This window comes from Ambystoma mexicanum, chromosome 4p, assembly GCF_040938575.1.
Source record: "Ambystoma mexicanum isolate Mex_15411 chromosome 4p, UKY_AmexF1_1, whole genome shotgun sequence".
Taxonomy (NCBI): domain Eukaryota; kingdom Metazoa; phylum Chordata; class Amphibia; order Caudata; family Ambystomatidae; genus Ambystoma; species Ambystoma mexicanum.
Window position 1 is genome coordinate 360,137,969 of NC_090927.1, and position 144,179 is coordinate 360,282,147.

General features: G+C 46.6%; 1 protein-coding gene and 1 long non-coding RNA gene across 4 annotated transcripts; one reads left to right on the top strand and one right to left on the bottom strand.

The window, feature by feature from the left end:
- Positions 1 to 4,017: 4,017 nt before the first annotated feature.
- On the bottom strand, positions 4,018 to 20,211 carry LOC138453248 (uncharacterized). The gene is made up of 2 exons (XR_011260382.1): positions 20,129 to 20,211; positions 4,018 to 5,157 (listed from the first exon to the last, which is right to left on the bottom strand). It is a non-coding gene; the product is annotated as an uncharacterized lncRNA (long non-coding RNA).
- Positions 20,174 to 114,131, top strand: TTC32 (tetratricopeptide repeat domain 32). 3 transcript variants are annotated; one of them, XM_069605916.1, is made up of 4 exons: positions 20,240 to 20,387; positions 39,349 to 39,576; positions 113,292 to 113,458; positions 113,899 to 114,131. In XM_069605916.1, the coding sequence occupies exons 2-4, from the start codon at positions 39,548 to 39,550 to the stop codon at positions 114,036 to 114,038; spliced, it is 336 nt and encodes a 111-aa protein (XP_069462017.1). In that variant the 5' UTR covers positions 20,240 to 20,387; positions 39,349 to 39,547; the 3' UTR covers positions 114,039 to 114,131. The 3 variants fall into 3 exon arrangements, with proteins under 3 accessions (XP_069462016.1, XP_069462015.1, XP_069462017.1); XM_069605915.1 differs by lacking the exon at positions 39,349 to 39,576 and having other exon boundaries at positions 20,174 to 20,387; positions 113,295 to 113,458; XM_069605914.1 differs by lacking the exon at positions 39,349 to 39,576 and having other exon boundaries at positions 20,176 to 20,387.
- Positions 114,132 to 144,179: the final 30,048 nt, after the last annotated feature.

Genomic DNA, 144,179 nt, shown 5'->3' on the forward strand with positions numbered 1-144,179 from the left:
TGTGCTCTTCTTTCCATCTCCTTATATTGCATAAAGGGGGGGAGTGAATTGTCAAGGAAAAGTGATTACATTGTCTTTTGTTGAAGCCATATCAAGTTATTTTCTGTACTGCATTTCATTCATCATTGCGTTTCCTTGAACCATATAAAGCATTCTTTCCCACCTTATTCTTCTGTTCCTATTCACAAGTAACCAAGAACTGTGCTACTGTAGGATTACCTCTTGCTGATTACTGCTCATATTCACAAGGGTACTATCCATTATCAATTTATTTATAGAAGTGTGATATATATATATATATATATTGTTTAATTTTTCAAATAAACCTTTTAAATTTGCAAAACAAGCCTACTTCTTGGCTCAGTGGGGTCAAGGGGATTCTAAGAGAGGGGTGTTATACAAGGGTTCATCATCCAGATTATAACTTACCATAGAAATACATAAGGGCTTCCCTTGGGCATCCCAGACAAGGCACTGACTTAGTGGGATTGCTTGATCGGAGTCACTTACAGCGGGATGGGGCTCTCATAGGTACACCTCGTCCTACTCTTCTCACTCCAGGGGAGTTGCCACGTATATACACAGGTCGCTACAGTACATACTACACGACCAGATACAAGATGAGGAGGGCAGATATTTAATACTGGCAGGGACAATACTGGGAATGAGGCTCTTGGTTGTGAATGTATATGCACCAAACATGGATTCCCCAGAATTTTTTCACAAATGTGCCAGCCATCTCTATACATTTTTCGGGTATGAAATGATATGGGCCGGTGACTTCAATTTGGTTCTCACATTGGATATGGATAGGGCCATGTTGACGCAGCAGAGCCTGCCGCAGGCTGCTAGAGCATGGGGTAGTATTGTATTGACCCATGACTTACACGATGTATGGCACACTTTACACCCCACTGTTAAGGAGTTTCTATTCAGGAGTGCATGGGAGCTCGACTAGAATAGATTGTGATTACTTCTGGCCCCATATTAAGCATGACCACTGATGCGCGCATCCTACCCCGGACCTTGTCTGACGACTCTCCAGTGGTGGTCCGGTTCAATTTCGTGTCACGCTCCCCCATTTTATTGCGTTGGCAGTTTAGAGTGGCCACGCTTGGGGATGGGGCATTTCGGTCTGAGATAGAAAAGGATATAGACATATTTTTTTAGTCCAATGTAGGGTCGGTCCCGGACCCAGGCATGGTGTGGGAAGCATTTAAAGTCTATATACGAGGGTGTTGCATTTCCAAGGAGAACGGAGTGTTGAAAGCCATTAGAAGGTCCATGAGAAAGTTGGAGGGCGCCATCAGGGAGCGGTAAAAGAAGCAAAGTGACCAGGATACACCTGAACTTCGTAAGGAACTGAAGCTGCTTAGGGAGAAACTACAGGAGTTGGCGATTGGTGAGGATAGATATTTGGGGGATCCGATACAAGCAGCAAAATATGGGGAAGGGGGATAGACCTAGTAAGACTCTGGTTTGGGCTATTCGTAAAGAGCGACCCTCTACCAGCATAACTGAAATAGAGGGACATGATGGGACTTGTGTACGTGATCTAGAAGGGATATATGAGAGGTTCTGGCAATTCTATGATCAGCTCTATACGTCGTAGCCCACTCCCGGGCATGATGCTCTGATGCAGTATCTGGATGAGGTGGCCCTAGGCTGGCTGGACCCAAAACAAGGCAGTGTCCTTAATGAACCTATTACAGAAGAGGAGATTCATGAGGCTATACAATCGCTCCCTAATGGGAAGACCCCGGGTGTAGATGGCATCACTGCCGAATTTTATAAGGCCTACATTGACCTGGTCACTCCTCACCTTCTGGCTATGTACGATAGCGCTATGGCCAATGGTACTCTCCCTGAGTCCACTAGGTCTGCCCTGATTACTGTACTGTTGAAACCCGGGAAGGACCCCCTGTGGCTTTCATTTTATAGGCCACTTTCGCTAATAAACACAGATAATAAAATTCTGGCCAAGGTTCTTGTCAAGCCGTTACTCCCCCATATGCCTGCTTTGGTATTGCCGGATCAGGTGGGATTTATCCCTGGGCGCTCTACTCAAAACAACCTACGGTGCCTGGTTACCCTTTTGTGTAACGTTAATCCAGACATACCAAGGGTGGCGGCGGCCTTAGACGCCGAAAGGCGTTTGATTCGGTTGAATGGTCCTTTCTGTTTGAAGTCCTTCGGCGGTCTGGTCTGGGACTGACGTATATCAAATGGATTAAACTCCTATACTCGCCACCCAGAGCAGTAATATACACTAATGGCTTTGTCTCAGCACAGATATATCCCTCGCGTGGCACATGGCAGGGGTACCCTTTCTCCCCGGTTCTGTTTGCTTTGGCAATGGAACCCCTGGCATGCCATGTTAGAGAATCATATGCGCAGCATAGTATGTATGCATTAACACACACCTGTCCATTATATCCTTGTATGCTGATGACTTTCTCCTTTATGTTAAGTACCCGTGCCAAAACTTGCGCCCATTAATGCAGGAGGTGATTAGGTTTGGGGAACTATCTGGGCTTAGGATTAATTGGGAGAAGTCAGAGGTGCTCCCCTTGACCACAGTGGTGCAGAGAGCAGATGTGGGTCAGGAATTCCGGTGGTGCCCAGAAGGCATCCGTTACCTTGGTATTATGGTATCCACGGTCAGGGATAAACTGTACAAAGATAACTATCTCCAACCGTTAGAGAGCTTGGAGCAGAAAGTGGAGGCGTGGATACGGCTTCCATTATCCCAGGCTGCCCGAATTGCTTTGGCAAAAATGGTGATACTTCCTAAACTTCTCTATGTATATAATAATGTCCCGATATGGCCCCCTGCCAGCTATTGGGCTCGTATTAGGAAATAAATGACGAGATTGGTGTGGGTGGGCGAGCAACCCAGGATTGCGTATGACACTCTCACTCGGCCGTACGGGGGAGGGGGCCTGGAATACCCTGACATATATCTTTACTATCTGGCTGCTCAAGTGCAATACATATCAGGATGGGACCCTCCAGACCCTGCATCCCTGCATGCTAAGATAGCCAAGGCACTCACCCATCCCTCTGCTTTGCTGGGTGTGCTATGGGGTAATAGGGATATAGTGCCTAGGGACGAGATCCAGCCAGTGGAGATAACATGTAGAGCCTGGGAAAGGGTTAACCAGTTATTACAATCCGTACCTCATTTTGTGCCAGAACTGCCAGTGTATAACGTAATAGGAATTCCACTTACATTTGAGAGATCCTTTAAGGATTGGTTCCAGGCGCTAGGAATACAAACCCTGGGGGATTTAGTGCAGGATGGGCGGTTTATACAATGGGACGAGCTAAATGTCAGAAGTGGCACGGGACAAAGTGACCCTGCTTCAGTACTATAGGCTGCAGAGTATACTTAGGGTCAAATGGCCAGGATTCCCACCGTCCCCACCCCTTTAATCGGCCTTGTGCTACATAGTCCGCCCCACATCCTCCGCAAAAGTAGTATCCACTATTTATAAGCTGGTAAGAGATGGGAAAGTAATGCAAGAGCGCTCATACAGGGCCACTTGGGAGGCTTCTCTGGGGTGAGGAGCAATGGGTGAGGAGCAATGGAAGCACATTTGCACTCAAACGCGACATATCTGACTAAACTTCGGTTATAAGCTGATCCACTACAAGTATATCCATCAAGCCTACTACACCCCGCTCACTCTCAGTAGATGCTTCCTGAACCGACCATCGACATGTAAAAGGTGTGGTGCAGAACAAGCAGACTTTTATCATGTGTTTTGGAGCTGCCCCAAAATTAGGACTTTTCAGGGGAAAATTGAAGAAGCCATGTCGTTAATGTTGCCATCAGTACAAATATATTTACCTGAAATGTGGCTTTTGGCATTGATTGAGGGTGGTACTCATAATGAAAAAAAACTACTGGGCATGATATCTGTGATTGCTAGATATTTTGTGGCTAGATCATGGGGGAAAGCGACCCTGTAGCAGTTCGTATGGTTCACATGAATAAAACTCTGAGCCAGCAAGTAGATTGTTTGGATTATAACGTAAACCCAATTCTTTATTTAATAATTATATGTTTTCTTCTAGGTATCTTGTTTTGAACACAAGGACAAAAGGATACAGTTTCTCTCGAACCTCTTCAGCTTCCAACCGGACTTGGCTTGAGGTAATTCAGGTAAGAGTCAATTTAGTTCTTAAACAACGTCTTCTCTCTCGTCTCTATACTTCTTTTCCTGCTATGCGGCTTTCATTTTTATAGTCTTGAAGAATAACTTTCTCCTCTAGTTGTTTCTTTCTGTTTCCTTCTTTATCTTTTCTTTATTTATTTACTTATTGTCTAATCTCTTCAGACTGGTTCTCTGCTGTCAGTCCTTGCTATTTATTCAACTAGATTTCAAGGTGGGCATTGTTATAACTGGGAACATTTCTTGACACACTCTCCATTCCCAGATGCTCTTGAGCACTTTCAATGTAGACTCTCTCTCTTTATTCTTTTCTAGACACATGTATATCATCCTCTGTATTAAGTCTCTTCAAATTATTTTCTTTATATTGGTCTCACATTCCTTGTTTTATGCCAGATTATTATCTTCTAACACTCAGCGTATTCTTGTGTCCAAATAGCGCAACAGCGCTAGGTAAATAACTCACAGCGCTTCTTTTACAATATTCTAGGGGCCAACGTTCGCCTCTTCACTTTAACTTTCTTCCACACAAAAATGCAACGGCGTTACTTTATCTCAACTGTAATGCACCTCAGTATTAGGCTGCGCTTGGTCTCATAAACATTGGTCTATCAGGCAGAACTGCGTTTCTCCTCACTCATTCAAACGCGAGCGTTTGCTTACCCGGTTTGAATGAGCGTCGTTCGCCTTCATGCGACGGCGCTGCCCTTCGCGCCTGGCGATAACGATCGCATTCTTCATCCGACGCGCCTCCTCGCTTTAATTCCTCCAGCGATCCTGCTCGTAGCTCAGACTGTCAACCTGGCGTCTGTAATCTCTGCCTCTCCGGAACGATAACGATCGTCCGGAATTTTCTCTCTCCTTCCTCTCTCTTACTTTTCTTGACACACTCAGCTGCGTAGACCACAGAGTTCAGCTGTCCTCGTCCCGTCCCTCAGTAGGCCCAGCTGTAACCGTCGTCCTCCTCCTCCTCCGTTCCCTAGACAACCAGAAAAACAATAAACAGCGTCAGACCTCCGTGATTCGCTGTCATCACTGTCCATTACTTTGTCTCCAGCGGACCTCTCCAGTTAACCCTTGACAGCCCGGCTTGTCCGGTTTGTCATTACATTGCCAGAGCCAGCGCCTGATTGTAGATCTCCTGCACGTTTCCCATTGGATTCATCACAGACCCCCTCCTCCTTTACTAAGTGGCTGGACTGTATGGACTTATGTGAACAAAGGGAATCCATGTTTGCTTCAACGCTCCTGAGTGCCAGTCGGCCGTTTGATTACTGGCCCCTGTATAGACAATACCAGATGGACAAGACACAAGCAGTGCAATCCCCTGAATCCACACCGGGTAGCTAAGATAGAGGAGGAATACGTGAACTTCTAGGTTGGAGTGACCTGTGCATATGGTCGACATCTTGGGACATTATAATAGTTTGTTGTGGTTGTATAAGGACACTGAATGGGACATGTACTGTGATGGCAAAGTTGTGAGTCTTAAGTTGGGATATGAGGGAAGGGGGAGTTGGGTTATTTGTTTACTCATTTGAGTACTTGTTACCTTGAAATAATAACGAAAGTTTAAAAAAAAAAGAATAAAAGTCTATTGCAATGTAATCAAGGGTGCATCCTGACCTTTCATTTGAAGGTTATTCTATAAGGTGAACTAGAACATGCATGTATATTGTACATTGGGCTATCATGTCATGTGTAAAATCACAGATATCAGAATGGGACACTTGATGAAGTACAGAAACCATTTTGTAGACCTGAAAAAAGATAACATTGAAAACTAATAAAAGGTGCAAAAGAATGCTCCCTTGCAACGGCATTAAAATGTGTCCAAACAGCTCCAAACATGCACTGTTCTGGAGGTCAGCCCATCAGAAGAGGCTGTCTGAGAGTGTGCGTGACAGGGCTCTGGGCTCAGCCCATCAGAAGAGGCAGTCTGGGAGAGCCATGACAGGGCTCCAGGCTCAGCCCATCATAAGAGGCAGCCTAGGAGCGAGCATGACGGGGATCCGGGCTCAGCCCATTAGAAGAGGCAGCCTGGGAGCGTGTGTAACTGGGCTCCAGCTCAGCCCATCAGAAGAGGCAGTCTGAGAGTGTATGTGGCAGGGCTCTGGGTTCAGCCCATGGGAAGAGGCAGTGTGGGAGTGCCATGACAGGGCTCCAGGCTAAGCCCATCAGAAGAGAGGCAATCTGGGAGCTTGCGTGATGGGGGTCAGGGTCAGCCCATCAGAAGAGGCAGCCTGAGAGCGCCATGACAGGGCTCTAGGCTCAGCCCATCAGAAGAGGCAGTCCTTTCCTGAGGTGTGTGCAATGTTTCTCTACTCCTGCATCCTTGCCTAGCTAACGTCATTCCTTTACTGCATTTGCTACTTCACTGTTGCTTAACATTACTGCTGCATCATCTGCTTTGCATTGTTTGCTGCCACCATTTTTTAAATCAAATCTGGGTGTGCTTTAAAATCGATTTTTTTCTGTTTTCGCATTGTGCACCATCTGCTCTGCAATGTTTGCTGCCTCCATTTTTAAAATCAAATCTGGGTGTGCTTTAAAATAGAATTTTGGTCTTTTAGCATTGTGCACCATCTGCTTTGCATTGTTTGCTGCCTCCGTTTTTAAAATCAAATATGGGTGTGTTTTTGTGATGCTGGGACAGGGCCTCTGAAGCCTTGTCCTTTATTACTTTATCATTTATGTTCTGACTTTCTTTCCACGCAGGAGTTCATGTGGGACTCCTGGCGGTGCCGCTCTTCATGTATTTGGTTTTGCGAACAGACCCTTGGGATACTCTTATGGACCCCATGGGTGGGAGTACGACCCTGTACTCCAAGGTATGTTTTTGGGCACCTGTGTGTGGCCCACAGAGCAGGGTACGGGCTGGTGGCAGGTCTCTGCTCAATTTACATGTGCCCTGAGCGTCCTCCATTTTGGGATGCCCAGGCCGTGTCATTGGAATCATTGTATTCCTGATGGGGGCAAGATGGCCCCCATGGGCTCTTGCCGTCCATCGCTGTTCACTTGGTTTTCCTGAAGTCCTGGGAAGCCCTGACTCTGTCCCTGCCCCCTGACTGGCTGTTGGGTGGAAGTTCCATATATGGTAGTGTGGGGAAGTGCCGACCAGACGGGCTGGAACCTTCCCAACGACTGTATGTTGTGGGTATGCCCGTGGGGTGGGACCTGGGTGAATGGAGTGTGTGGCTGTATTGCTCTATAATTGCATTGGTGATTTATGGTAGTTCTGTGCACTTTTCAGAGGAGAGCAATACATTAAGATGTTCTGCTCAATTTATGCTTAGTTCAAAATGGCGCAGGCACAATGCACAGTAAAAGGCTGCACACATTTTGCTGAAGTGTTAGATTCACAGTGCTGAGACAAACATGCTTTTTTCAAACTTGGTATGCAGTCAAGGCCATTTCTGCTGGGAAAAGCTAACGTTGTTATGACTTGCTACTGTTCTCCGTGGAGCATGTTTTTTCTGAGTTTTAGAGCAGGGAGGCCCTGCATTCCTTGGGGGGGGGGGCTCTCGGTTGACCCAGCTGGCAACCGACGACTGTTCCTCAACTGCGCAGGCGCAATTCCAGAAGAATCGAGAATTAACTCCTTTTTTTGGAGTGCCTATAAAGGAGGATCTGGGGGGGGGGGTCAGGTGAGACTTCAGCAAGAGAAGGACGCTCCGTCTGGCCTTCCTGTGAGCTGTGGCACTCTCGTCCTGGCTGTCCTCGGGGGTCTTCCAGCCGTGAATGGGCGAGATGAAGAATGATAATACGCTCACGGTGATGTATTCTTTCTTTGACTTCTTTATGTTTTCTGTGATCTATGTCCATGTTAGTTTTATGAGTTATTTCTATGTACCTGTAAGCTTTGAATAAATAGCCGTAAAGAGCTGATTATCTTCTAAAGTGTGTGTGGCTGTGAATTATTGTGTCTGTTTTTGGGTTGAAGTATTTGCTCTATAATTGCATTGGTGATTTATGGTAGTTCCGTGCACTTTTCAGAGGAGAGCAATACAGTGGCGAATACGCATTCTGTCTTATGGGTGTCTAATATCTGGTGTTTGACACAATGACTGAGACAGCCCTGCCCGAAACTGGTATGAATGCAGTGTGTAGTGCTGAATGGCAGAGTACTTATCAGAATCCGCATTCTGTGTTGCGAGTGTCTGGATGGAGAAGAATGGACTGAATGCACTGTGCGCCTGATTGGCTGACTGATGCCTGAATGCCCTTTGGAGTGATTGGTTGCCTGAGTGTGACCCAGCGGAGTGAATGGGAGATCAACAATATATCTGTGGGCCTCTCACTGCTAGAAATCGTTCAGAAGCTGAAGTTGATACTTGATGCTTACTCACGAACCCGAGCCGGAAGAAGAAGGTGAACCGCTGGTCCCTTCTGTGTAATCTGAAAGCTGCTGTGTCTTCAAGAACTGATCCAAGAGAGGACCTGGTAAGGAGACCTCTTCCCGAGCTACGAGGGACCATCGTGCAGCAGCTGATCTTTGCCAAAGCTCCCTGGTAGGCAGACCTACGAAAGGCTGCCGACCGGAGAAAGGGACCGCCGAGGAGTATGAAGAAAAGCACCAGAGAGCCGTCCACCGGCGATGACCGCCGTCGCCGACCGGAGACGCTGTGCTCCGGTTTGCCTAAGAACATTTGATCCAAGGTCTCCCTTGTTCATCATCGTCAACCACTTTCGTCCTGCCGGAGAAAGTCAAGGTCGTCGACGACCAAGGATAATTCGCTGGTGGGTTTCCCACCACCCGAAGACCTCAGAGACGCCGACGAAGTACTGAAGCCAGCTGTGGTCACGTCCCGTTCGCTGATGCCAAACGCCGACGACTGTGCGCCCTTGCTGGGCCAAGATTCTTCACTAACTCTTTGCGGCAACGAACCATCATTGTCGAGGTGCACCGCACGCCTCCCCTGTTGCAAGACGTTTTCGATCACTCGTCTACGAGCACCGCAAGGACCGAAGCTGCTGCCTCAATGACAACATTCACCCTTTCTTCATCTCGGAGGTTCGACGACCCGTGGCTCCAGCTTGAAAGGGAGCGCACTCAAGAAGGGCCAGGTGATTCCCCGACAAAGAACTCTACAGCGCAAGGTACATTTGGGTTGCAGAACTATAGAAGAAGATAAGAGTCTGATAGACAATACATGGACTGGGCCTGTACAATATATCTTTATTTATATAAATAAAGGTTGCCCAGGTGGGGGGATCCTCATACGGAACTGTGCCTAGTGGTAGGAGCCCAGTATTCTGCCCAATGTCTAACCAACTTGTCTTCCTCCTAAGTCTATGGTTGATATTGTTACTGTGTTGTTTCTTATGCTATTTGAACTAAGTACAGTTGATGTATTTTAATGGAATCGGAGTAATAGTGGTACCAGCTAGAACTGTAAATATTTACCATTTTAGAATTGTCAGAGCACAAAGTATGTAACATTGAACCTTATTTATATAAAGACTGTGTTTTAACTAATACAGTGTGTGGATATTCCTTTGTGGGGGATTGGGGACTACACTGTACTTAAGAACCAGCCCACATCACCTCCTGAGAAGCTAGGCCTTGATTGCTCAACCATAGATACCCTATAGAGAATCTTGGCTGAGGTCCTCTGTGCCTCTCCTCTGCCATATAGAGAGCAGGAGTACAGACACCCCCCTCCAGTGTGTTTCTTTACAGTTTTAAAATCGAATTTTGGTGTTTTAGCCTTGTGCACCATCTGCTTTGCATTGTTTACCGCCTCTGTTTTTAAAATCAAATTAGTGTGATTTAAAATCAAATTTTGGTGTTTTAGCGTTAACTGTGCACCTTAGTTTTTCGCTACCGCCATTGCTTTGCTGCCTCCATTTCTCCATTTTAAATTCGATTTTATGTGTGTATAGTTTTATACATCTCTGTATCACCTACCCATTGTAATTCTATTCCTTATGAGTTCACTTATTCTCCCCGACTCAATCTACCAGGACTCCTAGTGAGTTTAACCAGAACCGCGCAGTGCAAGTGCTGCCTCTCCTCCCTCACTCCTTGGCTAAACCGCTGCCCTCCTATGGCTCTCTCCATCTCTCCCATATTCTCTAACTGCTACACTATCACCTATCCACCTTCTCTCCCTTAGTCTGGCAGGAAAAAGCACAAAAAAGATATCCTGAGGGCAAACCCTGGACATCCCATTGCAGACACCTATGTCAGGGCTTCCTCTAGCAAGGTTTTCAATGATATCCTTTTCTTTGTCCCCTCTCCTGAACGCTGGACCCCCCATCCCATCTCCACTCTCTCTCCTCCTTCCTCTCACTCCTCTATTAATGGTGGCACCAAGTCAGAAGCCCTCTTGGCTGGCTTCACATCCTCTTGTTGTTTCGTTTATGTCTATCACACTGGCACCATTCTGGTTCAGGGTCCTCAACGCAACCTCCTTCTCTTTGATCGTATCCTGCTTTCTCTCATTAACTTCCTTCGCCTGCATCTCCCCCTTCTACACTCTACCTCCCTCCTCTGAATGGTGTACCACACCCCTGTACCCCACCTCAGAAATCCTTCAAAAGCACAGAACACCTCTACCTGGCAACTCTCAATGCTCGCTCAGCCAACAAACACACCTTTGACATATGTCTCCTTCTTAAAGACATTGACCTCGACATTCTCGCTCTTACCGAGACTTAGTTCAATGCCAGCTCAGTGACTGCCTTTGACTCCCTCCATTCTGACAGCTTCAAGATCATCTCCAAGCCTTGACCTCACCGCTCTGGTGGAGGGGGGTGGGTGCCCTAGTCTTCTCTGAGTGGGTTACTGCTTCCATCTTACCTACCGAGAACTATTCCTCTTTTGAAAGCCTGGTTTGCAAACTGGTCACCACTCCCACCTCCACCCTAACCATCGCTACCATCTACTGGCCCCCAGGCTCTCTGAATGGGCTGACTTCTGCTCTTCTTTACATTCTTCCACCTCTAACCTTCTCCTTCTGGGGGATTTCAACATTCAACTGGACTCTCCTTACTCTGCATCCACTCTATTCACAGACCTCTGCTCCTCGCTTTCCTTATCCATTCTCCCCTCTGGACCAACCCACACAGCTGGACACACTTTGGATGCATACACACTCATACACTCTGGCCTCGCTCTCTCCCCCATCAATCACTCTTCTCTCCCGGACTGACCACTCTCTCCTCTCATCCCATCTGGGTGCCATTGTTCCCCTGACCGCCCTCCCCCCCCAAAAGCCGCTCCAACTTCTTTCACTAACACCTGCCCTATGAAACAAGTGACTGCAGCTGCCTTCGCCTCCCCCTTTAGCACCCTCTCACCCCTCCACCCGATTCTTCCTCTGACTCTGTACTTAGCAAACTCCATCTTTCCATCACCAACACTCTTGACATTCTTGCCCCAGTCATGCAGGAGGATCCATCTGAAACCTGCCTTTAAGCGTAACACTTGGTACGACACCGAACTTGCAGCCCTGAAACCAAGGTGCAGGGCAGCAGAACGGACGTGGCAAACCTCTGACAAACTGGTCTGCCGCCTGCTCCAAAGGCAATATAGACTTGCCATCTGTGCAAAGAAAAGAGCTCACATTCAGGCACGGGTCACAGGCGCATCCAATAACTCGCCTGCACTTTTCCAAATCTGCAGGGAGCTAGCCAACCCCTCGGCAGTCTCCTCCTCCCCTTCTCCGTCCAAGGCCCTCTGCAATGAACTGGCCTCACCCCCCTCCCCTCTCCTTCCTCCTTCTCTCTTGTCACACCTGAGGAAGTTACCAGAGTTGTCCACTCCATGAAGGTCTCTTCTAAACAGGTCTCCCCTTGCTCATCCAGGACCATCAAGGATAACATTGGCTCTCTTTCCCCTGCTCTCGCTGATTTCTGCAACCACTCTTTTACCACTGGGTCTTTCCGCTCCCCCCTCAAGCACTCCCTTGTGCTCCCACTTCTAAAAAAAAAAAAACTTCCTCTAACCCTACTTGCCCTGCCAGCTATTACCCTATCTCCATCAACCCCTTCCTGGGGAAGCTACTTGAGAACCTGGCCTTGCACCAACTTAACTCTCACACTGAACTTGTTGGTGGCCTCCACGACCATCAATCTGGATTTCGAGAATCCAGAGGCACGGAAACTGCTCTTCTGAACACCTGTTAAGAGCTGCTCGCATCTCTGGACTCCAATTCCCCAGCTGTCCTTATCCTTCTCTATCTCTCCTCTGCATTTGACACAGTTAACCAGTCCATCCTCATACAAAGGCTCCACAATACTCTTGGTATCTCAGAACGGGCACTGGATTGGCTATCCTCTTTCCTAACTAACTGCTCTTCCCAAGTCATCCTGGGCCCCTTCTCCTCTCCTACTTCCATCTCCTCCTGTGGTGGCCACCAGAGCTCTATACTCTTCCCCTGGCTCTTTAACATCTACCTTGCTCTCCTTGCACGCCTCATCTCCACCAACTTCCAGTTTTACGCAGACGACACACAGCTCTTCGTCAAACTCCCTGCTGACCCTCTTTTACCCTCCATTGTCCATGACTGCCTATCTGCCATCCAGTCCAGGTGCACCTCCAATGATCTCTGCCTCAAAGTCTGTAAAACTTAAATCCTTCCCATTGGGACCCCTCCTCCCTCCTTCTTCCCCTCCTTCTTGGGCTCCCCCTACACCTTTGAGTCATCTTTGACTCCTCTTTCTCTCTCCCCTTCCTCCCTCACACTCTGGACATTGCCAATATGTCCAACTATCCGCTCTTCCTTCTCAAAGGAATTCTACCTTTTCTCACTTTCCCTCAGAGGCTCAATGTGTCTCCAGTCCTGGTTCTCTCAAGACTTGACTACTGTAACAGCCTCCTCCTGAATCTGACTTATCCTTGGCCTTAAGCCCAGGGACCACATCTTTCCTGCACTAAATAGTCTTCACTGGCTCCAGGTTGCTGCACAGATTAAATTAAAATCCCTCTGCATCATCCACAAGGCTGTCTGGGCCAGGTGGCCACACTATCTTCAACTTTATCTGACTAAATACTCTCCCTCTAGACCACTTCGCTCCTCTGGCACCAACTGCTTGTGTGTAAAGCGGTTTTCTAAACAGGGGCGGGGGGGGTCGCTCTCTTTCCTCTGTAGGCTCCCGCCTTTGGAAAAGCCTCCCTCTCTCTGTGCCCCTTGAGCAGGATCTGCTCAAATTCCGGAAGCTCCTTGAGACTTTCCTCTGTTCCTCCTCCTTCTCTCCTCTGCTAATCTCACAGGTGCTGTATTGGTGTCATTGGCCCTTATGCATCTTCGGGACCTCCCACACCAATTCTCCCCAGCTCCTGTCTTCCATAGCACTTTGCATCTGCACACCCTCTGCCCTGGAGACTCACATTTACACCTCCCACGGCCCAGGCAGTGTAGCACTCAATCATTCCTAGCACTTTATCCATGTCTCACCCTTGAGCTCGGACTGCCCAGCACTTACCCCCTTCTTCCTTTCTGCACTTGCACGTTCTGAATACTCACAAGCCATAGTAGGTTCGACCCTCCCCCTATGCTCTTAATATTGTGTTGTAATGTATTTCCCACCCTCCCTCCCTGTGGGCGCTTTGAAACAGTACATTCCTATTGTATAAGTGCCTAACAAGCAAACAATAAATAAATAAACGCTTGGATGCGGAGTCTGCGTGTGTTGGCCCTATGTATTTCAAACAAACATTGATGCCCTTCCTCGGGCATCGAACTCTGCCAGCTCGACAGGCACTGAACATGGCATTGTGCCACTGCAGCCCCTGCTGCCTCGCCACTGACAAGAACCAAAATAAAAAAGGCGCGTTAACCAAACCCAACTGCTGAGCAGTGCCGTTGCTGAAACTCATGCAGTCATCCCGATACTTGCCAATTTACCGATTTAGGCGGTAGGATACCGCTTTTTAAGCAGTCCTACCACCTACCGATTTAGTAGCATCAAATACCGATTTTTGTAAAAAAAATAAAAATAAAAATAAAAAAATAAATAAAAATTGGATTTAGCAGCTTGTTCAGCCATGGTTGCAGGGTGCGCAAGAACACAGAATCCGAGGAACGTTCTTCAGTGGGGATGTGTTCAAGCTGCTGCTTTTATAATGGTGTGTTCTTACTGGCAGCAGTTAGCAGACCAGTGCGCCTGTGCAACCTGCCCAGACTGTCAGAGGTGGCCGTGAGACCCGCTCCAGCACTTCTGGATATCAACAGCCACATGGTTCACTGTACCTCAGCTCCCCGGTGCCAGTCATCTACATGCTGAGGCGAGCCGCTGAAGCAATGGCGAGCCACTCCTCCTAATGAGTTCTGGCAGGTGTGAGCTTGCGCCAGGAGCCGGGAGGAAACTGCACGTTTCAGCCCCACCCTGCGCGAGTCTCGCCACTTCCACCCACCTGCAAGTGCAATATGCTATTTCTTCAGCACAGTTGCACAACGCAGGGCCCATCTCTCCGGCACCTGCTACATAGTTGCCAACCCTACCGATTTAGTGGCAACAAATGCCGATTTTTTTTCAATATTTTTGAAACTAAGACTCCTACAGATTTCTGGTCACAGAATGATGTTGGCATGTATGCATCCGTGCGGTCCACTGCCGGTGTAATGTCATTGCGCACAAAACCATCACTATACACGCTAAACGTGCATAGAGCACGACAAAACATCAGTAACTTGTCTGCAGTGTAAAAGTTTATATTTTTAAATGCAAGAAAGTCTAGATCCTGTTGGGGGTCGCCTGCCATGGCCATCTGGCAGGCGCTCCCGGGGTGCTGTTTCCTCGCAGCACACCACAGGCCCAGTGCCTGTGGGGGTTTTGGGCCTGCCATGTCCATCCGGCAGGCCCCGTGGCACTAGGGGACAGCAGCGCCATCGGGGTGGGGGCACAGCCTGCCAGGGTCCTGACCATGCGGGCCTCGGCCACCGTCCTGGCACGAGGGTCCCATGGCAACAGGGCCTGCAGGCCTGTACCTCCCAATTGTAGGCCTGCGGCCTACACCATTAAAGAGACACGGACTCAGACCAACCTTCCACTGAGTCTGCAGCCGTTCTGCTTCACGTGCCTGCAGGGGCTCCCTTTATTAACTTGGGCCATGACACAGTCATGGCCCATCTTAAAGGGGCAATACACGTGGGAGGGACACATCCCCTTAAAGGGGCAACACACATGGGAGGGTCCCACGTAACACTCCTCCTTTTTCATAACGAACAAACAAACGTGGCTAAAACACACATGCATCCCTCCAGTTACAGAACAACAAAATACGCATCAATTAGTACTTGCAGGGTAGACCGAAGATAGGATATGCCACTGACACATACCTAGCTAACGCCAACAGTTACAGATATAAAGTATACTAACACGTTTCTAAACATGCTCAATAGGTGATCATGGTGGCCGATGAGCTGCTGGAGGACCACAGGCAGATCCACCACAGTTTGCAAGACCCTTTATTAACCTGGGGTTCGGAATGGCAACTACACAAACAACGCCATGGTCGAAGGCTGGCACTACATGCACACCTCGCAATTACGGGATCACAGCCTCACCTCATTGTTATTTACTGAGACCACTTAGAGCATGTAGTTACTATGCAGGTTCACCGCCTCAAACACACAGGATTACTGAGTCCTCTTTAAGCAACTGCAGAACAGCCGACGACCAGTTCCGCTTCCATCAGCGTCCGTTCAGGAGTCACATCCCAAGTCCAGGTCCATTGATGGGACAGTTCACGGCCGGCAAAGCCGCGCCTGGCAAGTGCCAGGGGCCACCTCGGCATGGTCTCTTGATGTTCCTAGCAGAGCAGCGAGACGCCGGTCACAGGACAGCCAGGCTACTCCATGTGATGTTAATAGGGCACCGTGTTGTTGATGGGGTACGGGCTGACAGGACATCGCTCACCCCCTTCGTCAGCAATGTTCTCCCGATCTGGCACATGTCCTTCCTCCAGGAGCACAGGAGGGCGCACAAGCACTCATGATGAGCTGCAACCCATCCCTTGACTGATGTACTGATTCTTGGTGTTGGGGACCAGGGCTGCCTGGCTGAACTCAGGGGGTCCGGCAGGTATCTCCCCGAAGCCCTGTTTAGCCTGGTCCTTCGATGGCATAGCGTGCAGGGTGTCTTTAGCGACAGGCCGCCAGGGTGTCCTCAGTGGCAGGCAGTCAGGGCCACCAACATGGTAGGCAGGGTGGCCTGTGTACCGATGGCACTGTTCCGGGAGATGATCGTTTCTCTGCTGGTTAGCCTTCCCTTCCGATTGCTGTAACAGTGCACCAGTTCTTGTCTGGCTGTCAACGCAGGGCTGGATTGGCGTTCCAGGTGCGTGGTGGGAGCTACCACCTCGGATCACCTGATAGCGCCGGGGTTGCACAGAACGCAGGATGTCCTAGTGCTCATGGCAGTGACCCCCACCCAAGGGGCCTGAATGTGACAGTCCCACGTCGGCCACGGTGAGGCTACTGTTGGCGCTGGAACAATGCCACGCTTCAGTTGGACAGGGCAGTCTTTGATGCAGAGAGGCATTTGTCCATCGTGTGCAGCCTCTTGGACATTCCATTGGTAGCGAGGTGTACGATGCTCTGAGTGCAGTGCGCTAACGCACCCAGGACTTGGAGTTCTGATGTGATGCTGACGAATCTGATCTGCACTGTGACATGTGTTGACCCAGAATAAGCGATTACTCACATTCCACTGGATGGATTGGGCTCATCCCGACCTGCCTTGCCTGTTGGTGCCTGTGGAGTAAACTTGCCTCCTCACCTCTGCTCTGGTGTGAAGCGCCTTATAGTTGCCCCCCTCAGTATGCTGCTCCAGACTGGAGCCAGTCATCACTTTCCTGGCGGGCGGCAGACAGGCGGGCAGGCAGGGCCCCTGGAGGATGGGCTGGGTGACTGCAGTGGCGCAGTGTGGGGCCACTTACGCCGCAGACAGGTTGACCGTGTTGGAATCGTGTTGGGCTCGCCGGCTGCCTGGGACTCCCCACTGCAGCAGAAGGGCACCCTCTGGTTACCTGGTAGTGCAGAGCGCCTATTGTCCACTGCATGGTGAGTCATTCTTTCTGGACACCTGGTGGCACCTGGCGCCTCTTCCCCAGTGCAGGATGGTACTGGGGTTGCAGGTGCGCAAGGACATTCGGTTTCTCTAAGTGTCCAGCCGTGCACAGTGCATAGGTCGCAGGACACACCACTGCCCCGGCTTGGAACCCTGAGGAGCATGAGGGTGGAGTCCCCACCTCCAGAGGTGTCGCGGTCCCAGTTGGTGCTGGTGCACTAGTTCTGCTTGGTGTCTTGTCGGCTCAGCACCGGTTGCGCCCCCCGGGATCATCCAATGGGGCGCCTCTGGCACAGGCTGGCCACCTCTATTGGTCCGGGGGCCTCGCTGGTACTATTTCGCCTTGTCATCCAGTGTGCCCTCATCATCAGCTCCTGCGGAGCATGCATGCTTCTTTCCTTTCTGCATCACGGCCCGGGTGTCTACTGGAGTCTCTCCTTTTTTTTGCCATCACTCCACAGGTGCTACCTCTCAAGTAGGTCTGGCAGCAGATGCAGCCGGGGTGCCTTCTACTGTGCTCCTCCAATTGCTGTAGCAGGTCTTCACTGTGGATTTCTTTATTTATTTATTTTTTTCCAGCATTTGTTGTGCTCTGCACGGCCACGCCGCTCTTCATGCACTTGTTAACGGCCAGCAGGGCTCGGAATTGCAAACCTGCATCTCACTGTAGTCCTCCACCGCAGGCGGCCCAGAATCAATCGGGGCTGTGTCGGTCTCATGGCGCCAGCAAATGCGGGACTTGTCTCCTTCGTTCGGCTGGAGCTTACCTTCATCACACCGCTCACCGGAGAACTTTCATGTTTATTTTCTCTGTTGCAGCGGAGACCGCCATGACGTGCAGGTTGGTTTTCCTCCCTGGCCGCACGAGCACCCTCAGTGCAGAGGGCCGCGGCCAGGCAGGATCACAGACAGGGCTCCTCCGCCCACCGTCTTTTGCTGCCTTGGGGCATCTCCACCCCCCCCCTCGGTCGTGACAGCGGACGTTCTGCCTCTTCACAGGGCAGGAGGCAGGGCAGCACGGCTTCTCCCCACGCGGCGGATGCCGCTCATTACTTCTCCATGGGGTCGCACAGTCGTCCCGTCCGGCGGCGTGCTGCTGGGGCGAACCGCAGCATGACACAACCCACCCCAGGTGGGAGGTATTACTTCTGCTTTGCCGGCACGATGGAAGCCGCCGGGGGGCAGGCTGGCTCCCTCTCTTTCCCCCAGCAGCTCAGATGCCACAGGGGTAGGATGGCTCCCCCACCGGCCGCATGAGCACCCTCCACCCAGAGGGCCGCGGCCAGGGGGGGCTCACCCGCAGGCCTCTCGCCGGGGAAGACCCACTGTACCGGATACCTCTGAGCCCTGCTGTCTTCCAGCAGGCATCCTTTCCTTTTTTCTTTTTTTGCTGCAGCAGGCCCGTATTCTGGATGGGCTGCCGCTGGCAAAAGTTCCCTTTTGCAATTTTTTTTTTCTTCTCTTTTTTTTTTTTTTCGAGTATTGCTGCTCCTCCCCCTCCGCGGTGGATGCCACTTCGCATCTTCTTTGCGGGGGGGGCCGCACCTCCTCCCCATCGCGGGCTCCGACACCCGCTCTTCTTACTGTGGCAGGCGGGAAATGCTTGCGCAGCCGATGCCGCTTTTCCATCCCCGCGAGGCTGATGCTGCGTGCACCGAGCCGCCTGATGTTGTGCGGCCTCGGGTGGGGAGGGGCTGCTCACCCTCCTTCCCACATGGCGGATGCCGCCTTCAACGGTGGGCGGGCAACTTCCCTCCCTCCGACGGGAGGGGAACACCAGCTCCTCAACGTGGCGGCCGACGCCGCGGGCAATCTCACTCCACGTGGGGTGGGGGCGCAGACCCACACCCCCCAGCACACATCTGAGACCGCTCGCCGAGGCGAGCGGGGGAGGGGCAGCTCCTCACCACGCTACGGGGCACGCAGGGCCCTTACTCCTCGTCGCCATTGTTGGGGGTCGCCTGCCATGGCCATCTGGCAGGCGCCCCCAGGGTGCTGTTTCCTCGCAGCACACCACAGGCCCAGTGCCTGTGGGGGTTTTGGGCCTGCCATGTCCATCCGGCAGGCCCCGTGGCACTAGGGGACAGCAGCGCCATCGGGGTGGGGGCACAGCCTGCCAGGGTCCTGACCATGCGGGCCTCGGCCACCGTCCTGGCACGAGGGTCCCATGGCAACAGGGCCTGCAGGCCTGTACCTCCCAATTGTAGGCCTGCGGCCTACACCATTAAAGAGACACGGACTCAGACCAACCTTCCACGGAGTCTGCAGCCGTTCTGCTTCACGTGCCTGCAGGGGCTCCCTTTATTAACTTGGGCCATGACACGGTCATGGCCCATCTTAAAGGGGCAACACACATGGGAGGGTCCCACGTAACAGATCCAACCCATCAAAAAAATCCTATCCTGTTAATTACTACTGAGCATGCGCGGAGACACTGCGCAGCCTTCATATGCCGGGCTTCCCTCGCACAGTAGGCTAGCGAAACTCGCACCAACTCTCTCGGAGAGTCACGATTTTTCTAATTAAAAAGTCACGTTTTTTGTTGATTTTTACTTTCTCCCTCCTAAATATTCTCACCTGCCAAATGCAAGTCGAAAGGTAAAGTACATTTTCCCACGTTACATTCCAAAATCTCCCACATGGGTGAGCTGAAATGTCGACATGTATGCTGTTCATCAGACTGTGCGCTTTCGTTTTTATTAACACCTGCGTTGTGGTTATAAAAGAGGCCCGAGTACTGGAAGCGAGGTGAGGACTGTCCTAAATAACCCGCAACGAAAGAACAGCAGCGGGATTAATACATAGCGTTTTCCAGTTAAAACACGATTTTGTGCATTTTTTATTGATTTCATTAATCTCTACGGCCGTGTATTGTTCGTTATAAAACACGTTCTAAGATGGCCGACAGCTAAACACAAAGCCACTATTACCCTAGAAGACATGCGCCCCGTTCTCTGTCCCAAGGACTGGCACAGGAGCCGCGCTCGCCCGTCCCACGAGTTGCTTCCTCGCCTGGTGTCGCTGGAACTGTTCCGAGTTGTGGAGAGGCGGGAGCCAGCTGTTTGTCATGGAGGCTGAGCGGGAGCTGCTGTCCAAAGCGCACTCGCTTTTCCAGCAGCAGCAATACGAGGCTGCTGAAAAACTGTACACCAGGTTCATCGAACTCCACGAAACCTCTGACCAAAGCGGGTAAGCGCAGGGCAGCCGGCGGTTCTGTACTGACGAGTCATCCTGCATAGTGGAAAGTCAGGTGGCCATCGACGCCTTGGAATGCGGAAGTAAATGGTGTGGCCGACCGTTCATTTTTTTGCGGGACAGTCCCGAAAATATAGGTTGTGTCCCTCTTAAGGCATACGCTGTCCGGGATTGGGAACGTTATGATTTTGCTTGGGGGGGGGGGGATTCCTCATTGCTTTTCATCTCGCAGCATATTCAGCCCCTAAACATTTTAAAGACGCAGCTCTCTGTATCAACAGAGCGTCATAAAAGTAATTAGACATTGATGCCCGCACACACAGCACCGAGAGGGCTATTGGCATGGACTTTTCCCCCTTGTTTAAAAATGTTTTTTTTAAAAAACTAACGCAAACGTGCGTACACATAAAACATATAGTATGCTAGAACAAAACACATTTATTAAAGTTGCATTTTATTTTCAGGAAAATGTGTTTACTTTCATTTCTCGCCTGAATGGGACTTCAAAAAGCACATATTTGACATTCACGCAAACAATGTGTTACTAAACTGGAGCGCACATCAACAGGGCATGGCAAATAATTCCACACATTCTTCTGTGGGGGAGTATTCCCGATGGCCCATGAACTCGTGAATGGGAGCAATAGGCGCGGTAATGTAATGCTGGCCATGCGAAGGTGAGTCCTCTATTCTTGCCCAGGATCACACTCCAAGAGAAAAAAGTATGCCCTCTGCCCTTCTCATCGAGGTCACTGGAAGGGATTGATTGATATTTTATTTCTATCGCGCTCATACACAAGTGTTTCAGAGCGCGACAAGGCAAGGGAAAGGGAACAGGGGAGAACAAAAACAACGATCTTACTAGGCCCAGTGACAGTGAGAACGTGCAAGTGCAGGGTAGAGGGAGAAGGGGGAGAAGTGCATGGAAGGGGGAACAAAAGGAGAGTGCGGAGCGAGAAGGAAAAAACAAAAATAATAATAAAATAATAAATAAAAAGGCAACAAACAATGCGAGTGCAGCCAGCAAGTGGCAAGTGCTGGGTTTATGGCAGCAGGCCATGTAGGTCTGAAAGTGCAGGAAGAAAAGGGGAGGGCTGTATGGGCACAGATACAGACCCCAGTGCAGGGGGTGGCCCGGAGGCAGTGTGTGAGGGTGGCAAGATGAGCAGGTACCTGGGCCCAGAGGACAGAGGGTGGCCAGGTGCATGGTGCCAAGGGAGAGTAGAATCAACAGTGGAGAGGGGACGAGAAGGCAGAAGCAAAGAGGAAGGTTTTGAGGTGCTTCCGGAACCGGAGATGTTTCTCCTCAAGTTTTAGAGTGGCAGGGAGGCTGTTCCAGAGGGAGGTCCAAGTCGAAGAAAGAGATCTACCCCCAGCTCGTGGGATGCAGAAAACACAACTTTACAGAGACCACTTACCTATGGTCCGAGGCGGTCGCTGGGAGTAGGTAATGTGCCAAGATGCGAATTGCCAACAATCTCTAATACGTCCCTTTCAAAATATTGAGTCTTCAACAAGGGGGAAAGCAGCTAATTTGTAATGTGATTCTGGTAAAGTCAAATAGGTATGCATGAATAGCCCCTCTGCCCGATTCAAATAAAGGTGAGTAGAGGGATATCTTTGGTATAAAGGTTAAGGCAAAACTTTCACATCCCAGGTTGCATCAGAGAAGGATGAGGAGTTGAGTATCGGCATAGGTCCTAACCTGTCATGATCAAAATAGGACACTAATGATGAAAGGTACACTGTGTTGCTCACCAGCTTACTCCCCAATATCATTATATTGTACTTTTTGTTTTGATCTCCTATTCCTGACACTATCTGCTTGTCCTTTCTTTCCTCTCTTGCATCTGTGTTATCACTGTGCTATCACCCTTCTTCCTCACCTGTCGTAGGTCCATGTATTTTTAAACTTTTTAACCAACTCTATTTCCCTGTAGATTCGATGTTCCTAAGAGAAAGTGCTATATTTTTCTCCCGCATCGTGTCGGATTGTCTTCAGAATTTGTTATATTGGCCCACAATGATTTCCTTACTGTTATGTGTGACCCTCCCAAGTGTATTGTATTTTAAGACCTAATAAAAGCAGCAACTGCAGGCACGTGCGACAGAACGGCTGCAGACTCCAACAATGGAAGTCCTGTTGTTTACGTCTTTCACTTCGGGCCTGCAGGCCTATACTGTGTGGGCCTACACCCTGTGATCATGGTCCTGCAGCTCTGGTTTACAGCCCCACACTGTGTGATCCTAGTCCTGCAGATCCCTGCTGGTCTGGGCCTACCCCGGGTTAGCATGGTGCCCTAGGTCCAGCACAGGCCACCTGCCATCCAGGTGCTGCCGGCATCCAAGGTGCCCCCAGCACCCAGGCCGTGTCCCCATGGCCTCACAGGGTCCTGCCCTGCAACAAAAATAAGTCCGGGTGACCCCGGAAACCAACAAGGGGCTGGTTCCCCAGGTCATGTGACCACGCTGGCCCCACAATGCTGACAACATTTTAAAGCGTTTTGAAGCCTTGAAGCCTGGGAAGTGCTAAAGTAAATGTTATAAATATACAAATTGGTGTGGCTAGTGAGCGAGCGGGTGTCAGTGAGGCTGTGGAATGAGCGAGCAATGTGGCAGGGCCATTAATTCTCACGAGTGGGCCGCTGAATGTGTGACTGTGTTTGACCGTGGTGCGCTTTTCGGATACTGCAGGGGGTCGCGTCACTCAATGTTTGAATGGGGGCACTTATCCCTTGACTGGATGGCCACTTGAATGCCTGCAGCTCAAGGTGAGGGGGTGGTCATGTAGTGCCTGGAGGAAGAGGCAGCAATGACGGCATTTGCATTGCATATTTCAGGTGGTGGGCTCCTAATCCTCCAATGCCCTCCTCCGCCCACTGCTTTTGATGGCAGACGTCTTGTGCATTTCCTCTCCCTGATCCAGATATTATGGTGCAGCCCCCTGGGAAGTAAAGCGTGCGTCTCACAGTGTTAATCCCGGTAAACCCAGGGACTCCATGCTCTTCACCGGAGAGCCAGAGAAGAGTTTAAAAACCTGGAGTCTCCCGGCTAAACCCAGAGGTTAGGCAGGCAGGTATGGAAAGGGGACAGCGACAAGAGGTTGAGATGAAGACCCTCAGCAGGGACAAACACCAGAAAGGAGGAGTGTGGAGCAGTGGTGCATAGAGGTGGGCACAAGATAAGGAGACAGCGACAGAAAAGGGGCACCAGGCAGGCAGTGGCGACCAAACGCAGGGAAAGCATACCTGCCTACATTTTGTAGACTCGAAACCTGGGGAATGACATCACCGATGCCCCACCCCCTTTTCGGCAAGACGCTGCCTACATTTTTTACACAAAAAATCCCAAACCCGATGTCAATATGACGTGAGAATCAGATGCATTTTAAAATGTTTTTTTTTAAAAAATCCCATTCTACGAATAGTGACTTTCATGAAAATGGCGTTTTCGCACCCCCCCCCCGGAGCACCCGTGTCCTTGGCGCCTCTGTATGTGTTAGTTTCAAGGCAATGCTGAAAACATAGAACCAAAATGTTAATAAATATTTATATCCACTAAATCTGCAAAGATATCTGGTTAAGTGCTTAAATTGCCAGTTTTACCATTTAATCAGTGTCTTATCCTGTCTAAATCATTTAATCTCACTGGGCCAGATTCTCAAAACGTTTTGGGGCATGTTTGATGAGATGCACCATTGCATCTCATCACTTGCTCCAAAAAAGGAGTAGCCCAATTCACACAGGTCATCTGAGTGAATGCATCTTCAATGCACTCATTCAGATGACCTTTTTCACTGTTTGTGCATTTTTGCAACTCAGGGGGTGCTTTTGTGCATTTAAAAGGGCATCCCAAATTCACAAATGCAATGTGTTTTTAAAGGCGCAGAAATGAGGGTGACACCCCCTTTGCATGTTGGGAGCAGGCGTAGGAGGAGACACAAATCATGAAAGGGCCATTTCTGACCCTGTTTTGTATTTTTGGTGCATTTGGTGGCACTAACGCCACCTAATGCCCAAAACATTGGTACTGTAAAGAAGAGTTTGGGAGCGTTCTATGGCGTTGACATGCTAACTTGGCGATGAAATGGCTGGAGCACCATCAGGGCCTTGTTTTTTCAAGGAGGGCTGTGACCCACCGCCGTCAACTGCATTGGTCGGTTTGATTCCCTCAAGATCGGCAGGTCAGTGAGGCATCCGGGCCCAGTGTGGTGATATATAGCCTACATTGCTTGCCTTTTTTGCTCCTCCCTCAGCCTCTTTACTTCCCGCGTACCTATTTCGATACCCCTTGGTTAATTTTTTCTCGCGCATCCCCCGACCTCTTACCTTCCCGGCGCTTCTCACCTACTTTCCTGGATCTTACTCCCCCCACAACTTGGCTTGTGCCAGCGCCACTTCCCATGACTTTTTACTCTTCCCGCACACCGCTCTGTTTTGTCAACCCAGCCCCACCCTGATAGTCTTTATCCCACCTTCCCCTCACCGATACATGCCAAACCTCACTATTTTGGAGGGAGTCTCCCAACTGTGTGTGTGGTTTTTAATTAAAGAATAATTAAAGAAAAATGTGATCACAAAATGACACGTTTTCCCCTTTTCTCGCGCTTCAAATTTCCCTCACCCCAATGCAAGTCAATGGGCATGTTCAATTGTACTATACTTTCCACCACAAAAATCTCCCCCTTGGGTCACCTGACTTGATGGCTTGTATGGTTCGCCATTTTTCATGGCCTGGTTGCAACTCCCTGATCTTTGTCCCGTGTTCCCCTTAACATGCTGCTGTTGGTGATCTGTTTTCACTTGCTCACCCTGCTCCAGCTGGACTCTTGCCCAAATCGCCCCCGCCCTCCCTCCCGCATGTACAGCGTGCTTGGTGGGGCGCCCCACAAGTATCCGTTCCCTCCAGATTGTTTTTTTTTCTTTTCTTCAGTGGTGCCTTTGTTCAGAATGTATTATTGTGTTTTAAAAGGGCTTCTGACGGACTTGTGAGAGCCATTAGATATATTTAGAATCGCCCAAATGCAGTTCCAGGAGGCGCCCTTGCTTGCTGCTGGCTAGGTAGAACAGCTTACGTGTCCCACTGTTGGGCGAAGAGGGCCTGTTTCAGTGCCACTGTTGCAGGATTGTGGCAGCAATTCACAAATGTGTAAGTCATTAAGGTGTCACGGCATACCTCCACCGTGAGTACAGGTATAGGAAACCCAACCTTTGGTATAAGCTTGTACTACACAGTTTTGGTAGCGTGTCGAGCAGCCAGTCTTATCTCAAGAGGGGTCAATGTGAGCTAGAGTGGAGTGACACAGATTTACAGTTAAAAGTATTCAAATAAACAATTATTAATGTATCAGTCAGTTAGAATAAACCTTCTTCAGAAGAGAGCAATATAATAGTAACACTCAAATAACACTTTTTGTAAAAATCAATTCAAATTTTGATTCACACAAATAAAAAAAGAAAATACACACTCTTAATATCTCTAAATCAGTAGATACCCTTTTGGGATGGCCCGCAGACACTACCTACACCCTCAGATGACTTCAATTGCTAGGGTGCTGGGGACATTAATATATCACTGTTGCATTTAGGATCATATAGTAATAAGGCAAAGGAAAAGATTATTTAGAACACACAAGAGACCACAAATATTCTTAAGCAGGCAAATACTTTTGGATCCCCCCAAGAAGAGTCATTCAGTACAATAGATTAGGCCAAAGTCAATGGGCAAAAGTGTTATATAGTATGAAGCACTTCTGGTAGGTAAATGGAAAAGTCTTTGCACAATGTTTTAGAAGTCTTTGAAGAAAAGAAGAATCAAATGTAGGCCCACAAGCTGATTAGACTTGTGAGTAGTAGAAGATGCAAACAACTCTACAGCAAGAGGTAAGTTCTCTTAGACTTTGTACAGTACCTTGAAAAATGAAGAAAAGAAGCAGCAGATGACTCCTGTTCCTGTGCAGCTCTGCAGATTTCACTGTTCCTGGGCCTCAGTCGTGAAGACAAGAGGGAGGACATTGGGGGACCCCTGCACTGCACTGGGACGGTCAAAACTCGCAACCGACAAACTTCACTTTCAGTGGCTGTTCAGTGTTTCAGCTCCTCACATCTACCGCAAATAGCAACACAGCGGTTCCTGGCTGTCGAGATGGACTTTCCTTGCTTCTGTGGTCCCTGTGTTGAGGGGGCTCAGGCTTGGCCAGTCCCAGTCCTGCTTCCTGGGAGTCCGGCGGATCTTCCTGGAGCTCTAGGCCTGCTTAAAAGCAACGCACACAATCTGGTGTTCCTCTCCCTGGCTATATGGTTTCGAGCAGCAACTCTGGAAATTCAGCCAGCTCCGAGGCGGATGTCCAGGTGGCCCACTTTGGAGTTGATTGGTCCCACCAACTCAATGGGAGATGTCGTCCTTGTAGGGGCTTCTCTGTCGATGCGAACTTGGCGTTTGGCACTGCAGCAGGGCTTCACCGTGCAAACCAACGGTCCAGGAGTTGCAGCAGGCGTCCTCTTCAAGTTCTTCGGTTCCTTCGTCCAGTGGTCGACTCTGCCTTCCAAGCCAAAAGACTTGCCTTTTATTCAGTTCTCTCCCAGTCATTCCAGCCTAGCTGTCAGTCACCCAGCAGGGTGGCTGTCCTTGCTGGACAGTCAGCCAACCAATAACCACAGAGTGCATTTGGCTCTCCTAGGAGACTAAGCACAGGGAGTTTCAAGCATCTCCCTCACTTCCTGCCTACCCCAGACACCCTGGAGCCAGAGGCGGGCTTCACTTGTGAATCCCGCCAAAGGCAAAGCGAACAATGGGACCAAACCTGGTTTGGCGCCAGTGTAAATATCAAGAAGGACCTTTCCACAAAGAAATGGCGAAAAAAGCCGGGGCCATTTTTACAAATATGGCACCCTTGGGTGCTTTACCGCAGCTGCGAACGCAGCCCGCGGTAAATGCACACCATGGTAGTTAAAACGAAACCACTGCCACAGCCATTCAGTGAGGAAAGGGTAACATAAAATATGTTACAGGAGAAGCTAGACAAAGGGGATACTAGGTAACCCCTCCAACACCCTATTGTAAGCTAGTGTGTGCTGGCTCTAGAAAGTTACAAATGTAAGTAAAGTCAATTTCACTTATTGCTCTGGGAAACAATAGTTTATCCCAGAGAAGGTAATCAAACCTTTGGGAAATCTGAAACACTTCCCGGTGTCACTGCACTGAAGGTGCTGTGTGACACAAAGTAAAAGATGATGCCTATGGAGTTTGTCAGACTCCATAACCAAAAGAAACGCAGTGTTTAAATCACATTAAAATACATGAGAGAGTGGGGAAAAAGGGTCTCACTCTCTCCAGGTTAAAAAGTCCTCAAAATCCAGCAAAGTTGCTGGGGGTCTCTAAGGGGGAGTGAATTAGCACATTTCTGAGAATTCTCCCTAACACTCGTACCCCCCCCCCAGACTAAGGGACAGGAGGATTTAATCCACCCCTGGCTGAATCTCCTTACTCCAGTCGTCATACTTTCTGGAGAGACCATCAGTATTTTGGTGATTACACCCTGACCTGTGTTCAATGGTATAATCAAACCCCGGTAGGCTGATTGACCATCTTAACAATTTATGATTTTCCCCCTTCATCTGCATCAACCATCTCAAGGGTTGGTGGTCTGTTCGAATCAAAACAATAGATCCATACAAGTATGGTCTAAACTTCTTCATAGACCACACAATGGCAAAACATTCACGTTCTATGGTTGCCCACCTTGTCTCGGGTTCCTTCAGTTTCCTACTGATGAAGCAGATTGGGTGTTCCCTGCCTTTCTCATCCAGCTGACTCAAAACTGCACCTATACCTGTATTGGAAGCATCTGTCTGTACAATAACTGATTGGTTGTAGTCAGGAGCTCTTAAGACTGGAGCTTGACAAAGCGCTTGCTTAAGTCCTTCAAATGCCTTTGTGCACTCCTCATTCCACCTGACCTTCTTGGGGAATTCGGGTGAGGAGATCCATTTAAGGGAGAAGTTATGGACCCATAGTTCTCAATGAAGTGGGAACGGGTGCCGAGACTATGCTGAAGGACCTTGCCTAATTACCTAAATGAAGGCACTAAACTTGTAGATAAGTCTAAGAACCCAATATGCTATCCTGCCAGAAATAAAAACTAAAAGTTAAATGACCCATTGATAATGTGGGACCAGAGGTGGTCTCCTGTTGGAAATATCTAGGATTCCGACTTAAGCAGAGGCAAAATAGCACTGTTGAATTGCGAAACAAACACTTTAATACTGGCCTGCATGGAGATAATGAAAAGACTAAACCAGAAATATGGAAGATTCTCCTTACTGCCTAACTTCAAATATTATGGTTTAAAGTTGAGGGGAAACTTTGGCGCCGGTGTCTGCACTTGGCTACAGGAGTAGCTATTGCAATTATATGATATAACCTGGGTTTACTATCCATGCAGGCAGTAGCAGATTAAAGAAGGCTAGCTCTATATGCCAAACTATTAGATCCTCCCCTGTATCCTCCCTCTTGGGTAATCTGAAAGATCATGTAAAGATTTAAATAGTTGCACTCTCAATCTTTCCGCACGCTGTCGCTCTTTCTCCGCACGCTCTTTCTCTGCATGCTGTCGCTCTCTCTACGCACGCTCTCCCTCTGCACGCTGTTGCTCTCCCACACACACTGTTGCGCTCTCTCTCTCTCTCTCTCCGCACACACTGTCACTCTCTTCCTGGCACTCTTGAATGTATCCCCTTATTCTGTCTTCTCGAACTCTTGCCTTGGCTCTGAGCCCTTACCTTTTCTCTCATCCTTCCACTCACACTAATTTGTTCTCTTACTCTCTCACCCTTTCTCGCTCATATTTCCTCATGCTCATCATCAGCACCCTCTATCAATGGCTTCCTCCGTTGCTCTATTCCCCTTCTCATTCCATTGCACACCTGTACCCCCTGTCACATCCTCCTTTAAAACTTTACTGCCTCCTCCTTGCACTGTGGTGCCTATAAATGCAAAGAACAGTAGTAAACGCCAAAACTATTGGGATTGCAAATGCTTGTTATTAAATGTGACTGTTGCAGGTGGCTGGAAATGCGGCAAGAACTTCTCTGGGTGCCACCAGTTTTATTTATTTTCTTCGGCACCTTGGCCGCTCCCCAGCTCTTCTTCTCAACCCACTCTATGCCCCCTGCTTACTTGCTCGGATCCCGTCTTCGTCTCCACCTGCCACCATAGGTGGAGACTAAGAAATAGGACTCAGTCCCTTTAGTATTTACTATGGCTCAGTCATTTAATTTTTTCCACTGTATATAAGGCTCACACAATGTGCACGTCTCCAGTAAAAAAAAGAAAACAATTGAAGCTCCTTGCTGTGTCCTTTTCTGTTGGTGTCAATACATATGCATATTAGGTGATTTTCTTTGCATGGCTTTTGCACCTCTAGGCCTGGGCAGAACTTAAACAGGTCAGTGTTCTGCTTGCATAATGGTTCTACAGTTTTGTTATATTGTCTGCTGTATATGTGTTAAAATGGCATCTGTCACTAATGTTACCCCAGATACTTAATGAGGCGGAAAGGTGCACGTGAATGACACTTTATGGAATTCCTGCGAAACCATTTTGTACAGTTGGTCACCATAGAAGTAAATCGAGAAGAGCGTAGTGTACCACAACCGTGATGCACCGCCTCCCGAAAACTGAAATATTGGCTGACGTGTCTTGTACCCACACAAATATTTCATGATTCCATGTATTTTACCTGGTTTAGGCACAGGAATCCAACAATGGCTACTCGCCAATTCCACCATCTGCCTCCATGTTTTTAAATTCCTTTTTATTTTGTAAATTGCCTCGGTTGTAACATTTCAGGGCCTGATTCTGATCTCTGCCAGAATGCTTTGCAGAAATCCAACATACTACCCGCCAAATCCTTCCACGGCTTGAGCTTATTCTGAGAGGGCAGATGTCATGGCAGCAGTCTAGTAAATTAATTTAAAGTAAATACAGAAGGAGGGCTGCATGATTCCCATACGCAGATAGCCCCTGGCACAAATGCAAAGTTCTACAGTGCAGGAAGTGTCACCGAGCTTGCAGATTTTCCGCAGCACTTTTTCAAATGTAGTGCTGAAGCATATTTTAGAAAGTCCTTACTATCATTTAGATTGTCTGTGTTTTGCGCTTGATGTGCCGTTGTTGGGAACGTGGGACGATCACCCAGGCCCCCAAGCAGTTTCAGATGAGGCAGGGGCCCGGAAGGATGGTCTAGGGGTTTGGGGAGGTTAGAGGGATGTCCAGAGGGACCAAAATTTGCATAGGTTAGTACATGCTTTGTGGTAAGGATCACATTGGGAATGAAACGCCATCTTGGAAAGCAGCCGCCATATTGAAATCGAGACCTAACACTGCGCTGCAGCCAATGCAGCAGGCCCAAGCCAGGAACGTAGAAGTAAGCTTGTGTACATGGGAATAGGTTGTAACCTAGGTAGCGGTGAGAAAGGCCAGAGATGCAAAGATTCATAGACCTTGCATTGTCTCATGTTGCCAGCATTGGTGTCCGGTCAATTGGTCGACAACAAACTGGTCGACTGCAATTTGGTCGACACCATTTGGTCGAATGCCAAATGGTCTAATTTTTTTTTTTTATATATATATATGTGTTTTGTGGGTTTTCGTGTGGGGAAAAAAAAAAAAGGAAAAAAAGGGGGTTGGGGGGATGGGGGGACCCCCCCAAAAAAACCAAAAAAGGCGTTAAAAAAAAAAAAAAAAAAATTCGACCATTTGGCATTCGACCAAATGATGTCGACCAATTGTCCTGTCGACCAAATGTTTTCGACCAATTGACTGGGAACCGCCAGCATTCATACACCAGCATTCGTACACCAGGAGGAATGCGCCCTGCAAGGCGATGAGGGGACTGAGAGCTCCCTGCAAAAAGTTATACCATGAGAATGAGGGAACGAGCCTCCGACCTTCCCCAGTCCCAGCTCCCCCCGACCCAAGACTTCAGCATTCCAAGGTACCAGCCAGTCCCAGAATACCGACCATAAAGCTGTTAGACCCCCAGTCGATCAGAAAGCAAGGACAGGCTGCCTCCACCAATAGGTTGCGTGATTTGTGCTGCGAGGCTCCGGTAGGGGCAAAACAACAAACCTAAAACGAGGGTGGAGAGCTTTGGAAAGGCACCTACATGTCTGGGATTGTGCTGTGGTTGTAAGTCACAGTGACCTCGAATCTATCCTCTGCGCCCATGTCTGCAATAGCAGGTGCACATTAGGTTAGACTGCAGTGGTCTTCAAACTTTTTGACCCCGAGCCCCCCCTAACAAAAATTTCTCCAGCCCAGGCCTCCCCTATACACATGGACTCCAAAATTGTACTCGGTTGCCAACGGTTATCGCGCGCTGGAGTAGAATGGTGCCCCTAACGAAGGAGTGAATGCCAAACGCCATGTTTCAAAATCATTGCTTGCAATGATTCAAATCAGATTAGAGGACAAATATTTGTGAACAAAGCATTCCGATTATTTTGCTATAATACAGAGAACTCGACTAAAAATAGTGTTGGATATTTATTTCACACAAACGAAAACACCCAATATTGCTGTCCCGTAGTAACATTTGCTATGCAAGTGCTGTAACAATTTGTTTCTCAAGTACAACAACGTGCTGTCACTTGCAAGTTGGACAGTGGCATACTGGGGAACTAGTGTGAAGGGTGGGCCTGCCTTTCACCAGCCAGCCTGTCAATATTGGGTTCAATTTTTCCAATAGCCAACCGCAGGCTTTCTTCCACCTCCAGTTTTGCCTTATATTTTGTCTTTAGGGCTGCAAGTGCAGAGAACCCAATTTCGCACAGGTATGAGGTGCTGAAAGGTAAAAGTACATTGACTGCACATTTCGATAAAGTTGGAAACTCTGCAGACACATATTGCCAAAATGCACCCAAAGACAATTTTCTGAATTGGCTCTCTAGTAGGCGGTCACTTTGGAGCTCCATTAGTTCCTCCTGAAGCTGTATTGGGAGATGGGCTCCCATGACAGCTAGGAAAGGCTGAACCACCCAGTTATTCATGTTGCAATTGTCGTCAGGAAAGTACTTTTCGAGACTGCTTCTGAGAGCATTTAAAGGGTTTCCAATTACTTCAGAAACACATGAAATATCATACTCCGTCTCCTCAAGAGCATCTTCTAATAATGGGAACACATTGGCTATGCCAATATCAACCCTCCTCCACCAAATCTCCAGCTTCTTCTTGAATGCTGATATTTTAGCCTTCATGGCAAATTATGTGGTTTCTGTGCCTTGCAGGGAGAGGTTTAGAAAATGTAACTTTTCAAAGATGTCGCCAAGGTAAGCCAACAGTATAAGCCAGCGTGGATCACACAGAGGCTCTGCTTTTGTGTGGCCTAACTCCAGGAGAAAGTGTCTCACTTCGTTTCTGAGTTCATAGATGCGATTTAAAACCTTTCCCCTGGATAGCCACCTGACCTCTGTGTGAAACACAGATCATGGTCAGCTCCCATTTCTGCACATAAGGTGGCAAACAGACGGGCACTTGTGGGGTGCATCTTAATAAAATTTACGATCTTTACAACAGAAGTCAAAACCTGTGTCAGTTCATGCCCCATATTGCGCACAGCCAAAGCTTCTCGGTGTATCATGCAGTGTGTCCACACAATATGTGGAGCTACTGCCAATACATTTGCTTTTAGCCCAGCTCTAGTACCACACATTGAAGGAGCACCATCCGTGCAAATACCAACACACGCCTCCCACTTTAGGCAGTTGGAACTTAGGAAGTTGTTTAAAATTTCAAAGAGTTCAGATGCAGTTGCTCTGCCCTTAATTTGCTTACAAAACAAGAAGTCCTACAACATCTCCTTTCCATGGCAGTACCTCACATAGGCACTCAAGTGAGCTTCTTTTGATATGTCAGTGCCTCATCCAACTGTAGGGCGAACTGGCTGTCTTTCAAGCGCGATATCAATTCTGTACTGATATCAGAGGACAGGTCAGCAATACGGCAGTAAATTGTTGTGTCTGACATAGGGATACTTTTGCATTTCTCTGCTGCACTTTCACCACGCATTACCCGGTTGACAGCGAGAAAGGTTGGGAGAATCACTTTCTCTTGCAGGTACAGATGCCACACTTTTAACAGTCTCCTTTTGCTTTTTCATGCCTTGCAGCTGCCGTACAAAGAAATCCCTGGTCTTTTTTGCTAAATCGGCTTGTTTGGTTTCCAAATGCCGCCTTCATTTTGTTGGCTTCAGGCTGTCATTTGCTAATGTAGCACCACAAATCACACACTGTGGCTTCACTTCCCCAGCGACTGTGATGCATGTGAACCCAAAGTCCAAATAAGAGTGATCATATTTCCGTGTTTTTGCATTTCTTTTGTCTGTTCCCACCTCTCCTTCCGCTTTACGTTTCAGATCCCTACCATCTTTGGGCACTAGAAAACGATCCATCAAGAAAAGGAGCCTGACCCTGTCGAAACACTGCAAACGGTTTTAAAAAAGTAAAAATGCACCCCAAAAAAGCGTAAACATGGCAAACACCACATGCAAAGAGTTAAACAGCCATGTGAAAAGGTTGGCGTTGGTGGGAAACACCCCATGCAAAAAAGGGTCAGAAATATGGGGTGGGGGAAAAAAGGAGAGATTTTAAAAAAGCAACAATTCAACAAAAAAAGGTCTGAAAAGCTAGGGAGAGGGGGAGGGAAGCCCCACACAAAAATGGGTCAGAAACACTGGTTGGATTAAAATACATTGGTACAAGCCTCAGAAGAATTACTATTCATATCATGCAGGCCTAGCTCTAATTTCTTTTTGCAGTCTGGCCCCGGACTAGGTTACAGGTGCAACCTTGCACAGGGTGGATATAAAACATCAGCATATTTACTTATCCAATGGCACACAGGAAAATAAATCCTTACCTGCGTGACTGGGGCAAGTGCTTCACTGGGTTTCTCTTGCCAGAACACAGGTGGTTTGGTTGATAGACTGACGCTTGGAGCAATGCGGCTGCAATGAAAACAGAACAGTTAGTCAAGGTTACATGGGTCTTCATGAGACTTCAAATTAGGATTAGATGAGCAGGAGGTAAACCTAGCTCTTGGGTAAAATGCATCAGAGATGGGTACAGCCTCAGAAATAGATAGGGTTGAAATCCCTGATTGAAATACATGACCCGCATGGCGCTACCACCCCTGTCTCCCAGATGCTCCTCCTACCTACTCTCAAACGGCACCGGCACCTACCAGGGAAATACGAAGATCGGATGACGGGCAGGAAAGATCCGTCAAAGTATGCCAGAAGTGTTTGTGTTTTCTATTAAGACTTAGCCACAATTTCTTCTTTTCAAACGTGCCACACACAGCCCACGACCCCCCCCCCCACAGTGGCTATTATTAGGGCCCCCTTGTTGGGGGGCAGCCATACAGTTTGGGTAACGCGTTCCCAACTTTAGCAGCGTTTGAACTTTGTGCCAGTTTCAAGAACTTAGACAGGCTGCAGTGTACCAGCAGGCTCTGCCAGCACCCCCAGATGAAATTCACGTATCTGACACCAGATTACCTCCTCACTTTGTAACTACATACTTTGTGTTTTATCTTCAGGTCCGATTTTAAAATTCAGGGAAGAGCAGTTTTGGTCCCCCGCTCGCCTCCTCTCCTCCATGCCCCCTAATGTGGGGGTTGCAGAGGGAGAGGGGCGCAGGGGGGACCGGTGCTGCATTAATAACGGGGCTCCCCCATGGCAGATTGCTGGGCCCCACAGATTGAAGACCTCTGGCCTAACGTGACTGGTGATTCGTCGTAGCACCCTTCCATCAGTTCCAAGGGACCCTCTTCCCACAGCTATCCACACACCCTTTCCCTGCCGTGATGTCCTGCGTTGGTTCCTTTTCTCTCACGGCTTACCTTCTCCTGGCTAACCCCTTCACAGTGCGGTAGTGATTTCATTGGCCTGTTGATGTCACAGGAAACTTGGGACCATGAATCAAACTTTACCCAGTCCCTGATTGCTGGGCAAAGAATTCACACCTAATATCTTGTTAAATCCATTGAAACTAGCACAGAGATAAAGTCCATCACACAAATTAAAGGCACAGCACTTATTGACCACACTATTATGCTGAATACGAATTGTACCAGTGATTTAGGGAGATACATGAGCTTAGCATTATTGAATTTGTAGAAACAGCATTCAGAGATCAAGTTGGTGCAGGTTTGGAAGGGCAGCTCATAAGTGTAATCCAGCAAACCTTGTAAGGAATACCGCATCTTCTCTCCACTTCATGGGGTGCTGTAGATTACCAACTTTTTAGGGATGCAGAGCAGAACCCACTTGTATTGTTTGATCTGCATTTGTGATGGTTACTTATGCCATTATCAGGACGTAAAACACTGACACAGCACAGTGAACGAAAGTTGAAAATTCAATGTCGGGATGACACTTTCGTATTGCTGATGAATATGGTATTGTTTAGACAACAGAACAACACTTTAAATGTGCCTCGGTCTAAAGTGGTACACATGCTTTTTTCCCTGTCATTCATTTTAACAACCCCTTAGACAAACCAAGGTAAAACGATTACACCACCCTTCTGCTTGGAAATGCATATTGCCACTATGAATTCTGATGAATGTGCAAAATAGGAAAACCGTTGTTCCTTGTCGCAACAACACTTATATGCACAGATGCCATTTTGCTGCCCTACAATTTGGGCTTACTTATTTGCCAGCCTGACCTGACGGCATAGCAACGCCCCTAGTGACATATGTAAATCAAGTGCTTGCAATGCTTGAGAATTCTCCTTCCTTTTCATCTTTTTTATTATCACTTTATTTTCCCGTAAACGTATGGCTCCCTCTGAGGTGTGTGTGTCACTGGGAAGTGCACAAAGCATAACCCGATGCCTTCCTCCGCTGTTTCACATATCATGGATGGGGATGTGTATATGTTCAGTGGCGTAGATTAGCCAATAGTATTGTGGGGTGTGGATCTGAGTTTTTCCCAACAAGTTATGCAGTATACCCAACTAAAAGGGGAGTATGGTGAGCTGCTAACCATCACTTTATTATGCAATGTTAATAGAAACAATAGCTTTACATTACTGTGACTGCTGTCTTTGTGTCTTTTTTGTCTGTCTTAACCACATCCCTTCCTGTCTCCCACACAAACCTTTTTTTGCTCAATCAAATCGCCAGCCTACCATCCTACACCATCAATACTAACATGGACGTCTCGTTTTTTTCCATTTTATCTATGAGGAGAGAATCGTGGCTTAAAATTGATGTAGCTATGGGTGACACATCGCACTGTGAAATGCATTAAATACAAATGGTTAGAATTATTCTGTATATCGCGGCAAAGCAGTCTGTTAAGCCATTTGTGAGTAGGACTTTGTGTAGTGCATACCTAAATGAATAGCTTCAAGGAAATACCTATTTTGATAGATACAGAAACTACAGTACAGTGATGCAAAGTGATTTGGCCAGGATCACATTATTTGGTCAAGTGGAGAAGTTGCAAATTTAGGCCAGCTTTCCTGGTTCTATAATTCTTAATTCAGGAAGTAGACCAAGGTGGGACCATTACGGGTATGGTGTTGCAGTAAAATGTGGCGGTAATGGATCTATGGACACTTTTACAACATCGCCAAACTTTTTGGTGGTAATGGCTCCAAAAACTGGAGGTATTAATGCAGGTGGAATTATCAGTGCTTCAAAGTCCCTGCTAGGGAGTGTGAGAAACCTGAAGGTATCTCGCTTACTAGTACCCTGGGATCTGTCATCCAGGTGGCCAGGACACAACCATTGCTATTGGATCCAGTTCCTGGGGGTGGACCAGTGAGGGAGGATCACCTGGATGGGGGGTCCTCAGGGAGTGGAAGTGGGACACTGACGGGTGGGACGTGGTATCCCCCTAATAACACCTTTCCCCATCCTACCCCGTAGGATACTCACTACACCCCTGCTTTTCCGACACAAACACTTTCGCACCACAGCGAAAGACGACAGACAAACCCCAAAGCCATCTACCGAACATGTTTCAACGCCACGGTCAGGCAAAGTCAGGCAATTGACCAGAATCGCACACACCTGACAGCATTTTCCCTCCCCCACAGGGATAATGGGTGGAGCACAAGAGCACAAGACGGACAAGGCAGACTGCACGATGAGCGAGCTAACTCAGCACGGCAGTTCAAGAGGAGGAGAAAGACAGCATGAACCGAGAAGGTGACACGGAGAGAAACGACATTGCCCTTTCCGATCCAGGCCTGTGAAACCTCCACAAAATGAACTGTAAAACCACAAACAATAGCCAACGTGAGTTGCAGCAGATGTCGATGGTACACAAGGCCCTCCTCCGCTGATAGCCAAGCCGAGGGAAGACGCTTGCCACCGTGGTACCGGCCTTGACTCCAGAGACAAGAAAAAGCCAAGCGGTTCATCACAGCCGATGAGTTGAGGGGAGAGCCGATAAAAAACCGAACTGTGTTTGAACAAAAGTAGCAAAACGGCTAATTGAAGAAAGTACAAAGAACTATTTGTTTGAACTGATACGAGAAGGGAAAGCCAGCTACAGAGTCGTCTGACACCACATGGGTGTTCACTTGAGAAATTCGGGTCGATTACCCTATGGTTGAAACTACCGTTACCAGAAGGCCTTGGGAACGGCATGAGAATGGGGTCAAAGTGGTCATGCAGGGTCTAGTAAAATCCTCTGTACAGTTGAAAGGCCTTGACTGACAAATTAATGTAAACTAAGGAAAGTGAATCCTGCATCGCAAGAACTGTTTAAGGAACTGTATGAATTGCAAAAAATTGGCAAGAGTGAACCCAATGGAGGGAGGCCGATAAAGGAGGGGCGAAACCAAAAGTCCCGATTAACACTGTGTTGACAAGAGTGGACCCGGCAGAGAGATGTCCGCAATGAACTGTTTAAAAAGACATTAAGATTTGTGAATGTCAGATGAGATTGTGTTGAAAGCCATAGTGAACCTGGCGGAGGGAGGTAAAAATTGAAAGGGTCAGAGCCCGGAAGAGGGGAAGCGAGGGGTGAAGAGCTATTACCCAAACACAGGCAGTGACAATCGGAGAAGAACGTTGGAATGTTTGTTTGACCTTTTGTTTATATTGTTTAATATATCAGGAGCTCATCAGACCCTCTGAAGCAAGAAGCTTGAATACCGAAGGGCCTGATACGGCTGAAAACCTCTTGTAGATCTGAACCCGGAAGAGGGGGATCCAGGGGTGAAAAGGCATCACCCAACGTGCAAGCAGAAAGGAACTTTTGTTTATTATTGGAACATATCAGATCCTCGGAGGCAAGCTACGTTTTGTAGAAAAGAAACTTAACCACCAAAGGCTGTGATAGTTGAGAGCGTAACTGTTAGCTCGTGCTGGGAAAGCTCAAGCGTGTGCTGTGCTCCGGAGTCCTACCTTGTCCCGTGCTCAAAACGTGGGGAAGGGAGACCTGACTACTGCATCCTGACTTATTTGTAAACACTTCTTCTTTACCTGTGAACCTTATCCCACACTCTTTGTTTGTATTTAGCTTAAGGATTGGCAATGGGTGTAGGTACTTTTATTTGACAAGACGCCACTAGGACTGCCTTATTATTTGATGATCATAACTTGCTCCCATCCTAGGTTTAGGTTTAGATTAGGTGTTTTTCCAACCTGCATATACAGTTTAATAAACACCCTTGAACTGTGATCACTTGTGTCTGTCTTTACTGTTGCCGCCATGAGTTCCTTACACGAGATTGTTGCACAACACTGTGTGACAGTTGTGTAATCATCTAACCAAAGAATTGATGGCAGACACAATGCATAAGGGCTTACAGAGGCGAGTTAAGAAACGTACCCCTAGACAATGTTACACACAGTAATAATTACCCAATGTTCAATACAGCCAGGAGGGCAACCAAAGTCCAGCCAGGACAGTAACAGGTTCTTTTCACAGGTACCTAGAAGAAAGCAGCCAACCCCCTGGGACACTAGTGGAGATCCAGAAGAAGAGATCAAGTAGAGGGCACACAGTCCAGCAGCGCCAGGAGCAGACAAGCAGAGCAGGATTCAGTCCCTGATGTTAACCACTGGTGACATGCAGTAGAAGGGGACCTGCAGAAATCGACAACCACAGAGCATGGGGACCACTGAGCATGAGTATCGTGAACCCACAGACCCAGAGGTAAGTGCTTTCAGTGTTTCATTCCAGAAAGTCGGTTCCCATAAGGCAAAACAATCTGATAAGTAAAGACATGTTTTTAAAAGGGTGAAATTAAGTATCTGGCCACCCAGGGTCTTGCATCCTGAGCCAACGAGGACCCCCAACAGCCGACAAGAAGAAGAATTGTGCTTCAGAGGACTGGGACCCACCATCCAGAGGTGAAATCAATGACTGAGATGGCTCCAGGAGGACAGCGGAACCTGCACACAGCAGATCCTGGCGTCTCAGCAGGCAAATGTGGATGGCATACGAGCAACAATGTCCCCTGAAGCAGGACAACAGTGAGAGTGGGCAGAGACGGTCAGACTAGCAGATTTGGCAGGTTGTTGGTGTCCCAAAAAACATCAAACACCAAGGTCTCTCCCCACAGGAAGTGTAGTGTCCTGCCCAGGAACTGGCCTAGACCAGTCCAAACCACTGTGGATGCTGCCATCTTGGGATGATGAAAAAAAAAACACATAAGCAGAACTGACGTTTTAAGGCCTGCATCATGGTTTCCCTGAACAAAGGAAGCCCCTGAAACAAAATGATTGTAAGTAGGTCTTATAAAAACCCATTAGTACACCAATTGCTACCATGAAGGCATATTGGGCTACTACTGTGGTAAATCGGCTTGCACCCCTGGTGAATCCAAAGCTAAATATTAGCTTTCACCAGCCCACCCCTTAAAACCAATGTAGTGTGATAAAATCACCATAGGTCCAAAAGTGAGATACCTGAGAAGCACCCCTGAGACTGGGCACCTTATGGGCCACCCAATACCATACACCTTATGCAAAGTTCAAAGGGATATTGTGGCAGGGGGACTTTAGCAGACTCCATGAATGGAAGCGAACTCCCTGTTACTGCCACTCCTAATCAGACGAATTTACCACTGAAACGAGTGGCAGTAATTGTAAAGGAGTATGACAGTATTTTTTGTGGGAAATATTGGCACACTCGTAATGACCCCCTGTATCTCCCACCATCCCATATTTAGTTTTACATCAACGTGCGATGCGTTCTGCATAGCTGTCCTTTGAAAGCTACTTTAGTACTATGTGGTTAATAAAGCTGACTTATAATTCAGTGAACCACATGGTAAATCAACCTGAAAATAAGAAAAGTATGATTCCTTCTGAAAGTGCAGAATAGCACAACAGAGAATGAGTATCTGCAAAATGATTATCGGGAAATTCAACACAAATGCTGGAATAAAAATGTATCTGCTGGTTTCCACACTACAATCAAGGAAGGGAAACTAGTGCGTATGTATTACAATTGGCTACCTACACTGATTTATTATGAGCAACGATTTGAGATATTGACAACCCCATATGTCTACCTATCATTTAGCAAATGATTAGTGTGACGTAAATGGATACATACCACAGCATATACCTTAACATTCAAGATTATGTTGGCAACATAGCTCAATGCGTTGAGGTTCTGCTGCAGTAGAGATGTATATGTATATGTGTATGTGTGATCTCTGAATCACAGATATGAGCCTTGGTAGGGAGGACATGGAGTTTATTTGGTACCCAGTCATTTTACAGAAAACATTTTACTGAGGTAAATTTTACCAACAAAATACAGAAATTGAATTATATATGGTGTCTGAGGGGGGTAAGGGATCAAAAGGGGTGAGGAGGGGGTTGTGGTGGGGTTTAAAACATAAGTGAACAGGAGTTTGGGGGTGACCCCCCCGCCCACCATTAAAAAAGAAAATCTTTTCTTTTTCGGTAAAATTTCCCTCAACAAAAAAGGCTTTGGTAAAATGACAGTAAACTGTTTCTTCTATGGTCAATAAAAGAAATATAGCATCTATTAGTGACATGCAGAGAGAATACACTATGTAGAGCCTGTTTATGATGGGCAAAAGGCACTATATTTCAGTAAGAGGCTTACCTGCCACTGCCATTTACTAGATCCAATCCCCTTTGCTCATGGGGAAACAAAGGGCATATGCCATCTACTGGTTATACACTAAGTGGCATAGTGTAGCCAGAAATTTTAGGGGTGTAATTCTGATAACATTTCCCATTTGGTGTATGGGGAAGTGGTATAACTTGGATTGTTTAGCTACGAAATAATAGTCAACATGAAAAGTAACCCCTGAGTAAAAGATTTTGAAGGCCAGTAATGTTGACAAACTAATAGCCACTTCTGTAGTCTAACTTCATTGCTTCATTACACTAATTTCTGGAAAATGTGCAGAATCAGGGGTACTTTGCTGTCCAATGGAAGACGCAAGATGTTCTGCTGCTCTTGTGTGTTTTTTTTTAAAGTTCATGTAATCTTGCTCTCTTCCATAATAGTAATGTTTACTTTTCCCAATATAAACCTTGATCTACAAGTAGCAGATGCACTGGGTGAAGCAGATTGGGACAGCCTGATAAATGTCATACCTCTCAACTCTCCTTCGTTTTGCAGGTATCACCCACCCACACTCACTGTAAGCCCCATACTCCTCCATAGACGTCAATAGCCCCCACATCAAAAACAATATGTTTTACCAGCCTTTAAGACTCAATAGGCTGAGAGGTATGAGATCTACGGAGAGGGGGCTGTATTGTAACAAAGCTTTAAGTATTGCTAATACATGCCTGACTCCTTCATCCAAAGCTGCCTGCACCATTCTCAGGCTAATAGTTACTTTCCTACCTCTACTTACTCACTCTATATTGTGGTTTTGCAGCATATATATTTTTCCAACCATGTCCATAACTTGTTTGTTTCTTTGCATGGTTATACCTGTAAAGTATGTTTTTTCCCTTTAAATCCTGAACTATAGATACCAGAAAGCAAAGAAAAGACCTAAAGCTGGACTGGATTGCTCAGAGGTGACACCGGGCAGCTTCCTTTGTCTGCAGTTTTTGCATAACCAGGCGGAGAGCACAGTTAGACTGTTGGTGTGTGCAGAAGTTTAATTTATTTTGATTTGAAAGGCGATACATGCAACATTAACTTTGGAGCGCCTAGGGATTTAACGGAGATATCTAACTATCTTTCATGTCCGTTGTGTGGGGCGATCCTCTGCTTTGTGTGCATCTTCATTCTGGTACCCAAAGTTTTGCATTTCAGTCAAAAATGCAGAGCTGCAAGTGATGGGAGGACAAGAAAAGGAGGGAGGGCTGGATGCCCTATTCATATGAGGCGCTGGGGCAATTTGAGGTGACAGTATAATCTGCTGTGGGTTGGTATTGCCCGACAATGTTGCTTACTTTTTTCCCTGTTTGGAACTAGCAGGCAACATTTTTTGCATTATCTGTGGATAAAAAGTGCAGCTTTATTCATTTCAAAAGGTATTCAATTGACCCCTTCTTTCACAAATTAACCAATCATCTACGATGGGCTGCTTTAGGGACATGGTTTTAAAATGCATATGGCTCATCACAGTGAATAGGTAGCCCTTTTCTTAAAGAATTAGAATTTTGCAAATGAAAGGGTCACCAAAGAGAAACTATCCCCCATAACTCATTTTGCCATGAATGAAACCAGTCAGGAAGCGTATTCATTTTATGTATGTATTGTACATTTGTAAGGCATTTATACATCAAGTGAATTGTGTTTCAAAGCGCCCACAGGGCAAAGGGGAGGGAATAAGGGAATGAAAGGCAATTATAATAACAATGATGAAAAACAGAGGCGATCCTACTAAGCCTTGTGAACATTCAGAGCAGGCAAGTGCTCTTATCTGAGCACTTGCTGCATGTTGGCTCTTATCCGAACTTGCAACTTCAGGCGCGACTGCACTCTCTAAATCTGACAATTGAGTATTGGATTGGTGTCCCACGGCCCCTTATCTGTTACTCGTTGCAGGAGCTGCTACAATGTTTAGATAACTTCCAATACTGGGGCAGGGCAGCCGCTGTCAAATATGTTATCTCAGTTCTTTTCTATTCATCGATTTGTGTTGGGAGAATTCTTGAATGACTCTCCCAAAAACACATGTATAAATGAAAATCCACTAGCATTTTTCTGATTTACCAAAGCATACCCAAGTATCTGCAGGCGCTCAGAGACACTTTGAGTAAATCAGAAGTGTTTCTCCAGCATTGGATCTTTTATAGATTCACATACTTGAATGTTCTCCTTCCTCACGCTGGGAATCCTCAATCTTAGTAAAGCGGTTTATGTTCAAATTGTACAGGCCTAAAACTAGATTTTATCTAAAAAAAAAGGTTACTTTATTCAAAACGATTTTAAATGATGCATTGAGAATTTTTTTCTACCTTTTTTCCAAAGGTTTATTTTTTAAACCAGAAACAAATGATAAGTTTACATTTTAAAACGTAGCGCCCTCTGAGTCGTTTAGGGTACATGTCTCCTTTACCTCCGAAATAGAGGCCATCGTCAGACTTTATTTTAAATTTCTTTTTTTGTTTTACTGTATGTTCACTTTTGGGAGACCTCAAAAAATCTGTTAGTTTCTTCGACGATTTTTCAACTATCTCTACATTTTTTTTGGAGTACTAATTAACTCTTCATGATGGCAGAAACTATCTCTGCCCTTTGGTGGTTTCGTTTAAGCTTCCTGACTCCTCGGGAGATTCTGTCTTTGTGACCTCTCGTTGAGGCCTTGGATCTGTCCATGAAACTACAGACATTTTCAGTTCAAGGCCTTATCCTTGTTTTAGCTGCGGTGTCTGCTGTCCCTGCTACAAAGTATTCCCTCCTCTTAACGGCATGGAAAGCACGAACGCGCACTGCCCCTACCTGCGAATGGTGATGCTGTATATTGTCGGGGAACATGTGTAACGCTCACCTGATTCCCGCAGAGGCGCCGGTCTTGACTGGGTGAATGCCGTATCTTCAAAGGTGATGTGTAACACACAGTTGGCTCTTTGGGCTGGACCTCTGTGCACTGTATGTCTGACTTGAAGAGTAAGATGTCTGCAGATAGAAAATATGGGATTAATGAACTGGGGTTATTGGGTGCCTCTCTCCTCTTCCCTTTCTCTTCTCCTGTAGAACCCCAAAGGTTAACGCCCTTCACTGGATAAGGGTGCAGGCCTCTTGACCTCAGAGGACTGCTGTCCGTCGTTAACTGCACGAACGGTAAGTTCTGGGCACTTCAAATGTCTTAAAAGTATTTTGTAATGATATCTCTTGTTTTGCAGGGTTCCGGCGATGGCGGGTGGCGGGCTGATGAGAGTTGAGGATCGAACCCGCGTGAGGAATAGAAGCGCCTGGAAGCACGTAAGTAAGCGCTTGTAGCCTGCTTCACGATGCGCACTAACTGTCCCTTTTATCTTGCAGGTACAAGTTCGGAGCTTTAGAGAAGCTGAAGGGTGCTGGAATACCCACTGGATTCGGCGTGGGAAGGAGTAATGGCACGTGAGTAATAAAGTTGCCCAATGTCTTTAAACGCACCTTCTTTTGTCTTTCAGATGCGGGATGCAGCGCCGAAGGCCTCCGGAGCGTGCGAAGAGTAGGTAAGCCTTTGTCTTTCAGATGCCGGAATGCAGCGCGAGGCGTTGGTGACAGCCGATGGACCAGGTAAGAGATGCGCTGCCACTGAAGACCGTAGTGCTAACCTGTTCTTTCTTTGTCTTTACAGGTGCTGCTGAAGACTGGATTCCAGGATGGTAAGCCTTTGTTCCCTTAGGCCCAGGATCAGAAGCAGAAGACATGATGAGCGTTCTGCTGCAGAGAATGCAGAATAACACAAAGCAAGATTCATCCATCGGGTGTGGTTTAAATAGCCTCCTGTAGTGCTTAGGTGTCTCCTTCCACAGCCACGCCTAGGTAAGAAAAGAGTTCCTGCTTTCCAGAAGAGTTCCAGTGTTCTGAACCTAGGGAGTGGCTCCTGCCCCACCCAACAGGAAAAGTAGTCTCAAACAGAAGAGGATCAGGGGTTCAACTGGCAGGTAAGTAAGCAGCATGGTCTGCTGCAGGTAAGTCCACCCAAGCATTATGAGCCCGGCGCTTCCAGCGCTGGGACTGGGCATCTTTATGAGCCTGGTGCCATTGGCGCCAGGACAGGGTCCAAAAGGTCCCAATTGGGACTGGCTGGCACTCGGAACCGGGGTTATGGGTCTGCTTCCAAGGGAGTCGGGCAAGTCCTGATCTTTTGGAAGCAGAGATCATGACAGCACCCCCCCCTCAAGGCCCTTCCCAAACCGGGCTTCTCCGGGGGTTTGGGCTTGTTAGGAAATGTTCGATGAAATCTTTTGATTAGACGAGGCGCGTGGACATATTCTGCAGGTTCCCAGGATCTTTCTTGGGGACCGTAGCCTTTCCAGTCAATCAGGTAAAATAGTTTAGATTTGGAGATCTTGGAATCCAGGATGCTTTTGACTTCAAACTCGAGTTCTCCATCAACTAGAATAGGTTTTGGAGATGTAGTTAGTCGGGTTTGAGGTTGCACGGGTTTTAATAGAGAGACGTGGAAGACCGGATGTATCTTCATGTGAGGGGGCAAGTCCAACTTGACCGCTACTGGATTTACTATGGTAGTGATGGAATAGGGACCAAGGTATCTTGGGTTGAATGTGCGTGGTCCTTTTAGAGGTAGATATTTGGTGGATAACCATCTCCTACTTGATATTGGGGGGCTTCCTTCCGATGTTGGTCTGCTCCTTTCTTGTATTGTTCTTTAGCCCTTTGAAGGTGAGAAACGGCTTCCTTAAAGGCTTGGGTGATTGTAGAATGCAGGTGGTCTACTGCTGGTGTTCCAAGATCTTGGAGTGGATCCAACTCCCAGGTTCGAGGGTGACTACCGTATAAAAGAAAAAACGGGGTCTTCCCAGTTCCCGAGTGGACAGAGTTATTGTAGGCATATTCGGCTATCCAAAGGATATCTTTCCAAGTTTTTTCAGTTTGTTGTAGCATGCAGCGCAAATACTGTTCCAGAGTTTGATTGGTCCTCTCGGTTTGTCCGTCGGTTTGAGGATGGCGGCTGGTCGAAAGTCTCACATCAATTTGAGCCGACCGACAGCAACTTCGCCAAAAATGAGAAATAAATTGACTACCTCGATCCGAAATTAGAACTGAAGGAAAACCGTGCAGTCGGACGATGTTTTCGAGAAATTCTCGGGCCAGAGTTGCTGCTGTTGGTAAGCCTTTGAGTGGAATGAAATGCGCCATCTTGGAGAATAGGTCCACGATTACTAGGATCGTATTGTATCCGGAGCATGGAGGTAGATCGGTGATGAAGTCCATAGAAAGCGTATGCCAAGGGCGAGGCGGGATGTCAATAGGGCGTAAGAGGCCGGCTGGTTTTTCCTTTTGACTCTTGTTTTGGGCGCATACTCCACAGGACATTATAAAGTCTCTGATATCTTTTTTCCAAGACGGCCACCAGAAGTAGCGCTTGATCTTTTCCGAGGTCTTGGTCATACCGGGATGTCCTTCCATTAAATAATCGTGATAACAAGAGATTACCTTTTTCTGTAAATCTGTGCTGGGCAGGTATAACCGTTCTTGGAAATATAATAGGTTGTCCTTCACCGTAAAGTCCTTTCCCTGCAGATGCCAATTCTGTATGTCTGCTGGAGTTACCAGTAGCCTGGCTTTATCCTTAACTTCCTCTATGGATTGTGTGGCGATTACACCTAGAATTCTTTGTTCGGGAATGATGGGTACAGGTTTAGGATTGATCAAATGTTCTTCCACTCCCATCCGAGAAAGGGCATCAGCTTTACCGTTTTTTGTACCAGGTCGATAGGTAATTATGAAGTCAAACTCGGCAAAGAATAGTGCCCAACGGAGTTGCCTAGAGGATTGAGCTTTTGCGGTTTTCAAATATTGCAGGTTTCGGTGATCTGTAATCACAGTAACGGTGTGTCGGGCCCCCAGAAGATAATGCCGCCAAGCCTTAAAGGCGGACTTGATAGCTAGAAGTTCCTTATCAGTAATAGTGTAATTGATTTCAGGAGGCGAGAATTTGCGGGACCAAAATGCCACGGGATGCAACTGATTGGTTACTGGGTCCTTTTGTGATAGAACTGCCCCCATGGCAAGGCTCGAAGCATCAGTTTCAACGATGTAGGGGAGTTGTGGGCGAGGATGTTTTAAGATCGGTGCAGAGATAAATCTAGTCTTCAAATTCTGGAAAGCTTGTTCCGCCTCTGTAGACCATTCAAAACGTTTGTTTTTCTTTAACAAGGCGGTGATGGGTTGGACTATTCGAGAGAATTCAGGGATAAACCTGCGGTAAAAGTTAGCGAAGCCTAACATGCTTTGAACACCTTTTACGGAGGATGGCGATGGCCATTTGAGAATTGCATCGACCTTCTTTGAATCCATACGCACTCCGCTAGGTGATAATATGAATCCCAAGAATTCAACTTCAGTCACGTTGAAAACACATTTTTCCAACTTAGCGAAAAGTTTGTGTTGACGCAATCTCTCGAGGACCATTTTCACGTGTTTCCGATGTTCAGTTTCCGATGAAGAATAAACGAGGATGTCGTCAATGTAAACAACAACACACACATCTATGAGCTCTCTGAGGACATCGTTCATAAAATATTGAAAGGCGGCCGGGGCATTGCAAAGTCCGAAGGGCATGACCTGATATTCAAATAGCCCATACTTGGTGCGGAAGGCCGTCTTCCATTCATCGCCCTCTTTTACTCGTACCAAGTGGTAGGCTCCTCTAAGATCCAGCTTTGTATATATGCATGCTTTTCTGACTTGGTCCAGGAGTTCAGGGATCAAAGGTAACGGATATCTATTCTTAACGGTGATCTGGTTCTGGGCGCGATAATCTATACAAGTTCTAAGGTCCCCTTTTTTTGGAACGAAGAACAAAGCTGAGGAAGCAGGGGACTTGGAAGGACGAATAAACCCATTCGCTAGGTATTGATCCAGGTATTGTCGGAGGTGAAGATTCTCAGGCTCGGTGAGGGCATAAATTCTACTACAAGGAGGAGTAGATCCAGGTATCTGGTCTATCTGGCAGTCATAAGACCAATGAGGAGGTAGAGAGTTAGCCTGATCCTTCCGGAAAACATCTTGGAATTCTAGGTATTCAGGAGGTAAGTGGGGAGCCTCCGAGGAAATTGCTGCCAGTGCAACACCAGGTCGAGGGTGACAAGTAGAGACACATTCTGGAAACTGAACCGTTCTTGCTCGCCAATCGATCTGAGGATTGTGCTTCTCTAACCAAGGAATTCCTAGAATAATCTGGAACTGAGGGGCCTTGATCACATCGAACACGATCTTCTCATGGTGTCCATCTTGACTTACTAGCGTCATTTCTTGGGTGGTATGCGTTACTGGTCCGGAGGCTATCTCCATACCATCCACCGTAGTAATGACGTCCTTTACAGCCTTTGGACAAAGAGTCAGATTCATCCTCAAAACCATTTCATGATCCACATAATTGCCGATGGCACCACTGTCGACGTAAGCTTCAATCGCATGTAATCGATCCGGATGTTCAGGGCTAATGAGGACCATAGGTATCACGAAATGCGAGGTCACTGAACTGGTTTTAACGCTCGGCAAGAGGACCTCTATTCTTGTCGGGCAAGGTCGTTTCCCTGCTCAGAGTTTGTGACCCTGGCAACTGCAGCTCCTACTGCCTTCTTGGCTGGTTTCACCGGACAGTCTCGAAGAAAGTGCCCAGAGTTTCCGCAATAGAGGCATAATTGCAGCTGTTTTCTCCTTTCCCGCTCCTTTTGTGTTAGTGGTCCTTTCAGGCCCCCTATTTGCATGGGTTCCCCGGAGTCTACTCCTTTGGTAGGAGTTGGTGGTTTGGAAAATACTCGAGCATCAAACTTGGAACAATCGGCCTTCCTGTTCTGCAGTCTGTGGTCAATTTGAACGACTAAGTCAATATAGTCCGAACAGTCTTGCGGGGGATTCACTACTTGGGCTAACACATCTTTGAGCTCTCCACGTAGACCTCTATAAAACAGCGTAATCCTTTTGTCCTCAGGCCATCGAGTTTCCACTATCAGTCTGTTGAAAGACGCAATATAAGCCAAAAGGTCTTGATTACCCTGTCGCAATGAAAGGAGCTCATTGTCCAAGGCCTGCCCCTGTGAATGTCTTGCAAACAGATTTTCCATACTGAGCTGAAAAGCTTGAAAATCATGGAGAACCGGATCATCTTGATTAACTAGAGGGATCGACCAGTCTGCCGCATTGCCACTAAGGTACGAAAGCACGAAAGCTACCTTAGCTTGATCAGTTGGAAAGGCTGCTGGCCGGCATAAGAAGTTCAACCGGCACTGATTAATAAATACTGCAAACCTCTTTGGGTCACCAGAAAATCGTTTGGGCGGAGCCAGAGGTACATTCCCCGGTAGGTTGATCTGCACTGGGTTCGTAGAGGATGTTGAAGGAAGATTTGCCCCTGATGCGGGTAACGGAGTTTGTCCGGCTTGTGACTGTAGCAATTGTCTAGCGAGATCGTCTGTTCGCTCCTTGGAAATAATCAGTTCCCTTCTTAGAGCATTCGTTTCCTGACGGGCTGCATGCACTTCTGCTCTTAGTTCTCCAAGTAACTGGGCTAGCTGGTCGGTATCCGAGGTTTCCATAGCGCCTGGGTGGGAGTTTTGCGGTAGGCTTTGTGTTCTGTAACGCTCACCTGATTCCCGCAGAGGCGCCGGTCTTGACTGGGTGAATGCCGTATCTTCAAAGGTGATGTGTAACACACGGTTGGCTCTTTGGGCTGGACCTCTGTGCACTGTATGTCTGACTTGAAGAGTAAGATGTCTGCAGATAGAAAATATGGGATTAATGAACTGTGGTTATTGGGTGCCTCTCTCCTCTTCCCTTTCTCTTCTCCTGTAGAACCCCAAAGGTTAACGCCCTCACCTTAGGTAAGTGAACGCCGAGCTCTCCATCTGCCTCGGGGCAGGGTGCCGTAACCAGTTTCTTCACTGGATAAGGGTGCAGGCCTCTTGACCTCAGAGGACTGCTGTCCGTCGTTAACTGCACGAACGGTAAGTTCTGGGCACTTCAAATGTCTTAAAAGTCTTTTGTAATGATATCTCTTGTTTTGCAGGGTTCCGGCGATGGCCGATGGCGGGCTGATGAGAGTTGAGGATCGAACCCGCGTGAGGAATAGAAGCGCCTGGAAGCACGTAAGTAAGCGCTTGTAGCCTGCTTCACGATGCGCACTAACTGTCCCTTTTATCTTGCAGGTACAAGTTCGGAGCTTTAGAGAAGCTGAAGGGTGCTGGAATACCCACTGGATTCGGCGTGGGAAGGAGTAATGGCACGTGAGTAATAAAGTTGCCCAATGTCTTTAAACGCACCTTCTTTTGTCTTTCAGATGCGGGATGCAGCGCCGAAGGCCTCCGGAGCGTGCGAAGAGTAGGTAAGCCTTTGTCTTTCAGATGCCGGAATGCAGCGCGAGGCGTTGGTGACAGCCGATGGACCAGGTAAGAGATGCGCTGCCACTGAAGACCGTAGTGCTAACCTGTTCTTTCTTTGTCTTTACAGGTGCTGCTGAAGACTGGATTCCAGGATGGTAAGCCTTTGTTCACTTAGGCCCAGGATCAGAAGCAGAAGACACGATGAGCGTTCTGCTGCAGAGAATGCAGAATAACACAAAGCAAGATTCATCCATCGGGTGTGGTTTAAATAGCCTCCTGTAGTGCTTAGGTGTCTCCTTCCACAGCCACGCCTAGGTAAGAAAAGAGTTCCTGCTTTCCAGAAGAGTTCCAGTGTTCTGAACCTAGGGAGTGGCTCCTGCCCCACCCAACAGGAAAAGTAGTCCCAAACAGAAGAGGATCAGGGGTTCAACTGGCAGGTAAGTAAGCAGCATAGTCTGCTGCAGGTAAGTCCACCCAAGCATTATGAGCCCGGCGCTTCCAGCGCTGGGACTGGGCATCTTTATGAGCCTGGTGCCACTGGCGCCAGGACAGGGTCCAAAAGGTCCCAATTGGGACTGGCTGGCACTCGGAACCGGGGTTATGGGTCTGCTTCCAAGGGAGTCGGGCAAGTCCTGATCTTTTGGAAGCAGAGATCATGACAACATGTCGGCTTCCTAAGACACTTTTCTGAACAACTTAGAATGTGCCCCAGTCTCCGAGATTCCTACTTCTTTATTTTGAAGGTTTGGTCTTCGCAACACGCATACATGGGTCGTTCTGTGATTCCTTTCTTTGACAGTTGTAAAACTACACGTGCAGGAACACAGAGGACTTCCTGATTTTTGTAATACTTCACAAGAGACAACCAGACATCTCTGCATACTGCTATTGTCTTCATTCATTGAAGTCCTTGTGTCACACGAGTATGCACTTTGCATTTAAAATATGCAAGCATGTATACGTTTTTAACGCATTGTTTTCATGTCAACAAATTACATATCACTGAGAGCCTTAGTAAGTTAAAAAACAGTTTGTGTGGTGCAGCTATTTACTGTTTAGTATGCACATAATAAGGATCTTTAGAATGCTTATGGTCCCTTGCCAGGGCATGTATGCCTAAATGATCCATTCCATTCGGGAGACGTAAATCCAATCCTGGTTTTAACTTTGCATTATGGGACTTTTATTCCTGGGTTTCCCCATTATAAACCCAGTATTTCAAGATCCAGATTTTAAAGTTAAAGCCAGAACTCGACTAGTGTCTCCCGAATGGAATGGATGATGATGGCATGTATGTCAGTGAAACGGTCTGAGAAAGAAAGCGGCTATTCACACTCGCTATTCCACTCTTGGGTCTGCCCCAACTTGGTAATAAAAGGTAACACTTCAAAGAATCAGATTTGGGGAGAATGGCACGGGATGTGCTGTGAATCCCTGCTAGGACTTAACCATAGCAAGGTTAGCCCCTACTTAGCCCCCTTGTGGTGGGGGGTGGGAGGGGAGCAATTAACCAGTCAATGCTTGACACCACAAATATTTGTTGTATTAACACACAGGCCACATTTATTTCAGTCAACTTACAGGAGACTCCAGCAATTTCCTGGTTACAAGCGTGAATGGCTCCCAAACATTCTTCCAGGTGGCCCTCTGCCATTTCCGGGTATCGCATCTGGGGACGAATGTCCTGTCACTGTCAGTTATTTCCATGTGACTCCGTTTCACTGCCAGGAACCATCTGTTCACTTCCATACTGCATACAGAGCATAGTCCAGGCCCCACTGCAGTTGTTGATGGTCCAACTGTCCTTAAGGATGAATGCGCTCCTGAAGGCGAAGTGGTGTGCAAGTGGAAGCAGTCATTGCAGTCTCCAGCCTTTTTGACTGAAACTCTGTGCAACAACCTGGTTTGGAGTCCTACTTCACTGTCTACTACTTCTGGCTGTGCAGGGGTTAAAAACTCCCAGGACCGCGGAGCGAAGTGGTGTGCAAGTGGAAGCAGTCATTGCAGTCTCCAGCCTTTTTGACTGAAACTCTGCAACAACCTGGTTTGGAGTCCTACTTCACTGTCTACTACTTCTGGCTGTGCAGGGGTTAAAAACTCCCAGGACCGCAAAGCGGAGCGAAGTGGTGTGCAAGTGGAAGCAGTCAGTACAGTCTGAGCTGTCGGCTGAGGCAAGGCGGGGAATCCTGCCGCATTATCCATCTGTTTTATCAGGTAAACCCCCATTGACTCGAACTGTGACTGCTTCATTGACATTCTTGATTCCAATCTGAATCAAGTATAACGGAACTTGTGAGAACCGTCATTGTTCGCCACTGTTTGTAACATTTGGAGCAAGCTTTGGAATACTTTGGTGCTTCCTCTGCACGCTAGTTATAGTTGGGGGAGCCGGCGTGAGTGAGGAGCAAGAAGTACCTCGCGTAACGTCGGTGTACTTCATAGACCTTTTTTAGCCGCGCGTTCTCAGCACATATTCTAGCTCTGCGTGGGAAGCTAGAGAAGGGCTGAGAAGGGCTGAGCGGCGACTGCGAGCTCTGTAGCCTTTGAGCCGCTCAGCTGCAGTGTTGCTCCTCATCATCGTACACGCTGTGGGAGGGGCGCTATTTGGCGTCTGTTGGGGCTCACAATAACTGAGCTGGTCGGCTCCATTGTGAATTGCCTATCTGCTGCAAAAACGGGCGGAGGGTTGAGCAGCGCATTTGAGCAGTGTAGCTTGTGAGCTGCTCTGTCCCAAATACATTTTAGCGCTCACAGGTGGGGTTCATTTTGATACGTGTAGGAAGACGCAGCTGCTCTCTTCCTTGGTAACTCCTCCTGCCTGAGGATCTCTGAACATTGTAGTGCTCCAGTCTTTGAGTGTGAAGCAGACTCATGAAATTGAGGAGTACCCCACTACAGGATGATCCAAGAGCCCCAGAATGGGAGGACCCAGAACTGAGAAGGATTCAGTTGAACAGTGGCACTAATTGTCCTATAGATGAGCCTGGCAGGGGCCAAGTGATGGAGGTGGGGGACTCGCGGTTACAAATACAAATGTTAGTGCATATAACCCCATGTCTCCCACTTGTCTCCACGCCTGTCAGATGTAAGGGGGCCTTGGATCCTGAGCCCACCCTAGCCGATAAGTGGAAAAAAGGTTTAGAATACACAACAACAACGACAAAAATTCAGAAAAAAATAGAAGAGCATTTTGGGGCAAATAAAGTGGTGCCTGATGAATTAACATATGGTCCAAGTGATATATCATCAAGCTCCCTAGAAGATGTTTGTCAACTGGCCAAATGTGTCAGTTGCCACTCAGCTCTGGACACAGGTGATCCAACTCTGAGTCATCTGAATCTTACAAATACAGAAGACAACCAAGAACTCTGAACTCCGGTACAGGCCCGCCAACCGGTCGAATTATCTGTTGCTATCAGTCCAAACGTAACACAGGAAGAAATTCTGGTTGAGGGGTCGGAGTCGAATGTCAACTCATTAACCGCACTCAGTTATGTGTTGAATTCGCTGGTCTCCGTTTTTGAACTTCTGAAATCCGAAGTGCAAATTCAATCTGGAACCATGATGGAATTAACAAAAGAAGTAGCCGCACTGGACAGCTCCATAGCAGGCTGCTGCAATGCCGTTAATTCATGTGTATTGCCGAAATTACAGTTGATGCAATTGGAGTGCACTAAACGGGGTTTGGACATTTCTGCAATACAGAGGTCCATTGCAGACATTCACAAATCTGAAGAGGCAGATAGATCCCTTAAACAGGGTCTTTTGGCCCAATTGCAATTGTACAATCATAACTCACAAGAACAGTTGGGAAAAGAGCCTATAGAGGCAGATCCTACAATTGACTGTGAATCATCTCTTTCAGCGTCCACACTGGAAGAATTCATGAGACTGGCAAATGTGATTGTGGATCCCTTCCATGGAGTCGCAATGGAGAAGTCTTCAGCAACTAATACCAGCAGTCAGCTGGACTCCCAAGAGGCTGCATTAGAAGAAGTGGGTGTCTCAAGTCCACACCAAGACAGGAAAAAAATGAGAAAGAGGGCAGCAAGATGGGCCAAAAGAATCGAAGAAATTAAATCTCAAAGGAAAAAGGATAACTTGGAGAAAAAGTCAAAAAATCAGAGTGGAACAAAGCAAAATAACTCGGCCACCAACTAATTCTTAAAGAAAGTTGGAAATAACCATCCGACTCTGATAGAGGATGATATGGAAATTATGGAAATAACATCCCCCAACAGCTCATCTGTTAAGAGGGGGGACCCACAGAGGAATTGCAATCACGTAAAATCCTCTCAACTCACCGATGAACACAAAAAAAAAAGCAGGCATCACTAAAAAGAAGGTCGACCAAAGTATGTTCACGATTGGATCCCAAACAGAAAAGTTTCCTGACAAACAGAGATGGCCCAAGTACTGTCCAACCCAAAGAAGTCAATTCCTTTGGCCCCTATCTTTCTGAAAGCTAAACAAAAGACGAGAGCAAATGCGTCACTGAATGATAATGATCCTACGGTGTTGAGGAATCTTAACATTAAGATTGCTCCTATCTTCTTGAAAAAAAAAATAGCCCCCAACAGAACTTTACAGCACCCAGCGGATGTGAGTCAAATGACAATACAAATGTGAACAAGCGAGTCAGAGCCCAACCATATTCACCTAGACACCTTGGTAAAAGAAATCTCTCATAGTGAGCTACAGGGATCACAGCGTCTGGAGGCAAATTTGGCAGTTGAAAAGAGCAACACATGTGACATTATGGATGCGAGCTGGAATAGTGGGAAGGATGTAAGAGCCCACAGATCTGAAATCAGGAGAGCAGTAGATGCTTACATGCAAGGCCTTTCTATTCCTCTACTCATAGATCCAGCGTCATCAGCCACCCATTGCAAACTGCTTAATGGTGTTGACAAAATCACGGGGAGTGCGAAACAAGCCCAGAAGGGGCCGGAGATGGGAGGGTCTGTCCCTATGATTCAAGCAACAGTAACATCTGTGACTCCAGCCGCAAGTTTGGATGTAAACACCCCTAGGTTGCCCACCCCTGTGGCCGGCTCTGATCTATCTTCACCCCCACAATTGAGCCTACCCATTGATTTTACAAAGGATGTATTGGCGCTGATTCAAGATGCTTTAGGGGATTTGGCACCCAACCTGAAAGAGAAAAGAAATAATGTGACCTCCACCAAGGGCATTAAAACACAAGGGACTGTGGGAATGGGGAAGGTTACTCCTCGAGTGGCACTGTGTTCCATGATTTTGAAATGTAGACCTGCTCCATGTACTCGATACGATCTGAACCGAAGAGCAATATTAGCCATCTTTTCGGATATACCATTGCTGGAAGATATATCTTCAGCTGACTTGACTTTGGTAGAATTCACATCCAATCAGAATTTAAATTCAGTACGGGTGTGGATGCAATCTAGAGCAATTCGTAATCTGATATGGCAAGTGAAAAACTCATTATTTGATTTGGGCTTTCTGCTCGACTTAGAAATCGACAGTGTTTTGGAGTCTGAGTTGTCAAGCAATATGGAATCTATGCCAAGGGCAAAAATTGTCACAGCGAATTGTCAAGATTTAAAGCAGCCATTGAAGGGTAGGACTTCGTGTACATGCAACTGCAGCAGTAATTCGAACTAGCTATCTAACCTCGTAAAGTTAACCCCTCTTACCTTGGTCGGCTGGAATTCGCAGGGTTTCAAACATTTGCTAAACAATGATGAGTGGTCTAGTGCTTCAAGAGACTTGGCTGCTAAGCCCCATAGTCTGGTCAGGTTATCAAATACACTTGAATCCAGCTCGGAAGCCCGCAATAGGCAGACCCTCTGCGGGTCTACTGGTTGCGCTGAAAGACGAACCGGGATCATCATCACAGGTGTGGGCCATGCCGAATGCATACATGCTACTTTTAAGGGCGGTAATTAATGGTGACAACTATGCAATTCTGAATATATACTGGAACCCAGTAGCCATCACAACTGAGTGTTTCTTTAGGGATTTGAATAAATTATTTGACATAGTATCTGCGGATGATAAGATTTTGTACTTCATCTTAGCAGGTGACTTGAATATGAATTGCTTAGCAACAAATGGAGCGCAAAAGAGTGAAAAGCTGGTACAATGGAACACAATGGTCACTCACAGGAACTTGCACATGTTGAATGGAGCATTTAATACAGACATCCCTCCTGCACCAACTTGGAAAAGAGGAAATTCTGTATCCACAATTGATTTCATCTATGTAAATTGTGCCTTATGGTCAGCAATGTGCTCCTTTTGTGTGTCTTCATCTGTAACAAGTGATCATAACATGTTGTGTGCCACTTGGCAAGTAATGGCAAATGCGAATGATATCAAACATAAGATAATTGAAGGTGGTTGCTTTGTGGTAAATGGCGGCAAGAACCGACTCTGATGGTCGGAGAACGCCCTGTGGCATTGTAATCAAATTTTATATGACTCAAACACCTCAACTAACTGGCAAGCATCAGACATAGGTTTCACATATTCCAATACAATGCAATTATATAGCCACCAGAAGGCTGTGAATTCCAAAAGAGAAAGGCACATCCATGTTTTTGATAGCTCTGTATTCATTAGGAAGAGAGCATATCGTGCTGAAGTGAGAAGTCTGGCAAAGCTTCCTCTCACCATTAGACTGACTCTCATAAAAAAAAGTCCGCCTGAATTACAATAACTGGGTCAAAGGACATCGAGCCAATCTATATCAAAAAGAAGGTGCAATTATGTTGTCGACTTTGGCTGATAAAAATATCACAAAAATGTGGGCAATAATAAATCAAACTAACAACGCCCGCCAATTAGACCTTCAGACATCAACAGTTGAGGTACATCAGTGGGTAGATTACTTCCGATCCCTATATGCGTCACCCGTAAACACGGTCTCGACATTAAATACACAAGAGGTGCTGAGGTTCTGGCTACATACTGACCAAAAGGAAATAAAACACCTAATTATGACATCAAGCAACTCGAGTGCAGTAGGGCCTGATGGGATTTCGAACTCTCTGATGAAAAAACACCCTGAAGTCTGGAGCTCAATTCTCTACAAGATATTTTCTGCAATAAACAACCATCAAAAATTACCAAAAACGTGGACGGATGCAATTACAATTCCGATTTATAAAAAGGGTGACCGTCAATTACCAACGAGTTACCGACCAATTTCTCTATTGGATGCACCTGCGAAAATATTTTGTAGAATAATATTAAAGGAGCTCAATGAGTGGGTAGATCAAAATAGTCTAAGAGACCCATTCCAGTCAGGCTTTGTAAGGGGCATGGGCACAATACCGAATATCTTAGCCCTCTCAATGATACAATCAGAGCAAGTTGATGGTGGACTCCCCTTATATTTGGGGTTTATTGACTTTAAATCCGCCTTCGACTACATTGATAGACATATGCTTATAGCTAAGCTAAGGCAACAGCAGTGCCCAATGTCCCTTATAAACTTAGTGATCTTACTACACTCCTCTTCCTCTATGCGAGTTAAACTAAACATGGGCGGAAGATTATCACCAGCTATCCAAACATATAGAGGAGTGAAGCAGAGGTGTGCTCTTGCCTCATTCTTATTTAACTTCTTTATTTTTGATCTAGGCCCTGCACTAATGAACTGCGTAGCTGATGCGCCTCGTATAGGATCTCAAAAGGTTGCTTACTTACTATACGCAGATGATTTGGTATTACTATCCCGCACTCCCATAGGCCTACAAAACATGCTAAACCAATTAGGTTCATATGCAACATCAAATAACCTTGTGATCAACACAGCCAAATCCAAAATTGTAGTGTGTAATAATAATTTTACAAAAAAATATCATCTGGAGTGGTCCCTTCAAAATTGTGTACTAACTAAAGTTGCCAGATATAAGTATCTCGGAGTATATATTGAGCACAAGAAAACCCTAAGTACCATGACAGCTGAAATTAGGGTTAAACTTAGTTCTTTGATCTCACAATCTAAAATCATGTTAAGAAGATATGGGAAGTTCACCGTGAAACACATTGTGCTCTTTTATAAGGCCAAAATAATTCCAATTCCGCTATATGGTGTCGAGGCTTTGGTACCACAAAACCGCAAATTCTGGGATAGCTTAGAAGCTAGATTTTGGAAAAAAGTTCTATCACTCTCCCCAGGTACACCACTGGCCATGCTGCGATATGAACTGGGTTTGGTCTCCTTATATGTCCATGTATTATGGAAGCAGTGTGCGCTTCTACGGAAAATGCTGGATGGTTTAGGGAGGCCTACCTTTCTAAATGTACTAGCCCAAAATCTATTAACTGCAAAAGTTGGTATGTCAAGGATGTGGAGAAGTCACATGCTTAATGCGGCTGCTGATGCCTCAGTATCGATTGAGCTTCTGTTGACTAATCCGGATCATGCCAAAAATAAAATTTATCAAGCAGACTGGATTTTCAACATGGAACTTTGCACACAACTTAAAGACTTTAACCTCGAAGCTTTTGGCATCAAAAGGTATGGGGTAATAGCAGAGTATCTGCTGAAATTCCCGTCACATGCATGCCGGCAGAAATATCTAAGATTCAGATTCAATCAATGTAAGACAAATGAGATCCTGTCTAGAAGAAAGGTAATATCGAAGGATCAGAATCTCTGTCGTCACTGTAAAGTTAATGGACAATGTGAAACATTACAACATCTCATCATTGAATGCCCCACATTACATGACATCAGAGTGAAATGCTTCGGGGGAAAGTTGTCGGTTCAGAGTGGCACCAGTTCTGTGCAAATATGAAATCGTCTGTTTTCTAATCCAAGAATGACTATACAACTTGCAATTGTGCAATTTCTTAATATAATTTTCTCCGGCTCGAATTCTGCATAAATTGATTCAAAGTGAATGATGATTGTCAGTTCTAAGTAATTTCAAGGAGGGCTCTCACTTTCACTTTGTATCATTCTGTGTATTTTGTTTTATGTGGTTTTATTGTTTACTTGTTTCATATTTGCCTATAATGGGATGTAAATATTCGTTCTAAAGTATAAGATGTTTAAGTATGCTAAATGATGATGTGTATAAAAATTTGAAAAGTTGGTTTACCAGCTATAACAAATAAAAAAAAATTTAAAAAATGAATGCGCTCCTGTCACATCCGCCCCAGCCAATGGGTGAGCCAACTGACCAGAATACTTGGTTCATGCCCCCTCACCCTGCTTTGATGCTTCCATTCCAGGAGGAGTGGAGCTTGCCCGTGGCGTGAAGGGCAGCCCACTATGCTGCGTGGGCGGCACCTCGATCTTCCCCCTACAGAGCAGATGCAGACTTTTTATTGAGGCTAGCCCATACTTAGGCCCCTTGTGGCAGGGGGGTAGGGGTGAATTAACCATTCACTAATTAACACCACTAATTTTGGTTGGCTTAAAACAGAGGCCACATTTATTTCAGATTACATTTACGGCCGATCCCAACAATTGCCTAGTTACAAGTAAACCAGGCTCCTAAACATTCCCTCTGTTATCCCCGGGCATCACATCTGGGGATGAATGTCCTCCCAGTGTCAGTTACTTCCGGCTTAAAACCCTGCCTCTGGTATTCTCTCCTATCAGGAAACATCTGTTCACTCCCATACCCTTTATGGAGCATAGCCCAGGACACTGCAGTTGTTGAGGGTCTAACTTTCCTTAAGGGTGAGAGCGCACATAAAACCCACCCTGGCCGTGGGTAATCCTTAAGGCTTCCCACTGTGGGATCGCTCCCTTCAGCTAGGATTGCCCAATAACTCAGCCATGCATTGGGGGTGGCCCTCCCGTCAACCCCCAATGCACAATACTCAACAGTCCATCTTCCTAGTTACATCCAGCCCTCTTGAGTGCTCCAAAAACGCTTATTGGGAATATTTTATGCCCATCGTCCGACAGGCGAACCCTATTGACTGGAAAATTCTCTGGATCTCTTTGAGAGGGCAATCTATTCCTGATGGAGGCCAGCTTTTCTAACTTCATGACTCTTTTCATGGTTGTGTTAATCTTTTTACCTCGACTACCAACCTCGATCTGGGCCCTCCCCTTTTAACTCTTGGAATTATACGTGACCATGGTATTTCTGTTCCCTGAAAAGTTTGTCCAAATGGTCCTTATTGTCTCATTCATGTTATGTAAGAGCCGGTCCTTCCCAAGTGCTGTAATATAATTGCCTCTGAGGCATATGACTAGGACATGTGGGATGCAAGGGGGTCCTATTCCTCGTAATGGTGGCCAGTAGGGAGGACCATCTCATTCCTGGGGTGCCCAACAAATGATCTTTGCTCTTTTGAAATCCTAATTGTTGTCCTTCCGGTGGACTTGAAAAGCCCTCCTCTTTGCATGGGTGATCGTGTGCCCAGTAACCCAAGCTCTTGCTTCTGCTAAAAGGTAATCAAAAAGAGAGGGAAGCTCCACTATCATTGCTTTTGGAGAACAAACGTTTATTAAACTTATTTCAGAGAAGCATTAATTATTAAATGCACATGTGGCAGCTATTTGTGTGATCACTTCATTCAGGTCACCCATGTCTATACAGGTCCTACAATTCGCTGGATGGTACACTAATGCATTCCTCTATGGTCGGATGTATAACCTGTATGCCTCTGATACCTTGCAACCTATTCTCCGAATGTCCTGCCCTCCCAATCATTGCTTGAAGGCCATAGTCACAGCCCTGATGCTAAAATAGTGATGACCAGCCCACTTCCTTTAGGACCATCCTATTAATTGTGTCTGACAGCATCTTTCTGAATTGGAATATTGTTAAAGGTTGACCGTTTTTGTGCATCAGCAATTTACCTCCAACAGCCAAATTGTGGGCCAGGTATTGTGAAAACAATGATGTGGGTCAATTTGGCGTGTCAAATGTGTCACCAGACCTTTTTAGTGTAATGTTCCTCCCTTTTGACATCTGATCCGTTTCGATGTTCAGATGTTCACCACTGTCTGGTCCTCTCTGATTTTGATCAACATACTTCTTTCCCTGTCTTACCTGTATTACTCTTTGCCACCAGCTTACTAATGCGCATTGCCCCAAAGAAGGCCAACCTGAACAGTACCACTTTGAATATGTCAGCACATACCTTTAGCCTGACCTCTTTCGTCTCTGATCAACCCTCCCTGGTCCAACTTGGGTCCTTCCTTTCCTCTATCTCAATTTCTACCTGTGGTGTTCCCCAGGGGTCTAACTTCTCTCCCTGGCTTTTCAACCAACACCTGGCACTCCTTGCCCACCGCGTTGCCGCTCTCTGCTCCAACTTTCAGTGCCATGCGGATGACACTCAGCTCGTTTTCAGGCTGCCTTAATGCCAGTAAGATGCCGATTCTCCTCATCGGCACACCTGCACCATCCTTCCCTGTCACTCTCTGGCCAGCCTCCCTTCGCCTTCTTCCTGCGCCCACCTGTGAAGCTAAGAACCTCTGGGTCATCTTCAACTCCACACTCTCCTTTTCTCTTCACATCTCTAAGAAGTCAAACTACCAACTGCACCTCCTCAGAGGTATTTTTCACTTCCTCTCCTTCCCCCAGAAGCTTCCTGTCTCTAGGCTCTGGTTCTCTCCAGGCTGGACTACTGCAACAGCCTCTTTCTAAATCTGCCTGCTTCTACTCTCCGCCCTCTGCAACTCATCCAGAACACGACTGCAAGACTTGTCCGTGGCCTCAAGCCCTGGGATTGTATCTCTCCAGCCCTGACATCTCCTAATTGGCTCCCAGTGGCTGCAAGGGTTAAATTCAAGACCCTTTGCATTATCCACAGGACTTTCTGGGGCCTGGGGCCAAAATATCTTCAACTTTCCCTCTGTAAATTCCTTCCTACTCGAGCTCCTCCACCTCCAACTCCCTCAGAGCCAGTCGCTTCTCCAAGCAACGAGTTGGTGGTAGATCTTTCCTCCGCAGGGGCCTTCCTCTGGAACAGCCTCCATGCCACTCTGAAACTTGAGGATAACCATCTCCGGTTCCGGAAGCACCTCAAGACCTTCCTCTTTGCTTCTGCCTTCTCTCCCTCTCCCCTGCTGATCTGTCTGCTTTGGCACAGTGCACCTGGTACCCTCTGATTTCGAGCCCAGGTCCATGCCCACCCAGCCACTCACCCACACTGCCCTGGCAACCCTAGAACTTGAGTCTGTATCTGTTACCCTACAGTCCCCTTACCTGTACTTATCAGACACCCCTTGTCTGCGCCCAAAACCTGCTCTTGCCACCTTGCTGGCTGCACTACCTTTTGTGTTGTATCCCATGCTCAGCACTTTCCATTCCCCCCACCCCCTCTCCCTTGCACTATCCCCCTTACCTCTCCCCTGCCCTTGCGTGTTCCCAATGCCACTGTGCCTAGTAAGATCGTTGTTTTGTCCACCCTTGTTCCTCTCCCTTGCCTTGTTGCGTTCTGAAACAGAGTATGAGCGCGATACAAATAAAATATATCATATGATATCAATATATAAAAGAAAGGAACTCTTTTAGCATACCAAAATCAATGGGGAGGTGACAATCCTTCTTTGGTCCCTCCATCCTGGCCCATCCCTTTAATATTGCCTGCACTGGGAAGCTCCTAGGTGGGTCCTGACCATCTTGTAATTTGGTATAAAATGCTAATGCCTCCAAGTTGCTAGTTGCCTAGCTTTCTGACTTTCCATTCACCTTTGCCCATGTTAAAAACGTGCTAACCTAGCTCTCTAAAGACATGCTGTCCCAGACCATTTCTCCTGTCATCCTTCTGAATGTACCATAGTTCTGCTGGTACATGGACCTCCTTCCTGCATTGAGCAAAAGCTCTCCCAGTTCCCAGAGTGTCAGGTTCATGACACCACATTCCACCACTTTGTCAGGAAGGGCTTCACTTCAGCATAGTCTCTGGAACCTGTCCCACTGTAAACAAGAACGTGGATCAGCTGGTGTGTTGGCAATGCCTTGTACAAGCCTTTTTCTAGACTCCATATTTTGGTATAAAGAAAGCTCAAATATTTTCCTCACGCCACCCGACATATTGCAGATTGCAAATTGATTGCCTGTACCACTGACATGTTGTCTGACCAAAAAAGCACCATTTTGTTGCTGAGCCTCTTGGGCCATATCGCGAGAGCCAAGACAATCCGAAACATTTCCAATGCCATTATGTTCTTTGCCCTTCCTTTCTTGTGCCAATACATGATCCATCTTTCTGCTCAACATTCCTAACTTAAGATGACCACAAACCCATCCCACCCTAATGTACAAGTGAATAGCTGCAATTCTGAGTGGGACATTCAAGGAGATCTCCAATGTCTACAGCGGTTAACTTTAGTCAGATGGTATCTCCACATTCATAAATCCTCCTTGAGCGTAGAGATGAGCCTGATTTTGGATAAATTTACTTTTCCTTTGCTTAATTACCCACAATCGTAGCTATAAGTCCCTTGACCGTTGCCACTGCCAGCCTGCATGACCTTTCAAGTGTCAATCTCTATGCCTACGAAGGAGAGTACCCCGCTTCTTAAGCCATGTATCTTTTCTGGTGCTAATGGACCGTTCGGAAACTGCATTGACTTCTAAAAAGATGCCAGCCAGAACAGCAGCAGTGCATTGCGTACCCTTTTTTTTTTTCCAACAAAGAGATAGCCATCCAAATAATTGTCCAATCCCCCTCTTTCCTCTGTATCCCATGCTTCCCATTCCAGAAAGGAACTGAATGTTTTGAGGAGGGCACATGATGCTGAGTAAAGCATGGGCGTGCAGCGGTTGAAATATACCTGTCCTTTCCATTGAAAACCCAGTAAGTAGAAACTGCCAGGGTGTACTAGCAGGTGGTGTGTTAACCTAAGCTATAAAATACTCTTGTTGCTCCTGCGTCCTGCTCCGGGTTAGGAGCGCATTACAAATAATAAAAACAAACCTATGAGGAGGGACATGAGATTTTTTTTTTTCAATAAGTTTTTATTTTCAATAATTGAACAGTAACATCTTTCAACAATGTGTTCCCCCACCCCTCATTTTCTCCCCTCCTTCCCGCTACCCTGCCTGAACCAGACCAGGTGCAGTCTCTGCGCGGAAGCTGTGCCAGAGCTTTGCTGATTTGGTATTTTTGGGTTCCCCAAGCTTCTGCTCATAGTTCTCCCTTGTTCTGTGTGTGTTAGGGTTCACCTTCCCCCGGTGGAGCAGTAATTCCCATGAGGCTCATGGACCTTGGGCACCATGCCTGGCGTGCTCCGTTTCTTAAGTATTTCAGTAAAGTTGAACAGTCACTGTTGAATTTAGTGTGCTCTCCTTGCAGCGAGTAAGTGAGCCATTCCATGGCGAGGAATGACCATATTTTCGCTATCCTTTCATGATCTTGAGGAGCGTCAGCCATCATCATAATGACGTAAAGTTTTCTGTTTTCTTTTGTTGTGATTTGTTTTCTCAAGAACCCCATCTAATCAGTGCTAGTCCCCTGTTCCCTCCACACTTGATCCCTAGGACCTGCTCGATTGCATCATGGATACCTTTCCAGTATTGGTCTATTTTTGTACAGTCACCTGTACCCTTCGTTCCGCAGTCCCTCCAGCAAAGATGTGTGACCTCTGGGTAGATTCTATATAGTTTGACCGGTGTCATGTGCCACTGTAGCATTAGCTTCATCCAGATCTCCCTGATATGTAGGGATCTGAATAATTTGGAAATCCGCCCCCAGAGTTTTGACCATTCTGTTTCCTCTATCGTGCATGCAGTGTCTGCTTCCCATTTTCTCATATATGCTTTGCTCGGAGGGACTTCTCTGCCTTTAATGAGCTTGTATATGGTTGCTACCACTCTCTTGTCCCCAGGGCCCATGTTTAAGTACTTCTCAAACAGGGTCAGTTGTGTGGTCCCCGCTATTTTCATAATGGGTTGTAGCAGCCAGTGCCTTGATTGTAGATAACTATAACTTTGACCTTCCCCCACTCTGAAGTTAGCTTTGCATTGTTCAAAGGGTTTAAATTGTTCTCTGTTGAACATGTCTCTAACACTGTAGCACCCCCCCTTGCTGCCAGGGGACAAATGTGAGTGTGTTATGACCCAGGGTGAATTGTGGGTTGACGAAGAGCGGCGTACATGGGGAGGGGAAGGAGGTAATCTGTGATCGGTTTACTGCATGGTCCCATGTTTTGTCCACTGTTGATAGGATTAGACTATACATTTGCCCTGGTCTGTCCACCTTTGGTTTCCACAAAATTCCCTCTAGGGCCCCCCCCACGACCGGCCCTGTCCATGGATCTCCATATTTTCCCCATATCATCCGTCTGCTAACCTCTGATGACCCTTGTTTGTGCTGCGGTATAGTAGACCTTGAAATCAGGTATCCCCATTCCCCCCAGGGAGACTGGGAGTCATTTATTTTGCCGCTACTCTCCAGGGGGGGGGGGGGTTTATTCTTCCAAAGAAATTGTTTTGTGGAGTGCTTAAAAGAAGGGGCACGGGATGTGGATCGGGAGAGACGTGAAGTAGTAAAGAAGTTGCAGCAACAACACCATTTTTAGAACATTGATATGCCCCATCCACGAAATGGATAACCGGCCCCAGTCTATCATTTTAGATTAAAGCTTCTCCAAAGGGGGTGGATAGTTAGCTTGGTACAACTCTCCCACTGCTTTGTTCAATTTTATCCCTAGGTTTGTTAGGGAGTTATCGACCCATCTGTATTGAAAGGACTTTTTGAGGTTTTGTTCATTTATAGTCGAATGGGTGAGGCTAAGTATTTCGGATTTGTTTATTTTCACTTTTAATCCTGCAACCGCCCCAAAGTGGGAAAGTTCTTGGTCCACTGCTCTCAGGGGTATGTCTCTTTGTGTCACAGTCAGAAGCATGTCATCCGCGAATGCAGCGACTTTGTGGGCTTTCCCCCCCGAATGGTATTCTTGCTATGCTGTCGTTTGCTCTTATAGCTGCTAGAAAGGGTTCTAGATGTAGCGCATAAAATATGGGGGACAACGGGCAGCCCTGTTTTGTGCCTCTCCCAACTACTACAGGTATGTGATGTGCCCGTTAATGGCGAGTCGCAGGAGAGGGTGCTGTGTTGGTAGTTAGCTCTAATTAACGCCAGAAAGTTTGGCCCAAAGCCCATCTTTGTCATGGTTGCGAAGAGGAATCCCCACTCCACGTGGTCAAAGGCTTTCTCAGCATCAATTGCTCAGGAGAGGGGGGATTACTCCCTTTTGGGTCTTCTCAATTAGATGTGCTATTCTCCTGACGTTGTCTCTGTTTGTCGTCCCCTGATGAAGCCTGACTGGTCGGCCTGGACTATCCCGGGTTTCTTTTGAGTCTGAAGGCTAGGATTTTCGGGTGAATTTTAGCATCTAAATTTATTAGTGCGATGGGGCAGTTGGACCGGCACTCGGTGGGGTCTTTGCCCTTTTTGGGAATTCGTATAACCTTGGCCTCTTCCATTGATTCAGGTAGTGCTATGGATCTCCCAATGTGGTTACATAGGTTTGTGAGGTGGGGTATTGGTATTTCTTTGTGGGATTTGTAAAATTCTGCTACATGAGGCCCCGGGGATTTATTACTTGGTAGTGAGTTTATTGCTGCCCTAACCTTGTCTCTTGTAATTTCCTCCTCCAGGGTTGCCCCCTCCTCCTCCGTTATTTGTTGATCAGTTTTGTTTACGTAGGCTTCCTGGGCTGTGGGCAATGGGTTGTCTGAGCTATATAGTTTGGAGTAGAACTGCACAAATTCTTTGTCTTCGTTTTTAGTGCTAGTCAGGCCAACGTGTAGCTTAATTTCTAGGATTGTTTTGTCATTTTCTTCTTTTCTCAGCATTTTGGCTAGGAGACGGTCTGATTTTATTAGCTTTGATATAGTACTTTTGCCTGAGACGCAGAAGGTTATGTTCTGCCGCCCTGGTTTGTTTGAGATCAAATTGCCCTCATATCGTCCTATATTCTCTTTTTATAGCTGTCGTTTGCTTCAGGCCCATTTTAGCCATTATAGCTTTCAATTTGCCCTTCAACTGAGTTTCCTCCAATCTCAAATCCCTTGTTCGTCTTGCTTTTATGCCTATAATCCTGCCTCTTATTGTTGCTTTTAGTGCACCCCACCAAGTCTGTGGAGTAGTGTCCCCGATCTTATTGGTCTCAGAGAAGGTTTCCAGTTCTTCTAATTCCCTTACTAGTGTTTTATCTTTGAATGATTGGGCCGGATACCTCCACTTGCACAGGCCAGGCGGGCCCCGGTTTCTTTGTATGGACAGGGTCAGAGGTGCTTGGTCAGAAAGCTTAATAACGCCCAATGCCAGATCGCTAGTCTTTCCAAGCAGTCTTCTGGACAGCCATATATAATCAATTCTGGAGTGTGATCGGTGTGCATGGGAGTAAAAGGTGTATCCCTCCATGTCCCCCTGGATTTCCCTCCATACGTCAGTTAAGGCAAGGTCTTGGGGCTTCTGCTGAAGGTCCCCCGAGGGTCGCACCACAAACTCCTGTCTTTGGTGGGGTCCCAGGCCAGGGTAAAGTCTCCTGTTAGAATGATGGGGGATCTTGAGACCTTCTCTAGTTGTGTAAGGGCTTTTTGGATGTAGACGTCTTGGCCTGTGTTTGGGTCGTAGATTGTCGCGACCGTGTGTCTCTCTCCCCTCCAGGGCTACTGCAAGGTATCTCCCCTGGGTGTCCTTATCCGTCCCTTTTACTGTCAAATCAAGGTCGTCCTGCTGGTTTGCATAGCCTGGAAGATTCTCCTATAGCCCCAGAATTTTATCCTATGCATGTCCCAGGTCTGGACGTGGGTCTCTAGCAAATAAACTATGTGCGGTTGCTCCCTCCTCAGAAATCTTTCCACCTTACTCCTTTTTGATTGGCGAGTTAAGCCCCTTGATGTTTAATGATAAAGACCCTCAATTGATCTGTTTGAGCTATTTTTGATCCCTTGGTTTACTATTGTCTGCCTGGTGTCCCCTGTAGTTTTGAGGGCGGCTTGTTGGACCCTCCCTACAGCTTGTCTTGGGCATGCCCCTCTGGCATCTACTACCCCCGGTTCTCCTTCTCCCTTCCCTCCCTTGCCCCCCCCACTACTGGGTGGGATCACTTGGCGCTCAGACCCCCTCAGTTTGCGGTCACGAGAACTGAACCCTAGTAGATGCCCAGAGTTTCCCCATGCAGGACTTACCATTCCAATGAGTTGGGCCTCCCGCGAATACATTCAATACATACGATTAGCGCTCAATCATTAGACTTAGTCTTCTTGTAGTACGCCCTCCCCAGGCGTGTAGTCTCTGTTGCGCCTGTTACTTGATTTGTGCTCATTTTATCGCTCTCGTTGGGTTTCTCCGGATTGCCCGCATCCTTGTTTATTGCCGGGCTGCTGTGGAGGTGTTGACGTCCCCCCTTCTTGGATCTTTTGGAGTTCACCGTGGACCATTCCCATGGCCTCCGGGGGATATGTTGAGCGGCGGGTGGGGGGGAGAGTTGCTTTACCTTCATTGTCGATACCCAGCAGAGTTGCACCCTGCTCGCAGGTCGTAACCTTTATTTTATTTATTCACATTTGTTGAGGGCACAGCAGCCCGAGAGCATCGTGGTGCTTGTTACAGAAAGCGATCTTTACTTAGTTGCATACAGAAAGATGCAGAACAATGCATGTCAGCATACTGGTACTAGATATAAACCAACATACTAGTAAAAAGATAGATAGGGTGTATGAGAACGAGGTAGTTAGTTGAAGAGGGCAGTGTTAAGATTTTTGCGGAAGGCCTGGAGAGACGTTTCAGCTCTGAGATCTGAGTGGGGAGCATTCCAAAGCTTGGGGGCAATGTAAGGGAAGCCTATCCCACCGGCCTTAGCTCTATTGATGCGCGGTACCATGAGTTGATTAGAGTAGCAAAGTCTGGTGGGCCTGGTTGAGTGAGATCCAAATAGTGTATCTGATAGGTATGCTGGTGCTGTGAGGTTTATGCATTTGTGTGTAGTAGTGAGGATTTTGAAAGTGATGCGGTCTTTGATTGGGTGCCAGTGTACGGTCTTTCTCACTTGTGTGATGTGGTCTCTTTTAGATATACTAAGTGCTGCTCTGAGTGAGTTATTTTGGGTAGTTTGGAGTCTCATGAGATTTTTGTTGGAGGTGCCCGCAAGGAGCGCGTTGCAGTAATCCAGTTCTGCTCCTATCGTAGCTCTGGCAATGGACAGGCAGTTGTCCTTGGTTAAGAATGGCTTTATGGCGTTGATAAGTTTGGTGCTCATGGCAGAGGCAGAGACAATGGCGCTGGCTTGTTTGTCCATAGATAGTGTGGCATCAATGTGGACCCCCAGAGTTTTAACAGAGGATAAGACTGGGATGACACAATTGTCTATGTGGAAGTTAGAGTAGGATGTGTCAAGATTGGCTAGGGTAGACTTTTGACACAGAACTAGGATTTCGGTCTTGTCCCCATTGAAGCACAAGCCATTAGTAACCATCCAAGCTTGGATGGTGCAGTATATTTGCTGTAGTGTTATGGCATCTTGGTGATAGTTCCCTGTAAGTGGAAGGAGCACTTGGGTGGGGGCAGTACAGGATCCCTGGGGAACACCGCAGTTGATGATTGTAGGCTCTGCATTAGCTGTATTGAAAAACACTTTCATAGCTTTGCCTTCTAAGAAGGAAGTGACCCAGATAGCTGCGTGACTAGAGAAATGAGCAGCCTGTGTGAGATGACTGGTAAGGTTGTTGTGATCAACCAGATCAAAGGCTGCTGAGAGGTCTAGGAGGAGGAGGAGTGCAGGCTTACCTTTGTTGAGGAGATGTATGATTTGTTTTTTTTAATCTGATAAGGCTGTTTCAGTTTCGTGCCCTTTACGAAAACCTGACTGTCTTTTGCCTAAGAGAGAATGGGTTTCAAGGTACAATTGGATTTGTCTGTGGGCGGCCTTATCTAGTATTTTGAGAAGGAACAGGACTGTCGTTATGGGCCGGTAGTTATTGAGTTGGGAAGCGTCTAGCGTTGGTTTTTTTAAGAGCGGGTGCACCCAAGCTTCTTTAAGGCTCTCAGGGACTATGCCTGTTCTGAAAGATGCGTTAATGAAGGTGGTAATGATGGGAACAAGTGGCTCTGCACAATCCTTTGATTTTGGGGGGGGGCACACATCACCCTTGCATTGTGATGGTTTGAGATGCTTAAGAATGTCTGACATCTGTTTCTGTGATTTCATTAAAAAAGAATTTGGGAATGTTGTTTATATTGGATTTAGGCACTGTCAAGGTTGGATGGTTCTGCTTAGCGTTGTAGTGGTCTGAGATTTTTTTTTTGGAGGTGGTTTATTTTATTAAGCATAGCAGTTTGTATGCTGGTGCACCATGCTTTATCTTTAACGATCTCGTCAGTGCAGATGGGTGAGACTGTTGGTTCTTTAAAGATAGTAAAGAGTTCTTTCGTTTGGGAGTTGGCGTTGGAGATGCGCTGGTTGTATGCTTTGGATTTTGCCTTGAAGATAGAGGGCCTCATTACAAGGTTGGAGGTTAGGGGAAAACTATGCCGGTAAAGGATTACCGGCATCGCTTACCGCTCCGGGCTTTTACGACCCGCCAACCCGCTATTAGCGGCACCGTAAATAACGGTGCCTCTAATAGTGGCATGGGCGTGAGGACGCAACCCTTCATGCAGGCAATACCTGCATGGCGTTAACAGGAGGACATCACAAGTCAGGCGGACATGCAAATACCGGCATGAAGAAGGTGCTAAAAGTGGATACCGGCATGCCGGCAATAGCGGCATCGTGAACCACCCGTAAACTGCCACGTGCAGTGTTCTCAACTGCCACAGGTGCACACAATCAGCACAGGTGGAGGCAATGTAGACTGGGCCAGCACAAAAGGAGCACACCACACCCCTTCGCACACCAAAATGATTCCAAAACTAGTAGCAATACTGGGGCTGGAGGACAGGCTTGCATTGCTACACCAGCAACAACAGGCAGCACAGAGGAGACGCAGGAGGAGAAGGAGGGTGAGACGGGCACAGCATGCCCCACCAGTGCAGGCAGTTGTACCACGCAGGCAGCCCCCAATCCCTCGAATCAGAGCCAGTCCATTCAACCTAACCCCTGAGCAGATCCACACCCTGTACCGTCTGGACCAGGACACCATCACCACCATTGTGGACATGATACACAAAGACATTGCCAGCCTCATAGACATCTGTATCGCCATCCCCCCTCTACTGAAGGTGGCGTCTGTGCTCCACTTCCTGGCCACAGGCACCTACTAGCACACGGTAGGGCAGATGCATGGCATATCACAACCATTATTCTTATGCACGCTGAACCAAGTGCTAGATGCCCTCCTGAAGCACACAAGCGACCACCTAGCCCTACCACGGACTGCCCAGGAGATCTCAAACACCAAAGTTGGCTTCCATTCACTGGCAGGCATCCCAAATTGCATCGGTACCCTCGACTGCACCCATGTGGAATTGGTGGTCCCACATGCCATGGAGGTAGTGTACCGCAACTGTGAGCTATACCACTCCATCAACGTGCAAATGGTATGTGACTCAAACAAGATCACACATTGTTGTGCCCGATTTCCCGGATCAACCCATGATTCAATGGTCCTGGGGAACTCCACGATACCACACTACATGGAGCGACATGCCAGACAACGTTCCTGGCTACTCGGTGAGTTGCATGGCAAGCACATGGCAGTGTGATGGGGGGAGATTGGGGGGAGAGATGCATACTTCACCTGGGTGAGATTGGGGCGGGGGGAGATGCATACTTCACCTGGGTGAGATGGGGGGGAGATGCATACTTCACCTGGGTGAGATGGGGGGGGGGAGATGCATACTTCACCTGGGTGAGATTGGGGCGGGGGGAGATGCATACTTCACCTGGGTGAGATGGGGGGGGGGGGAGATGCATGCTCCACCTGGGTGGTATTAGTTGAGAGACTGAACAATGCCCATGCTGTCAGTATGCCCAATGCAAATGACCGCTGAACAACATCACAATGGACAGACGTCCATGAGTGTGTACAAAGGAATCACTTGAAGCCAATATACAGAATGTCACTGGCACACCACCACAGAAGTGCATCATGCCAGCATGGGGACATCAAGCGTGGAATGGCAGATCATTAAGAGTCTAGTTCCAACGGTGACAGGATCAAAGCATACGATTAACTACACATCACCTAGATCATGGCAACAACTGCCGTAGACACCCCTTCATCAACTAGATGATGCTACGCACACCTGTGGATCATGTGACTTCACACATTGCAGTTACTTTGATTACCTCCATTCATGCAGGGATATGTGGATGTGATCAAGAAATCAATGCAGGCTTGTGTGTGATAGGTACAGGTTCCATTTGATGAAATCACTTACATATAACCATTGTTGCACCCATGCAGGTGATGCTGGATATCCCTTGAAGAGGTGGCTCCTTACCCCTGTCCGGAACCCGCAGAACAGGCACAAAGAGGACTACAATCGTGCACATACCTGTACCTGTGTGGTGATCGAGCAGACCTTTGGCCTTTTGAAGGCACGGTTTTGCTGCCTCTGCAGGTCGGGTGGGGCACTCCTGTAGGGGTTTGAGAAGGTGGCCAAGATCATCATGGCATGTTTCATGCTGCACAATATGTGCATCAGACGGAACGTGCCTCTGCCCCCTGACATTGAACTGCAACCACCTGGTGAGGCTGAGGAGGTGGAAGAAGATGGACCTGCACGTCAGGCAGGTGGCGATGCACAGAAGGGACGTGCTGTGCACCAGGCTCTGATAGACCAATATTTCTAATACACATGGATGCAGAGGGTGCAATGGATGTGGGACTCAGGGCACTCGGCGTTGGGGGGGACATGGACACTGTGCACTGTTCACCAATAAAGCACACATACACAATAACCAATGTCCAGTCATGTGATTATTCTTGACACAATGGGTGTATTAACCATTAAGTGAATAGGAAGTGCATGAACCCCCCACCCCAAACACCCTCTCTCCCCTCACAACTCCCCCCAAACATGGCGTGAACTTCAGTGCAGTATTAGCCTGCAAGAGTCACCAATAACAGGCTGCCCCTACTTCCCACGTCCTCTACCAGCGTTGGGTGGTTGCATGTCTGGCCGCTGCAAGGACCGCGCGGACCCGTGCAGGGGGCTCGTCTGCCTGGAGCTGGCAGAGGAGGAGGTGCTTGGTTGCTCCAGTCCCTGTGCGGGACGCTAGCTCTCCATTGCATCCGCGATGCGGCTGAGGTCCTGCCTCTCAGCTGCCAACTCATCGCAAATATGTGTTGTACTGGCTTCTATTGCGAGTTTGATGCCCTTAGCGTATTCACGCCACTCCTCCCTCGCCAGGGCACCCTCGCTCACGTGCTGGCCAACCAGCGTAGTGAGCTGCTCCTGGCACTGTTGGATGAGGCTGATTCCCTGGTCTCTGTCCCTGCCTTCGGTTGATCTTGGCGCAGCTTGCGGCATGTGTCCACCATCAGGTGAGCTCTCCCTGGGGCTCATCTCCCTGCCAATGACTCACCACCAGACAGCTCATGGCTGCTGGCATTGGATGTCGGGCATGGGCTGTAGTGGGGTGACAGCTGCGGGCTGGGTGTGCCCTGTCCTACGGGTGTTTGGCATGGTCCCTCTACATCATACAGGGGTGACGTGGCAGCTGCTTATCCAACCGAACTGTTGGCAGCGGACAGTGAGCCTTCTGCCACTGGCTCCTGTGTGGTGGGAGCGACTGGTGTGGGTGCTATTACATTGTCGGTCCCCCTTTCACGCCTTGGTGACGTATCAACCTGAGTGGATTTGGCCCTCTGCGGCAGTCCTGGTTTTCCAGTGCCCCTTGATGTGCTGGGCCTGTTGCCTCCTTCCATGCCCCTGGCCTTCTTCATCGGTGTTGGAGCCTGTGCTGCGGATTCCTGGTCCTCACTGTCAGATTGTGAGCCTGTGGGGGACCATGAGAGGGACAGCATCGGTGATGGTTCAACGTGCATCATGCATATGTTGGTATTGCTGCAGTTCTGTGCATTTGGACTTTGAGTTGTGACATACAGGTTGCTTGCCATATAGGTGGGTCATACAGGCATACGTCTGGGTGACACATGTATGAGGTGCTGCATGCATGGGGATGTGCACAGCCTATGGGCAGGGTTGTGTACATGTGTGTGTGATGCCCCATGCATTGGCTCTTTTCAGTGTCACATTTGCGGGACAACGTCATGCTTTGCATTGCAGTGTTTTGTGTGGACACTCACCTCCATCAGCCGATGATGGCACACCACGCTCCATTTCCCCCACTCCCTCGATTGTCTCTATGCCAATTGTGCTGGCACATCTCTCCTGCCAGTGTGTCATCTTGATCGGGGAGCCTCCTCCGCCACCTGTTCCCATGCCCTGGCTCCTATTGGCTGCAAGTATGCTCCGGACACGGAGGCGCAGGTCATCCCAGCGCTTGCGCACGTCCTTTACAGTGGGGGGGGGGGGTGGAGCCCACCGCACTGACTTTGCGTGCCACCTCCTCCCAGATCTTCTTTCTTATCTGGGCAGCACGCTGCATGTCTTGCACAAACACGACCTCTGCATTTGCAGCTAGTGTGTTTTGGTGAGCATATTTAGCTCCTCCACTGAGAAACGGACCTTGCGCTGGCGTGCAGCACCTTGTTTCAGGGCCTTGGGCATTCTGATGTGGTGTTAGGTGAAGTTAGGGCTGCTGCTGTTGTGGTGATGCAGGTCCTGGGGGCTGAGGATGGCAATGGATTGTGTTTTTAAAGATGGCCGCCCTGCTCTTTCCCGTTCGATGACGCTACTTCCGGTTCTGCTTATTTACGGTCACCGCTATTGGCGCTGGCCGCTAATGCCGGATCCATGGATGGCGGTAGTGCTATCAGCGCTTTCCTTGATGCCGCTAAGGGCCATTTTGGGATCTTTAGCGGCATGGCGGTAATGTCCTTATCGGCATGGCGCAAAGCTCATGCCTGCGAACTCGTAATGGCACGCAATTAGCGGGCTGTTTACTACACGGACACGGTAATTGCTCCATGCCGGTACCGCCAACCTCGTAATGAGGCCCAGAGTCTTTGTATTTTTTAGCGATTGAATGGACATTTTCTTTAGTGAGGTCACTGGGGTTAGCCTGCCAGTTTTTTTGTGCCTGGTGTTTACATTTGCGCAGGGATTGGAGCTCCTCCGTGAACCAGGAATTAGAGTGGAATGATTTCTTCTCTTTTTTTATTTTCAAGTGGGGCAATGGTATTAATTGCTTTAGTGAGGGTGTCTTTGAATATCTCTGCAAGGATGTTCGGGTCAGTGGAGAATGGTGGTGCTAGGTATGGGAGGTCAAGAAGGGTGCCGATGTTGTCCGCAGTGAGTTTTTTGGCGCTTCTAGCTAATGTAGCTGGTGCTAGGGTGGTCGCTTTGGTGTATGGCGTTAATGGAATGGTGAAGAGAAGGCAGTTGTGGTCTGTCCATGGAAGGGCAGTGTTAGATGTAATGGCTGTGTCACAATTATGGTCGATCACCCAGCCTATGATTAGGCTTTTTGAGTGGGCAGGAGAGGTGATTTTTTTGTGAGAAGCCAAGATCGAGGAGATCCATGGTGATGGAAGTAGCAATTTTGTCTTTCAAGTCATTGAAACCTAAGTTGAGGTCACCTAGGAGTAGGGTTTTAGTCGATTTTTTTTTTTAATATTGTTACCAAGCAGGTGTGTGACTTGCCCTTTGAAGTCCGTAGGGGGTCCCAGTGGTCTGTAGAGGACATGTAAGTTAATAGTGTTATTAGGGGAGAGTGATAGTTTGGTAGATTGTCTACATTCCCTTCCCCTTGTTGAGGTACCTGTCTAATGGATATGGTCTCTTTGAGTATTAGTGCTACCCCCCTCCTGTTTTAGAAAGCCTATCTTGTCTGAGGATGGAGTAACCTTCAGGTAGTGTTAAGTTAATAGTGGGACAGGACGCCTCGTGAAGCCAAGTTTCCGTGATGGCTAATATATCTAAGTCTTGACAAGTGATTAGGTCATTAACTTCCAATGCGTGGGCATTAAGCAAGCGTACATTGAGAAGTGCGCATTTGGAATTCAGAGGCTGCTTGAGTTTTTTGGGTGGAGGTGAGGCGCCTATTTTGTCAGATGGGCTATGTTTTTTAGTGGTGTTGTCTGTAGGCATAAGGTGGTTAAGTTTAGTGGTGTGGGCAGTCACGCCGATGTGACAGGTGTTAACTCTGTGTGGGGTGCAGGATCCTAGTCAAAGGTTTCTGCGAGCTACCTGAGAGGTAGGGATTTTGATAGGGTAGGTGCGTATTCTGAGTCTGTTTAGCCTTGACTGGTGGTTAGGTGCTAGCATGACATGTGTAGAGTGGGTGGTGTGATGAGCAGAGTGGATGGGCCTATGTAGGATGTCCATCGTGAGATAATTGAGGCTGGTTGAATTTGGAGTAAGGATGGCACGTTCTGTCGTGTGTTGTTTCAGTATGCTCTTAAAAGTGAGCAGTGTGCCTAGCATGCATAGAGTGGTAGGGTGTACATGCTAGAGTTTGAGTTACAAGGCATTTAGTGGATATACTATATTTGGGAATATTGGCTAGCGAGGCGGGCTATTACTGGTAAGGGTGGCTGCTGGTGAGTCTACGAGTCAAATAGTAGGTGGCAGGGTATAGCTATCGTTGGTCGACCTACTGTTAACAACAAGACAAAATTTTGAAACGGGTGTGCATACAATTAGTGCTGCTTATCCAGGTAAGTGATTAGTATAGCATGGCATGCCAAACATGAACAACATTCTAAGGCTAATCCAGCGCCTTCTTTAATTACAAACGAAGGCTGGCGCTGCTTTAAGCAGCATTAGTATAGCTCAAAAAGTGGTGCGTGGTGCTAAGAATATAGGAGCTAAATGAGCATTCCAGCTTACAGTTGGGTTAAGGCAGATATCTCGGGGTAGGCTGTATGGCCCACTATAGTTGATGCAGGAAGATAGCACTACTGCACGTTGACTATAGCAGGGGTTAGTTGTAGCCTAAATTTGAAGTAATCAAACCTGGAGCCATTATGCATAGATTCTATCAAGTGGACACATAAGTGGATGTAGTGAGTCACTATAGACAAAACTGACTAGTATGGTGCAGGTATAGGAATACAAGGCAGCTGCTGATATGGTCAGGGGATCACTATATAGTTGGAAAGATTTGCAATAACTAGTTTCACATTGATGTAAGCAATACATTAGACAGGTATGACATCAAGCATTAAGGTAGCTGCAATGGTGATATAAAATACTTGCAAACTGTGTGACAATAATATTAGTGGCATTACGGTAGAGTACCCCAGGGGTGCATAGGGCGACTGGTGAGAGTCTTTGCAGGGTGATCAATAGTTAGGCGTCCATGCTGGTGAGGGCTGTATGGCGGTGACAATAGATAACATGCTTACTGTATGGATGGATCTGTGGAGCAACGGGCAGCGTTTTTGGCGCACGTCCAGGTCCGCCGCTGCAGGTCTGGTGCTTCGCCGGCCTTATTGCGGTGTTGCAGTGTTGAGAGTTGCGGCCTCCATACCCCGCCTGCGCACCCACCGTGTCATGGTGCCGTGGGCGCTGTGGGCCAAGTGGTGTGGTCGCCGAAGTCGCACCTCATACCTGGGCAGTATCTGATATGCAGTGGGGTCCTGATTCTACTACTTTATGCGCTTTTCTGCTGCTTGGGTGTGGGAGCTTGGGGACGCGGTGGTATCCACGCGTGGCCATCTTGGAATCCATCAACATGACGTTTTAAAAAATATATATATATATTTTTATTGACATTTTCAACAGATGTAAATGCTTTTCTCTGTGCTTTGGATGGTAGTATCTCAAGGACATCTGTCATCCCCAGCATAACCTCCTCAAAATCTCTGTGGATCTGAGAGCCAAAGATCCCTTTCATAGCCGTTCACTGTATCCACCAAATGTGTTCCTAGGTCCCAGTATCTCCATGCCCTGGTATTGCCGGGTAACTTTTATGTAACTTTTCCACGGTAAGGTGCCAGTGTACCATTACTTTGATCCACATCTCCCGGATCTTAATTGCCCTTGTAAGTTTGGGTATACTACCCACCCCCACTACCCCCTAATCAGGCCCACTGATCCCCTTCTAATGCATGTCCCAAGCTTGCCTCCCACTGTTTCATTTACGGCTATTCCGGATGTAACTGGCAGTCGATGAATATTTTGAAGAGTGCTGCTATCATATGTTTATCACTTTAATTAGTCGCATATTTTTCAAAAGGGTTGAGCTCTGCAGTCGCAGCCTTCTTGATCGTGGGAACCATTAGACGATTTCTCAGCAGTGAGCAATGAAATCTCTTCCCCCTACCCCAGCTAAAACTGTTTTTTACAGTATATAAAAGTTCTAATGTCCTGGCCCTCCACCATGTCTCTCAATTTACAGCACCCCACCGCTTCCCATCATGCAAAGGCCCCCTGGTCCCCTCCTGGCTTAAATTGGGGATCGTGAAATAAAGGTCATCAGTCAAACCAGATGGACAAGGCAGTCCCATACATCTAGTACCAAAGCTGTGACCTTGCTCAAGTACATGTTCTTGGGCCTGTCTGACCTTTAACACCAGAGAACGTCTTTTAGGTGCTTTCCCACCACTGGTCTGTCCATCATCTGCCATATCTTGTTCTGGTTTCCCGTAAACCGATTATGGACCAGTTGCACCTGGGCTGCCAGATAGTCGAAGCAGAAGTTAGTTTCACCCAACCCTCCCTTATGTGTGGGTGCCATTATTATTTTCATAATGACCCTCCGTTTTTTTAATTTTTCCAAATAAGTGACCTCATCTGTTTTGAAGAATTTCTGCGGGTCCGGTTTTGGAAGGGATTAGAAATAATACAGGATCTTGGGGAGGATCACCATTTTGAGGACATTGATCCTCCCCATCCACTATATTGACAAGGGCACCACCCGGTCAGCATTTGACTCAACTTCCCTATCCTTCTTCCCCCTTTCCCCTTCAGCCCTCTATTTCTACCCCCCACCCCCCTACATCGAACCACTGCGAGTTTCTCTTGATACATTATGGTTTTACCATCACCGTCTTGTTGCCAATGCATGGATTGGACTTTATGGACTCATTGATTCATGGGGCTTAAAGCTTCTCAATTCACATGATGGACCTCCCCTGCATCTTGTACTCACGGTTGCCCTGAATCATGCTGTGCCCATCTTCATCCTGAATCCTGGCTTGCATTTGCTGTTTTCTTGCAACATTATGTCTTATTAGTGACTTCTGTAACTGTAATGGCTCTGCCCTCTTGCTTCCCCACTCTTTTTCACTGTTTTTATTATTCTGTTCTCTCCTCCTCTCCCTTTCTCCCATCTCCCTCTCTCCTCCCCTTCCATTTTTCTATGCACTTACTCTTATCAGAATTGTCCTTGGACCTAGTATGATAGCAACAATGTTTGTCTCCTTCTCCAGCATTGGATCTTTCATGGATTCACATGCTTAGAATATTCCCCGTCGTCAGACTGGGAACCCTCGGTACACATATATAGTCATTTCCCATAGGAAAAACTTCCGACACTTGTGTGACCTATCCCCGTCCACGTCCTCCACGGGGCCGCCTTACGCACGCCCCGTAGGACGCCATGGTATATAAGCCCCGCCCCCGCGGGACCCTTCAGATTTCAACCGTCTCCAAAGATAGTGGGATCTCCTCGAGTAGTTCTACGGATACTTATCGAATTGTTCGACCTTTGTTTTTTCTGGTTCCTTCATAATGTCGGGTAAGCCTCTGTTCCGCCCGTGTGCCACGTGCGGACTGAAAAAGGTTTATGAGGGGGACGGCCATCTAGACTGTCTCTACTGCCTCCATCCTCACCACTCGGCGGACCAATGCGATATATGTAAGGGTTTTTCACAGAAAACCCTGAAGGACCGAAATCGGCGTCTGATTTCGTGGTTGAACGATGGCGCAGGGGCGTACCCTCAGTCTGAGGTGGGCTCGGTGCGCAGTGTCGCCTCTGCAAAAACATCTGAGGCCCTCCGACGCTCGCATTCATCGGAACCCCCGGCCAAGAAAAAGGCTCCATCAACAAAATCCACGGAGAAGGACGTGCCACGGAGTCACTCCTCGAAGGGCTCATCGAAGGACTCAGCGAAAAAATCCTCATCTTCTTCGTCGAAGAAAGACAAAGACAGGCCAAAATCCTCCTCGGGCGATCAAAGCAGATCAGCCACGAGTAGAGAGGCGGATAAGCGCAGGGAGAGCTCCGTGAAGGGGGGTCCTCCAAAGCCACCTGCAGGCCCACCTTCGACGACGATCCAGTCAGTACCCGTTCTGACGCAGTCACCTGGCATACACATGGGGTCGACATCGACGGTACCCTCGTCGACGGGAGTTCTGGCATGGAGACCAGAGGTGTTCGATATGGGGTTGCCTGACACACTGCTACAAGAACAGGCGGTGTCCATTGCCTCGAAAGAAGACGACGGCTTCACAATTGTGAGCCCGGAAGACCTTGGCCTACGAGCCAGATTTCCTTCTGGTGCAACATGCTCTCAAGTTTTTACCCAGCCTCCAAGCGACCAGGCTACCCTCTCCATGGAGGTGCTCTCCTCCTTACATTCACTTTTGATATCGCTGGACGAAAGGCTTCCACCTGTACCGACGACCCCCCTCGTCGACGAGCCCGGCCCTTCACACCGTCCTACTAGATCGGTCGTCGACGAGCCCGGCCCTTCACACCGTCCTACTAGATCGGTCGTAGTTCCAACTACTCCAGCGGTCCAAGAGGAGGGCGAGCTCTCGGACTCCCTCTCTGACAGGGGATCAGTATCAGACATCTCCCTCTCACCGTCGAGGGACCCATCCTGGGTTTCGGATGTGGAAGTGGAACCTCCAAAAAGTCCCATTCATCCGTCACCGCCGGATGATATAGGCGCCTTCCATTCCATGATGGAAAAGGCCTGCAAGGAGTTCGGTCTGGCCCAACAGGAAGAAAAGAAGGACTGTTTTCTCTTTGACCACATGGGCAAGAGTCGGCGTTCAATTTTTTCGATTCCGATCCTGGATCATGTGTGGAAAGAAGGCGTCCAAACTATGCGGCACCCATTTTCTGAACCTGCGGTCAAGGGCCGCATAGAGAAAAAGTTTAAAGTCCCTGACTCCACGCCGAAATGCCTCTCTGCTCAACCTACACCGGACTCGGTGGTTTCGGCGGCGGCGACGACGAGGAAAGCAAAGGCCCAACATAAATGCTCCACTCCTCCGGATTCTGAGGCTAGGCGTCAGGACGCGTTCGGTAAGAAGGTCCTGTCAGTGGGGGCGTCAACGGTAAAAGCAGCCAACTCCCTGGCAATTATGGCCAGGTACGACAGGGAGATGTGGCACAGACTGGCACCTATTATGGACCACCTCCCAGAAGAACACAGAAAAACGGCTATGTCCCTGGTTCGTGAAGGCGAGGAAGCATCGAACCACGCTATTAATATAGCAGTGGACCTGGCAGATTCGGGGTTCAAACAAATTAACAACGGTGTTGTTTTAAGACGCCAGGCTTGGCTCAAGTGCACCAGCTTCAGACCCGAGGTGCAATATAAAGTGGTGGACATGCCCTTCGAAGGTAACCTTCTCTTCGGCGAAAAGGTGGATGAGGCCTTGAAAGGCATGAAGGAGGACTCTGAGATGGCACGCTCGCTGGGCTCTCTTCAGAGTGGTAAGCCCTTTCGTTCCTTTCGCCCCTTTAGAGGCGCTACTGGCAACTCTAGATTCTCAGCTACCAGGGATAGAGCGTTTGGAAGATCATCATACCCTTCCCAAGGGTATAGGCGCGCCTCGCAATCCTCAACCCGGCGCAGAAATTTCCAATCCTCCAAGAGACGGCCCAATTACCCGTCGTCGACGGGAAAACAAAAAGACCAACAATGACGTCCTAGGCGGAAGGGTGTCACGCTGCGTCGAGGAATGGGAGTCAATCACGACAGATCAGTGGGTCCTGGACACGGTGAGACGAGGGCATTCCCTAAGGTTCAAATGCAAACCTCCAAGACGTCCACCGATACACCTGTCCCAACCACATCTGGGCATCTTGTGTCAGGAAGTTGCGCTCATGTTAAGAAAAGGCGCCATCGAATTAGTCCCTGCATCACAGAAAGGCCTAGGGGTTTACTCACGCTGTTTCGTGGTAAAGAAGCCAAACGGAAAGTGGCGCCCAATCCTCGACCTGCGGGACCTCAACAAAACCCTGCTGAGTCAAAAGTTCAAAATGCTTACACTACAGGAGGTGATCAGGTCCGTCCAAAAGGACGATTTCTTGGCGTCACTGGATCTGCAAGACGCGTACTTTCACATCCCAGTGTGCACAACACACAGGAGGTTTCTGAGGTTCCTGGTCGGGCAAACACACTACCAATTTACAGTGCTCCCATTCGGCCTGAAGTCCTCCCCAAGGACATTTACGAAATGTCTGGCACCTGTGGCGTCCTGGCTGCGAAAGGAAGGGCATCATGTATACCCGTACCTCGACGACTGGCTCGTGAGGGGATCCTCCCCAGCGTCGACCAGCGACAGCCTACTGGCCACCTTACGACTACTACAACGTCTGGGATTTGCAGTGAACTACGAAAAGTCTTCTCTAAAGCCCTCAAAGAATTTAAAGTTCCTGGGTGCTCGATTCGACACCCGTGCGGGGATCGTGAAGCCGTCCCTGGAAAGGATGTCGAAGATCAAGCGACTGACGAGCCAACTTCGTCTACAGAGCAGGATGTCAGTGAGAAAATACGCGGCACTCCTAGGCTCCATGGCATCGTGTATCCACCTAGTAGCAAACTGCCGGTTGTTCATGAGGCCTCTACAGGAGTTCCTGTCGGACAGATGGAAGCAGGCCACGGGCCGCTGGTCAGACAAGATAACCTTCGACGACGAAGGAGTTATCGACTCCCTCCAATGGTGGAAAGTCGATCGCAACCTGGACAGGGGGGTTCCGCTGCAAGAACCGGAATTTCAGAACACCATCATTACGGACGCCTCTCTGTCGGGCTGGGGAGCACACATGAACAATCATCAAACCCAAGGCAGGTGGTCGTCGGCCGAATCGCGTCTACATATCAACGTGCTGGAACTAAGAGCGGTGAGATGGGCCCTGAAAGCTTTCCTCCCACATATCAAGGGATCAAAAGTAAGAGTGCTCACAGACAATACAACAGCCATGTTCTACCTGATAAAGCAAGGTGGCACCAGATCCAGGACCCTCTCGAAGGAAGCTCAAAAGATCTGGCATTGGGCTTTGAAAAACCACATCTCCCTGGTGGCGTACCATCTACCGGGAGTGAAGAATGTGCAGGCAGACTCCCTGAGCAGGACGATGTCGCAAATACACGAGTGGGAGCTGGACTCCAGTCAGCTACAAGAAATCTTCGAAAGGTGGGGGACCCCATTGATCGATCTCTTCGCAACGGAAGAAAACCGAAAATGTGTCCAGTTCGCGAGCAGATGGCCCCAGAGGGGCTCCCTGGGGGAAGCGTTCTCGTTTCCGTGGACAGGCAAATTCCTCTACGCCTTCCCTCCCTTCCCACTCATACGGAGGACGATCCAGGGGATCCGCAGGTACAATTGCCGAGTCATCCTAGTGGCTCCGCACTGGCCGTGACAACCTTGGTTTTCCGACCTCCTTCACCTGTCATTGGATCGACCGATACCACTCAGGAAAGTGCTGCACCTCCTGTCCAGGGACAAGGGAACTGTATGGCACCACAATCCGGACAGTCTGAACTTAACTGCATGGCTCCTGACTTCTCGGAGTTCCGGAACCTGAATGTTTCGATGGATTGCCGTAAGATTCTGCAGGCGGCTAGAGCCCCTTCTACTAACAAATCATATATAAGCAAATGGAAAAGATTCTGTATGTGGTGTAAAACTCAACACAATATTCACCCTTTGGAAGTAACGCCGGAGCAAATCCTCCCGTATCTTCTTCACCTGGCAAAGAACGGACTATCATCATCGTCCATAAAAGTACACCTGGCGGCTGTTTCAAGGTTTACAAGGAGGAGACAGTCCTCACCGCTATTCAGTGACAGACTAGTGAAGCATTTCATGAGGGGTCTATTTAGAACATTCCCTCCTTCAAAACGGTTCCCACCATCGTGGAGTCTGAATGTGGTGCTAGCTGCCTTAATGAAGCCTCCATTTGAGCCAATGTCCTCGTCACCCCTACAATACCTATCCTGGAAACTAGCGTTCCTAGTCGCCATCACTTCGGCTAGGAGAATGTCGGAATTGCAGGCATTGGTCATAGATCCTCCGTATATGAGGTTCTTTAGGGACAAAGTAATTTTATCAACTAACCCTACGTTCATACCAAAAGTACCATCGGTCTTTCACAAGCACTCGACCCTGGTGCTTCCTACTTTCTTTGCGTCCCCGTCGTCGACGGCGGAGAAAGCCCTTCACACGCTAGACGTCAAAAGGGCGCTAAAGTTCTACCTGCAAAGAACGCAAGACATCAGAACCACAAGACAGTTGTTCATCGCCTATGGTCCCTCGGCGAGGGGAAAGGCTATCTCCAAGCAAGGTTTGGCTCGCTGGGTCTCTTCAGCAATAACCCTGTGTCACGCCAAGGCTGGGAGACCCCTACAAGTTCGCCCTAGAGCCCATTCCACGAGAGCAACGGCTTCCTCAGCGGCGCTATGGGCAGGAATTCCTCTGACAGACATCTGCCAGGCGGCGGCATGGTCTGTTCCACACACGTTTACACGCCACTACTGCCTGGAAAAGCAGCATGCGGACGAGGTACAGATGGGGCGGGCAGTGCTGCGCCACCTCTTTCAATAAGGTAAGCCAAATGTTACGATGAAAATGCCGTCGTTCACTTGGCCTAAAACTGTTTTTCTGATTGTATATAGCATAGCATTGTACTGTGAAAATCTGTTTTTGTATCAGTATAATATGGGGTTGCTTACATACATGGTGAAAGTATGTAATATTTGGGGGTGTCTGCACGAATGTAAGTTACATTGCATTCTCACCTCCTTTCTTGATGTTACTGCTTTATAATCTATTCTAAGCATGTGAATCCATGAAAGATCCAATGCTGGAGAAGGGAGTAGTTTCTTACCTGTAACTCCATTTCTCCAGCATTGGTATCTTTCATGGATTCACATGCGCCCACCGGCCTCCCCGGACTGCAATGTGTATGTAGGTATTTAAGCATGTTTTTCCCCCGTTCTCTTTGGAGGGGCCGAAATCTGAAGGGTCCCGCGGGGGCGGGGCTTATATACCATGGCGTCCTACGGGGCGTGCGTAAGGCGGCCCCGTGGAGGACGTGGACGGGGATAGGTCACACAAGTGTCGGAAGTTTTTCCTATGGGAAATGACTATATATGTGTACCGAGGGTTCCCAGTCTGACGACGGGGAATATTCTAAGCATGTGAATCCATGAAAGATACCAATGCTGGAGAAATGGAGTTACAGGTAAGAAACTACTCCCTTCCCCTTCCCTTACTTGCGCCCACCCCTCCAGCACTATATGAAGTGTTGTCAGGCCTAGTACGATAGTTGCTCGTTTTTGTTCCTCTCCCTCCTTTCTCCTCCCTTTCTACCTCACCTCTTGTAAATCTCCGGCTCTACCAGAAATGTCGCCAGGTCTAGTACGGTAGTCGCTTGTCTGTTCCCATTTCCATCCCACCCACTTCCTCCCTTCCTTATCTGTGTCTTAGCTCTTGCACTATCTGAAATGTCGCCAGGCCGAGTACGATAGTTAATTTCACATTATTGTTGTTCATGGCCTTGAAAGAATTCTTTAAACATGTTCTAATAAATAGCTGGAAAACTATCCGGCTCTGGAGCCTTATTACAGAGCAAGGATGAGATCGCTGCCCTCACTTCCTCAGGCAAAATATCCTCTTGCAGCTCCTCCCTCTGCCCTGGTGTAATCTTCTGTAGGGGACACTGAGAAAGATATGAACCTTGACTGAGCCTCTTCATCGAGAGAATGACGAATATAAGACTAAATAGAATTCTGAGAAGGCTGTTATGTGACTTGTGGAAGACCTTTCACCCACCCTGTTTGGATTTTGAGGATCATCCTGGACGGCTTTTTTTCTATCCTGCCGCTCTAAGAGATGATCCGCCTTATTTGCCTTGACGTAAAACCTCCTGGTTTGGAAAACCTCCAATTGGCCCTCAATCCATCTGTATTGTTTCCTAAGCGTGTTTCCTGTATCAGTCTCCATTTTGGCCATTACTTGCTGCATTTGGGTTTCTAACTTTGCCTGTAACTGATTTAGCTGCTTGTCTCTCTGAACTTTGTTGGCAATTAATTCCCCCTTTAGGGTTGTCTTAAACACATCCCAGACAATGTGTTCCTGTGCGTCCAGTGTCCTATTAATTTGAAAGAATTCACAAATTTTGCCCCGCAGGTCTTCACAAATAACCTTATCTTTGAGTAGATGGTCAGAACATATCCACTTCCAAAGCCCAGTCCCGGCCCACTCCTGGTGTGTGCTAATTGTAATGGGTGCATGATCCGATAGTGCTATCGCCCCCAGACCCATCTCCTCCACTTGTCCCAGTAAAGTGCTGGACAGCCATATATATTCAATCCTTGAAAAGGACCTATGTGCATGGGAGTAGCATGTTTCCTCTTCCACCCCATGTATCTCCCTCCAGCAGTCCACTAGGGCTAATTGTGCCATGCACTCATTCACTTTCTTAGATTGGGCCACCTGAGCAGGATATAGCCTTGCACTCATATCCGTATGTGGGTGCCATGCCAAATTGAGGTCCCCCGTTAGAATGAACGTACCGATTGCAAACTGCTCGATTTGTGCCAGCGCTGATCGCAAAAAAACAACCTGGCCTTTGTTAGGCACATATATCGATGCCAAAGTGCAAGTCCCCCCTTTCCCACTGGATCTTTGCAAGGATATACCTGCCTTCGGTGTCACCCTCTATGGCAATGATGTGCAAACTAGGCAACTCCTGGATGTCTGAGAACTCCTGTCTTTCTTTGTGCATTGATATGAAACAGGTGTGGGTATGCTTTTTATTTTCATTGTATGTTTTATCCCTTTTTTGGATATGCGTCTCGTGTAGTGCCACAAAATCCAGCTTTTCCCTTCCCAAGAATTGCTCAATTTTCCTCAGTTTAACCGGGGAGTTTAGCCCCCTGATATTGTATAATTAGTTTGACTGTCTTCGTATTGCCCGTGGCCTTCTCGGTTTGATTCCCCCAATTTAATCCAGATGTCCACTCCCTCCCCCTCCTCCCCTCCCCTTCCCACCCTCCCTCCCCGTGTCTCCCTCCCCAACAACCTCTGGTCAGGCTCAACCATCATACCGATCCCCGAAGCAACAGGACATGGGAATTGAGCCTTTGTAATAACCCAGAGGTGAACTGTGCGGGTTCTCCAAGACTCTTGGACAAATCCAAGGTGTAGAGTACCTCATCCAAGTCCCTCCCAGCATCTCCCTCCCCTTCCACCACAGCCCAGGCGGGTAACCTCGCTAGATTCTTCGACCTTTCATCAATTCTGTTTACATGGGGAACCCCATATAGGGTTCACAGTCACCCACTCCGGCCGCCTCCCTTTTCAGCCAATCTTTCAGGGCCAAACAGAGCCCTTTTCTTATTGCCCTTTGCCGGGACCGTCGTCCATTCCCATAGCGTCCTCTTGATAGGTTCACTCACAGTTCTCTGCTCCAGTTACGCGGCCATCTCTTCTTCCATTTTCAAAATCTTCAATCCGTCCTTGCATGTGGTGACCCGACGATGCCTCCCTTCCCAGGAAAATAGGGAAAGGTCCATTTGCCTTTCACCTGTGCTCGCACCAAGGCCTTAACCACCAGCCCCATCTTTCTTCTTTTTAATAATGTGGATTGTGCCAAGTATTGATACAGCTGAATCTCAGACCCATTGATCTTTATTGGGCCTGCCCTCCAAGCGGATTGTAGTTTCCGGTCTTTCTGGCCACACAGCTGTCACACCACCACCACGTCCTTTGGTCTGGCACTCGGTTCCTCCGTCTTGGGCCCTACTTGGTGTATACGGTCTAACTGCAATTCAGTCAAATTCTACATTTCCAATAGATCCACAAATACTTTTATTCTGTCTCACGCAGGCCCTTATCTGCCATGCCCTCCCATAGCTCTTTTATTCTTACATTGGATCTTCTTGAGTAGTTTTCCAGATCTTCGCTCTGGATTTCTAAGTTCTGCATGTCCCTTGCGAGCTGTTCCACCAAGACGTTAATTTTTCGAGTTTCTTCTGCGATTTCTTGGATGGCATATTCCGCTGAATCGTTCTGTTCTTTTAAAGTTGCTATGTCGCTTTTCACCTCCTGCAGCGACTGGAATAGTTCCGCTTGTATAATGCTCAGCTGCGATTGAAGTTTCTCTGTGATATTTTCACTACATTTTTGGAAGCACTGCCTGAAGACATATTTGGTGATAGCATGCTCCATTGTCCGGGATGGCAGTCCCTCTGGCTTGCCATCTCTCACCATGTCTAAAAAAGTTCAAGCAATTTCTCACGGGTTATAAGAGAAAAGTAATCCTATCTAGGAAAATTCGACACGGGCTCACCAAGGCTTTGTAACATAAAAGAGAGGAAAACACAAAAGAAGCAAGCGCATGAGGGACCATCCCTACACTGAATAGATAACTAGCATTCTGTAAACAATCCTTCATGTTAAAATGTAATTCTGTTGTGCATTGGGTTACTTAAATTAGGTATAAGAGAGACACGAAGGGACATACTTGTACCTTCATCAACTGCCAGATGATGTGGCAACTTGTCCAAATGAAGAGCGGGCTGCACAACTGTGTGGTGCTTCTATGGAGGACGCTGTTCAGTGTCCCACTCGAGCTGTGCTCTTATTAAAGTAAACAAACTACCGTCATGAGAACCACGTGGTCAGTAAACATGGTAGATGCTGCCCCACCTTTACCGAGCGGTCCTGCTAGCGCGTGCACACTTTTCCATTTTCAGGCCGCACTTGCCCAGGCAATATCAGCAGCACCATGCCCAGCCCACCTACGACCAGCACCTAACCCTGACTTCGGTTCCTTCGAGGACATGCTTACACGCCGCACCAACTCATTTGGCCTATCACGGGCAGTCCGATCCCTACTTTAATTCAATGTCGCCCGACCCTGACCAGCATCCCTCGTGCTGGACAACAATGCATACAACCAGACGCCCCTTTGCCCCAACCCTGGGCCATCCATGCCATTGCTCACCATATTGGCCTTCTACCGCCCGGTTCCAATCACCAACCAATACTCATTCCTGCACCACCACCTCCCATGTGTACCATCAGTGGTCAGGGCCCCACCACGCCCACCCATTATACTAACTGCCAACCCACCAATACTACCATATAACTACCCCACAGGGACCTCCTATATAATCCTAATTTAGCTCTATTGGTCATTTACAGACAAGGCTGACCAGCCTCTCCCTTTCACCCTAACCTGGGCCACCAGCTCTACCACAAGTCTGCTGCCACATGATCTTTGGTAAGCCTGACCCACCTTGGCTTTTTAAGAATCTTATCGCTGCCTATTACCCCAACCTATTAACTGGTTCTAACATAAATCTCACCTTTATTCTCTCCTCCTTTCATCCCTTGGTACATTGTCTCTCGAATGGAATTTTATGCTTGCCTTTCACAAAAATGTCTGTTAACTTTAACATTATTGATGATTGTAATTTGTGAATGTCCTCTCCAGCTCACCACAACTCGCACCGCATCACTGCTCTGATAATGTTTGGCTACATGTGCAATGTATATTATTTACTCTCATACAATACTGTTTCAAAATATGTTGAATCCGTTCAAAATATGATTAATGAAAATAAAGAAATTAATGAAAACAAGGTTCAGCGTCCTTGACGTTGATAAGCAACGCGCACCGTCGCTAACGCCAAATCCTTACTTTACTGCCCAACATCCGCCGGCAGGCGGAAGAGCCGGCCAACCAAAGGCCATATTAAGGCCAACACCCCTGTTTGCCCCTGTTCGTCGCTCGCCGACACAAGACAATATCAGAACTCTGCCGTATGAACATGCCAATGTAAGTACCGTTGTAACTTGGACCTCAAGCTACTGGGACTTTCAAACTTAGGTGCCCTCCCTTGTGCATGCTAGCATTTTGGTCACTACTGCATGTATGTACTCCAGTCACTGCTGTATGTATGCATTTCTAGCCTCCACTGGGACTCTCAAACTTAGGTGCCCTCCCTTGTGCACGCTAGCATTTTGGTCACTACTGCATGTATGTACTCCAGTCACTACTGTATGTATGCATTTCTAGCCTCCACTGGGACTCTCAAACTTAGGTGCCCTCCCTTGTGCACGCTAGCGTTTTGGTCACTACTGCATGTATGTACTCCAGTCACTACTGTATGTATGCATGTCTAGCCTCCACTGGGACTCTCAAACTTAGGCGCCTGCATGCACTGTGCCTGCATGCACTCTAGCCACTACTGTATGCATGCATCTCTAGTCACCACTGGGAATGTCAAACTCTTGTGCCCGCTGCTGTGTATGTATGTATTTTAGTCACCACTGCATGCTAGCATTTTAGTTACCACCGGGATTGCCAAACTTTAGGTGCCCCTTGTTATTATATCCCAACATGCGCATCTCCAAGACTTACCTTAAATACACACTTTTCCTTACTTTGGACTATTCTAACCATTACTACCACAATGGACCACACCTGCTCTACACCTTGTAACTTGCAGGACAGAAACATGCGACTTAGACCTAGGTTGCCACGACTTTATGACCTAAAAAATAAAAGAACTAGACCATCGGGCCCCATACCCACTCTGACTGCCTTTAACCCTAATTCAGTCGCCATAACTGCTGGAAGATGTCCCAAAACACAGACCAAATCTCATCTTAACCTGAAGAGATCCAAACACCCCAAACCTAGACGCATCCAAAAAAAATCTCAAAACTCCCACCCTATCAGGAGCCCTTATCCAATGCAAGGTCCCTCATAGCACATAACACAGAAATCGCCGACATACTCGCTACGGATAAGCTAGATTTCCTGGCTGTCTCTGAGACCTGGCTCCATGATGCCGCAGGTCCTGCACTTATGATTGCTATACCAGATAACTACAATATTCTCAGAGTCGATCGGCCCAACTCCAGAGGAGGTGGCCTGGCTATCATTGCTAAAACCACGCTAGCTGCAAGACTCGCCCCACCTCCAGTAATGACTTCTTGCGAACTACTCTCAGCTAAAGTACCTATTTCTAACAATAGTACACTAACCATTCTTCTTGTGTATAGACCCCCAGGCCCCCTAGGTAACTGTGAGGAAGACCTTTCCAGCCTCCTCACTAACAACATCAAAGACTTCACCCAGCTCCTACTACTAGGTGATTTCAACCTGGGATTTAACGATGTTGAGGACAAACAGGCTCAGTCTATCCAATCTATTCTAGTCGATCATGGCCTCTCCCAAAACGTGTTAGCCCCTACACATATAAAAGGACGCACATTAGACTGGATAGCCAACCGTAATTGCGCCACTATCCAGGGCAAACCCTCACCAGGGTAACAACGGAACAGAGGACTCGGATGATGACTGCTTAAGTATTGTGCTACCCGATGATGCTCCTGTAATGACATGTGAGAACCGGCTCTAGTTCAAGGGGGTGGGGAAGTTGGGGAGTTCTAATGAAAATGTGTTGGTCTAATGATGCTTTTATGTATTGAAACAGTTGTAGTGTGTTTGTTTGGCTTCAGATAAAATAAAAATATATATTTTTTTAAAAAAGTATTCTTGTTACTGCTGCGCCCAGCTACCCTAGGGTTGGGAGCGCATTATCAAATAATAAACTAAACATTTGTGAACCTCATATGTCACTGCGCCGGATCCCTTCACTCACACACACTACATCACTTCACTCACTATAATCACAGCCTTGATAAAGACTTTGGTTGATACGCGCGTCAGCTTTTTTGTTTCACCAGATTTGCACCAAAAGGTTATCTATGATGTTGTTAAAACACAAATAAACTACCACGCACATGACCCAAGGACTGGACTATTACTTACTATACTGTCAGATCTTTTGGCATTTGGACTATTACATCCAGCCAGGGCCCACAACTAAGGTTCGTCACCCCACCAAGTATAAAAATATTGAAGTTGAAAATGACAAAAATATTTACAAAATGCTAAATATTGACTGTGAAAATACTAAGGTCCAATAGAATCAGAAGACATTGGTTTGCCCTGATGAAGGACCCGCGAGCCATTGGCTTAATCTGTTTGGACAAAAATAACGAACTGTTGGAAGCGGCCAGCATTGCGAAGCACAGAATCAGAGAGAGCTGGTGCGGCTTGACAGTCTCCAGGCAGACAGTAGGTTCTTTCCACTAGTCGCCTGCGGTTGTCTGGTGAGCTGACGTGCTGTGTGCTCTGCGCCCTGGATCTCGCTCGGTATCCTGTGTCCTGGGTCCCGCGAGCTGTGACGGCGATTGTGGAGAAACCCAGCTCAGTTTGAAGAACTGCTGTCGAGACTGGGAACAGCCGAGTTCCCTCGGTTGGGACACGACACCGGAGCTTCTGGGCAGTGACAGGTCCAAGAGAGGAGAGAACGTGCATGGTGGGGAAGTTACACCACGTGTGCTGCCCGGCATATGGGAAGCTGTGAGAGAAGCGCGGGCAAGTGTAAGTGACCAAGGGCTTGAAGCCCGTTGTAAATTATATCTGGGGTTTGCTTGCCTGTACGCCTGCTGCCGCCTGCCTGCTGCCCACTGCCCCCGCCCCCTTCTGGTCTGCTGTCTGACTATTAGCTTGTCGGCAGATGTTGGTTGCCGAACGACAATTAGCAATTACCCAAAAAACCAATTCTCGAGCTCAACAAAAAGTTAACTGCTCCGACATAATAAAGTAACTCCTTGAGACCCTCACATTGTAATTTCCCTGTCACCTAACCAATGTTATTACAAATACGCATGGCGAACGTGCTCACGCGCAATGGTGCTTTCCTTCTATTTTTCACTGCAGCCTTAGCATGGCACACGTTGGTTGCTTCATCATTCCAACGTGCGGTGCACTGACGGGATGAACCGAGCTCCCAGGCAAACATTTTTAAAATTGTCCAAGTGCTCTGTGCAGGAACAAGTTCCTAAAATCACCATATCAGAGCAGATTTAATCAACCGTTATTTGCAGTACTCATCTCTCCAACTGGCTTACTCAGAGTACGTAGAGCAATGAATGCATTATGCGCAGTCAACAGTTTCTGCCACTCTTCTGTGCTCTGCTGCTTGCTTTACACTGGATGTAAATAACAAGCGCTTTGCTCAAGTGCTTTGCTTTCCATTGAATTTTTCTTTTAAATTACTAGCATGCTCAATGTAAGGTGCTGAACCTCTTCTTGTGTTCAAACGCTGGGTCCTTGATAATGGCGCTCTGCCCTGCTTAGAGCACCTGCTCACTCATCTTCATTTTATGCTAAGTTACTTTAAATTACCAGCGCTCTGACTTTCTTACAGCGATGGGTCTTCCATCTGGCTATCCCCTGGCACAGCTTCTTAACTGCATGCTAGGTCAGTTTCCAGGCCCCTCCAGGGACCCCTTGTTGCCAGTGTAGTAATTGAAAGTCTGTGACTCATGTAGATACTAGCAGGTTCTTTTATTCATGTCTTGGTCACATAGGTTATAAGTAAAGGAGAAGGAGAAGACACACCAGCCCCTACCACCCAGGTAGCTCTCCCAACTGTAGCTCCTGGAACCTCTTGGAAGGAATCTTCCATAATATGCAGGCATGCATGTCATCACTCACTCATGACATCACAGCAACAGGGCTAACGCATACACTAGGAATGGAAGGAATCCAAGACACTACAGGAAGCCATAGTTATTTTAAAAGAGAGAGGCTGAAGAGACCCATACCATTCTAGTGGGGGTAAAAGGGAGATTAGCTTGCCCACCTTCATCCTCATAAAAATGATACAATTTAAAATTACTATTGAAATCTTTCTAATGACATCGCATGTTAGAGTGAATTATAAATAAACCAATATGATATGCTCTCCAAAATGAATACACAGCTTGCCTAAACCCAAGCCTATAGAATAATGCAACCCACCACAGGTTGTTTTACATACATGCCTACACTAGAAGCCAACAACTATATTTATGTATCTTAGACTGCTACTTAAATTAGTTAATGTATATTAAATGTGATATATATGTGTGAGGTTGATTTTCTCTGACACCTTTACTTGTCAGTGACTTAAGAGAAACTCCAATTGAATGTTCATTTAAAACTTTTCTCTGACACCAACACTTGTAAAACACAATAAATGTTCTCTCATTCAACAAAAATCAAATGTATATTGAATTGTCTGCTGTTGATAGACGCAATTAAGAGCCGACAAGTGGCAACACGCTGAAGTAGATTGTAAATTGTTGCTTTGAATAAATTACAAAGATTGAAGTTCTATGAATGATGTTTGTGTGCCTTGTAAATTAGTGAAATAACAGCAGGCAAGCTGCTTTTCCCTCTTGTAGACAAGCTGCCTATGATTGTATAATATTGTTGGTGGCTTCACCAGTATAAAGGTCGGTTGATTTATTATTTTTATAAAACAGAATTGTAAGTCCAAATACAGCCTGTTTCTTGTCCCAAAATTGTAACAATAGCTGGGTTAGATCAGGGGATGCGCCCTTGGTAGAACTAATCTGTGAATCAGCAGATCACGTGGCACCATGATGGTTAATAGTTCCTTAGTGCAAATACTTTTGCAAGAGACTGCGTCACACTTTCAAATTCCTTAGTGTTTTTCTCATTACAGTCGAAATGTTACTCTTTTGTGACCAATAAACAATGTCACAGGTTGATACCATTGGAACACACAGGATAAATGAATTTGTTTCAACACATTTTTCACATTTTTATTTTGTTTACCAAAACGGACCCCACAACACTTCTTACTGGCTGAGCTTCCCCTTGTTTCTCCTGGAAGAAATGGTGGCCAGGTCATTAAATACATGTATAGAGAAGATGAAATAAATAATTCGAGGAGCCGAAGGCCAGGAGAAAAGGCCAAGCTCACTCTCTGCAGCTCCGCTGCAAGTGATACTCCAGCTGACTCCTCCACCATCAGCTGGTATCAGCACTGCTGCCGGGAGCGACGCCGGAGCACCGGAGTGCCTGAGGATGCCCTCCGCTCCACATCACCAGCTGACGACACAGTCAGCTGTGAAAAATGCCTCCGTAGCACCGGAGTGCTCGAAAATGCCCCTTGCATCCATTGCCTTCCACGAGATCCCAGGAGAACCTAAGATGGCCGCCGCCGATGCTGCCCTAGCAACCATGGATACACAAGCCACTGCTGAGGCCTGCAATTGGTCCCTTGGCTCAGCCAGCCCCTCCCCTACTGCCTATAATGGAGGGGGGGGCACACCACCAGGCGAAGCCGCAGAGGAGCGAAGGCCAGGAGAAAAGGACAAGCTCACTCTCTGCAGCTCTCCGCTGCTCGGGGGCGCAGAGGGCCACCATTCTATGCTCATCACTAGGTAAGCGATTCCTGGTAGCTCCAGCTGCCTGTATTCCTAGCATAGCAATGCGAAATGACCGACTGCGCGCGCTCCGTCAGGTCAACAGTCAGCACCTTCTGCCCAAGCAGTCTATTAAGGCTATCTCGCCTCATAGCAAGACTGCACAACCACTCAGTGCCCTGCCTACCCCCTCAACTGCTGCCGAACACCTGCATGCATCGCCCTGCACGCACAGCGTTCTTCAAGACCATCCACAGTCCCCCTGGACTCCACCCACTACCAAAGGATACACTCCCCTCCTTAAACAACTCCTCACCAAGCCCCGTGGCACGCAGCACGTTAGGACAGGTGTCCGCCCGGCTGCCATCAACCTATTACTGCATAACAATGTTGCGCCGCCCACGGGTGTACCCCCGGCACCGCAGGCAACCTCACTGCTTCATCCCCCCATCACTGACTTCCTGGGAGAGAAGGAAGCACCGAACGTCACCCAAGCAGAAATCAACGATTCTGCCCCCAGCTATGTACCTCCTACCAGTGACACACCTATCACAGTGGCCTGCGTGCCACACATCTCTGTGTCTTCAAACAATATCTTGCCTACCTTCATTATGCACTGTACCATTTCGGCATGCACTGCCCTACTATGCACGGCTGCTAACACCACGTGCAATATTACCACACCTTCCCCAAGCACCACACTGCTATGCAATGCTCACCATGATACCCTGCCTACTGCTAATGTCTTGCACTGCTCAGCTTCCATGCACTGATGTGAATATTGACCTGTATTGACCCACCACCATGTGGGTGGTGTCACCGTCATCGCTAAGGACTCCCATGTCGCAGTGACATGACATCATGCACTAATGTGGTAACTGCCTGCAATGTACTCACACCTGCCCCACATGCCAGACCATCATGTAAAGACAACTTCAACCACTTAAGTACTTCCGCTCCACCCTCCCCCAGCTCTTCCACCCCTCTCCCTCCCCCCGAAACCTACCTCAAATGTGCCCTAATGAATTCTCGCTCTCTACCAGCCCATCCATTAGATATACATGACCTGGTCACCAGCAACAAGCTTGACCTCCTCTTCCTTAGCGAAACATGGCTATCGGAGTCTTCCGGACCCGCCCTCACCTTGGCAGTACCTGAGGGGTACATTATCTATAGGCAAGACCGCTCCTCCCACAGAGTGGGTGGTGTCACCGTCATCGCTAAGGACTCCCTATCCATTAGGACCATTGAGAAGGACCTTGATCAGAACTCCGACTACCTCCTACTCAAGCTTTCAAACAACTGCACCTATACCATCCACCTCATCTACCGTCCACCCGGCCCCTCCAATGACTTCCAATATGCTCTAACTCATTCACTCTCAGACAACCTTAAAAACTCATCCAAAATTCTGCTCTTAAGGGACTTTAACTTAGGTCTCAATGACCCAAAAGACCCACAATCCAAAAACCTCAACAAATCACTGCGCAACCTGGGGTTCGCGCAAGCCATCTCCAGCCCCACCCATATCAAAGGACGCACCCTAGACTAGGTTGCCCACCATAACTGCTCGCTAAGCCACCCAGTGATCGTCCCACAACCCTGGTCTGATCACCACTGTATTCTATTCAACATCCTCGCCTCCAGAGGTCCTCCACCGCCCACCCTCACTCTTCCTGCATCCATCGCCCATAGCTCCAAACTGCTCACCCACGACAACCTATCTAAGCACCTCAGGGTACCCGCTCTACTACCTCCCTTCACTGACGACCCTGATCACCTTGCCAATGATTTCAAGACCGCAATCACCCAGCCTGTTGACCATGTGGCACCCCTCACCCTCAAAAAAGCTAAGAAGTCCAAACATTCAAACGCCTGGTACACTCAGGATCTCTTAAAACTATGTGGGGAAAAAGGACTGCTCTTAAAATATGGATTAAAAGCCCCACTGAAGCCACTAAAATCGCCTTAAAATCCATCTCTAAAGAATACAAAATTACTATCACCAATGCTAAAGCCTCTTCCTACAATACCAGGATAGCCAATGCCAAATCCGGAAGTAGAGAAATGTTTGCTATTTTCAGAGAACTCGAGACCCTCACCTCTCCCCCATCTCCAATAGTGAAGGATGAAGCCTGGTGTAACGCCATTCAGTCTGCCATGCTAAGCAAACTGGAAACCTTGCAAGCCAAAATACTTGCACACCAATGAGAGCTCACTAAACTGATCTCTAGTACTCAAACTAATCCAACGCCAGGAGACAAACCCACCTGTTCCCCGTGTTCGATTTCAGAGATATGAATGAGAAGGAGGTCTCCTCACTCCAATCCATCAAACCATCAAATTGTAAAGGCGACGCCTCCCCCGCACAAGTCATCAAGGACTGTGCCCCCTCCCTAGTCCCTATAATCACAGCATTCATCAATGCCTCTTTCCGTTCTGGCTACGGCCCTGTGGGACTCAAGGAAGCGTGGGTTCGTCCGCTCCTAAAAAAGCCCTCCCTCGACCCCTCCAACTCAGGGAATTACAGTCCTATCACCAGCGTCCCATTCCTGCTTAAAATTCTGGATAAAGCAAACTACCTGCAAATTCAGAAATTCCTAAAAGACAACCTCCTAGGTCTCAGGCAATCGGGATTCAGGCCGCGTCATGGGACTGAGACAGCTCTCCTTGACCTCAAAAACCAAATCGATGATCTCAGAGATGCAGGCAAACCTGCACTTCTCTTGCTGCTGGACCTCCCAGCAGCTTTCGATCTGGTCGACCACAAAACCCTCTGCTAGCACCTCTCGTTGGTAGCCAATTTCTCTGACAGAGCCGGCAAATGGATTGACTCATTCCTTAAGGACCGAGTAATGAAGGTCTTCTCTGACTCCTCCAGCGACAACCCCAGCACCATCAAATGTGGTGTCCCACAAGGCTCCTGCACAGCTCCCACCCTCTACAACCTCTTCATGAGGCCTCTGTTCATAATCCTGGATTCCCTGGGCATCTCATACAGAAACTATGCTGATGACACCCAGGTACTCATCCCCCTCTCAGGGGATTACCAGGCTGACCAGAACACCCTCAACTCCATCTACACAACAATCCAATCTTGGATGGCAGAAAACTGGCTATGTCTCAATAGTGAGAAAACCGAACTACTGCTAGTTGGTTCCCCCTCCACCCTGAGCAAATTGGATAACAAATACTCCACCTTCTCCATTGACAACATCCCCATCACCGTATCACCTTCCATCAAAACAATAGGCGTCTACCTCGAACCAGACCTAACCATGGAGAGGCAGGTCAATGCCATAGCCTCCTCATCTGCCTATCACTCTAAACTCATTAACGCAGTCAGACCGTTCCTGTCTCAACAGAATTGTCTCTCCATCGCCAGGGCCATAATTGGCTCCAGGCTTGACTACTGCAATGCACTACTCATCGGCACCTCTGTCAAGAATGTCGCCAAACTCCAAATCGTTCAAAAGAACGCGCTTAGAGACGCCACCGGCCTCACGCGTAAAGAACACATTTCGGTACTTAGAAGACAGGTCCACTGGCTCCCAATCAAGGAGAGGATCACATTCAAAGCCCTGTCTCTGACTCACAAGTGCCTTCACGACCTTGCCCCCCCCTACTTGTCATGCAGAATCACCAAACCCGCCTCTCTCAGACCTTCCAGATACCTTTACTCCAACCTCCTGGCTGTCCCTAGAACCCGCAAGGCCCGAGCAGGCGGCTCCAGCTTCCCTGCAGTCGCCCCCCGACTCTGGAACGCCTCACCACCCCTTATCAGATCCATTGAATCCCACTCTGCCTTTCGCAAAGCCATCAAAACCAACCTCTTTGTTTGACTTCAACCTGGACTTTAGGACTATCTGCACCTGCATGTACTCTGTGTTACGTTGTAAACACTATCTCTGAACTTTTCTGTAACAAGTAAAACTGGGCGGCTTCTTTGTAACCCTTAATCAAGCCTTCTTAAACTCTCACATAGCGCCTCGATGCCTGCGGGCTGCCGTGCGCTCTACAAATTTAAATAAATAAATTCAAAATTAAATTGTGGTGGATAATTCTTCTAAACTAATAAATCCTGAAAAGAATGTTTAAAAATATATAACACACACAAATGTAAAAAACTAATAAAACCCACAAAAATCGCAAAACACCCAATAGAGGACACAAATGCGAACACATTACAATGTATATTCACCCACAATTGAACACAGCACATTTTTAACCACCAAATTGATTAATCTAAATCGACCAAGATAAGACCACAAACGGCATCGAGTCCGGTCAATGCTTGTTCATAGACAAACGCACACAATTGATCGGAGGTACCTGCTCACTACACATTTATCGACCAAAATAATGACAATCAATTTCTAAACTGGCCACCACCAGCACTGCAACATTAAGCGACACACCACACTAGGACTTGCACTACAGCTATCTTACATTACCAAAACAACATACCTGTCATCCATATTATTCCTGTGCCAGCAACAAATGTAGTCCAAGAGTCTTGCTTTCAGCTTCATAGGTTCAAAGTCCACAGTATCCCTACGAAGGAGGACACAATCAAGGATGGACTACGAATATTACAATTTGTCCAAATACTATTTATCACCCCCATCCAATATAGGTGCTAAAGAGCTAGACAACCATGTTAGACACCTTGCCACAACCTTATCTCACCCCACTAGTTGTGGAATGCACACATTGCCAGATGGAAAACATGACAAAGCGCTCAAAACACCATTCAACAACTTCTACATGTGTCTTAATTTGACAAATCAAAGCCCCTAGGATTATGAACATAACCGCATTGTCTATGCTGGGATCTTACCTTCATAAGTCGGAAAAAAACACTCCAAGGCTGCCGGCGTGTATAAAGATAAGAGCATGCTGCGCTCCTTGTCCTTCTATAAGGGCTGAACGCTTACAACAAAAACAAAACCAAGGAAGGGCTGTTCTGGTAAGACTGAGAACAAAATCGTGGGCACCATCTTGGACTGCCCCAAACTACACGTTATTAGCTACAGTAACGTTATTCAAAGCCAAAAGCTCTGTTCTGCTATGAACACCCACACCTCTATTCCAATTTACTAACAAGCAGATAGACCAAACAAATGAAACGGTCCATCTACGCGACCAATTTGAAAATTGCCATACTATCAGAATGAACAGTGCATCATTGGTAAAGCCCTGGAGATCATGCCACACATACCCCAAGAAAGTGGGGGGGAGGGCATGCTACAGGAAAGCCAAGAGTACCACAGAGTCCTGTTTTATTTCAGCCCAAATGCTGTGGGAACCCCTAAGATCACATGGTCCATTTTGGTCTTGATACACTCATAGATGCATTGTTACTGTATGAAAAACCCATTGGAATAATTAAAAGCAAGCTGTAGGCATTGATATTTGTTTCCTAAATGCAATTTTGCACTTTGTGTGAGAATCTCAATACAATTCTCAGCAAGTATGTCTTAATACATGCATTGAAACAACTCACAAGCTGACCAGCATATCATGGGGATGATTCATAAAAGTTGGATTTGTTGGTTATACACTTTCGATACGTAAGTAGCATAGCTATATATTGCAATATACTATCAGAAACATATATTTTCTAAAAAGATCAACCTAGAAGGCTCACAAACGTACGAAGTACGCGCATAACATCATACAAAAGTGTTAGTCTTATGAATGTCTTGTACACAACACTCTTCAACACAACAGAGGTTTCTACATGTTGATGATTTATATAAACAGACTCGTACAACACAATAGCTGCATATCTCGTGCTACATGATACGAACACTATGCCACGGTTTTAAAAATAATTTTTTGCTCAAAAGTGAGCCATCTTTGATTGGTATCTTTGCTATTAGACCCCTTGATTTTCTTGAGGATTAGCCATGTGATGTTATCAAAGGTATGACCTTTCTCCATATAATGTTTTGCGAGCGGAGCTTGGATGATTGTATTCTTAATACAGCTGCAGTGCTCTGAGTCTCGTTTTGCATTGCCTGTTCGTTTCTCCTATATATCGGAGCCCACACGGGCATGTGATCATGTACATGTACAACATTTCTGCTGTTAGTTAGTTTGATTCTTAATGAACCATCTATCCCACAGACCAAGATCCACTTCTGTTGTTTTTTTCAGTATACTTGCAAATAAGTGTCCACAGGGAAAATTACCTATAACCGGGGCTATACCCCACAATGTTGTCTGCTTCATTACACCTAAAGACTTGTCTGTTATGTCATTTCTGATCACCATATTTGTTATATTTTGGCTCCCTTTATATGCCACTAAAGCGTGAACTGTTTTGTTCGTGAAGACCCTTTTTGAGGTAATTATTACTGGGAAAACCCTGTAGTGCACTTCCCTTGCCTAGAGATTCTGATCTCCCTCCCCTAGCTACTCCTGGATATAACCCCCTTCCCTAAGCCTGGTTTCTGAGCATGTTGCACATTTTTGGTTGGGCTAGTGGTCTTGCAGCTACCACTAGTATCTGAACTAGCACTCCGTGCTTGTGATTCTCTGGCTTCACTCTCAAGGCCTGTCTCCGGCCATACTTTAAGCACAAGCCCTTTGCAGTCTGTCTATTGTCTCCTTTCGACCTGGCCTGTTCTAGTGTGTAGCCCAATTATCTTATCCAAAACTGGTTTGGTCTGCTGTTACTAACTAGATTGCCATTTTGTCTTGGCTAGTGCAGCTCAACCTCCCCAGCTCAATGTCTCTTTCACTTCTCTACACTACTATGATCTCTGCTATCCCGACCCCCTCAACATCAGGAGGTTTGCAACTCCTTTTTTTTCATAAGGTGTGTGCTAAGATTAATTGTCCCATAAGTGTGGATTCTTTGGCCTGCTTTACCATTGGCTTCTTATTGCGTGATTAGCTTTTGCTTAATTTTTCTACCTCCTCTCTGTGTTTCTAATCTCCATTTTAACTATACAAATTGGCTCACGTCCCGAGCCTGAGATGATGCATATCTGCAAACTTGAGATCAGGTGTTGCCATGGCTTGCAAATCCAATGCATCTTGTAGAGCTCTACATGCAGCTGCGACTGGGGCTGGACTAAGGGTGAAATCATTTGAGCCCTCACATTAGGGACCCCCTTCCTGGAAGTTTCTTAATGGTAAACCTGCTCATTCTTTCCTCATACATTTTGTTTCCCTCACTAGTCTCTCCATCATCTTTGGACCTTGATAGTGAAAGAAACCTAGGGGCATTTGAGTAAAGACGGGGGATTCATCTAGGTTTCCTTTGTGTACTGTCCCTTAAGCACCTGTGTGCCCCAGAAAGGAGGACAACTTTGTGACCTCGTCACACACCTATTTAAAGACCCCAAGATTGGATGCCTGCTCAGGTGGACCACATTATTTTTAAGTTTGCCTTCCTGCTGCTTCACAGAAACTAAGTATAGTTGGAGGCTCAAGAATCTAAGCTTGATCTTTGGGCTGTTGTCTTCATTGTGTGCCAGCCAGGTTGATGGGATGTGATCTGTGATAAAACAGAATTTATACTGTATCCACCTGAATTTTAGGCTTCTATGACCCAATTAGTAGCCAAGCACACAATGCTCAAATGTATTTTGTATTACTATGTGATTCATAGAGCGCAAAAATCACCTTAAGTTCTCTGTCTGATGGTGCTGAAAGAAAGATATGAGTGCTTAGGGCAGGCCCAGTTTGTAAATAAACAAAACAAAAGAGATGGTTGCTGAAAAGTTTAGAATGTATCTTAACCACTTGCTTTGCTCTGGGCAACCCTCCAGGGTGGTGAATCTTCAGTCTAAGCCCAGCGGGCTTGGGAACCACATCTGGGCATAGCTGTCCCATTCAAGGTGACTAAAGCAAAACAAAAGTGTGATCGCTGGAAGGTTTAAAATGAATCTTAATCTGGCATTGCTCTGGTCATCCCTCCAAACCATCCTTGTTCAGGCTGCCAAGTAATTACAGAAATGGGAAAGACCATATGCAAATCAGGTTTGGTCCAACCTGGCAGTTTGCGCTGGACTGCCCCTTTTTGTGATGGTCCCAAGCCTGATTTCATGTATAGGGAGCCTGAAAAACGTTGGTCTGGAGGCTTTGCCACAGCTGTGCCTGCTGTAATGATTGATTCCAAACTGTTGCGTCTTCACCTTTTTGTTTTACTTAAGTCACCTTAAGTAAGGGGGATGGGTATGCACAGATGTGGGTTCTGATCCTGCGGGGCCTAGAGACCCAAGCAACAGCTCACGGATGATGCCCAGTGAGGAAGAAACATGTCTGGGGTGCTTATGGTCTTGTGCAGCAAGTCTGGGCTTGGCTGCTCCTTTTGGGATGGGACCAAACCTGATTTGCATATGTGTTTTCCCTTCCATAGTAGCTTGGCATCCTGAAAACCAAGCAATGGTCTGGATGGTTGGCCAGAGCTGTGCCTGTAGTTATGATTGATTTAAAACCTTCTAGCCATTGCCTTTTGGTTTGGCTAGTTCGGAAGAAGCCAATATTGTAATGCTCTCCTGAATTGAGGAGTGCCAAACATAGCACACAGAGAGAAAGGAAGTGAATTCCATAGCTGTGGTTCCAGCCCAGAAAAGGCATACCCACCTCTTCTCTTGCTTTGAAATAAGGGAACCGGCTGCAGGAGAGCAGAGGACAAGTAAAGCAAGTTTAATGGCATGCAAAGAGCAGGAAAAGGAGGGCTCTGTTCATTACATACCAATTTAAGTAAGCCCTATTGCTGTACTGGCAACCAGTGAAGGGGCTGAAGTAGTGATGTAATATGATCATACCAACATGCACACACAAGAAGACATGCAGCAGCATTCTGCCAAGTTTCAAGTCACCTGATCAGAGAAGCAGGCCATCCAATATTTTGCATAGTTGCGTTCTGAAGTAATGTGTGCGATATGATGAGAATGCAAAAGTATGAGGACATCTTTATGCAGAATGTGTAACTGACGGTAATATGCATTAGTGGTCGAGGCAATCTGCGAATGCAGTTACAGGGACTGTGCAGAAGGGATATGACCTAGCAGTTCTGGTTGGGCTGCTCTGATTTAACTTAAAGCCCGAATTGTAACTCATGGGACCTGGGCAACTCTCCATCAGCGAGTTCTGTCATTGTTCTGTGATTGCATAGGTTATCTGTTGAAGGAGAATCTTGTAGCTTGTATAAGGCAGGCTGCTGTAGGCCTTCTCTATCCTGAGGTAATACTGTGCCCAAGCCTACTTTTGAGGTGTATTTTTGCAGAATAAAAGGCTGTGTAAATTGTTGAATGATCAACAAAGAGGAGATAAGGCATCCTCCAGGCGTTGAAAAGTTCTTAGGTTGGACCGGTTCCAAGTTAGTCAGGAAGGCTGGTCCAACTTCATCTGGTCTGTAAGGTGGAGACAGACGCTTTAAATACACGTTTGGTAGTAGCTCAACAGGTCTAAAATGGTCCATAGTTCTTTAGTGGTATTGGGACTGGACACGTTTTTGACTGTGGCTACATTTTCTGACTCTGGTTGTTCTAGACCATTCCCTATGTAGAATCCTAGATATTTTACGAAGGATTATGTGAGGCAACCTTCCGATGGGTTGGCCATGCACCTTTCTTTTCTTAATGTCTTAGCTAACAAGTAGAGGTGGTACATGTGTGTGTCCTGGGTTTAGCTGTACACAATGATATAATCAATATGGCCCCGGTGAAGGAGCTATAATGTGTCAGTATCAAGTACATAGCCGTTGGAAGGTGTCAGGAGCTCCATGCAACCCAAAGGGTCAGACTGTGAATCAAAACCAGACTTTGTGGATAGAAAATGCTCGTTGTTTCTTTATGTTCGGGTACAGGGGACACCTGCCAGTAGTAACGCTTCGTAAGAGCTGAGGAAGCCATCACCATGGAAGGTCCAATCTTTTCAATCAATTCATCCACTGCAACAGCTCTTTGGCTTTGCCAAAACCATGCCAAGATTGCAAACTACCACCAGCTTTTCCTACCAAGACCTTTTGGGAGGACAACCGACTATGAAAGCGTTTTATGACCCTCTACAACTTGATTTCCTCCCTTACAATCTGTCTGCAAGATTCAGGAACTCCGTAGGATCTAAACCTTGCCAACATCACCAGGGGTGCATGTAAATGATGGGATAACCCCTGAACCCTACTAGGAGATTATGACAATACATCTGAGAAGTTATATACATTTTCTTAAATCCTGTTGGCAACAGACAGATTCTCCAGTATTAAAGGGGACGTCAAGTTGATGGAAGGGATATAGGCTTGAGGAATCTTTGTGATTGCCGGAAATCTGGCCATTGTTATCCTTCCATGATTTTAGCCAACAAACATGACACACATGGCCCCTTTCTGTGTCTGTGTGGTGCTTTCCATGTAACGCTGAAACATGTCTGGGATTGCTTGTGGACTCGTGTAGAAGGGATGTGATCAAGCTGTTCGGGCTGGACGGCCCCTTTTTGAGTGGTACCAAGCCAGATTTGCCTATGTTCTTTCCCCTTTCTCTAAAGGCTCTGCAGGTGAAGAATGATGGTCTGGAGTATTAGCCCAAGCAATGCCAGTGGTTCAGATTGATTCAAAACCTTCCAGACATCACCTGTTTCGTTTCGCTAAGGTCCCCCTACACTCCACGACTAAATAGGGCTCTTGCCACTGACACAAGATTGTATTATCATTTGTGGGCAATAGCACCATGACCTGAACCCTGTCTGAAATTTCTTGAGTCATGTTTTGGTGTCATAGGGGTGCTTCTGTTTCTCTTAATTTGTAGTAGATTTTGTTTCATAATATCCCGGACCGGATCCATTCTTTCCCTTGTTTGCTGTGCAGAGGGAGCAATGTTGGTACTCTGCCTGCCTGCTGTCCCCAACCTTCTTTCCATATTAAGTATGTCCCTAGGTTGTCTTCCACACACTCGTTCTGAAGGGGTAAATGCTGTGGAGACCTGTGGGGTTTTTGAACTGCAAATAAAGGCTAGAGAAACCATTAATTGAAATTCTTCCCACCCTCTGCCACTAAATTATTTAATACATTTGTACGGGTTTGGTTAAAACTCTCTTCCAATCCGTCCTTTTGTGGCTTAGATATCAAGAAGTGTTGGAGCGTAGTATGGGGCAGCTCTTAAATCTCTCCCATTTGCTTTGAGATCAAGCCGGTACCCTGGTCAGTAAGGAACACTCTAGTAAAGCCTATCTTGGTGGAATGGATTACTAAGTGCTTCAGCATTTGTTTGGAGGTGTTCACCCTGAGATGGAAGGCCTTGGAGCATTTTATAGCATAGTCCTCTGTGGCTAAAATATACTGGTTCCCTGTTCTTAGGGTCGAGGCGTCCCATTCTATCCTTACTCATGTATGATAAGGGAACATCAGTAATTGTGTAATTAGTATTGTGGGGGAGCACGGAGAACATTATCTTGTGGGGGTTTTCTAGCATATGACACCTAGTGCCATATTCCCTTAAATTATGATAAATGCCTGCACAGAAAAATCATATTCTGTGTCTTGGCAACCCCAAATGGCCCTGCATTAAAATGTGGGTGTCCAATTCCATGACTTCATCAGAAGCGTCAAGGTACAAGTAATCTGCACCAGGTCCCTCCATCTCCCTGGCAGTCTTCGACCTACCTAGCAATCCATTTCCCCTAAAAAAGTGCGACTGTGGCTTATCTTGCTCTTTCACCATATCTATGACCTGCTCATAGACTCCCTCAAGGGTTGGATCATACAGCTGAGCAGTGGCAAAGTCATGAGATATCTGAAGGTCTTCTACCATCTCTGAGAGAAACTGTCAGCCTCGTTTTAAATGGGGCAGTGTGGGAAATTGAAATGTAAAAGCGAGCGTTATGCTTTTTAGCCTTCAATTCCCACTCAGCCCCATTTTGCTGCAATGCCAAAGCAGAGGAGGGGCACAGAGCAGAAGAGTGCCTTTCATTTTACACCTGCTTGTGATTTTCATCTAGGCGGAAAATGAATGGATTCCTGTGTAGCCCCCTTGCGTTTTGTACCTGCTAAGTGTAATTTGCAGACATTGTTTACTTTTTCGCAAACAGGAGAGGAAACTGAATTTGTAAAAATGAGTTTGCCTCATTGTACTCTTTCTTTTCCCCCTCGGCCTTGTGACTGATGAACATTGCACAAGGTAAACCCGATGCAAGTGCAAACAGTGGTGGTCCTGGGCAATTTGCATCAAACAGAAAATTAGGCAGATGGTGTTTATTCTATGAGTGCACCAAAAACACTTTCCCCCGGCAATGGGTTGCATTTCTGTGGAGCAAAAAGCCTTTCCCCCCCGACAGTGGGTTGCATTTCTGTGTCCTTCAACATATCATGGAAGGAAATTAACTGTGCAATGGGATCCCCTTTTTTCTACAAGATAGGACACATGGCTATTGTTAACTAACAGAACAATGCCCTGATATTCTGTTGTTCCTCTGCTCCCAGATCTATTCAACGATTGACTACTAGGTTTGCTTAGGTACAGTCTACCCATCAGTTCCTGGAAGAATGAGGATATTTAGATGAGTCTTTTTCAGAGACCTCCTTCCTGAGAAGATCACCATGTCCTCTGCACCATGTGAATTAAATCCAGTGTACCCCGGTTAGCCCAACACAGAAGTTAAGCTTTAAGTTAGTGAATCTACCCCTATAGATGGTCGATGACTGCCATTCCTACAGCTAGCTCCACACAAGTCTGTGCGAGAAACTGATAAAACAACCTTTGGAATTGAAAAACTGCAAAACAAGGCAGAAGAGTCCGTGGGGATCTGCTGGTGTATGTAGCACACAAAGCTGACATACAACATTTCTATCACTAATGAGCGCATAGGAACAAAGCACATTGGAAAAAAAAAGCTACAAGATGAGCCTGGTATAGTCTTATGATGAATAGAATGCCCTGGTAAGGGCTGTTCTGGTCCTGAAGAAGGCAGTGCACTAAAATATATACCACTGAAACCGGTCGACCTTGGTGATTAACAGTAATCTCCATAGCAAAAGAGATACTGGCAGATGGTTTGCTGTCTGCATACGTATCAAGAGACCTATCGGCTATGAATCTACTTGTGTATTTGTATTTTAAACTTACCCTCTGGGTAGTTGTGTAAAGAGGGATACATTTAGTTGCCTTACTGCCCCAGATGAGGGCATGTTTTTTAAGTACTAATGTTATAGTCACAGTGAGGGAAAGCTTTCTTCTTTCCTGTCCCCCCTTTTGATAGGCAGCACATCAGCAAAAGCTAAGGAAAGGCACCGATAGGTAGGTACAGTGTAGTTCTTCTGTGAGGGATGTGTAGTAAGGGAGATTTCAATTGTTTAGTGATACCTCAGTTGTTGTGTTGTGGTAGCTTTAAGCTAGAAGCAGTCTAACTTGAAGAGTGTCAGGAGAGGCTGTCTTTTCATGGTGAGCCTTGTTTCGGGTTCTGTGAATTTCACTACTCTAACACCAATTGTCATGGTGGATACCACAGAACACACAAGCCAAATGAGGATGTTTCCACACCTTTATTCTCAAGAATCAAAAAAATGATTAGAGGAATGCTTATTTGGGAAGGAACTAACACAAGAGGACGTGCACAGTGAGATGGAAGTGGGATACATTAGACTAATTGAGGCTCTACTCTAAAAGGACCTGAAGTCGTGAGTCCAGTCCTTATTTTTAGTATCGTCTCCTAAGCTTCCACCCAATAGTGTTCACCAAGCCAGTCAAAGGGAGATTTAAGTGCCTCAGTACAGTTCTTTGTCCTGGCGGTATTTACTTCCTTTCTTTCCCTTGTCTTTGCCGACAAAGCCTCTCCTTCTATGGCCTCGTCGAAGGATTTGTGACCAAGGTGAGCCTGTACTGTGACCTTTTCCATAGGGGTTCTAGTCTGGTAGGAATTCTTCCCCCTACGGAGGTATTTCTGGGTAGGATGTTGTAATCCCTATTTGGGTTCCCATTAGGTTGCAAGCATTTTAGTTGGGCTGGAGGTCTTGCAGCTACTATTGCTATCTGAGCTACAGCCCTCCTGTTGTGATTCTCTGGTTTCTTTTTGAAAGCCTGGCTCCTGCTAGCCTTTGAGTCCAGGCGTTTGACAGTTGCTGGAGTCTAGCCTCTATTCTTCCTGGCCTGTTGGGTGTGTGTGTGGTCCAATTGGTTTAGCCATTTCCGGTTCTGTCTACTGCTAACTAGTTGGCTGATTTGGCTTGACTAACACAGGTTAAACCTCCCTGACTCCCTTTATATGTCTCCTCTGCATTACAACCATCTCTCCAGAACCCCGACACCACGCCCTCAATATCAGGAGGGTTGACCCTCTATTTATGGGTGTGTTCAAAGATTACTTGTCTCAATGAGCCTACTGCTTCCTGCGCCTGTTTTCACATTAGCTTTCTGGTGCGTGATTGGGCCACTTCTTATTAAAATGTGTCGTTGTGCAGGGATTACAGGATCGGTAAAAGCATGGGTTTTTGCTTAGTATTGTGAGGATGGTACCTCACCTGTAAATAAAGAAGATTTATATAATTATATTCCACATGGATTCATATGTGCTCATTTTCTGTTCTCCTCTTGCTCTCTGAAATCCTTGTGCATTTTTAACATGGTTTCCAGGCACGTTGGATGTGTACTTTTAATGTTATTGGTGATCTATACCATTTTTGCAAAAGGGCCATTTTCGGCATTGGGCAGCTTGCATGGCTCGCTTGAGGCTTCAGGTTTTTATCAACAAAAGAGCAGTGAGACACACATTGCCTAACATTCTGCTGGAAAGCAAGACAACCGGGGAACCTAACAATTACAGCCCCTTGCAGCCACGTTTCCACTGCATTTGTATATACCCCATCAGTGATGCAAACTCTCTTCTAGTTATGTGTGAATGCAAGAACTGCAGCAACACAATACATGCCACGTTTCGAAACATCACGTACACCGCTGGCATCCTTCAGCATAAGACAACACTAACTCAATCACCCACTGAGATCACTCATTTAGTGGTGTAACGCAAAATGAAGTCGGGGGCCTCCTGCGTTTTTTGCTGAACAGATTACGACACAGCAGGGTGTCTTAATGTTAGCTTGCACATGCATGCATGCATGAATGAATAAGCGCTGCTCTGTAAACTAAACACCTCAAGGAGCATCTCTTCGGAAGGCAGAGTGTAAGAACATTTAGAATAGGTGTTGATATTTTCTGATGAAAGCAGAGGTAAGGGACTCCCCTCCCCAAATCTGAGTCTGAAGCTCTCTCTAATCGGACCCAAAGTGTAGAGATTGGAAAATACTCTGTTCCTTTAAATGGGTCAGCTTTATTTACCTGGCGCTAGTAGCAAGGGTTCCAATATTGTTACAAGTGAGCTCGCAATGTTAGAGAAATCATTTCACAGCTCAAAAGCAAACCACGCTGAACCAGGAAGTCCGATAGATACAATATTTTAAGACTATTTCGGGCAGGAAACAGTGTCACTAAAGAATCGTCTCCCAGTAGAACATTCCTTGACTGATACAATGTTGCAGTTTCACTCCGTGTACACCATTCCTTCAGAAACGAAGAGTTTAAACATTAATCTGCTTTTCCCCATCATTTAACCGTTGTGCTGGAGGAACAGGAGACTTGGACTTTGATCATGGTGGGTCAGAGAAACCAGATTAAATTCCAAGTTGATGGACAGGTCAGTTATAGGCTTGTTACGGCCTCTAACCCAAAAGCAGCCACAGTTCATAAGCAGCAACTGATCACAGCTCTGCCCACAGGTGCAGACCCTCACTAAGGGGACCGCCCAGGGGAAGGGGGGAAAGAGCATAAAACCAAGAGGCCCCAGATAGCCAGTGTAGGTATGAGTGGCAGGAGGGTCCTGTTTGGTTGTGACTGGAGACAATTGGAGCAAGCAGAGCGATGTAACCACAGAAGGGCAGAGGCCACAGGAGAAGGTGCTAATATCATAAGGAGGAAGGTTTCAGGGAGAGTTGATAACAGGAGGGGAGAAGGTACAAGAGGCAGGAGGCGGGATCTCTGGTACAGGAGGAGGTGGTGACACTCGAGTAGGAGGAGGTAAAAACATTAGATTCTGGAAGTGACACTAAGCAAGTGGTGATGGAGACCTCTACTGGCAACAGTAATAGCAGAAGTGGCACAAAAGAGAAAGGGTAGAGTAATAGAAAGTCGGTGGAGTAACTAGCACAGGCCAGTGGTGGTAAAGAGAGAGGTCAACAAAGTAACATCAGGAGGTGAAGGAATAGAAAAGGAAGATATGGCAAGACCAGTTAGCAAATCACAGTGGTTGAGGCAAGGCAGAATCACAGGGACTACTTTCCAGTTCACACTGCTGGTTATTCCAACTGACTCTACTTCGTGCCTGAGTAAGTTTTGGAATGTGGGATCCCGGAAAGCCTTAATCTAGAACACCATCCAGAAAGGGGTTGGGTCCCTCAAAAGCCTGCAACACCCAGGACCTATAAAGCCTCGGACCAATATTCCAAATGCCAGGAAGGCCGGAGAAGTGTGAATACCAGAGAGGGCGTTGTGGGGATCCAGCTACACTTAGGTGAGAACCAACCTAACCCCTTTGTTTGTTTGGGAAGATCCAGTTTATTTAATGTATTCTAAGAAGGGCTAACTAAAATATAAAGTGTTCAGCTGTAGTGTCTGTTCTTAGTCCAAGGCGAAAACTGTGGAACCTCAATGTGGGGTACACCAACCTAGCACCAGTGCAATCATGCATCAGGTCTATTGATTGTATCAGGTCTCTTGCATACCAAAGCCTGGTGGTAAATTGAGGCAATAACTTGATAAAAGACCATACCAATTGCAGTAGCTAGCTAAACAAATGACATTGAAATACCCGAGCAACGCTGGGTGGTACCGCTAGTTAAGTAATGAGCGTAGGTTATTGCAATGGTGAAATTACTCCTCAGTGAAGGGGAATGTTTACAAAAATTCTTCATACATGGAGGGGAAATGAAGTTATTGGATACAACGCATTTTTACAAATAACTTTTTCCTTTCATTCTAGCAGGTGCAATTCAGATGACCTAGCGCTGGCATACAATAACCGTGGACAAATTAAGTATTTCAGAGTTGATTTCTACGAAGCAATGGACGACTACACAAAAGCTATTCAAAGCAAACCAAATTTCGAAGTTCCTTATTACAACAGAGGATTAATCCAATATCGACTGGGTAAAAACATATCGTTTTTGTGATTTCGCATTGCCTCTTGTATGGTGTCAGCTGATAACTGGTAGCAGGAATCAAGTGATATGTATAAGCTTTAGGATTTGAGGTTCAAATTCGAATATCCGTGTTCTCCTTTCTTCCTCAATAAAATGAGTTCTGGTTAAATTAGCTATGATTGCTTATTTCTCGCTAGTTGAAGTCCTCAGCAACGATTGAGATCAGACTCTTATAAACTGGGAACCTTTTGTAACTCAAAGAAATATAGATAAACTTGCATGTCTCTTCCTCCTGTCAGTGAGCTTCTAGTTATATTACTTCTTATTTTCTTATGTGAGATGCCCTGTAACCCTTTTTGCTTGTCTTTTTTGCTTTCTTGAGAGCTGTAACGCTCTTTAGTAAGGCCTCAACCATACTTAAAAGTGTTTTTTTCTGTTTTATCGCAGCATATTTTGATGACGCTCAAAATGATTTTAAGAAAGTGCTAGAGATAAATCCGGGATTTCAGGATGCTGTCCTAGGTCTAAAACAAAATACTATTGATAAAGAAACATGGACCAAGAGACATGTTGAAAAAGTATCCTGATAATGAAGAACCTTTCTGAGAATGCCAGAATTTCATAATGGTGATCTGAGTTTTAAACACGTAGCTGTTAATAAAGATTTGCTTTAGAATGGATATTATGAACTCTGTTGTACTGCACACCGAATTACTGTTGAGCCCCGACTTTACACAAAGGGAATCAAAAAGACAACAACCAAGCTGATGATGGAAACGTTTATGTAAACATGGTCCATTTGTTTCCTACAATGGCAATGCAAGTCTGTGTAATAGAATTATTTTTTTTTTTTACTCAAAGGAGCATGTCTCCGCTTCTGTTATATTTGGCAGGAAGGACAAAATGAGGACCACTGAATGGAATAGCTGTCTCTGGCACAACGATCGGTTTTCTTCTGCAAGTATAGGTTGACTGGACCTGTAATCCACAACATTTCGAAGATATTCTGGCTCCAAAAGCGAACCAGTGCAGCGATTTGTACAAAGGGATTACACATGAGCCAGATAATCATGAGACGGACATGCAAAATACCTTGAACAGGTATTCAAATTTGGAGATCAGAACATCATTGCACAACCTTATGGAATAGTCTGTGATGTAACGTCGGATGTAGTTGATACCTTTGAAGTGAGCCCTATAACACTGCCCTAATCTTGGAGAACAGTCAGTTGCTATCACTGAAGCGCCCAAATTCTCAGCTATTGTAGGGAGATTGATTGCATATCCACAAAAGTTTGGGTTGAGGAGTGTGGAGTATGTTATGTCAGTGCAGGTAAAAGGGCACAAAAGTAGAGCCTGGCTTTTTGCCCATTAAATTTACAACACGAAAGCAAGACATTGTGGGGTACAGAACCCACAACAAGCTCTTCAATCAGCGACAGCTTTCTGCCACCTCTTTCAAACGAATTGTTTCCACTGTAATTAATGATCTACGTTTCAAAAGAGACCACTTTCTGCCAATGGTGAATTTGTTCAAATCCAGTACATAACATCACATAATAAACAATTGTTTGCAAAGCCAGTATGTCTGGCTTTGTACATGTAAAAAGTAAGATAGTTCTGTAAATTAAGCTCCCCACAAGAAATGAGGCTTACCACCTCCACATTTGCAAAGTCGGGCCTACTGGCTTTGCAATTTCTTATTATCGTAGATTTGCATTTGAAAGGAATCCTCCATGCTCTCGCTTTGTAAAGTCTGCCGTATTGCCAGGCTCCCATTTCGCTCTGCAGCCTTAATTGTGTTTTCATTTCTCTGACTTACCTTGCGTGGACAGAAATCAGCCAGGTATAATTTGAAAATACACAAATCCATGTTTTGATGTCACACCGCTGTCGTCTTCCTATAAATCATTTTATATTTGCACAAAGCATGGACTACACAGAGTTGAGTGAAGGGAGTTGAATGGGTGTCCAGTATTCTGAGAGTATACAGATCACCATAACTTTGAAATTTGTAAGAAATAACGCTAAATATATTCAATTTTAAGTTAGACTGAGAATCGGGCAGGGGCAGATTAATTGGCAACAACCTGCCTCTATCCTGTGTCCAAGTTCCTGAATCGCGAGTCTGCCCCACTATAACTCTTTGGGGCCTAGAGGGTGGTGGGGGAAGCTGGACTCCATTTGCACAATGGATTATTGGAATTGGTGGGAAAGGTTGAGGACAAGAATGAAAGGTGTGTGTCATGATTCATAATAGAAAAAGGTAGTTTTTCCTGGGTGTCTTGCTTAGGTAGTTCAAAGAATAGTTCTAACACAGTGGTAATTGCGATACAGTTTTCGCTTTTATTTGTACTGGTGCTTAGTTGTTTTATCATTCAGTTGGTTATGCATTTGATACATTTAGGGATAACTGTGTCCCTGGTTTGTCAGCCGACACGTGTTTCGACCCGAGGGTCTTTATCAAGGCTGAGGTGCATTCACAAATCAACCAAGCAAAATTTGATCAAGACAAACCTAAATCTAAAGAAAGCACACCCAACAGCTCACCTGCCAGTTCTGAAGTAGACAGTGAGCCAGAGGAAACAACTGAACCACAGGAATACGCAACAGACAAACAACCAACTAAGCTGTCTTTTTTTTAGAGCAAATCAAACGACACAAGAAAGCAAGCCGTCTCAAACCACAAAACAAAAAAACGGTGTCCTTCGCAGTACCACTAACAAATACAAGAAGCCAACAAGAAGAGAGAGAGGAGGAAAACCAGACAAAAGACGCAAGAGAATTGGAAGAGGAAATAGAGCAAAGACAAACGAGGTCACAATCCCAGAAAACATTGGGGCAGAAGAACGACAAAATCTAATCATGAATATGTCACATAAGGAACTCACAACCATAGAGACGAAAGTACCTAACAAGGGACTCTCCTTTTCACCATCAAGCAACAATAACTTCGTGGACATTAAAATTGATCTTTTCAAATTCACATGACGTCTTAAACTAACTAAATTCTTTGCTACAAAATGTACAGTTAACAAACCCTGAGAAATCGCACCAGAACTCAGCGCGCTCACTATACGTGATCTGGAGGACATTCATCTCCTCAGTACACTAGAAGAAGACCTCAAAAGCAAACAAGAATGCATACAAGAACTCGGGATCCAGAATGTTGCTATGAGCATTCCGGAACTCAAAAGCAAATCCAAATTCACTCCACAATTATTTGCGGAGAACTATATAGATACATTCCAACAAGCAGTCACCAATGACCTACACAGATTGGAGGAACAACGGAACCATCGGACAAGTAACAAAGACAATCTCTCGAAAGAAGAACAAACCATACTCAAGATCCTACGGGAAGAAACGAATATCATAATCGAGGAGGTCGACAAAGGTGGCAACATCATAATAGTGGAGAAAACGGACTACTTCAAAATGGCACAAAACCACCTCGAAACACCAGGCAACTATGAAAAACTGGACACTAATCCACAGGCAAGAATCCTGAAGGAACGCCAAGAACTCCTCAAGCATTACCAAACAGAAGGGCTCATAACAGATGAAGAAAATGATTACCTGAGAACGGATCACCCGATCATGCCAACCCTCTACTTCCTGCCCAAAATTCATAAATCCTTTGATACAGTTCCGGAAGGCATTCCGATCATGAGCGGAATAGGAGGGATAAGCGAGACACTAGCCAGATATATCAACAATGTGATACAACCACTAGTCACCAAGATACCAACGTATCTCAGGGACACTATCACACCTTGGCAATACTGTCACAGATAGAATGGCAACCCAACTTCATAATGGCCACACTAGATGTAAAGGCCCTGTACACATCCATCAATCACAAATTGGCTATAACCAGCCTGGGATATCTTCTGAAACAAGAATCAGCATCACATCTTGAACAAGTGGAGATGACGAAGGCTTTTCTCAAATTCTCATTGACCAACAACATATTCATCTTCAACAGAGAATTGTATAAACAAACCAAGGGGATCGCGATGGGAGCCAGCTATGCTCCAGCCCTAGCGAACTGCTTCATGCATTCGTATGAACAGGAACATGCAATGCGAGAAATCAAGTTCACCAGCCAGATTGTCAACTGGGCACGCTACATAGACAAGGTCATCCTCATATGGAGAGGAACCCAAGAAGAACAAGGGAATATATCCGCGCCAGAAGAAACTGCAACACCCTAAACCTCTTTACAGATGAATGTGATCTTCTGGACCAAAGATTCAAATGCCGAGGCTACTCTGACAAATACCTCACGGAAGCCAGGAACCAAGCCACAACCATTGAAAGAGAAACACTACTCTCGCCCAAAACTAAGAAGAAAGAGGCAAAACCAACTATCAAATTTGTAACCAGATACGATAAGGATAGTCAGTCGAGCAATCCAAAAAATCCTAGCCAAACACTGGGACCTATTACTTATGGATGAACACATCAAACCCAGCCTAGAAGCATATCCAAGTAGGTATTTCAGCAGAGCACCGACACTAAGAAACCTACTCAGCCCATCCTTTCTATCCGAGAAAAACATCTCGGCACAGGACTGGCTAAGCAAACAAACACCAATTGGCTTCACGAAATGTGGAACCTGCTCAATGTGCAAATATGCCACCCAAACTAAATGTGCCAAATTTACAGGCTGCCCACCGTTCGAAATCATGGAGCACCTCAACTGTAAAAGCAAGTATGTAATCTATGCACTAATTTGTGTATGTCACAAGATTTACATAGGAAGCACCATCCGGGAAGTACAAACTCGGATAAGGAAACACATGAACAGCATCCACTCAAAAGACCCGAAGCTGCCTTTAGCCAACCACTGGCAGAAGAACCATCAGATGGACGACAAAAGCCTGATAAGATATATCGGACTAAAAACCGTGAGGTTGGGAGCCAGAGGAGGAGACAGAATAAAAAGACTCAGACAAGAAGAAGCAAGATTGATCTGCCATTTCAGATGTGTCGAGAATGGCCTAAACAAGGATCATGATTTTAATGTGTTTTTGTAAAGCTCCTCCTTCTCGACACTACAACCTACTTGCCGCCCAACACCCAACCGTGGCCAGTGCCACCCATCAGGACTGCCTTTACCACCCTGTCACAATGGGCGTAGAGACGGTAGCAGACAATGGTCCAAGTACAGTAAGGGCTATCCCCCACATTTCTGACCACCGGCTGGCCAGGACAACACAGCAGGCTCCACCGACCGCACATATGGGGACACCACTATCCACAGGGCCATCCAGCCTACTTTATAATCCGGCTCCCAGCAGCGTTAACAGCACCTACTGTTTGCCCCAACAGCAGGACACTGGTACCTCCAAAACGCTAGGAGGTTCCTCATACCAGCACACTAACCACTCTGGTTAATGCCTTATCAGGTTCATCCACCATATGTGGACACACCTTAACCTACAGTCCTCACGAAGCCTGACAGAACAGTTAATCAGCATTCGCCTATAGCGTCCTCACGACACACTGTCACGGTTCCCCATGTCCACCTGGATATGCCGCCACACGGCCACCCCCTACATTTCAAGGAACATCTGACACGCCCATCGCGCGCACCCCATCCCGGTATTCCTTCCGGCCCCTCACCTAGCCCAACGGCACCTCATTTTCCCCACAGGACATCCTCTCCTCGCTTAAACGACAGGAGTATCACACAACCATTGTGGACATACATAATAACAGTACACCAACTGTTGTACCAACTCGTTGTACCAACAAACCCCCACACACATGCGTTAAGGAGAACCACTTCCCATCCATGAAATGCGCACTAACTTGAGCGCAGACACTACTCCCCTGCACATGCGCCGTGACCGCACAGGTGACTCGGCACACATGAGCAGGGATTTAAGGGAGGTTCACCTCACAGGAGCCGCCTCACAATTGCACGCAGACCAGCTCAACAAGTAAGTCTTCCCCTGAGCAGAAAGCACCCCGACCCAAACTCAGGCGACGCCCGGACTCGGTCCGCGTGTTCAACCAACACGGACGGGTCGGAGCGCTCCTCCTCGCCCACCAGCCCAGCCTAGCTCATCATACGCTGCCCTGCCCACAGTGTCACCCTCCTACTCATCCACACAACAGAGCTGGCCCACTGGTCTGCTTGCACTGCATGGTCAGAGTACCCCCACGAGGGTACCAATACGCCTCATTGTGCTATACACAGCCTAACCCTCCATCCTGGGCAGACTCCAGTGCCTGCTCGCACAGAGGTACCCCTCTCATGTAGCCCAACTCTACTGGGCCGACACACGAAAACCGGAGCCCCGAGCCCATAGCATTCACCCCATAAGTTCAGTCATGCCACTGCCCATGACTCTCACAGAGCTTCACCAACCAGCTGGGTGCATTCCCCCATGCACCAACTATCCGGCAACTGATCACAGAGGGAGCCCAAAATGGGGACTCCATTAACCTTGTACATGGCAACAGACACCACGCCTTAGCTAACATCAACCAACTTGCTTTATAGGGCCCAACAGGAGCCACTGTCTCAACAGGACAGCCACCCATCACCACGGACCAGGACCCCACAGGGGGCTACAGACTGTACACAATAGGTAAGAGGCATCCCTCCTCCATTTTCCCAACCTGAACTACCTCTAACCACTTAACTACTAACTTTTCATCTGTATTTCTTCTCTCGCACTCTGCGCAAAATGCATTGCAATTGCTTTAAACATATTTGCCAAATTACCTTGTTTTACTTGCTTAACACTCCACCTCTCACAAACACCACCCACTGTGCACCAAATTAATTATATATGTCACTAAATTGTCACAAACCACGCACTTCACAGGATTTTTTAATGCATCTCAGCCTTGATAAAGACCCATGGGTCCAAACACATGTCGGCTGACAAACCAGGGACACAGATATCCCGAAATGTATCAAAGGCATAACCAACTGAATGATAAAACAACTAAGCACCAGTACAAATAAAAGCGAAAAATGTATCACAATTACCACTGTGTTAGAACTATTCTTTGAACTACTTAAGCAAGATAACCAGGAAAAACACTTTTTTCTACTCAAACAATTGGGGCACTGGCTAAACCCCTACAGTTCCTGTGATCTTGCAACAACTGAACCCTATTAGTAAGCTTGGAAAACGACGGAGCTCAGCAAAGGTTGTTTCCACACCTAGAGCCAACCACGATTCTATGATTCATAATAGAGCATGTGAGCACAGCACACACAGTTTGCCCAAGACAACAAGAGTGCTCTGCTGGAATACATGTGTTTTCAAGTGCTGATTGCTTTCATTCTTTCCTTTGGTTGTAAAATAGGGACTCGGGGCTTATTGATCACCCTAGATCATTAACCTGAACTGCAACATTGAGCGCTTTTTCTGATTGCTTTCTTCCCCATAGCTAGAGCACAGCAGCTCTTATGCTGTTCATCAAAGATCACAAGGCTGCACCACACTGAAGCCCTTCACTTCTATCTGCTTATTCATTTTCCTTCCATCCCATGGAAAACAAAACGTACAACTTATTTCTTAGCCATGATTTAAGGCTGTACTTTAATGAATATAGTCTATTTTCCAATGGTTTCCTTACTGCCAAAGCAACACCATTTACTCTTTACCAATGAACACAAAGCTACACTCTTAAGAGTGTGGCAGTCTCCCAGTGCTACCTCTAGTTTCTACTATGTGATGCTTCAACACCACCTTTAAGTCAAAACTAATGCAATGGAGGGAGAAAGGATGTGAGGAGGGACACAGATTGTGGGTGGTGTTTGGCGTTTTACCCACCCATGGCCATCCTATTCCACAAGGCCATCTCTTCCCATCAGTTATTCCCTCTCCAAACACATCCTAATGAGATCTTTTAAGCTAGCTCTATCATGAAATAACATCAAGTTCCAGTAAATAAAGCCAACAGTTTTGGCTTGTGCATAGGTATTAAATAGGCATCTGTCAGTCTCTGACATCGTATGACCAGGCCCTCACACCCTTTTCCAGATGTTTCCATCTTACGACCAGGTAGTGCCAATATGGAAGTGCCTATCCCATGCCTACACAAAAGCTAACACTGTTGGTAATGCCAATGCTCGTTTTGAAATAATGTCTTCCTCATAGAACACAAACGTTAAGTGTCTGGTATTTGCTCAGGATCATAAAACTACTCTGCATGCACCCCTCCATATTTCCACATGCTAAATGTTTCCCTTTGCTTCCGATGAATACAGATAGCTCTTAACATACAAGTGCTACTTGCTACAGATAAGAACAGCACACTCTTTCGAACAGCATCTTATTATAACAACCCCCTACTATGCTTTAAATGCAATAATGACCCCATTTGTTGTAAACATCACGTGTACTGTTCTCCTCTCCAGTACAAATAATACCATATTGTTGAGGTTTTATGAATCAAGATTGCATTACAGTTGAGCTTAACAAATACCATGTTCAATGTCAGCCTTGTGTTATGAATTTTCATAACTGCAAAATCAAAAGTAATTTCTAATTTGTAAATTGTTTTTGTAAGTAGGAGAAGTGGCCTGTGTCCCTTTTAAACCACATTGTTGCAATGCTATTGATTTTTCTATGGTGCAATTGAAGTACTTCTTACTATGTAGGATACATTTTGGTTTGATGATTATGTTCCTCTTCCAAGTATGAAAATAAACATGTGGAGAATAAAGTTGTAACAACCTGTTTTAATTCCAATCTTAATTTGTTTGTTGTCCAATGCAGGCATTGTTTCACTGAAAATCTCCAGTGACTTGGAGAGATAAAAACAATGCCTTCAAGGGCCTTTGGTGGTGTGGGTTGTGCTACTTTGCAACTCACTATCTGGAAGAATCAGTCTGTGTGCAAAAATGTTCTATAATAAAATAATTCACACTAACAAATCATTGAATTACATATCACGCAGCTTAAAGTTAAAACAGTACAACAAGAAAATGTCCTTATAATATAATGCAATGATTTATTAACTATATTGTATCATTACATTTTGTAGCTGAAAGGAAAACAAGAGACACATTATTACATAACTGACGCACATAAGTAACAATAAGCTTATCGGGCATGTCCTACCATTCCAAAATGGCACTCATGAAAATACTGCTTTAGTTAAGACATAATGGCCCTGTATAATGCACTCTGCATCACAGAGCAGCTCATCATTATGGCATGTATAGCTTAATAGGGTATACATGAGGACATTAGCTTTGTTGAGTTTTGTTTGTAACTTTGAGCAAGAGTATCGCCATTTTGAGACAAGGCTCCATTCGAGGCTGCACGATTTGTTACTTTACACTGTTTGAGATTTATTCATTTTATTAAATGTTTTCCTTTTTACTTTTGTTTGAAGAATAGCAGGCAGCCAAGGTCAGGAAAGAAAAGAAAGATATGATGGTGTTAGCTGAAGCAGTGAGAATCGGCTGTTCCCGGACTTGAAACTAGATATGCAACAATTATTTTTGTCCTCAATGATTGCTTAATGAAGATATGAATGTGTTTTGATCTCCAGGTGAATGAGGATCCATGTAGTAACATTGCCAAAAATACAAAGCTAAGTTGCATACGCAGTGCTCCCAATGACGAGAGAAATAAAAGTGCTAGGGGTAATAAACCATGTGTGAGTGCGCTTGATCGTCTGCTTCAGTTTTAGGTTAAGCTGCGTCACCAGTACACAGAGGTATTACCCTGAACCTCTTGTTATGTCTACAGATTAATTGGTGGTACTGGTGATTCACGCTATGCCTATATTAAAATGCACAGTGCTCCTTATCTGACTGTTATTTAATATATTCATCTTCAGAGTTATCACATTATATTGTATTGGATGTATTATCTTGCTACAGATAATAAATCCAAAACAGTATAATTGTGCATAGCGCAAATCACCTGTACCACCATTTAATCTTCCTCCAATGACAAGCTAGTGCCATCACACCCTTGATATAATGTATTGGTGGGACCGATAAATAGTACTAGTTATTTTCTGAACACAGGGCCTTCACCATGTTTTTTCTGAAACAGCTATTCATCCCATGGCCTGATTAGAAGACTTTGCACCTTTGTTGGCAGCATGTATTGAGGTGAGAGTAGCAGAATGAGCTATTCAAGGTTAGGGGATGGTCTGGGATTATTGGGGCCCGAGCATGGGAGGTGAGATGGGACTATCTGTTTTTTTCTTGAAGCCCAGTTTCGATCTCTCTGTTCACATTCATTATGAATTGGATTGTCTCTGAAGGATGCAACATCCAAGGCCGCCCTAAGAAGTGCCACCCAATGGCCTAAATTCTTTTTTTTATATCACTGTCAGCATGAAACCTGCCAACCAATCAAACAGTGAGTAAATGATGCTCATGGCGATGACATTATGGTTGATGGGTTGGTCTTGGGTGTTTCTGGAGATAGATTAGCCAATGTTATATTCTAATACATAGGGTTATATAGGGTCTTGATTACAATAGCCAATGACTATGTTTAAATGTTATTAAACGTTTTTAGTAATTATGTAAATTCTGTGGTTTTCTGCCGTATATTCCCTGGCCCGATGTGGGCGTGTTGAGCGAGTTATTTGTTTTTTCTCCCAGCCATTATGTTTGCAAAATAAAGTAAATGTGTTTTTCTTTGCACCTGGCGCACGCCATCATTTTGTTTAATTGGATTGATTTTGGTGGCACTTATACCCTTAGCAAAACATTGCAGTTTGCTGAATTTTAATTCTTCTTGTCGTTTCAGCCCATAAGAAAAGTCTCTAGTATTCATGGCCTCCTTGGCATTTGTTTGTTCTGTTTGTGAATATTACTATCAGTGAGCGGTTGACAAGTGTGGTGATAGGGTGGCACATTGTGTTGGCAGCTACTACTGTTGGGGCACATGGGTTACCCACTTCTCAGATAAGTGGAATTCACTGAAATAGTTAGAGGGTGGACTCTGCTGTGACTTGGAGGGGGTGATTTCCAGAGGGTCTTTTGAGCTTGATGCTATGAAAGTGACTGGGGAAATGCAGGTCGTGTGTGTGAGGGCGATGGCCTCTCTGATTTTCTCTACTTTTTTAATGGAGAGGTTGTTGCAGAGACCCTGCTTCTGCTGCTGGTAGCTTGCGTCATGCACTTTGGTCAAGTAGAGATCTTTTTAAGAGGCAATGATGGCACTCCAGCAAAGGTGCTTGTTGTATGAGGGACTTTGTCCTTGTGTTGTTCTGGGACTTGTGCTATGTAGTATTTAATATTATACCATCCCTTTTGAGAGGAGAGAGCCTTACAAAATCCGTTTTTGAAGAGGCCGTACAATTTTTAGTAAAGGTGTTGGTGAGCCTGCTGACCAAGACTTGTGCAGTGTTGATGATGCCTGCTGCCATGAGAGTTCTGTAAACTGCTGTTTGAATGTAGTTCTGATCATCTTTGTGGAAGATCTATACCAGGTGGGGTTGCTGTTGGGTTATTGCTTGAGCGGTGCCAGAGGGCCTGCAATAAATAGATGAAGTAGATGGTAGTTGGACCGGATGACAGGGGTGATGATCACATCTGAAGTGTGATAAAGACTTGCAGGACTGTATCCAAGCAGTGCATGTGGAATTGTCTCTTATAGCAAACTTTGAGGTCAAAGATGTTGCATAGGTTGAGCAACTCCTTGGAAGAGCGGATTTACCTGTCCTCCATCGAGAAATTGAAATTGTTTGGGATCGGTGCATGGCCCACAGGCAGAATTGGCTTGCTAAAGATGGTGGAACAAACTTCTGATTTGATGGACTTATGGTGTGTAAGAGGATTCAATTCAACACTACAGCTAAATCAATGCCTAGTCTGGGATACTGAATGGAAACCCTTATTGATATATCTTTATGTCCAGTTCATGCGTTCTGGATGACTACCCCTATATAACACCCCTCTCTTAGAATCCCCCTGACCCCCCTGAGCCAAGAAGTAGTTCTGTTTTGCAAGTTAAAAGGTTTATTTGATAATTTAAACAATATATATATACATATCACACTTTATAATAAATTAATAATTGAATATCACACTGAATCTGAGCAGTAATCAATAATGGATAGTCTGGCACTAGCACACTTGTGAATAGGAACAGAAGAATAAGGTGGTAGAGAATACTTTATATAAGTTCAGATGGATGTAATGTTGAATGAAATGCAATACAGAAAATACTCAATATGATTTCAACAAAACAATGTAATCACTTTTCTCTGGCAATCCCCTCCCCCCTTTATGCAATGCAAGGAAATGGAAGGAAAGCACACAGTTCTCAGAAATGCAATCAACTGTAATTCAGTTCACCCCAGCAAGCTTAGACTACAGAAGTTGGAAACACAGGCCCAAAATGCTTTTATATGTGCTGGCAATGAAGTGAAAAATATGCTAAAATGCTTTTAATTCCCTCTAGAGGTTCAGGGTGAGTGGTATCAAGTTAATATTAGTCCAGGCTCACTCTAGCAATGATTCAGGGATGGTTCTTAAGAGGCAAACGAATTTTTAGCAAGGAAACTAAGGAAGCTTCTGTTTTCACACGTGGAGAAATTTGCAAATTGCGGCAAATTCGCGAGTGCTTTTTTCGCGATTGCGGCAAAACTATAGGGAATCGGAATGCGGTTCTAGGTTCGTTGAAAAGCTGAGATTCTAAGCTTTCAGAGGAAAGTTACTGCGATATGGTAAAGGTCGTTTTTCAGATTTGAAATTTTAAAGTTCAAAAAGACAAGTGACAGCTAGCAACTAGAAAATGACAGGTGACAGCTTTACAAATGACAGGTGACAGTTAGGATGCAGTTCTACTTAGATTAAAATAGCTTGGATTAGATTATTTTAACTAAGAGATTGGTTCTGCACAGTTCTGCTAGGTACTCACACTATATTCTTGAATTAAATGGGCCTCGCCACGGATCTGGTCAGGTTTTAGACTGGACTCTGGTCTGGTCTCTGCACTTCACAGTGATCTGGGTCAGCTCTCTGGTTCTGCTAACAGTGGTCTGGGTCAGCTCTGCTCTCTCTCTAGCCTCTCTGGATTCTGGAGATTGATGGATTTGAAGTCTGGATCTCTGGATGTGGTATGGTCCGGCAGAGCGCGTTGCAGCAAATGGAATTGAAGGTCCCTATCTGTCCTGACTGTCTGCTTTTATGTGTTTTGAAAGTGGGTGTGTGTGCAGCATCACTAAGCTCTACCCCTCTCCACTTGTCATTGGCCACTTCATCCTCTTCCCCTTGATTGGGGGAATGAAATGAAGTGTCATCATGATGAGGTCTGTTTATGGTACAGACAACCCACCCCTGTCAAATTACACACAATCTATATTTTGACCCAAAAGACATATTTGCACAGGTACACATTTGTTTAAAATTACATGCACCCATCACATATCACAGGAGGTATACCCTGTCCAAATCTGCTCTTCCTGGGAGCTTGCATTCAGAAATGGCAACATATTTCACTTTTTAATCAGGTTACCAATATCAGACATTACCCCAAATTTATACACATGTGCGCAAGGAGTATGGACATTACTTGATGAAGTGTCAGATTTTTAACATGCATACATTTTAAGTAATACCCTCTTAACTGCTAGCTTGCCCCCAGATCATGCCACCGGTTCTAAAAACCTCTTAAAATGTGGGCAGAAAAATCACAAGAATTATGGTATCATTTAAATAATTATGACAAGTCCGTACACCATCTGCCTGGGCCCTGGAAGGCCCATTGTTCAAGAGGAAGCCATTTATGGCCCCCATAATAAAACATTTTCCTGAGTCAGGACAGGGCTTTGTTCAATTTCCTGCAGAGCCCAGGTAATTCAATCAGAGAAGTGTCGGATCCCTTTTGGTGGGAGCAGCAAAAAGGCAGCTAGGCCTGGGAACACAGCTGTTGTGCAAGTCTCAACTCCTGTTGGGGGTAGCTGGTGGGCAGAATTCAGTTCCTTAAGCCGGACAACAGCTAATGTCAATTTTATTTACCCAGTTTTCTGCATTCAAATAACATGAACCATTTTTACATATGCAGTTAGAATGCTGATTCTAAGTTTAAAACTATGACATTTAAACAATTGCAACCTATGTGACACTCAAAAGTAGGTCACTCATTTCTTTTAAACATTTAGATTTTTAGTGTCTTTCAGTCCAAATTTACTTAAACTGCTGAAATCCACAGCTCAGCCAGTCTTGTTATAAACCTTCAAGTCACTTCAGAATATAACTTTACATTGGATCCACCTCTCAGTAAGTCTTTCTTTGGCATGCTTTGGGTTCATCTATTCAGTTTTACACATATGAAAAAATCTGGTGTTGTTTTAAAACGCCGGCTTTCTGATAGTGGTGAGTACTGGTACTGCACCCATTTTTAGGATTTAAGAAAATGAGTTCCCCACAATTCTAGGTTGCTTTTGGCAATCAGCATTGCCATTCCCAATGGTTTCTGGCTACTGTGTGGGTAGTCCAATGGTGGTTTTAGGCAGTGCCCTTCTGTGCCCATAACATCGGCAAAATGGGTGGCAGCCTATTCTTCATGCACTTCCCTGGGCATTTTCTGGGAATCTCCCGCCATCATGATGTTTTCCATGTCAGTACTGCACAGTTTTGAGGTAGGGCTTGGATGCATGGGTAAAAACATCCCACAAGCCCCCCTCTTGCGATGGCCATTCTGTTTCACTGATGGGACTCGCAAGACCTGGGATGTTTCCTCATCTTCCAATAGATGGCACAGTTCAGCATCTTTTCCTCCATCCGGTCGGATCGATCGGTTCTCCTTGCCGGTCCTGATGGGAGTATTGGGCGGTACACTGGGCCCCCTTCCGTCTCTGCTCCCGGTCTCCGGATCGTCCTCCTTGGCCCATCGCCAGGTTTTCTTTCTCCTAGGACGACAAAGGAAGAGCGGCAATACCTATTCATAGACATTTTTCCCCCACCATTGATATAGTGGGGTGGCATATATATCTTAGAACTCAGCAGATATGAACATGCACATTTTTTTTAAATTAAGAGACAGGAACACATAAACTTGAGAAACACAGAATTTGATAGGCTATATGTAGGATCTTTTAAGTTAGAACTGAATTAATCTGAGACAGTACCCTCTAGGATTCCAGAGGATTCCTCCAGTTGTTGCAGAGTGTTCCTGGGATGGCAACACTTCAACTGGTTTATGTGGACCCACTTGTCTTCCCCCTCTGCCAAACCGCCTTTGGGGATGCGGATCTTGTAGGCCACAGGGGAGATTTTGTCTATAATCTCAAAGGGTCCCTTCCACGTAGGCAAAAATTTTCGCTGTTTGGCCTGGTTCCTTTGGAAATTGTATAGATAGACCCGGTCCCCCACCTGATATTCCTTCCTGGAAGTCTTCAGGTCATAATGGGTCTTCATGCTATCAGCTGATATTTCTAGATTCCGCTGAGCATAAGCAAAAGCATGTTGAAGGTGTTTCCTTAAATTCTCCACATACTCATGAGTTGTGGAGGCATTTATCAGTGTCTGCTCTTGGGTCCTGTAGAGCAAATGCTGAGGAAGCACCATCTTGCGCCCAGGCATCAACTCAAATGGTGACATTTTGGTTGCAGTTGAAGGGGTAGATCTGATGGCCATTAGGACCAGAGGTAATCGGATATCCCAACTTGGCCCAGAATCTGCCACAAACTTTTTTAATATGCTCACAATGGTTCGGTTATATCTCTCTACTGCCCCAGAAGAAGCTGGCCTGTGCGCAATATGTAACTTCCTTTTGACCCCCAGTATCTCCCACATCTTTGTCATTACTTCACTGGTGAAGTGGCTACCCCTGTCTGACTCAATCCTTTGAGGTAGACCAAAACGGGAAAAGATGTGGTTAATCATCAGGGCAGCTGCGGTTTCTGCCTTGCAATTTGGGGCTGGGAGACATTCCACCCACTTGGTAAACAAGCATGTCACGGTCAACATGTACTTATTCCCCCTAGCAGAGCGAATCACGGGGCCTACAAAGTCGATTTGTAAATCTGACCATGGCAGTGTCATCCCCCTCTTTTGGAGAGGCGCACGGTGCGTGAGGGATGATGGCTGAAATTGTGCACACACAAGACACCCCTTCAAGTATTGGTCGAGGTCCTGCCCCATGTGTGGCCAGTATGCAACCTCTCTGAAGATTTCCAGTGTTGTGTGAAACCCCCTATGACCGGCGGTGGCCGCATCATGGGCGTGACTTAACAGGCTTCGGAATGAGGTAGGAACCACCCACTGATCGTGGCCAGCTTTGGATTTCCTTACCAGCAAACCGTCTTGGATTCGGAACATTTTTGGACATTTCATCAACACTTTTAGTTCCTCTTTCCCAATGTAATCGGTATCCGTCAGGGGAAAGTTCTCAGGGTCCTCACGGTGCTGGTAAAATTTACCAATTATTGGATCCCCCTTCTGAGCGGTAATCAAATCAGCATCAGGGGTCTCCTTACTCCATTGTGCAATTGAAAGGTCGTTGTGAGCATTTGTCTGGGACCTAGTGATAGCAGTGACCTGGATTTCCCCCAACAGGGACTCAATCTCAATTAGATCCCCTTGGATGACCCCCGTTTTGGCCAGCTGATCAGCTAAGTCATTTCCAGTTTTGCCTGGTCCCTCTACTTTGGAATGACCCTTGATCTTTTTCCAATAGATGGTCATCTCATTCGAGGTGACCAGATCATCAATGTTATGGATCAACTTCCCATGTTTCAAGGGTTTGTTGTTAGCACATAACATGCCTCTGGTTTTCCAATTAACCAGGTGCTCCACAAACCCGTTCCGTACATAATCCGAATCTGTGATTATGACCAGTTCACGGAGTTGATGCTGGACAGCAGTGAGGATGGCCTGAGGCACAGCCATCAATTCTGCCACCTGACTACTTCGGGGACCAATTTTGTATCCAGCAGAGGGTTCTGGGGACTCATTCACCAATGCATTCCCTACGCCGGCCACCAGTTCTTTCTCCCCGTTGTTGTCAACATGGTACGAGCATCCATCCACATAGACAGTGGGCATTCCCTCACACTTGTCCTCTTCAAAGACTTTGTGGGGGGAATTAAGGTATGCCTCCATGTTTTCCTTTATTTTTAGACTTTCGTCCTCGAGTCAGTTTTCTCTGGCACAATCATGCAAGTCAGCCAGACCTTGCGCGAGGGGACTCTTCTTGTTTTGGCCATATCTGACCTCCACAGGAAAGCCTTGCATTGACAGAATCCAGGAAGTAATTTGGGAATTACTCACATTTCCGGCCTGGATTCTGTCACTTTGGAGATATTGCAGAGGCTGGTGTGGAGTCTCCACTATGATGTGTTCCCCCTGGATAAACGGGCGGTAATTCTTCAATGCCCACACCGTTGCCAGGAGTGCCTTCTCACAATCGTTGAATTTTTCCTCCACAGAGGATAAAGTTTTGCTCGCATAGGAGATTACTTTATTGACCTTGTCATGCTTTTGGTATAATACTGCTGTCAAGCACGTATTAGAGAACCCCGTCTCCAGGAAGAACTCCTTGTTTCTGACAGGGTAAGCTAGGCAAGGCGCTTGTGAGAGGCTTCTTTTGAGTTGTTTTACTGCCTCGCCTTGTTCTGGACCCCATTCCCACTTGACCCCCCCCTTCAGGAGATGAATCAGGGGTCTGGTGATCTCTGCATAGCCCTCAATGAACTTTCTGCTGTAATTAGTCAGTCCAAGGAGGCTCCTTAGTTCCCGCAGAGTTGTGGGGTCCTTCAGTTTCTGAAGTGCTTCCACTTTCTTTTCCTGGGGACAGAGACCCTGAGGAGTAATCTCATGCCCCAAGAAATTAACACGGGTTCTACACCACTGTGCTTTCTGAAAGGAAAGTTTTGCTCCGGCGGCCCTCAACTGGGTCAGAACATAACGGATCTCCGCTACGTGTTCCTCCACAGATGAACTTTTGATGAGGACATCATCTACATAAGCCAGGTTACCCCTCGCACCCAGGTCGGGCATGGCCTTATGTAGGAAAATGTTGAATTCATTGCCGGAGTTGAGGTATCCGAAGGGAGTCCGGGTCCATGTGTATTGCTGGCCCCCAAAGGTAAAAGCCAGTTTGTATTGGTCCTCCATGCTGACAGGCACGGTCCAGTATCCATTGGTCAGGTCTATTGCAGTGAATACCTGTGACCCCTGGATCTGGGCCAGCCCTTGGTCAATGTAGGGCAGAGGCCATCGGGAAGTATGGACCAGTTTGTTGAGCTCCCTGAGGTCGGCGCAGAGTCTCCACTGGCCGTTTGGCTTCAATATTCCCAGCACCGGATTATTGAAGGTGCTGTGAACTGGACGGATTATTCCCCGGGACTCAAGGTTCTCAATTATTTCAGTAAGGGACTCCATTGATGCGAGAGGCAAGCGATATTGCTTCACAAACACTGGAGTCATGCCAGGGTCCGTGGGGATTGTTGTTGTGTGGATGTCGGTGCGGCCACAGTCATATGAGTCTACCGCAAAGAGATCTTGGAAATCCAAGAAAACTTGTTTCAACTTTTGCTTTTGTTCCAGAGTCACACAGGCATCAGCTAGGTTGACCCTCTCTTCCACCATCTGTCTGAAGCCTGGAAAGACTTCTGGTTTGGCTATTTCAGCGGCCTCCTCCAGCTGGGTAGAGAAGTCCCTGGTCATTTGCTGATTTGGACTGGAGGCTTCAGGTGGGAAAGGCAGCCCTCATGGACCTGGGAAATCACCTCATCCCTCCTGAAGTCACAAGTCACATCTTCCTTACCATAAGGGCAAGAAGTGTACACCAGGAAGTTCCCCCCATGCCGGGTAAAAATCCTGTCTGGTGTTGTATTGTCATCACTGTCAAAGCAGTCCTTGGGGATTGGCCCTAACAGTTCATTACCTAAATCTATGGAAAAATGTCGGTCATCAACCGCCATTCCAATAATGGTGCCTGCGGCTAGAGTAATACTCTTTAAGTCGCTGTTATCCACCTCTATTGGAATGGTGTCATGTTCTATGTTGACTAATGGAGTTGGGTTTACCCCCAACCCTTGCTGTTGGAGAGAAGCGTTTAGATGTATGTAAGCCTCAGGGTTTTTCTAATGTTGTCCTCTTTTAACTTTCACTTCCAGGGAGAATTGTCGGGTCCTTTCTGGGATGGTGACTTCCTCTTTAATCTGAATTTCAACTGCATAAGGTAGCAATTGAGCTGACCTAAATGCTCTTTCTGGATCATCAAAGCCCATGGGATTATCCGCTAATCGGGACCAAGCTTTGAAGTTTATTAGGTTCAAACTAATGGCAAACCGATTGAGAATGTCACTGCCTAAGTAAAAGGCGGCAGTGACGTTTCGCCCGACCCAACAATTATGGACTATGCTCTTGTTGCCAATGGAGATTTTGAGCATACACCTGCTTGGCAGGAGATGTTTGGAATTGGGTGCTTCCAGGTCCATTTCCCATTTGTCTATCAGTTTGAATGTGGGAATGGCTGGATCTTTTGGGAGTTGGCAGAACATGGCTTCGCTGATGAAGCTCTTACCGTTGTTCACACACACTCGAGCGAGAACAGAGTCCTTCCCATCATTTAACTGAACAGGGATGAACAACTGCTCTCCAATTTGCTGAATATCAGCCAGGCTCTGAGCTGATTTCACATCTTTCTGGACTATAGGAGTGGGAGTTTCTGATTGTGGATTGGTAAAGAATTTCAGGGTGTTTCCTTCCAGTGTGGAATACCACCTTAAACTGGAAGGAAGGTTGATTTTCAGAAATAGAGAGGACCCCCCATCACCAGTCTGTTGTCCTACTGCTATTACTGTCACGTCTGGAATTTGGCTATTCTGGAAGTGAAATTCTACTTGGTCAGATTTTTGTTCAACCATGTGGCAGGTGCCGTTTAAACTAACATGGTTGACACTCTGTTTTAATTTTATTGGTCGGCTAGTCTGGGTCCAGAGGACCATGTTTACGCAATCTATTAGGGGTGACAACCTTCTCAGGAGGTCATTCCCTAGTAAACAAGGGGTGCCCTCTGGGGTCACTACTATGACTGGGTGTTTCAACTTGTGTCGCCCAATTTTAATGTCCACATCTGCCGTCCCCTCGACGGGAATTTCCTTCCCGTCAAAGTTCTGGAGTTGTCCAGGAAGTGAGGTGAGAGGAATTTGGTAATTCCCTCCCCTTCCTGCATTCAGTTCATCAAAGGCCCTTCTGGACAGAAGGGTAGCTTGAGATCCCGTGTCCACCAGTGCCAGAATTGTACCCTGCCCCTGTACTTGTACCGGGGCATAATATCTTCCCTCTTTCTCCTCAAGGGGGCACAGATAATGCACATTTTTGGACAACTGGTGGGCTAACTTTCTGGTTTTGGACATTGCTAGAGAAGAGATTTGGGCAGAATTCTGTGGAGAGCCTTGGGAATCTGGAAGAAAAAGTTGGCAACTGGAGATCAGAGCCATTGTGGGTTCCCCTGGCTCCGGTTCTGGGACGCCCCGCCCTTTTTGGAGGCAGTCATCAGGATGGGTTTGAACCAGGGGATTTTCTTGCGGTTGGTTCTGGGATGAGATGGTGGGCGGCGGTAGCTCAGTCTCCACATCTCCCCAGTCTGGATTTGCATCCCTAGGGACCCATTTTTCTTTGGGAGGAGTTCCCCCCTCTCTGAAGGAGAAGATCCTTTTCCCAGGATCCTCTGAGGATCCCTCTCCCTCAAATTGGAAGATCTGTACCTCCTCCTCAAACTGAGTCTGTTTGGGTCTTTTGTTTCTCCTACCCCCCCTCTGTTCCTTAGGAGGCAGACTTTCAGGGGCAGGAGATTTTGTTTCCGGTTCCTGGTTTTCCAGGGGCTGTTTACAAGTAAGGAAGGAAGCTTCCTCCAAGGCTTTACACCCCCCTTCCCCTTGTGCCTCCTCCCTGGGAACCGGTGAGTTATCGGGGTGCTGCCCCCGTCATTGTTCTGGAGCACCAGGTTCAGAGTTGAGTGCGTTCTGCGCCGGCATGCCGATCTGAGGGTTCTGCTGAGCCCTCAGTATGTGACCCAGATCCCGCGCCATGTTTTGAACCTGGCGCTCTAACTGGGAAACCCGCTCAGGCTGATACGGGGCCCTGTTTTCTCCCCTGGGCTGATCCCGGGAAGGGTAGCTATCCCTTCTTTGGTACTACCCCTGGTTGGGAAGATTTGGATACCCCTCCGCCCTTGGCCTCCCCTCTCCCGGATTCGGTTGTCTGGGCTCAGGGAATTGGGGAAAGAAGGGTGGAGGATTTTGGGGCTGGAAATTGGGTGGATACCTGGGGAAAAAGTTCTGCCCAGGATTTGGAGAATTTCTGCCCTCCGGTGGCAAGTTAGGAGGGAAGTTCCCTGGGTTAGGTGCTTGGCTGGATCCCCCCCCTTGGGCTGGAGGAGTCCACACATAACCCAGGTTGGGTCGACTTCCCTTGTAACGGGGACTTACATAGTCAGGAGAGCGAGGGACCCCATTTGTGGGACTACCTCCTTGACTCCCTGTTTGTGACTGGCCCGAGGACCTTCTGGGCCTAGCATTATTAGGTGCAGGTAGGTTTTTAGCCCCCCCCCTTTCCAAATCCAAAACGGGGGTGACCTTTACCTCTGCCACCTTGGCAGCAGCAGGGGTGTTGTTGACTTTGGGGTTTTTGGGCGCATTATTTTTATTTTCTATTGGCTTCTGCACCTCATAGATCCGGGTCGCCTGTTCAATGACCCAGTCTAAAGATCTTTTCTCGTGAAAATCCCTCACGAGCTGGGTCATTATGTATTTGGGCAAGGCATGGAAAAACGTATTAATAAATTCTCTGCTATCCGTGCGCACCCTTCTGGTGGTCTGTGCAAAAGCACGCTTTAACTCCTGCACAAACTCTTGTGGGGCCTGATCCTCCCCACATTGTAAATTGTAGGCTGCCTTGCGAGCCTCTTGGGGATTTCTGTGAACAGAAAAATGTTTTAATATGGCCGCCCTATAGGTGGACCACCTGGAATGATTTTGGTCCTCCAGCCCCGCAAAAAAACTGGAGTATTCCGGGGAGAAGGTCCACTTTACATATTGAATACAGCTTTGGCTGTCCTTCAAATGAAAAGTCTCCATCATTTGCTCATAGAGCTCCAAGTGTTCCCAAACAGAGTACTTGGCATTCTTATGATAAGTCGTGATGACGCTCCTGATTGCCTTAATCTGCTTTAAGGGGTCCTTAAGCAAGGCCCTTTTTGTCTTATTGGCCCTTTTGGTCAGGGTAACCCTGGTCCATTCATCTTCTGACTCAGAGGCACTGCTCCCAGAGGTTCCCGTCTGTTCTTCCAGGTTTTCCCGGATTCTGCGAGCCTGGGAATGGCTGGCAGAATGTGGGGACCTGGTCTCCTGTGTCCTGTACCGCTCAGAGGAGTCTTCAGATCCCTCCTTGCTGCCAGGATTTGATGGGTACCCCCCCCCCACTGACCTAACTGGGCAGAGGTTTTCAGGATGCCCTTAATGGGCCTACTCTCCTGGGGTTCCCCATCAAATTGCACTGTGCTTGGGTGCCCATACCCGGATGCCCGCCCCTCCCTTCCTGGGTGGTACTGGCCTATGAGCCCCATGCTTCTGGCTGGATAGTAATCTGCCATCCCTGTGCTCATGTGCGCCAGGGGACATGGGGGTGGCAGAGTCCAGGGACTGAGAGAGATAAAGGCCTCTGGTACTAGGGCTCCTGAGGTTATGCTCAGGAGTTTCCCTTTCCCAGCAAACTTGGTCTCTATTCGCCCCTGCTCCCTGTTGCAATGCAAGAGCCTGCGCCTTCAGTTCCTCAGTTAAGGCCTTACTAGACTCTATCAGTCTCTCCTGCATCGCTACCTGTTGTTGGAGCCTATCATTGTGCTGGCAGAGAGCCTCATTCTCTGTGTTTCCTGATTGGTCCTGGAGCACTGGGCCAGTCTTTGCTGCAGGAGGGTTACCTCCTGAGCTGTGTCCCTATTGGCCTGCTCCTGTCTTGCCAGAGCCTCCTCCACCCTCCTGGTGTGCTCTAGCAAGTCCTGGTGTTCTTTTTGGAGGTCACCCAGTCCCTGGTGGGCCAGGTGATTTTCTTCTGTTTTTCTTTTTAAATGGCAGACTTCCTGGCCTAAGGCGTCTCTTTCCTGGCTAAGAGCCTGCATTTGTGCCGCCAGGTCGTCCCTCTGCCTTTGAAAGGCACCAGCTTTCTGGCGTTCTTCATCAAACTCTGCCTGGGTATCCAGGTCTTTCAAAATCAGCTTGTTGCTCTCTGCCTTCACTCTATCTAGATGACTTTGCAGGGTGGCTACCTGCTCCGTGCATGCCCTGTTAAAGTCTAATTGTTGCTCCAGCTTTTTCTGGCTCTGCAGTAGGGAGTCCAAACCTTCTTGGTACTCCTTCTGCAAGGCCAGAAATCTGGTATCCTGGTCAGCCTTTTCCTGTTGCAGGATGTCCATATCCCTCTTTATTTTAATGATGTGCTGTCTACTCTCATTTTCTGACTCCTGGCTCCCCTGCAGCCTCTGCTCAGAAGAGACCAGGTCAGATTGGACCTTCTCTAACGCCATCTGTCGCTTATTCGCCAGATCTTGGCTTTCAGTACATTTATCCTGCATGTCTCCCATATATAGGTACAGGTATGCGGCCATCCTAACCATCTTGTCTTGTTCATCCTTAGCTTTAGGAGCCATGTATAGTTCACTCAGGGCCACATGTAGGGGACCCTGATCTCCCCATATACCTGACCCTGTTTCAGTGACCTGTTGCGTGATGGCCTGCAACCAGACCATGCGGTCCTGGTGAGTCCACTCACCTCTCACAAATAACTTATGTAAGAAGTGCTCTCTGGCTATTTTCATGTCTACTAAGGTCGTCTTTCTAGAGATTGGTCTCTGTCCTGACTTACAGAAATTAGTATTTTATTTTTGCAAAACAGACCTTTTCCTTAGAGCGTTCCTTTGAGGAGTGCTTTACAGCGTAACACAGCGTGTGATCCGACCGGATATGTGTATCTGGTCAGCTGGCACGCTGTATTAATCTGCACAAGTGATAACTCTAATCCAAACGTCCGGCACGAGCCCCCAATTTGTAAGAGGATTCAATTCAACACTACAGCTAAGTCAATGCCTAGTCTGGGATACTGAATGGAAACCCTTATTGATATATCTTTATGTCCAGTTCATGCGTTCTGGATGACTACCCCTATATAACACCCCTCTCTTAGAATCCCCCTGACCCCCCTGAGCCAAGAAGTAGTTCTGTTTTGCAAGTTAAAAGGTTTATTTGATAATTTAAACAATATATATATATATCACGCTTTATAATAAATTAATAATTGAATATCACACTGAATCTGAGCAGTAATCAATAATGGATAGTCTGGCACTAGCACACTTGTGAATAGGAACAGAAGAATAAGGTGGTAGAGAATACTTTATATAAGTTCAGATGGATGTAATGTTGAATGAAATGCAATACAGAAAATACTCAATATGATTTCAACAAAACAATGTAATCACTTTTCTCTGGCAATCCCCTCCCCCCTTTATGCAATGCAAGGAAACGGAAGGAAAGCACACAGTTCTCAGAAATGCAATCAACTGTAATTCAGTTCACCCCAGCAAGCTTAGACTACAGAAGTTGGAAACACAGGCCCAAAATGCTTTTATATGTGCTGGCAATGAAGTGAAAAATATGCTAAAATGCTTTTAATTCCCTCTAGAGGTTCAGGGTGAGTGGTATCAAGTTAATATTAGTCCAGGCTCACTCTAGCAATGATTCAGGGATGGTTCTTAAGAGGCAAACGAATTTTTAGCAAGGAAACTAAGGAAGCTTCTGTTTTCACACGTGGAGAAATTTGCAAATCGCGGCAAATTCGCGAGTGCGTTTTTCGCGATTGCGGCAAAACTACAGGGAATCGGAATGCGGTTCTAGGTTCCTTGAAAAGCTGAGATTCTAAGCTTTCAGGGGAAAGTTACTGCAAGTCTCTAGGACAAACGGTCACGGAGATATGAGCGATATGGTAAAGGTCGTTTTTCAGATTTGAAATTTTAAAGTTCAAAAAGACAAGTGACAGCTAGCAACTAGAAAATGACAGGTGACAGCTTTACAAATGACAGGTGACAGTTAGGATGCAGTTCTACTTAGATTAAAATAGCTTGGATTAGATTATTTTAACTAAGAGATTGGTTCTGCACAGTTCTGCTAGGTACTCGCACTATATTCTTGAATTAAATGGGCCTCGCCACGGATCTGGTCAGGTTTTAGACTGGACTCTGGTCTGGTCTCTGCACTTCACAGTGATCTGGGTCAGCTCTCTGGTTCTGCTAACAGTGGTCCGGGTCAGCTCTGCTCTCTCTCTAGCCTCTCTGGATTCTGGAGATTGATGGATTTGAAGTCTGGATCTCTGGATGTGGTATGGTCCGGCAGAGCGCGTTGCAGCAAATGGAATTGAAGGTCCCTATCTGTCCTGACTGTCTGCTTTTATGTGTTTTGAAAGTGGGTGTGTGTGCAGCATCACTAAGCTCTACCCCTCTCCACTTGTCATTGGCCACTTCATCCTCTTCCCCTTGATTGGGGGAATGAAATGAAGTGTCATCATGATGAGGTCTGTTTATGGTACAGAGAACCCACCCCTGTCAAATTACACACAATCTATATTTTGACCCAAAAGACATATTTGCACAGGTACACATTTGTTTAAAATTACATGCACCCATCACATATCACAGGAGGTATACCCTGTCCAAATCTGCTCTTCCTGGGAGCTTGCATTCAGAAATGGCAACTTATTTCACTTTTTAATCAGGTTACCAATATCAGACATTACCCCAAATTTATACACATGTGCGCAAGGAGTATGGACATTACTTGATGAAGTGTCAGATTTTTAACATGCATACATTTTAAGTAATACCCTCGTAACTGCTAGCTTGCCCCCAGATCATGCCACCGGTTCTAAAAACCTCTTAAAATGTGGGCAGAAAAATCACAAGAATTATGGTATCATTTAAATAATTATGACAAGTCCGTACACCATCTGCCTGTGCCCTGGAAGGCCCATTGTTCAAGAGGAAGCCATTTATGGCCCCCATAATAAAACATTTTCCTGAGTCAGGACAGGGCTTTGTTCAATTTCCTGCAGAGCCCAGGTAATTCAATCAGAGAAGTGTCAGATCCCTTTTGGTGGGAGCAGCAAAAAGGCAGCTAGGCCTGGGAACACAGCTGTTGTGCAAGTCTCAACTCCTGTCGGGGGTAGCTGGTGGGCAGAATTCAGTTCCTTAAGCCAGGCCACAGCTAATGTCAATTTTAGTTACCCAGTTTTCTGCATTCAAATAACATGAACCATTTTTACATATGAAGCTAGAATGCTGATTCTAAGTTTAAAACTATGACATTTAAACAATTGCAACCTATGTGACACTCAAAAGTAGGTCACTCATTTCTTTTAAACATTTAGATTTTTAGTGTCTTTCAGTCCAAATTTACCTAAACTGCTGAAATCCACAGCTCAGCCAGTCTTGTTATAAACCTTCAAGTCACTTCAGAATATAACTTTACATTGGATCCACCTCTCAGTAAGTCTTTCTTTGGCATGCTTTGGGTTCATCTATTCAGTTTTACACATATGAAAAAATCTGGTGTTGTTTTAAAACGCCGGCTTTCTGATAGTGGTGAGTACTGGTACTGCACCCATTTTTAGGATTTAAGAAAATGAGTTCCCCACAATTCTAGGTTGCTTTTGGCAATCAGCATTGCCATTCCCAATGGTTTCTGGCTACTGTGTGGGTAGTCCAATGGTGGTTTTAGGCAGTGCCCTTCTGTGCCCATAACATCGGCAAAATGGGTGGCAGCCTATTCTTCATGCACTTCCCTGGGCATTTTCTGGGAATCTCCGGCCATCATGATGTTTTCCATGTCAGTACTGCACAGTTTTGAGGTAGGGCTTGGATGCATGGGTAAAAACATCCCACAGTGAGCAGGAAGCGCAAGGGACGAATTAGTGTATCGGTACGATGCCAAAGCAGCTGAATTGCAAGAGGATTTATAGTGGACTATGCTTCCTCCCCCTAATGTCAGGTTTAATCTAGTGGATGTAGACGTAACTGAAACAGGGCATTTGGGAAGCACAGCTGCAAGGAATTTTGAAACCAGGTTTCCATGATTGTGAGGATGTGGATGCCTTGGTCTAGTTCCGAGTAAGATCATACATGTTTTTGGCTGGTAGGCTGGCAGACCTGCTGTTGGTGATGCTGCAGCGTAGTTTGGCGAGATGTCTTTCCATTTTTTTTTTACCACACTGTTCTCAGGAAGTGTAGGGAAATTATTGTAGCGACCATCAGGAGGCCAATAGGTTGTGTTGCTAGCAGTGGAACCAGGAAGCAACACATACTGTTGGAGGCAATCATACGTGTCTCGGTTGATCAGCAGCAGGCACTTTGAAAACACGCACACTGCACGGATCATGCAACAGACAGGCAATTAACCAAACAGTTAATTTGTAAGATGCTTCCTGGGAGAAGGAAATACCAATGCTGGCAGATGTTAGACCAACAAAAAGGGCATGGCAGTTTTATAAAGTGGACTGGTTTAACCCATATCTCTAAAAGTTGGAAATCTGCCAATTGCAAAACTCGCTACAAAGTCCTAGAAAACAGTTCAATGAAAGATCAGATAAAAAAGGAAACATTCCAAAAGAGCAGTGAACTTCTTTCATTCGGGAATCACAAATTAACAACACTTTAAACAGAAAAAACAATGGACTTTCCAAATTATTGATAAACATGCACCACCAACTCTCATACTAAAACACTAATGTAAACAAACAATAGTAATTGTATTTTCTCTCTAAATACAAGCTGAGCAAACTCCCCAAATAAATGCCAGAATGCAAATGTTACCAAACTGTCCCTCTCCTAATCAACAAATGGTGCCCAGTCATTTTAGATGCTGTGAAAAAATATTACTTAAAATGATTTGCAGTACTGTACATATTGCAAACTATCTCTGATGTACCTCACACACAGCACTTTCCCTTAAATCCAAGTGAAGATATGCTGTCTTCAAGAATAAAACTTAAAACATTTTATTTTATACAACTGAATTCAATTGGCAACATTCTGCTTTAGATGAGCCGGCTACTGCCATGAGGAGGGAAAAACTAGACGTCTCAACAAACGTAATGACTGAAATACGGAGTTGAAATGTATAATGAATAGCCTGTGTGGCAGTTTTCTATACGCTATGGTTACAGTGATAAATCCCAGTACTCTAGCAGTGTTTCCAGCCTCACCTCTGTCCGGTCTCCCTGGTTCGATTCCCCTTAAGTAGTTCCTGGTCATATTTTAACCAGGCTAGGTTAACAGAAACTCCTACGGATCCTAGGGGAATATCTACGCAACCAAAAGGGAGATTATCCGGTCACGGTGTCTGGAGGGAGGAATGACTCTAATCAAGTGCAAAAACCAAGCTCAGAGCACTGCATCCCCACTGGTCCATATGAAAGAACCACTGATGCTAACTCTCCTGCTGTTTGGTTTCTGTTTGACCCATCAGTGGTGCTTGACATTGTCCACCACCAAAACTTGCTTCAGAGATTGCAACGCTTCTCTGTCATCACAGATATGGCCTTGAAATGGACCGCCTCCTTTTTTCAATACTGCAATGTAATGGTTAGATCTGGCCCTTTCCGCTCCTCTCCTTTCAGCTACCCATGTGGTGTCCCAAAAGACTCAGTCTGATCTCCTCGGCTTTTAAAATGTTATGTTAAACCCTTAGCCGATATCCTGGAATCCTTCTCAACCTGTTCCAGTTGTATGTGGAGGACACTCGCATCTTGTTCAGGCTCCCAAACCCTCCTGACAGCACCAGATCATTTTTTTCTGCTTTCAATCCATGCACAATTGGACTATTGACAACCAACCCAGTTTGAATGCCTCAAAGACGGAAGTTATTTTCACAGGGACTTACTGCTCTACTCTCCCGCACGCTGCTTGAACGGGCCTCTCTCAAGATCCTGCCACAGAAGGCAAGTACCTATGTGTTTTTGTCAACCCAAATTTATCCTTCAACAGGTAGATAAAAATGGTATCCAAATCGGTTTCCAGTGATTTTTTTAGCTAAATATTCACCGAACATAATAGTCAGTGAAGACTATTCAGTGACCAAGCTCATTGACCATTATATAAATACAAAGCATAAACAAATTGTTTCTTGGAGACATTATGGAGCTACCATGGGTTGTGCCCCTGCATTTTGCAGTAATAAAAAGTAGCAACAAATCAGTACAAATATTTGTGGTACATAATGTATAGTAAAAACATATAGAAACTTCAGTTCATGTCACTACCGCCTGCACATGTGTATTAACATCCTGTTGTACCGTAACTTGTAACATATGGTGGAAGTTGCTCAAGCTGTAGTGTGGTCCAGGATCCCCTGCTGCAACAGCTTGTCATTCGGTTTCCCAAAGTACATTGTCCACACTCTGCAACTTATTCAAAATAATGCAGCCTAGCTCGAGATTGGTATTAAACCCCTGCATCATGTCTCTCCTGCCTTAAAGGCTCTACACTGGCTCACTCTGAAAGAAAGTTCCGATTTCAAAGTCTTATGCTTCTTGCACAAAGCAATGAACAGCAGAGGTCCCATTTACCTTACAGTTCATGACTAAACAGAATACTCTTTGGACCCTAAGAACCGCCACAGCAAGAATGTTCTCCATCCCCACCTTTAGGAAAAAGAAGTTGGGGCTGAGATCCTTTAGCTCTGCGGCCTGGGCTCTCTGGGGCAGCTTACCTCCTGACCTGGAATGTAAAGCAAACTTCCTGCAGTTCAGAAAGACTCGAGGCTCACATCTTCAACCAGGTCTACCTTGTCTATTGAGCGAAGGTTTACTGTCATTTGCTTTTCTTCCTGCGTCATAATGATATGCTGATTCTCTCACTGCACTTCCACCCCTTTCCTTTTGGGGCATCTTTCACTCCTCATGCGTGTGAGGTTCTGTACACAGTCTGTATTCTTATATTCTATTGTCCTTAGCTCTTTGCCTCCTGCTTCTCCTCCATCAGAATGCTTCAAGACCTCTGAACAGCTGTTTTATGTGCCCCACCTGTTTGTAATGTCCACACTTCGTCTGGGGTTGCAATGGAGTTTATTGCGACTGGTGCTCAGGGACCGACTGGGACAAGAAATGGGGCTGGACACCCAAAAAAAAGTGTCCCAGCCCTTGCCCTCAGATGACCTCACCGGAAGTGAAGTCATTTGACCCCACCCCAAAGTGACGTCCCTAGAAGCGATGAAACACGACCTTTCACCCCTTGACAAAACAAGAAGGGGCATCAAATAGCATTGTTCCTAAATACACTACGAAAAATATGGTTATGATTTCACTATTGTGATATACATTTCATACAAGAATGGATTACCATATGTATCATTAATATCTATGTGTATAGATCCATATTGTCAAATTACTGTGAATGCAAGCAGACGTCCAAGGCTAAATGATAATGTTATTGTATGACAGTTACTTTAAGCTCTTTTTTTTATAGAACAAATATGCATACAATAGCACCAACCTGTGTTGGTACTCATTTATCGACCTCAGAAGGAAGAAAGGCTGAGATGTCCTTGCTGGGATTCGAATCTGCAATCTGCAGATCACACACATTGCAGCAGCGAGGGCTCAAACCACTGAACTATCATATTGGCTATAGTAAAATGAGCAATTATTCTGTAGTGGATACCACAAAATGGTAACTGAGATTTAACAGCAGACCAGTTAAGTTCATCTGCAGGTCTGGTGC

Bases quoted from the DNA above. Each gene is read 5' to 3' on its own strand.
- TTC32 (XM_069605914.1), top strand. From the start codon at position 20,266: ATGGAGGCTGAGCGGGAGCTGCTGTCCAAAGCGCACTCGCTTTTCCAG. The intron at 20,388-113,291 runs GTAAGCGCAGGG...CTTTCATTCTAG, and splicing joins GAAACCTCTGACCAAAGCGG to CAGGTGCAATTCAGATGACC. The intron at 113,459-113,898 runs GTAAAAACATAT...GTTTTATCGCAG, and splicing joins ATTAATCCAATATCGACTGG to CATATTTTGATGACGCTCAA.